Below are 144,179 nucleotides of genomic sequence, written 5' to 3'. Positions count from 1 at the left end.
GTTTCTAATCCTGAAAGCCTTTATCCATAGGGTTTCTTTTGCCCAATTATCTCTCTTTTACTGACCCCTAAAGGCCTTCAGAGTTTTGATGTCATGACAATGACTCTGACAGCTTTTATACTTGACTATGTGATTCTTGAATTCTTTCTGACTGAATCAATTCATTCATTTTGGTTGATTTTTTTTGAGGATAATAGTGTGGAACTAAAACATTTTTCATTTACTAAATGGATTTTACTTGAAATATGTACTCCATTAATTTTCCCAATAATATATAGGTCATACTATTAATTATTGAATGTCATGGGATGTCTTGCTTTGGTGATAAACTAGACACATAAGTTTTTATTATAATTTCTAAGTAGCTGTTCTTCAAACTCTTCAATAAACCAATACTAACTTTTCTTCTTGATTATGCTGGGAGACGTAGAGCAGAACGTTATGGATTTATTATTAGGAATTAGAATTTAGAGTCTAGAGCATCTCAAATCCACTTTCTACAGTAAAGTAAAATTGATAGAACAAGGTAGTTCACTAATGCAGATGAAGACTGCCGGCATTCCAATTTCTGGCTCAAATTCAAGGACTAAAACATTTTCAAAAGGCAGTGGAGTTTATTCCAATGTAATAAAAATAAATCTTTTCTCTAAAGAATAAGAACACTAAACATCTGTGATGCTTGCCAGAACTCTGGATTTAAGTCTATAAGACTATACCAGGGACCATAAACTAAAATGTCTACAGGGCCAGGTCAGAAATATTTATCTTGGCTTGTGAGAATGGAGGTGAACGGGAGTTCTCATATCATCAGAAGGGGCAGCTGCATCTTGGCTTTTGCTAATTGTTATCATTCGGAAATGTGAACCTGGCCTTGTTAGAGCTTTCACCTCTTTAAGAGAAGCCATAAATCCAGATTTGTATGAGAAAGTGTTTGTACTTTTGGCCTAGACTTTCACAGGATGTTATTTTATCTTAGATATTATCTCTGCATCTCAAATTGCCATCACCAGGGGAACAATAGTGTCTAACATTGGCTACATGAGTCAATAATCCAAACTTTCTCCAAGGGAAGCCAATAGAGAGGGAATTATTATTCAATTGATTAATTTCATTATAAAACAAACTCTTTTAAAAACAATCTAACACAAATTATAAATGAACATAATTGCATAATTACATAAAATTAAAAACCATCTAACCATGAGTTGCTAACCTTCAGTAATACACATACACACACATGTGTAGGGGATCGTATAATTTGAAGCAAAGTCCGATGATATACACACAATTTCTTGGTTAAATGTCATTGCTATTAATCATTACCATTAGTTTTCTCTATGAGGACGGTAGAAACCTTGAACTCTTCATATCATAGACATAGAGGACCCAGAGCCAAATCTCAGCCCTTGATTTTGATACTTTTCGACTCAAGGTCTCCTTTGTTGCAAAAGATTGTAAGGCCTCTTTTGCATTTGATTCCTCTGTAGTGGGATATATCTGTTTACAAAATATCCTAATCAATATGAAGGTTCTTATAAACTTAATTAAATGTACTTGCATATATTTTTAAATTAACCTCATCTATATTCTCCAAATTTCTAACTCTTATAGCTTTAATGAGTCATTTAACTTCTTCATGCCTAAGCCCTAAGATGAGGGTTCTGGCCTTGTAAATTTCCAAGGCTCTCTCCACCATTCTGGCTGATGCACTACATATGTTCTTTGGCTTTCAGGCCCATCCTCTGATTAGGATTTAGTCATGTTCTTTTTATACTTTGGTGACTATAGACAACCCTGGTATGTGTTTCTAACCAGTGTGGTTTATGTGCTCTTCTTCCTCCTCCTTCATGTGCCCAATGAATTGCTCATTTATACTTGTGTGTTAGGACTAACCAGCCTGTGCTGGATGTGTGTGTATGTGTATGTCTGTGTGTGTGTGAGAGAGAGAAAATAAGAGAGAGAGAGAGAGAGAGAGAGAGAGAGAGAGAGAGAAGAGAGAGAATGTATGTGTCTAACCTTGGAACTCTTAAAAAATAATGATGCTGTGCTCTAATTCTAGCACATCTATGTAAAGTTTTGTCTAAACCTCTTGCAAAAAAAAGAATAATAATGATGCCATATTTTATCTTATATTCCCAGCATGTAATACATTTCTTGGCACACAGTAGGCATGCAGTGAATGAGCAAACTCTCAAACAAGTGTTCCTGATTTTTTTTTTTTTTTTTTTTTTTGAGACAGTCTCCCTCTGTCAGTCAGGCTGGAGTGCAATGACAGAATCCTCCTGTCTCACTGCCACCTCCACCTCCTGGGTTCAAGTGATTCTCATGCCTCAGCCTCCTGAGTAGCTGGGACTACAGGCAGGTGCCACCACACCCAGCTAATTTTTATAACTTTAGTAGAGATGGGTTTTCTCCACATTGGCCAGGCTGGTCTCGAACTCCTGACCTCAAGTGATCTGCCTGCCTTGGCTTCCCAAAGTGCTGGGATTACAGGCATAAGCCATTGAGCCTGGCTGTGTTCCTGATATTATAAAAAAAAATTTCAGCATAGTTTTAAAACAATTTCAAACAAAACACAACTTAACTTTGAAAAGGTTGTTTGCTTTTTTTTTTTTTCAAAATATCTAAGATCCAAATCATTATAAAAAGTAATAAGTTATACTGACAGATAGTTTGGTTCCTCACTTGGGTTCTACAGTAGACATGCATCCTGCATACATACATGTATATATTTCATAGATACTTTTGAATGTTGATGACAATGATTAGGACAATAGTGAAGATCAAATTTATAGTTCTAACCTAATTGTTCAGTCTTTGTGTTTGTGTCTTAGGGACTAACTGCACATAGAAATCAGTATGCGCTTATATACATTTCTTGTCTAGTACATTGTGGTATCTTGCTTGGGAACTGTTATGTAAGTACAGAATAGGTTCAGGATATGGCAGATTGTGGTTATTCTTTACACAACTTAAGGTTATACAATTTTGAACACAGGAGGTTCTTGAACATGTGAGGAATGTTCCTATTTGCTGCAGAGATATTAACTAAGAAAAGAAACCATCTTTAGTCCAAACATTATTTAAATTGCATTTAGAGCACAGCCAATTCATCCTATGAAGAAAAACCCCCTAGGAAGAATATTTGTGTTGTAGCTTTTATGTTTTTTAGCTTTATGTGGTTGATAAATATATATATAAAGAGGAATATTCAAGCATTGAAGGGTGGAATCCCAGTTTACATAGCATGTAACATAAGTTTATATTAATAAGAAAAAGAGTTTTATTTAACTTAACAGTGGTGACTTGTGATCATAATGCAGAACTGATTAGATCGTCTCTTCACAAGGAAATCTGGATCGAGAACCTAGAACCTGAATTGCTCTTGCTGCGTTCTGTTTACCAGAAGGCCTGTGGTTATCACATAAATAGAATTAGAGAGCTCTGGATTTGCAATTTAAATCTTCAGGATTTGTGTCTTTGTTAGGAAGTCTATGATTCCAATTTACTGGTCAGAAGAGATAACCAGGAAACAATAAAATACTATTTTACTGTTTCGGAGCAACAACCACTTACCATTTATCCAAGAGTGGACAAAGGAAACTAACTTTAGGAAGCACAAGAAATTGTATGTAGGTCATTTATCTTTTCTACAGGGGACAGTCTTTTATGTGGCAGCAGGGAAAGAGCTGGTTGTCTGTTGATACTTAACCACTGTGATTGTTGGAAAGCAATTTTCCAGCTTGCAGATCCTAGCGAAGCAGCTCCAGTTCAGATCCTTCCTCATCATTGTTTCTCATCGGGACTGGACGATTCTGCCCATGCAGCTTTTTGGCATCTGTGGACCAAACTTTTGGAAGGTGCAGAATTCCTGTAGATTTGAAGTTTTCCTGTTGCTGTCATCGCAGGAGAATGGAAAGAACGCTGGATAAAAGTAAAAGCAGAGCCTGGTGCTCCCTGAATCCCTTCTGAGATCTCATGAAGGATATAGGCTCCTCCTGAGGCTGGATGCCTAATAGCTCCTGGAAGAAACCTTGTCTTATTTCCCAGAGTCATGGGTGAGAAGACTGGACTCTGCTTCCTTCTCTCACATGTTTACAGACCAGTCTTTAAAACAGCTTGGTCAGATGGGAGATTGTTCTTTGAAGGACGCACAGATAAGTGCTTAATAACATACCCCTACAAAACATAGAAATCACTAGTTATTTCTATTTAAATAAATATCTCTCCTGTACTCTACAATAAATTGTATTTAGGTCAGTCAGTTTAATTAAAATTCAAGATATTCAAAGACCAATTCTTTTTCTCAAAAGCCTTCAGAGGCCCTTAAAAATTTCAGTAAAGTTGAGCTCACAGACCCATACGGCCTTTTGTTTAAACATAGTCTCAGAGTTGCTCTTATTAACCTCCCTGAACTTTTCTCTTAGTGCATTGTGAATGGGCAGTGTCAGGGATTCTGGCCTTCAATGAGACCATTATGGCCTTGGTCATCACCATGATTGATTCTGCAATGAATCAGGTTCCTTTATGATTCAGGATTGAGCCATTTTATTTGAGAAGGTAAATGAACTCTTCCTGGATCCCCCTGGATATTAATTATCTGGCAGGAATTAACCACAGAAATTAAAATCAAATTCTTAGAAATAAAGGGTCTAAAAGGAGGAGGATTCTGCTCAAATTCATGGGAATAAAGAGAATGCGTTAGCAAAAGTCTCCTTGTTTAAAGAAAACCGAAGAAACCTCTCTCTCTAAGCTGTTACTCTTGTCGTCTCCATCCACCTCACGGATTCTTTTCCTCCTCTCCTGGATCCTCCCCACCTGTACTCCATCTCCTTGAATTTGCTCTGTTTATTTCACACGTCAGTTTTTGTTATTCATCTAAAAAATTTGTAAGGAACTAATGTTTTTCTTCTCATCTGGAAATCTCTCTTTGATTAAGGGCAGTGATTTTGAAGTCAGATGGAACTGGGTTCAAATCCCAGTGTTTCCTCTTACTATTCTTGTCACATTCTTTAAGTTTTTGTTTTAACCACTCCAAGTTTCATTTCTCTCAACAGTAAAATGGGGCTAATTTTGTCTCAAAGGATTGTTGCAGAGATTTAGTGAGATAGTGTATGGAAAGGAAATCTTCAAAAACATTGTTTTGAATGATATCCTACCTTTTTTTCCCATTTTACTTCATTAATGAATTTTTAAAAAATCACTTTACTGACATTGTTTTACCCATCTTCTCTATTGTCAAAGGAATTTCTCTCAGTGCTCATTTAATGCTAACAGCACAGAGATGGCTTTTGGTACAGTGGAAAGGGCACTGGGTCAGGATTCCCATCATCTGGGTTGGATTCCTGACTCTGCCATGTACTAACTAGACACTGGGTGAGTCTCATAATCTTTTAAGGCCTGGTTTTCTTGCATAAGAATAAGCAGTGCTTACCATATTAGATTTTTTATTAAATAAGGTAATTTCTACTGCTGGCTTAATTTTTGCTAAGTCCTAAATTCATTGCATACATTAATCTCATTTAAACCTTGAAACAACCCTCTGAGTTAGTTATCCTTATTATCTGTGTTGTGTTGATGAAGAAACTGAGGCTCAGGGAGATTAGGTTGCTTTCAGGGGTGGAGGTGGAATTTGAGGCTAAGACTGGCTGACACCAAACACATGCCTGTTGAATACCTAAGTACCTTGGCATGTTATTCCTGGAAGGGCTTTCTCTTCACCCAAGAGTGACACCAGTGAAGGACTTGAATGCTGTTATGCACTCGACACTGTTGAAATGCGTCATGTGTCTACTTTCTTTCCTCAGTGAGGTTGTAAATTTCTTTAGGGCTTATGGTGTGTTTTTTTGTCTTTAGTTTGTTTTCTTTTTCCCAGTACCTAGCAGAAGATAGAATTATAATAGGCATTTAATAAATTTCCTATTGGTTTAACTGTGTGCTCTTTCCTTTTTTTCCTCCTGAGAACTTTTTTGAAGGCTTTTGTGTTAGTGGTAGGCAGTAATGTCTGAGTTTAGTTGTCAACAATAACAGCAAAATAATGATGACAACATTATAGTCAAGAATTCCCAGACGCTTACAGTACAGGCAGTTATGTGGATAATCTCCTTGACCCTCTGAACAATCCTAAATATGACATGTTATACACTTAACCGATGTTATAGATGAGAAAACTGAGTCTTAGAACAATGACATAATGTGTCTCATGTCACAGAATGAGTGAGAGATGAAGTTCAGATGCTCTGATGTGAAACCAGTACCTAGTTCTAGAGCCAGGACTCTTCATTTTTTAAAAACAGGCATTAAATTGGCATAACATTGCCTGATCACCTTCTAAATTTTTGCTTTACAAAACTAGGTACTGTTTGCTACTGAAATACTTTTTGTAAATATGTTTTTTTATTGTGGTAAAATATACATAACATTAAGTTTACCATTTAAATGATTTTTAAGTGTACCATTTCAGTGGCATTAAATTCACATTTTTATGTAGCTATTACCACCATTTATCTCCAAGACTTTTTCATCATCTCAGACTATATGAACTCTACCCACTCAACAACAACTCTTCACAGTCACCCCAGTCTGTAGACATATTTACTCCCAAGGTATACACTTGACCATTTCGACTCTTGAGGAAGAGTCTGAAAACTTTTGTTATACAGGCCTTTGCAAAATCTGTACCTCTCTAACAATCTTACTCAGTGTAGTCCTAGGCCTTGTGATTTTCTTGGTCCCTTATTTCTTATATGATATCAGCAGAGCTTGCATCAGACAGGTCATTGGTGATAGATAGCCTCTCCTCTCTGAATCAGCCCATTTGCAAATTTTTCCTATCTTTAGGGCTTGTTCATTTTTTTTTCTGTCGCAGCCACATACATCCCCATGATGTGGGCCCAGAATTCTGAATCACCAGCTTTACTTGCATCAAAGTATGATGACAAAGGGAAACTGCTGTATGTATTATTTACCATTAATTGAGTGTTGACTTGCTCAGAGAGGGAGAATTCCTATATTCTGGGCAGAAAATTCCAGTGTCACCCAAAGGTCAATAATGGGTAGAGTTAAAATGAAACAATCTGGCTAGATGTACTGGAAATAATCCATCTGTATACACAGTGAGTTTGTAGAGGGTAATTGACAGACTTTAAGGGCCCTAGTTCCGTTGCCCTTTCCCAGATATTCTTCTGGTTGTGGATAGTAGGACATTATTCAGCCTGATCAGCCCAGTTTATGAAACAACACAGATACAAAGCCAGAGACCACCTTTGCACCAGGCTACCTGCTATCCAATGTCCTTGTGATAGTCATTGTTACCATATCTCTAAAACAGAGGTGACATCCACAGCAAGGTCATAGGTGGTGGCCATGTAAAGTAGGCCTTATTAGCACAATGCTTATATGGACACAGATACAATGACAGATTATTTTACTTTTTTTGCCTTTAGTTGCTAGGTTGATACAGACCATATTTTTTATTTCTCTCAATGCATATAGTCTCTCAAAAATTAACTTTTCTTCATTTTTCCAACTTTCTGGCATCTATAACTGCTTTTACATATGCTATAAATCCTAGGCCATTTGAACAGGTATATCTTGTTATTTTTCTTCGTGCTTTGCCAATACTGTGTTTTTTAACAAACTGAAGGTTTATAGTAACCCTGTATCCAACAAGTCTACTGGGGCCATTTTCCAACATACTGTGCTTACTTCATGTGTCTGTGTCACGATCTGAAAATTCTTGCAGTATTTTAAATTTTAAAATTATTATCATATCTGTTACGGTGATCCATGATCAAGGGTAACTTCATTGATAACTGTTGTTTGTGTTCTGACTGCTCCACGGAATAGCTTTTCCCCATCTCTTTCCACCTATCCCCTCTCCTTGGGCCTCCCTATCCCCTGAGACACAACAATATTGAAATTAGGTCAATTAATAACCCTGCAATGGCCTCTAAATGTTCAAGGGTCAGGAAGAGTTGCATGTTTCTCACTTTAAATTGAAAGCTAGAAATGATTCAGCTTGGTGAGAAAGGCAGGGGTAAAGCTGAGATAGGCCAAAAGCTAGACCTTTTTGCAACAAACAGCCAAGTTGTGTCAACAAAGAAAAAGTTCTTGAAGAATATTAAAAATGGCACTTCCATAAACACACAAGTGATAAGAATGTGGAGCAGTCTTATTGCTGGTATGAAGAAAGTTTTAGTAGTCTGGTTAGAAGATCAAACCAGCCACAATATTTCCTTAATCTAAAACCCAGTTCAGAGTAAGAACCAGATTTTCTTTAATTCTGTGAAGGCTGAAAGAGGTAGGGAAGCTGCAGAAGAAAGTCTGAAGCTAATAGAGGTTGGTTCATGAGTTTTAAGCAAAGAAGCCATCTCCATAATATAAAAATACAAGGTGAAGCAGCAAGTGCTGATGGAGAAGCTGCAGCAAGTTATCCAGAAGATCTAGCTAAGATCACTGATGATGGTAACTACTAAACAACAGATTTGCAATACAGACAAAACAGCCTTCTATTGGAAGGTGATGCCATCTAGGACTTCCATAGCTAGAGAGGAGAAGTCAATGCCTGGCCTCAAAGCTTCAAAAGACATGCTGCTTTTCTTGTTAGAGGCTAATGCAGCTGGTGAATTAGTTGAAGCTAATGCTCATTTAGTATTCTCAAAATCCTAGAGCCCTTAACAATTATTATGCTCTATCAATAAAACAACAAAGTCCAGATGACAGCACATCTGTTTAAAGCATGGCTTACTAAATATTTGAATTCCTCCATTGAGACCTAGTACTCAGAAAAAAGATGGCTTTCAAAATATTACTGGTCATTGAGTAATATTTTAGTAATCCCGGAGTTCTGATGAACATGTACAAGATTAATGTTGTTTTTACGCCTGCTAACCGAACACCCATTCTGCAGCCCATGAATCAAGGAGTCATTTTGACTCTCAAGTCTTATTACTTGAGCAATGTATTTCATGAGGCTATGCCTGCCATAGATAGCAATTAATCTCATGGATCTGGGCAAAATAGATTGAAAATCTTCTGGAGAGGATTCATCATTCTAGATGTCATTAAGGACATTTATGATTTATGGGAGAAGATAAAAAATCCACATTAACAGGAGTTAGGAAGAAGTTGACTCCAATCCTCATGACTGAGTTTGAGGGCTTCAAGATTTTAGTGGAGGAAGCAACAGCAGAAGTGGTACAAATAGGAAGAAAACTAGAATTAGAGGTGGAGCCTGAAGATGTGACTGAATTGCTGCAATCTCATGATACAACTTCAATGAATGAAGAGTTGCTTCTTATGGATGTGCAAAGAATGTGATTTCTTTTCTTTTGTTTGTTTGAGAAGGAGTTTCACTCTTGTCGCCCAGACTGGAGTGCAGTGGTGCGATCTTGGCTCACTGCATCCTCTCCTCCTGTGAAGATACTATAGATGTGGACTACAAAGCATTTATTTTTTATTTATTTTCTTTTTCTTTTTCTGGATTTAGGGGGTATAAGTGTAATTTTGTTACATGGTATATTATGTAGGTGAAGTCTGGGCTTTTAGTATAATCATTGCCTATGTAGATATACACTGTACCCAGGAGGTAATTTTTCACCCCTCACCCACCTATTATTCTACTCTCTATGTTATGGTTGCACATCTTTTAGCCGCTATTTATAAAGAAAACGTGGTGTTTGACTTTCTGTTTCTGAATTATTTCACTTAAGATAATGGCCTCCAGTTCCACCCATGTTGCCACCAAAGTCATGACTTTCTTCTATTTTTTTTTTTTATGGCTAAGCAGTATTCCATGGTGTATCACATTTTCTCTATCCAATCATCCATTAATGAAATTTTACGTTGATTCCATGACTTTGTTGTTGTAAGTAGTGCTGTGATAAACACATAAATACAGGTATATATTTTTTATATAATTATTTCTTTTCCTTTGGGTAGATACCCAGTAGTGGGATTGCTGTATAAAATGGCAGTTCTATTTTCAGTTCTTTCAGAAATTGATAAAACATCAAAATCAGGAGAAAGCAAAAGGTGGTGAATATAATTAAGAAAGATTTTATTGGAGCAGGATTTGTTTTGACCCTAAAAAAAGGTAGGATTTAGACAGCTAGATAAGAGAATAAAGAGCAGGCACTTATTGACATGCTATGTTTTCTCTAAGGAGACATCACCATTCTATAAACAGCAATATTTTGAGGCTTTGTAGGCAAGAATAATAAAAATGAAGACCCCAAGATATAGAAAGTTGAATTAAGTCACTGAAGTGGTGACCAAATGGCCTGAGCTTCCTCAAGACACGTGTATTGCCAGATTTTGTCTTTCTGTGGATAAACATTTCATTGCTCTTCTTGAGGAGACAAGTATCTGTAACTGAGTATAGTACTTATTCATGTAGGAAGCAACTAAATGAACTACTTTAAGATGGTTTCGCTGTCTAACTTTCTGATTTCTAGAGCTATGTCTCCGCCTGATGGGAGGTAACAGAATTACAGTAAATTCACAAGGGCAACTTGAGTAGAATAATTATTATTATTACATCAGCTAGAAAATCACCTAGCTATTTATAGAAAACCAGGGGGAAAAAAACCCAAAACATGATGACCATAAAATATGTAGTTTGCTGAAGTTACATTTTCTTATTGCAGTGAATTACTTAAGACTTCTCAAAAAGTATTTATTTATTTGCTGATATGTATTTAATAAAAGGATAAGCTTCATCTGAAATGTTACTGGTATCAAGTTGAGGAGAGGGGGTTTTGGTGGGAGGAATATATTTGAGAGAAATTTCAAAATTTTCCATGGATATGGACCATTCCCATACATGATTCATGTAACAAAAATTTAACAGTATTTATTACACTTCAATTTTTATTGCACTTAGTAGATATCATCTTTGCTGTTTTTATGACTTGTTTTATTCTAATCCCTGATAAGAGCATGGATTAACATATTATTGGCCTCTTGGTTTAGAAATAGAGATGATGATTTCTTTGTCTCAGAATCACCCTTGGCCTTTGGGTATAAAAGCTAGAGTTGAAAACAGCATGCAGTATTTTAAAAAATCACGTGAGTTATTTATGTTCACACCATAAACAAATTTAGATATATTTTAGAACTCTTTACCCTGTGTCTAGGAAAGAGATCTAAGAATTAAGCCACAGTAGGTTTAAAAAATTACTTGATTAATTGGATAGTTATGAGAAGGAAACTAACAATTGGCAAATATCCTGAGCCCTATATTTGGTTAGGTGCTTTAGATAAATAACCTGCTTTTGAAAAAGTAGGTGTTAGGCCGGGCCCAGTGGCTCAAGCCTGTAATCCCAGCACTTTGGGAGGCCGAGACGGGTGGATCAAGAGGTCAAGAGATTGAGACCATCCTGGTCAACATGGTGAAACCCCATCTCTACTAAAAATACAAAAAATTAGCTGGGCATGGTGGCGTGTGCCTGTAGTCCCAGCTACTCGGGAGGCTGAGGCAGGAGAATTGCTTGAACCCAGGAGGTGGAGGTTGCGGTGAGCCGAGATCGCACCATTGCACTCCAGCCTGGGTAACAAAAGTGAAACTCCGTCTCAAAAAAAAAAAACGAAAGAAAAAGTAGGAGTTATTTCCACAGAGTTGGGGAAAAAGGTATTTAAGCAACTTGCTTAGGATCACATTACTATTAAGATGTGAACCTGATAGAACTTGCCCCACATCCTTCACACTGATTCATTATATCCCTGTTGTATAAATCAGAGGAGCTTTGTTGTAGAAATTGACTCATGCAATTATGGAAGCTGAGAAGTCCCACGATCTGCTGTCTGCAAGCTGGACCACCAGGAAAGCTGATGATTCAGGTAGAGTTCAAATGCCTGGGAATCATGCCAGGGTGCTGGTGTAAACTCAGGTTCAAAGGCCTGAGAACCAGGAGCTCTGATGTTTCAGGGCAGCAGAAGATGGATGTCCTCGCTCAAGAAGAGAGAATAAATTCATTCTTTCTTCACGTTTTTGTTCTATTCAGGACTTCAATGGATTGGATGGTACCCATTGATGTTGGTGAGAATGATCTTTACTCAGTCTGCCTATTCAAATGCTTATTTCTTCCAGAAATATCTTTACAGACACACCCAGAAATACTGTTTTGCCAGAACTCTGGGCATCCCTTAGCCCAATTGAGTTGATTCATAAAATTAATCATCACACACACTCTTTATTTTAGCAAAAGAAGGTTTAGTGGGACCAACACCCAAAAGCAATAGGCCAGTTAAGGAAATTATTTAAAGTCAAGTCAGTGAAAATGCTTAGCAAAAATGCAAATGTCAATACCTTAAATTAGTATGTAGTATCTTCTATTTGTAATACCTATCAGTTTAGAAATGCTTTTACAGACATTATTTTATTTACTCCTCACTGCTATCCCAAGAGGAAGAAACAGCTGAGAATAATTTTCCTTTTTTTTTTTTTTTTTTTTTTTTTTTTTTTTTTTTTTTTAACGGTCAGGAGATTTGAGGCTTGGAGACTTCGTTTCTTGTCCAAGACCGCTGAACACCTTTTGATGTGTGACTTCTGCAGGCCCAAACGGAGAATGTAATTGTTACTTTCCTTTCTAATTCCCATCCTTCACACCTCATTGTGGGCTTTCTATGATAGGCACAAAGTATGAAGAAAATGCAAATTGAAACCCAGTGGATTTTACTCCCTGGTACCCTTCTCGTCCTTGAGTTCAGAATCTCAAAGGCTTTCCACAGAAAAGCATATGCTAACTCATTACTTACTGTACCTCAAGTAGATACTTTTAACAACAAAAAAATTGATGATATCAAGCAAGATACAAATTTCAAACTGAATGTGAAAATGATTTTAAGATGATAAAAGTTAATTAGTTCAAAATTATCATCAACTACATTTTGAGCTCCTGTTCTACTCTAAGATACGTGTATTCAACAAATATCAATCAAATAAATTAGTCAATGATTCCGTAGAACTGAAAGGCTGTGCACGGTGTGGTGGAGGAACCAAGTTTGCCATTTGCCAGCTGTGAGACCTTTGTCAGGTTAATCTTTCCTAATTATTTTTTCATGTAAAACATGAACTTGGTAATGCCTATTTCATGGGGCTTTAGTGAGGAATAAATAATAGTGCATGTAAAGGACTTTGTAAAGTGCATTGTACACAGTAGAAACTAAGTAACATGAATATTTATAAAGAATATTTTCAGAGAAAAGTATGTTTTAAAGGGGGAAACAATAAAACTACATTAAAAATATTCATGGTAGAACTATTTAAACATATCTCTACTGTAGCAATATACAGGTATAATCTAATTTTAGTTCTTACAAAAATATGACATTTAATTATTTTTTCCAAAATGGAAAGAAAATTAAGAGATGAGTCAAAAGGAGTCCTAGCTCTATGATTTAGCATCTTTGTGACATTGACATTGAGGAAGTCACTTAGATTCTTTGAAATTCAGTGTCTTCATCATGAAATGGGATTATCTACTTTAGATACCTCCTGTCTATGTGATTATAAAGGCAAATTAATTTCTGAATGTGAAAGAAGTTTTTTTCTCTACTGTATTATTATATAAATCCATCCACATACAGCAGTGTTCCTTGGTGAAGCAATGGGGTCTCCTTTGCCATTTTTTGAGTCTAAAATCCAGAAGAACAGTGTCTAGTTGACACTTCATGTCAGGATAAAGTGGCAGGTTATTGTAAATATACTCTTTCCATTGTTTATGCTTTTCTTTTGGAATCTCCTGGGTGTGACAATCCTTCCCATGAAATGTGCTGTATTTAAAACTGCTTTTGTGGGAGAAGTGGAAGAGCTTTCATGGTTTGACATCAGTGCCCTTCTTGGGCTGGTATTGGTGCTGTAATCCTCTGGGAAGGCTTGTACTCCCAAGCTGTCCAGGGCAATCTGTCAGTCCCCAGAAGCGACAGTCTAGATTGAATTAGCTTTGGTTCTTCCATCACTAATTAGATGGCGCAGCAGGCCTGCCTCAGGGCACCAAGGCATCGATTCAGTTCCTGTAATAAGCCTAATGAAGTGCCTTCACCATGTTTCAGGATGCCAATTCTCTAAAAATTGCCCTGAAATATAAAGATAAGAAAATATTGAAGCTATGCAATTTACAGACACAACAGAATACAAGAAAAAGTTACATTGATATTTTAAAGGATATGCTTACATTTTTTTAAACTCTTGGTTTGAAAACAACTTGAGATACCCATTAATTTATCTCGCAGATTTCACAGTGGATTATAACAAAACAGTCCTAGGAGTTAGAATTTATTCTAAATTTTGAAATGTTGGAAGTGCCACAATTGTTTTGTAACATATCCAAGTACCTAACCATTTCCTCTATACTCATTAGTATGAAATATGCCCTTTATTCATGATTGAATATCACCTGTTTGCTGAATATTGTCTTGATCCAAGCAACTTCCATGTTAAATTGACAACCAGATATGTAGAAATGAAAGAAAATTAATGGAATACTATAAAATTCTCAATATAAACTGGTATTTTATATGGTGCTATATATTTTGCAGAACACTTTCACGTCCAATTTCTCAGAAGAGGGAATCTGCAGTGAAGTTCATGGGCCTGGGAAAATAGGCTGAGGGAAAACCATTAAGAAGGAGACATCAAAGAGATAATAAATAAGATGCAGATTCACATCGTCTTAGAGTTGAAAGGAATCTTAAATTGTATCAAGTCTTTTCTCTCACCCACATAGGAATCATCTTTACCTGCCTAACTGGCAATTGACCAGTTCCTCCTTAGCCTTGTCAATTGCTGAGGCATAGCCACGGTTATGAGGCAGCACTTTCTATCATTCAGTGGCTCCATCTGCGAGAATGTGCTTTGTTATATTTAGCCAAAATCTACATCTTGCAGCTTCTTCCAGTTTTGTGTTTGCTTCTGGTGACCAGAATGCACAAGTCTGTTCTTATTATGACAGTAATTCCAAATATAAAGACTGAAAATATATCCCCACCATGAAAACCTTCTCCATGTTCAATAGTCCAGTTCTTTCCATCATTTTCGTGGCTTGTGATTTTCAGATTCCCAAGTCTTCCAGATGTGGGCCTGTCTCAAAATAGACACTAGTGCCTTGCTATTTAAAAAAGTGCTCTGTGCCCCAGAAGCATTGATATCACCTGAGAGCTTGTTGTAAAGACAGATTCCCAGGCCCCACACCGGTTCTACTAACAAAATGGTTTGTATGAGCGATAAAGCTGGAGAAGCACTGTTCTAATTTGTTGCACTATCTCTTAAAATATAGCAACTGGCCTTGCACGTTGGTAGGCCGAGGTGTGTGGATCACCTGAGGTCAGAAGTTTGAGACCAGCCTGGCCAATGTGATGAAACCCCATCTCTACTAAAAATACAAAAATATTAGCCTGGTGTGGTGGTGGGCACCTATAATCCCAGCTACTCAGGAGACTGAGGCAGGAGAATCGCTTGAACCTGGGAGGTAGAGGTTGCAGTGAGCCAAGATCGTCCCACTGCACTCCACCCTGGGCAACAAGAGTAAAATTCTGTCTCAAAAACAAACAAAAACAAAAACAAAAAACTGGAACTACATAAATCCTTTTAGTTTAGTCGCAGGACCACAAAATGCAGTGAGATTATTTACCTTGCTTTGTGCATTCTATACATTATATTTACATTAAAATCTCCTATCATTTTATTTTTTTTTAAATTTCTCAGCTGAAGCCTTACACAGTTAACACTGACTAAATTTTTGAAGAAAGGTAAGATCCAGATTTTTTCCACATCAACTATTGCTAATCAGGTTAGCTGCTTCTCACAGCTGTGCAGTTGATAGTTTTCACCTGTATATGAGAATATATACATATTGTTATTAAGCTATCCTGCCGGTTGGAGCCAATGTTTCTACTCTATGGGAATAATTTTGAAGCTCGATTTCATCAGTCATCCCATTAGTTATCTCTCTCCCAGCTTGTGTCCTTCTAAAAATGGATGAGAATATCTCTCTTTATTTAAGACACTGGTAAAAATAGCAAATAAAACAGGGTTAAAGACAGAACGCATTATAGTAATACTTCTAGAAACTAATGCGTTTCTAGAAATGCATTAATTCATAGAAATACATTAGTTTCTACAAATGTTTTCTGGGTACCTGTCATGTGATGGGCATTACCCTGAGTTCCATCCTCTTCCTTGGAATAGGAATTACGCAAACTTCCTGTCCTTGAGAAGCCCACAATCCAGTGAGAATTCTGGATCTCAAGATCATGCAAGGACATCTCTTGCCAGGCCTGCAATCCCTTTATTAGCCTAATTATGGAAACAGAGTCCATGTCTGTTTGCCCTGTGGCAGGCCTGCTTCGCCACCTAATTAGTGATGAAAGAACCAAAGCTAATTCAATCTAGTCTGTCACTTTCTAGACTGAAGAATTATCCCAGACATCATGAGAACACAAACATTCTCTTGAGATTACCAGAAAGGACAGCTAATACAACAAAATTTTTATTTCTCCTGAGGAGTTCATCGAATCAAAGAGCAAATGTGACTTTCTAAAATGTATACATTGGAGGGAGCTACACAAGGTCATCAGATACATTGCATATGGCAGTATATCAGACCAATGGCATAGGATTTTACTAAGAAATACACTGGTTTCTAATCAGTTTTATTTTAGTGGACTATTATCTTAGACAGACCCATCATTGATTAAATAAGCCACCTCAAGATCTAAAGTAAATTCACACAAACATTTAAAAGAATTCGGATTCACGTAAGGAAGATCTGAATACAACGTTTTAAAAATGACATTTTTAAACTTTGATTATTTGAACCCCTTTTTTAATTTTCAGTGACCTTGAAGTCTGCTTTGCCCTGCAGACCGCTACCAACCTGCTGTGTTTCCAGTTCACCAGCATCTTCCTGCCTTGTTCCTGGGCCTTAGAAATCTATCCAACAAGTATTCAATGCATGTTTATTAGGTGCCTTTTAATAAACAGGCCTTTCCAAAACTACATTGTAGTGGGGAGAAACAAACTAAAGGAGCACATCAGTAAAAAAAAAAAAAAAAAAAAAAAAAAAAAAAAAAAAAGAGACGATCTCTTATTGATAAATGCTGCAAAGGAAATAAAACATGGCAAGTTGTAAGTGACATGGGGACTTGCTACCTCATATCTGACCAGTGAGAAGAAGGAAGTGTTGTCCGGTTTCGAGGGAGGAATGCTCTTGGCCAAGGAAATTGGAAGCTTCATTTTCCCTTATCTAAATTTCCCCGAGACTGAGTCTGGGACCTCTATTGCTGAATCCCCCCCAAATTCTCCTAATCCACTGGACCTCAGCCAGGTGTCTGCCCTACCTTATTTTCAATGGACACCTTAGACCTAGTACTTGGTTTGGATATTTTGTTAGTAGTATTTGTGAATCTCTCCTGCTCAGGCCCAAGATCTCCTTTAAAACTCTTATCTTTATGTCCTTCTTTTGAATCTACCCCTAGTTCTGCTCCTCTGATCAGAACCCAGGAGCTTTTACTTTGTGTTCTCATCATGCCCTGTGCTTTCCTTTCTCTGAGAATTTACCATGCTGTCTTATCATAATTCACATGGCCTTAATCATCTCCAGACAATGAGCTTTTTGGAGGCAAGGACTCAATGTCCAGTTGACAATTCCATCCTCTAGAGAAATATGTAACACATGCTAGGCCCCTAGATGCTTGAGATGAGTGGGTAAGAAGTTTTTAAGTGGTTTTAGTTCCTATTTTTGACTTTACTTCATTCGGCTAAGTCATGCTGCCATGTATTTTAAATATATTTTTTTCTGATGGTATTAACTACCAAGAGTGATTTTCATGTGGCTGTATTTTTTCCTTTTTTTAAGAAATTGTGGTGCATTTTGCAATTTAAATGCAATTCCATTCTACTTAAACTGCTTTGGCCAACTGGTCTTAATAGACAATATAAAATTCAATGTTGTAGCACAGTATCTATGTATTTCCAATTCACTTCTGATGATATTTTGCTCTATTTTAAGAAGCTGACAATAAAGTTTTGATATTCACGTTAGAAATCCAAAGGTTTTTTACTCTTTACTTATTTATTTAATAATTATCTATTTAATGTTTATTTATTTAATGTAAATAATGTTCTTTTTCTCTGTAATTTGTGCGCATCTGTTTGTTTAAAAAGCCTCATGAGACTTTTTTCTTTTTTTTTCTTTTTTTTGAGACTTTTCAACCATTCTCCTTTGATACAAGAATAAACCATTATTTTACAGGATCAGTAGTCTGTGAAAACAGGAAATTTTAAGCTCGACTTAAAACTCAGAAACAGTTAACACTCTTGCAAGTGTAAATTACGGAATAAGTAATGTGATCTGGGTAAAGGAAAAAGCGTCCCCATGACTCTCCCCAAATGCTCTGCTAGCCAATGAGTCCTTTTCTGAAATTTTCCATTTAAAAATTTCTTGTTAAAATGCAAATTCCCTTAGGAAAGATTAGACATTAAGCCTTGTTCACACTAAATTTAAGTGGCTAGCATCATATTTTTTCCTTGAGAAAAAGTTAATAGCGTATAAGCTCCTGAGCTCAGGAGGATGAAGGAAGGATTGAGAAATAACTACAGAGATGAGAAGAACGTTTCAAATAAGGGGCTGGGAAGCCCTAAATTAAACTTTGTCAACTTCACAGTTCTGCAGGGTTTGATGTCCCCAGCTGGGTAGGGGCCCAAGGCTGAGCCTGCTGGAATGTGCTGCTCTCTTCGTAGCCTTGACAGTTTTCAGGTTTGGTATTACTAAATCCTTTAATGATTCCCTGATGGCATACCATAATAAGGAAGAAAACAAATCCCTTGACTATTTCAGAATTTCTAGTAGAATATTTTTAGTTTATTGATTTTTAATATGTAATTGATTCTGACCAGTCATTCATTAGTAACGAGCAAATTGATTTTAAATATTCAATAACTACTATGGCCAACCATGTGTTTACATATGTCTTTATAAGAATTGCCAAGGATAATTTTACATCTATCTGTTCAAGACCGGGCTAGAGTTGAGTTCAGCATTAAATTATTCATGGCAATTTTTATTTTAAAGCCAGATTAGGATTCCAAATTGTATGTGTTTGCCAAATACTGAATAATTCAGGTGGTTTTAACCAAAATTCTCACTGCAAGTGCAGAGAGTGAGAAAATAAGTGGGAGTAAATGATGAGAAAATAAATGAGAAAGTAAATGATGAGTTAGAAAGGTAGGTGGTCATTCTAATGGCAATGATAAAGTCTATCTGGGCTGATGATTGGCAGAAAGCAAGAATGAATAAAAGTGGTTCATGATATCAAGTTAAGGCCATGTTCTGAATACTGTGCTAACTCCTTTACATGCATTCTTTCATTGAATCGTTATGTAAGACCTAGGAAATAGCTGCCACTGTAATTCTGATTTCATAATAAGGAAATTATTGCTGAGAGATGTTGGGTCCCATGCCTATTCACAGAGTTAAAAAGTGAAAGGTCATCTGACTTGTCAGATGCTGGTTATCTAACTGCAGAGTTGCCATATAATTTTAGAGCGCAAATGTGAAACTACTCTGTTTTACTGAAAGGGATTAAGATAAAAGCAAGAGAGAAGAAAATGCAAAAGATATTCATCTCTTGGGATATAGATTGCTGCGATTAGAGGTACACACACTGAAGCTTCATCTTGTCTGTGACATGTTCTTAATACCAGTCAAAATCAATCTTGTCTCCTCTGGGCTCCGACAGCGCTGTAGATGTAAGCCTATTATCTCACTTTCAGAGGTTGATTGTTCTTCACCCTAAATTTTATAAATATATTAAATTCACAACTTTATTGAGATGTCATGAAGTATAATTGACCTACAATAAACTTCACATATTTAAAATGTACAATTTGATAAGTTTGATGTGCATGAATGCCCGTAAGACCATCACTGCAATTAAGAAAGTAAACATACTCTTGACTTCCAAAAGTTTATTTATGCCCCTTATAATTTTCTTCTCTATCCTTGCAGTAGGGTTCTCCAGAGAAGGAGAAAACTAGGACACACAGAATTAGCTCACATGATTATATAATTATGGAGGTTGAGATGTCCCCAAATCTCCAGCTTTCCAGCTGGAGACCCAGGAGATTAAATGGTGTAGTTACAGTCCACATCCAAAGGCGTGAGGACTAGGAAAGCCAATGTTGTAAGTTCTGATCTGAAGGCTGGCCAGCTAGGGACCTAGGAAGAGCCAATTTTTCAGCTCAAGTTCGAAGGCAAGAAAAGACGGATTTCTCAGTCAAGTAGTCAGGCAGAAGTTTCCTCTTACTCAGTCTTTTGTTTTATTCAAGTCTTCAGTTGAGTGGATGAGACTCACCCACATTAGGGCAATCCATTTTACTCTGTCTACTGATCAAATGTTCGTCTCATCTAGAAACACTCTCACCGACATACCCAGAATAATGTTTTTCTAAATGTCTGGCAACCTGTTGTCCAATGAAGTTGACACATAAAATTAGCCACCATACCCTTTCTCAGTTCCCAGGCAACTACTGATCTGCTTTCTGTCACCATACATTAGTTTGCATTTTTGGAATTGTATATAAATGAATCATACAGTATGTACTCTTTTTCCTCTAACTTCTTTCACTCAGCATAATTATTTTGATTTTCACCCATGCTATTGAACATATCAAGAGTTTATTCCTTTTCTTTTACACACACACACACACACACACACACACACACACACACACACGGCACTTTAGGTTCTGGGGTACATGTGCAGAACATGCAGGATTGTTGTATGAGTACATACATGGCAATGTGGTTTGCTGCCTACATCTCCATCACCTGTATCTGGCATTTCTCTCCATGTTATTCCTCCCCAACTCCCTACCCCAGCTGTCCCTCCCCTAGTCCCCTGAAACAGATCCCACTGTGTGTTGCTCCCCTCTCTGTGTCTATGTGTTCTCATTGTTCAACACCCACCTATGAGTCAGTTTGTTGAGAATGATGGTTTCCAGGTTCATCCATGTCCCTACAAAGGACACAAACCCATCATTTTTTATGGCTGCATAGTATTCCATGGTGTATATGTGCTACATTTTCCTTGTCCAGTCTGTCGTCAATGAGCATTTGGGTTGGTTCCAGGTCTTTGCTATAGTAAACAGTGCTGCAATGAGCACACATGTACATGAGTATTTTTAATAGAATGATTTATAATCCTTTGGATATATATCCAGTAATGGGGTTGCTAGGTCAAATGGAATTTCTATTTCTAGGTCCTCGAGGAATCACCAACTGTCTTCCACAATGTTTGAACTAATTTAAACTCCCACCAACAGTGTAAAAGTGTTCCTATTTCTCCATATCCTCTCCAGCATCTGTTGTCTCCAGATTTTCTAATGATCACCGTTCTAACTGGCATGAGATGGTATCTCAGTGTCGTTTTGATTTGCATTTCTCTAATGATCAGTGATGGTGAGCAGTTTTTCATAAGTTTGCTGTCCTTGTATGTGTCTTCTTTTGAAAAGTGTCTGTTCATATCCTTTGCCCACTTTTGAATGGTTTTTTTTTTTTTTTTTTTTTTTTTTTTTTTTTTTTCTTGTAAATATTTTTTAGTTCTTTGTAGATTCTGGATGTTAGCCCTTTGTCAGATGGGTAGATTGCAAAAATTTTTTCCTATTCTGTTGATTGCCAATTCCTCTAATGATTGTTTCTTTTGCTGTGCAGAAGCTCTGGAGTTTAATTAGATCCCATTTGGCTTTTGTTGCCAATGCTTTTGGTATTTTAGTCATGAAGTCCTTGCCTATGCCTATATCCTGAATGGTTTTGCCTAGGTTTTCTTCTAGGGTTTTAATGGTTTTAGGTCTTATGTTTAAGCCTTTAATCCATCTGGAGTTAATTTTAGTGTAAGGTGTCAGGAAGGGCTCCAGTTTCTGCTTTTTGCACATTGCTAGCCAGTTTTCCCAATACCATTTGTTAAACAGGGAATCCTTTCCCCATTGCTTGTTTTTGTCAGTTTTGTCAAAGATCAGATAGTTGTAGATGTGTGGCGTTTCCTCTGAGGCCTCTGTTCTGTTCCATTGGTCTATATCTCTGTTTTGGTAACTGTACCATGCTGTTTTGATTACTGTAGCCTTGTAGTTATACTTTGAAGTCAGGTAGTGTGATACCTTCAGCTTTGTTCTTTTTGTTTAGAATTGACTTGGCTATGTGGGCTCTCTTCTGGTTCCATATGAAGTTTAAGGTGGTTTTCTCCAGTTCTGTGAAGAGGGTCATAGGTAGCTTGATGTGGATAGTGTTGAATCTATAAATTACTTTGGGCAGTATGGCCATTTTCATGATATTGATTCTTCCTAACCATGAGCATGGAATGTTTTTCCATCCATTTTTGTCCTCTAATTTTCTTGAGCAGTGGTTTGTAGTTGTCCTTGAAGAGGTCCTTTACATCCTTTGTTAGTTTTATTCCTAGGTATTTTATTCTCTTTGTAGCAATTGTGAATGGCAATTCTGTTTTGATTTGGCTCTCTTTAAGTCTGTTATTGGTGCATAGGAATGCTTGTGATTTCTGCACATTGATTTTGTGTCCTGAGACTATTGAAGTTGCTTATCAGTTTCAGGAGATTTTGGGCTGAGATGATGGGGTCTTCTAAATATGTAATCATGTTGTCTGCAAATAGAGATAATTTGACTTCCTCCTTTCCTAATTGAATATGCCAGATTTCAAAGGGAATGCTTCCAGTTTTTGCCTGTTCAGTATGATACAGGCTGTGGGTTTGTCAGAAATAGCTTTTATTATTTTGAGATACATGCTGTCGATACCTAGTTTATTGAGAGTTTTTAGCATAAAGAGCTGTTGAATTTTGAGAAGACCTTCTCTGCATCTATTGAGATGATCATGTGGTTTTTGTCTTTGGTTCTGTTGATGTGGTATGTTATGTGTATAGACTTGCATATGTTGAACCAGCCTTGCATCTCTGGGATGAAGCCTACTTGATCATGATGGAAAAGCTTTTTGATGTGCTGTTGCCATCAGTTTGCTGGTATTTATTGAAGATTTTTGCATCTATGTCCATCATGGATATTGGCCTGAAGTTTACTTTTCTTGTTGTGTCTCTGCCGGGTTTTGGTATCAGGATGATGTTGGTCTCATAAAAAGAATCTGGGAAGGATTCCTTCTTTTTATATTTTTTGGAATAGTTTCAGAAGGAGTGGTACCAGCTCCTCTTTGTACGTCTGGTAGAATTCAGCTGTAAACACATCTGGACCTTTACTTTTTTTTGGTTGATAGGATATTAATTGCTGCCTCAATTTCTGCCCTTGTTATTGGTCTATTCAGGGTTTCGACTTCTTCCTGGTTTAGGCTTGAGAAGGTGCAAGTGTCCAGGAATTTATCCATTTCTTCCAGGTTTACTGGTTTATGTGCATAGAGTTGTTTGTAGTAATCTCTGATGGTAGTTTGTATTTCTGTGGAATCTGTGGTAATATCCCCTTTATTGTTTTTTATTGCATGTATTTGATTCTTCTGTCTTTTCTTTTTTATTCATCTGGCTAGTGGTCTGTCTATTTTATTGATATTTTCAAAAAACCAGCTCCTGAATTTTTTAATTTTTTAAGGGTTTGTGTGTGTGTGTATATATATCTCCTTCAGTTCTGCTCTGATGTTGGTTATTTATTGTCTTCTGCTAGCTTTTGAGTTTTTTTAATCTTGATCCTCTAGCTCTTTCAATTTTGATGATAGGGTGCCAATTTTAGATCTTTCCTTGCTTCTCATGTTGGTATTTATTGCTTTTTCCTGTAGACATTGCTTTAAATGTGTCCCAGAGATTTTGGTGTTATGTCTTCATCCTCACCGGTTTTGAAAAACATCTTTATTTCTACCTTCGTTTCATTGTTTATCCAGTCAACATTCAAGAGACAGTTGTTCAGTTTCCATGAAGTTGTGCAGTTCTGAGTTAGTTTCTTAATCCTGAGTTCTAATTTGATTGCTCTGTGGTCTGAGTGACTGTGTGTTATGATTTTTGTTCTTTTGCATTTGCTGATCAGTGTTTTACTTCCAATTATGTGGTCAATTTTAGAATAGGTAGGATGTGGTGCTGAGAAGAATGTATATTCTGTGGATTTGAGGTGGAGAGTTCTGTGTATGTCTATTAGGCTTGCTTGGTCTGGATCTGAGTTCAAGTCCTGGATATTAATTTTGTGTCTCATTTGTCTGTCTAACATTGACAATGCAGTGTTAAAGTCTCCCACTATTATTGTGTGGGGGTCTAAGTTTCATTGTAGGTCATTAAGAACTTGCTTTATGTATCTGGGTGTTCCTGTATTGGGTACACATATATTTAGGATCATTAGCTGTTCTTGTTGCATTGATCCCTTTACCATTATGTAATGCCCTTTTTTGTCTCTTTTTATCTGTGTTGGTTTGAAGTCTATTTTATCAGAGACTAGGATTGCAACTCCTGCTTTTTTGTTTGTTTGTTTTTTTTGCTCTCCATTTGCTTGGTAAATCTTCCTCCATCCCTTTATTTGGAGCCTATGTGTGTCCTTGCATGTGAGATGAGTTTCCTGGATACAGCACACCAGTGGGTTTTGACTTTTTATCCAGTTTTCCAGTCTGTGTCTTTTGACAGGGGCATTTAGCCCATTTACACTTAAGGATAATATTGTTATGTGTAAATTTGATCCTGCCATTTGGATGCTAGCTGGTTGTTTTGCCCATTAGTTGATGCAGTTTCTTTATTGTGTCCATGCTGTTTCCCATTTGGTACATTTTTGGAGTAGCTATACTGGTTGTTCCTTTCTATGTTTGTGCTTCTTTCAGGAGGTCTTATAAGGCGGGTCTGGTGATGATGAAATCTCTGAGCAATTGCTTATTCATAAAGGATTTTATTTCTCCTTCACTTATGAAGCTTAGTTTGGCTGGATATGAAAATCTAGGTTGAAAGTTCTTTTCTTTAAGGATGTTAAATATTGGCCTCCACTCTCTTCTGGCTTGTAGAGTTTCTGTGGAGAGATCCACTGTAAGTCTGATGGGCTTCCCTTTGGAGGGAAACCAGCCTTTCTCTCTGGCTTCCTTTAGCATTTTTGTCATTTATTTCAACCCTGGTGAATCTGACGATTATGTGTCTTGGGGTTGCTCTTCTTGAGGAATATCTTTGTGGTGTTCTCTGTATTTCCTGGACTTGAATATTGGCCTGCCCTGCTAGGTTGGGGAAGTTCTCCAGGATAATATCCTGAAGGGTTTTTTCCAGCTTGGATTCATGCTGTCTATCACATTCAGGTACACCTATCAAACATAGATTAGGTCTTTTTACATAATCCCATATTTCTTGGAGGCTTTGTTCATTCCTTTTTACTACTTTTTCTCTAATCTTGCCTTCTCATTTTATTTCATTGAGTTGATCTTCAATCTCTGATATCCTTTTTTCTGCTTGGTCAATTCAGCTATTGAAATTTGTATATGCTTCATGAAGTTCTCATGTTGTAATTTTCATCTCCATCAATTCATTTATGTTCATCTTTAAGCTGTTTATTCTCGTTAGCATTTTGTCAAACCTTTTTTCAAAGTTCTTAGTTTCTTTGCATTGGGTTAGAACATGTTCTTTAGCTCAGAGAAGTTTATTACCCACTTTATGAAGCCTGTTTCTCTTTATGCTTCAGACTCATTCTCCATCCAGCCTTGTTCCTTGGCTGGTGAGGAGTTGTGATCCCTTGGCGGAGGAGACACATTCTGGTTTTGGGTGTTTTCATCCTTCTTGGGCTGGTTTCTTCCCATCTTTGTGGATTTATCTACCTGACCTGTGGTTCTTGTAGTTGGTTACTTTCATATGGGTCTCCGAGTGGATGTCCTTTTTGTTGATGATGAAGTAATTTCTTTCTGTTTTTTAGTTTTCTTTCTAACAGTCAGGCCCCTCTGCTGTAGGACTGCTGCAGGTCCACTCCAGACCATGCTTACCTGGGGATCATGTGTGTCAGCTGCATAACAGTAAGGGTTGCTACCAGTTTCTTCTTCTGCTATCTTTGTCCCAGAAGTTTACCCACCAGATGTCAGCCTTAGCTCTCCTTTATGAGGTGTCTCTTTGGAAGTACAGGGGTCAGGGAGCTGCTTGAGGAGACAGTCTGTCCCTTATAGGAGCTCAAGTGCTAAGCTATGAGCTCTGTTTTTCTGTCCATAGCTGCTGGGCAGGTACATTTAAGTCTGCTGCAGCAGAACTCACAACCACCTTTTCCCCCAGGTGCTCTATCCTGGGAAGATGGGTCTTTATTTATAAGTTCCTGTCATGCTGGTGCCTTTTTTCAGAGCTACCCTGCCCAATGAGGAGGTAGCCTAGTCACAGTCTGCCAGCAAAGATGTTGCTGAGCTGCTGAGTTGCCAAGCTGCTGTGGGCTCTGCCCAGCTGCTATGTGAACTTCCTTGTGGTTTTGTTTATAGAGGTATAGTTAGAACTGCCTTGGTAATGGCAATCTGCCTCAGTAATGGCAGACTTTAATGGTGGACTGCTTGGTAGTTGTGGACTGCCTCAGTAGTTATGGACTGCCTGCATAATGGCAGACACCCTTCCCCCGACAGAGCTGGACTGTCCCGGGTCCAGCTGTGCTTGCTGTGAAACTCTCAATTCAGAGCATTTCAGATTGCTGGTCTTTGTGGGGGCAGGACCCGCTGAGCCAGATCACCTGGCTCCCTGTTTCAGCCCCCCTTTATTCAGTTGAATGGGCAACTCTGTCTCCCAGGCATCCAGGTGCCAGTTGAAACAACCACTCAAATTTGTGTGAGTTTTTGTGCAGAGACCCACTGTGCCAGCTGAAACAGCCATGCTGGATACTCGTGGTGCTTTTCCACCAGGGAATCTCCTGGTCTGTGGGCAGTAAAAACTCATTTGGAAATGTGGTGATCACTCACCCTCTGCATTCTTCCCACTGGGAACTGCACTCCAGAGCTGTTCCTATTTGGCCATCTTGGATTGTCTCCATTCTTTTTCATTGCTAGGTAATTTTCCATTGTATGGATGTAGCAGTTTTGTTTTGTTTTGTTTTGTTTTGTTTTTTTATCTCTTAAACTCTTAATGGACATTTAGATTGTTTCCAGTTTTTAATTATTACAAATAAAGTTGCTATGAATTTGCATGTTTAAGTCATTGCGTGGGAATATGCTTTCATTTCTATGAGTGGAATGGAGGAATCCTATGGTAGGTGCTATGGTCTGAATGTACATGTCCCTCCCTTCCATGTAATTTGTATGTTGAAATCCTCAAGCCCAAAGTGATGGTATTAGGAGGCAGGGCCCTTGGGAAGTGGGATTAAGAAATGGGGGCAGAGCCCTCATGAAAGGGGGGGTCTTATAAAAGAGGCTGTGGGCCTCTCTACCCTTTTCACTGTGAGAAAACACTGCAAGAAGGTAGTTGATGTGCCAGAAACCAAATCTTCACCAGACATCAAATCTGCCTTGATCTTTGACTTAACCTCCAAAATTGGGAGAAATAAATTTTTAATTGTTTATAAGCTACCTAGATTGTGGCACGTTTGTTATAGCTGTAGTCTTGTGAAAAATGACCAAACTCCTTTCCAAAGTGGATATACAATTTTACATTCCTACTAGCAGCATATGAGAGTTCCATTTTCTCTAGGACCTTGCAAACACTTTGTATGGCCAGTCTTTAAGTTTATTCCTTCTACTATGTATGTGGTGATATCTCATGATAGTTTTAATTTGCATTTTTGTAATGACTAATGATGTCATATTTTCAAGTGTTTTTTTGTCATCCATATATCTTCTTTGGTGAAAATGTCCATTCAAATATTTTGGCCATTTTTATTGGCTGGTTTATTTTACTGTTATTGATTTTCAACAGTACACATTCTGGTACATTTATCTTACTAGATGTGTGATTTTCAAGTACTTTCTCACAGTCTATGGCTTCTCTACATATTAGCTTAGCAGTTTCTCTTCAAGAGCAGAAGTTTTGGTTTGATGATGTCTCTTGTCTAAGGATTGTTTTTTAAATTGATTATAATTTTGTTGTTTCAAATAAATATTTGCCTACCCCAAGATCACAAAATTTTTCTGTTTTCTTCCAGAATATTTAGAATTTTTAGGTTCTGTGCTCTATTTTGTTATGGATCAAATATTTTTATTTTGCATAATAATATCTTTGTTTTAGTACCAAGGAAAGACTACCCTTTCTCCATTGAATTACCTTTGCACTTTTGTTGAAAATCAGTTGTCCGTGTCTGCTTCTGTCTAATTCTGGGTTCCCTAATTGTGTTACATTGGCCTATATGCCAATACCACATTGCTTGTGTACTGTGGCTTTATTATAAGTAGCTGTGTAACAGTGTCAGCAGTAGTTCTGAACATTTTTTTCCCAAAATTTTTGACTAATTTAGGTCCTTTGATTTTTCAATATGAGTTTTTGAACAAGTTTTTAAGTTCTACTGAAGAGTCTACTGGAATTTTAATTAGGATTATGCTGAATTATAGATCAACTTGGGGAGAATTGGCATTTGGCAATTGTGTCTTCTGATCCATGTACTCAATATAACATATGTCTTTATTTAAGATTTATTTATTTTTTCTCAGCAATGCCTTATATTTTCAGTTTATGTCATTTTTTTGTTAGATTATCCCTAAGGATTTCATATTTTTGATGTTATAAATGGTGTCTTTAACAAATGTCAATTTCTGATTATTTGTTGTTACTTCTAGGGGCTTATTTATAGATTGCATCGGGTTTTTTGTATGTTGTCTGTGAATAAAAACAGTGTTACTTTTTCCTTCTCAATTTGGATGTCTTTTCCTCCCCCCTTCCCCCTTCCCTCCCTTCCTTCTTTCCTTCCTTCCTTCTCTTGTTCTTTTTTCTGTCTTTCCTTCATTTATTCCCTCATTCCCTCCTTCCTTCTTCTCTTATTCTCTCTTCTCTCTCTTTTCCTTCATTCCCTTCCTCCCCCCCTTTCTCTCTCCCTCGCTCCTTCCTTCCTTCCCTTGTTCTCTTTCTGTCTTTCCTTTATTCATTCCCTCATTCCTTCCTTTCCTCCTTCCTTTTTCTCTTGTTCTCTCTTCTCTTTTTTCCTTCATTTCCTGCCTCCCTCCCTTTTTCTCTCCCTCTGTCCTTCCTCACCTCCCTCGCTTCCCTCCCTTGCCTCCCTCCTTCCCTCCCTCCCTCCCTCCTTCCTTTTCTTCCTTTTTTTATTTTCTCTCTTTCCTTCACTTCTTCTCTTATTTCATCCTTTATTTCTTCCCTCCTTCCTTCCTTCTTCTCTTGTTCTTTCTTTGTCCCTTGCTTTCCTTCCTTCCTTCCCTCCCTCCTTCCTACCTTCCTTCCCTCACTACTTTTCTCTCTGCCTCTCTCTCTTTTTAATTATTTACCTTATTTCACTATCTAGAACCTCCAGTATAATGTTGGATAGAAATGGTGGGAACACTGTTTCCTCTTAATTCTTGGGTTCCTCTTCCCCCAGCCTTAGCTAGTTCCTTCACATTGCATATGTTGATCAGTATTCAGCAGAAAACTCACAGGAGATCCTCTCTAGATATCCAGGATTAGTATCTGTACAGCTGTCACCTCCAGCACTTTGTTTAGAGAACTCCAGCTCTGGTCTTCTCAGGCTCTCGATTTCATCTCCTTGCCTCAAGGATTCTGCTGGATTAACATGGGCCTTCCTCTCTACTCTGTTATCTGTAAACTCCTTCAAGGCAGTGAGCATGGGCAATTTTGGGGTTTACCTCATTTGTTTTCAGTCTCTCAGAGATTATTGTCCTTCACTGTCTGATGTACACTGGCTTGCCTGTGGTTTCATATATTGCATCTTATTTTTATTGTTTCAAACACAGGAGTAAATCTGGCTATTCTTAATTCTTCTATGCTATTTTATTTTTATTTTTGTATGATTCAGTCTCCGTAGAGACTTAACCAAGGAGTTATGTGTATGTTGACTAGTCAGAGAGTGGTACAATGTTCACAATTAAAAAATAGCAGCTGCTATCTTGCATTCTCCCAGTGCTTATCTCCTAGAATCACTCAACGTTTTCAGCTGTTTCTTCTGAAACTTAGCTCCATATTCCTACTTGTATGTTTCTATTGTTCTTTTTTATTTTTCACTTTTAGCCTTTGCCTTCCTATTTCCCATTCTGCCGGTGACATTCCCATATCCACATGCTTCTCCTCCATACGCCCAATCTTCTAATTTAAGCATGTCATAATTTGGAGTTAAATATCAAATAATGTACTCCAGCCTGTGTGACAGAGTGAGACCCATCTCCAAAAAAAATCAAATAAGTTTTATGATAATATAACCCCATAAATACTGTTGTTGAATTTTGTCACAGGGTGTAAAAAATTAAAATTTTCATTTCTCTCTCTATATATGTAAGAATTTAAAATTCAAACCTGCATGGACATCAGATGGCCTAGAAAGCATTATAAGAACATACATCTGGCTTCTAACCTGGATCTACTTAATTTGAATCTCTAGGCTGGAAATTTAGAGAATGTATTGTTTAAAATGTTCTGTGGGTCACTGTGATTCAGGCGGTCTTCTGCACTTTGGCGATAACAGCCTTCAAGTCCATATCACTTAAGACTCTTGCTCTACCAACCAAGTTAGCTGGGCATATCAAACACATCTCATTTAAGAAGCAGCACATAGTTGTTGTAACTGTGATAGCATCTTCATCATTACTGACTTGTCAGAGCACACTCAAGTTTTGTTGTCCTGGATTTTTCTCTGACACTACACATCAGTCATCATGTACTATGATCTCATCTCTTTATCAGCACCAAGCCACTGACTTGTACTTTGCTAACAATGACTAGATTATAATTGAACCTGAACTCATAGACCTTAGGCATGATACATGCTGGGGTCACTGAACTGAAATAAGGGTCAATAGTCTCTTTTAAGAAGTCAATTACAATGAGATTGACTCAATAGCTTATGTGCTCCTATTTTTTAGTGACATTAGTTTGCAAAATTTTTGTTTTGTTTTAAGGGTAGCCTTGAGCGCAGTGTGCTGTACAAGTTACCATTAGCACCACCTGTCTTTCCATTAGCCACTGTAGCCTAATTGGATTTCTACCAAATCAAGAAATATTTAAAGTGTGCAAATGGCAAAGCTTCACCCTATTTAGCCATCCATTGGGAACCAGGGCACGACAAAGTGAATTAACTCTCTGCCCTTGAAAATCTAAGAACTGTTTTTAGGCAGTAAATATTAAGTTAGAAATATCCCCCTGAGATATAAACTCTGGGTCTTTCTTGGAAGATGTTGCAACCTTTCCCAGTAATTATCACAAGTGCTAATGCCAGATGCATTATTAGCAAAGCATATGCACACGTTGGGAACTTTAGAATAGTAAAGTTTGACTTAATGATCAGGCAGACTCCAATATGTAAGTGACACAGGCTCTGAACAGATGTGATGCATAATTAACCTTCCTCTTACAGTTTTGAAAGTGAACATGTTTGCCTCATAATCCGTTGCAGATGTGAAGTTATTCCAACCATTTCAAAGTCCAAGTTTTCCAAACAGTTCATTCTTTATGGGAATGTACTATACTTCATTAAAGAAAAACAGGTCTAAAGTATTTGATTTGTAAAAATACTCTAAAATGTCATATATTACATCAATCACACTTTTCAAGACTATTTGGAAACTAAGCTTGATAACATCAACCTCTGCTCCTGAAGGAGACTGTTCTGTCATTCAGAGAGCACATTAGGTGCTTAAAAATGATAAAGTTCTAAGAATTCTGTAGAACTAGGCAAACTAACCATTAACTTATTGATTCATGCATTCATTTGTCTATCTAATCATTCAAGAACTTTTTACTAAGTACCTTCCATATGCCAGGCACTATGATACAAAGAAGTATTATGAAGAAAACAGAGTAATAGGAAGGAGGATAATAGAAAGATGGGGAGGTGTATGCTGCTTTAAATAGAACAGGCCCTTTTGGTGAGGCATCATTCTAGCAGAGACCTGAATGAAGTGAGAAAGTAAGTCCTGGAAATATCTGGGGAACATGTGCCTGGTAGAGGACAAAGCAGGTGCAAATATCCTGAGGCAGAAGCCTGTTGGAATATTTGAGCAACAGCAAAGAGAAAAGGAGAATCAAAGGGGTAGGAGATATTAGAATATGGGAAATAATTTGAATGTGAACTTAAAGCTGAAGAGAGGCTGCTTGTAGGCGTTAGACAGGGAGTAGCATGGTCTGACTTGGGACTATAGAGGACTGCTGTGACTATCGTGTGGAGTATTGATTCAGTGGGGCTGGGACAGGTGAGGAGTATATCAGGAAAAGTGTAGAGGCAGAAATTTGTAGCTCCTGTGATCCTTATGCTGGTGTTAAAGATCTATAGCTGATCTTCAAAGACAGGTTATATATTATTGATTTACTGCTACAGCTGTGTTATCTTCAGAAAAACCTACATTGCTATAATTCAGTCATGCAAGTAAGTACTGAAATAAAATGCACTATGTTCTAACAGCCAGGTTTCCCTGCCCTCCTCTAAGAAAAAGGAAGCTTAAAAAAGAAATGAAGATCTCTCTCTCTCTCTCTCTCTCTCTCTCTCTCTCTCTCTCTTTTTACTGCACATGGAGCATACATTGTTATTTATCTAGACTGAGTAGGAAGGTATTATTTATAAAGCCAGAGTTGTTAAGGGTTATTGCACAGGTTGTCCAAGATTTGATTTTATAAGAGAGCTTCAGAAAAGTTTTTGGAGGAAGGAAAATAATTCTAAGTTTTGCTGAAAACACAAAAATTTTTCAGTACATAATTTTTTTCTAATACCAAATTGTCTGAAAACATAAACATCTGTTTCGTAATGCAGATTCATGGGCTTAATACCCAGAGGTCTGAAATAATAACTTTGGATGTGATCCAAGAATCTATTTTTAACCTGATGGACAGAAATGAATGGTCTGCACACACTTCAGACAATTGTCTAAGAATAATTCTTCTCAATACTAAGCCTTTGCTAAAAGTTTGATAATATATATTTAATTAAGATGATGAAGTTTAGGTGTTTATAATTTCAGGCATTGTGGCATCTACTCAGACTCTGTACTTTTCTGAAACTCCTTTATCCTTCCCTCCTTATCACATGATTATGGAAGGACACTGGTTTTCTGCAATTTTCTATTTCTCCTTCTTCCTCTCATTCCCAGCTAGTGTTGATTTGTCCACACTGCTGACTTGACTCAAGCCAGGCCAGTCAGAACTGTTCCTTGGGACCAGAAATTCAAGCCTCCTGGTTAAAACCATAAGATAGAAAATATGAGAGTGTTTTATGGTACATTGGAGAACACTGATGATCAGTAATAGAAAGGAAGTAGGCTGGACATGGTACTCATGCCTGTAATCCCAATGCTTTGGGAGGCTGAAGTGGGAGAATTGTTTGAGGCTAGGAGTTCAAGATCAGCTTGGGCAACATAGTGAGACTTCATCTCTACAAAAAATATAAAAGAGTTAGCTGGGCATGGTGGTGTGTACTGATAGTCTCAGCTACATGGGAGGCTGAGGCAAGTGATGTTCGAGTGATCCCCTTGAGCTGAGGAGTTCAAAAGTGCACTGAGCCATGATCACATCACTGCACTCCACTGTGGGTGACAGAAACTCTTGTCTCTAAACAAACAAACAAACAAATTATATTCTTACTCTGTACTTTAGTATCTGTACTAGTTAGCAACTGCTGTGTAACAAATTATTCCAAAACTTGCTCAGCATGGTGACTAGAGTTAATAATAACAAATTATTTATTTCAAAGAGTAAATGTTAAATGTTTGCATCACAAAAACAGTGATAAGTAGGTGCGATGATGGATATATTGACTTAATTTAATCATTCCATCATGTACATATACTTTAAAACATCACATTGTATCCCATAAGTATATGCAATTATAAAAACTATATTAATTTATTCTCTCTGATTTCTATGGGTCAGGAATTCAGACATGGAATAGTGGCAATGGCTTATCTCTAACCCATGATGCTTGGCACCTAAGCTGGAAGATTCAAAGTCTGGATGCTGGAATTATTTATCTCTCATTCACTTACATGTCTGTGGATTGATGCTAGTGGTTGTCAGAGAACTTAGTTAGCTAGGGTGGTTGTTTGGAGCCACACAGCATTTCCATGTGACCTGGGCTTCCTCACAACATGGTGGTGTAGGGTGACCAAACATCAATGGTTTGCTTGGGACTGAAAGGTTTCCCAGGACATGATACATTTAGTGCTAAAACTGGAGGAATCTCTGGCAAACTGGAATGAATTATGTACCCTACATGATGGCTTGGTTCCAATGGCAGTGTACCGAGAAATAAACAGTGTGTAAAATGAAACTTGTATCTTTTTCTTTAGCCTAGCCTTGGACATTCAATAGTATCACTTTTGTCATGCCCTATTGGTTGGGACAAGTATAAGCTCATGTTTGGATTCAAGGGGATAGAACTCTCCACCCCATGGTGAGATGGGTGTCAGTTGTGAGATGAAGATGTGGGAATGAAGAAATACATGAACGTGGCCATTTCTGAAATATGATACATCATAATATTTTTCTATAAATCCCCCCTTTCCTTAGTTCATATTGGGATTCTGTCACTTGCAAGCAAAATAGTAATGTAAAAACCCTCACTATTACCAGTTAATAATATTTCAATGATCACTTGAGAGTTTGGGTTGGCATTTATTGACAATTATGAATATTAAGAAGCCTAACCTATCCCTGAACTATTTATTCTATAAGCTAAGGGACATAGGCAAGGAAATACCTGCAACCAATGCCAAGGTTACAGCTAAAAAGAGCCTGAACCTGCCTCAGCATGTGAACAAGTGCATTATGAGGGCCCCAATGTTTTACGTGATAACAATCTTGGCTGAGCAACATTGCAAAGGAGGCTTTACTAATTTCATATCATAGGAAAAAAAAAAGCTTGAGAATTTTCCCATTAATAGAGACTCATAGTGGTAAAAATTTCTGGTTACAATATGCGCAAAATTTACCTTTAGGTAACGATGACTGACTTAGTAATAGAATATGTTTGGTGATCATTTAAAAGGGATAAGCAGGCCGGGCGCGGTGGCTCAAGCCTGTAATCCCAGCACTTTGGGAGGCTGAGGCGGGTGGATCACGAGGTCAAGAGATCGAGACCATCCTGGTCAACATGGTGAAACCCCGTCTCTACTAAAAATACAAAAAAATTAGCTGAGCATGGTGGCGCGTGCCTGTAATCCCAGCTACTCAGGAGGCTGAGGCAGGAGAATTGCCTGAACCCAGGAGGCGGAGGTTGCGGTGAGCCGAGATCGCGCCATTGCACTCCAGCCTGGGTAACAAGAGCGAAACTCCGTCTCAAAAAAAAAAAAAAAAAAAAAAAAAAAAAAAAAAAAAAAAGGGATAAGCAGCACAGTACAGATGAGAGAGCAGGCAGAGTTTTGCCTATTTCACAGTTTTCCTGTGAGGATCAAATAGGTTACCGAAAACAGAACATATAGTTAGCATTCAATCCATACAGGAGCATAAATAAAACAATACTTTGAGGACACCCCAGGGAAAGAGAACGAGTGAGTGTTTGTCAGTGCTTTCTCACCTCACCTCTGGGTATACCTGGGACACCAGGTAACCCACCTCTGGAGACAGATGGGATGAGTTAAGGATGTTATTGTAGCAAGATAGGAGTCTTATTTGCTGATCGTTTGATGTGTCAGTCTCTTGTGAAATACTCAGTAAGTTGTATGGAGTAACAGACAGTGTTTCATATTTCATCTGTTCTCCTGAGGTGCCTCACATGGAGCTTGGCCCTAAACAGGTGCTCGATAGCATTGTTTGAATAATTACCAAGGTGTTTTGAATCTCTGGCTTAATAGCCATGTTCTTGAAAGACAACCGAAGCATGGACTGGGACTCTAGTGATCTAGTTCTGGTCCTTTCTTTGCTGTCTTTTTAGCGGTGTACATTGGGTAAATCACAGCCTCTCTGGGCCTCAGGTCGCTTATTTTCAAATGGATACTTCAAACAAGACACTGAAGCAGGTATTTTTATTTTGTGAGTGGTCTTCTGTATCTTATTCCTCTAAGGTTAACATAGCCCTGTGTAGGAAAAACATGGCATGGATGTGAGGTGGACTCAACTTTCTCCTTTACTCTGCACTTCCCCACCAGCTCCAGGGATGTTTTGGTGTCAGAATCTTAGGAGAGTAATGTGTGTCATTTTTACTTCAATTTAATTTCACAGCTGAACCAGTGGGCCTTGAGCTCGTGGTTATAGCCAATGCAGCTTTGCCTTTGGGGCAAGAATGTGCTGCTTGGTGCAACCACGTGCATGGGCCACTTGCTTGTAGGATTTTCTGTCAGTCAGGCCTTTGACAGCAGCTGGAGGGCCATCAATTCAAGGTTAAGGTCTCTGGCAAGGACGGGCACCCTGGGATTATTTTTGGCTGCCTGAAAGAAAATCCTCATTTGTTGGCTATTTTCATCTTATTAGGAGTAGCTTTGGGAGGATAGAACATATTGTCTGTGTAGAGAAGGATATTTTTCTTCTTGTTTGCCAAGGCAAAATAGTATGTATCTAGTTAATCTAAGAAATGCACAGAGCTATTAAGATATTTGAAGGTGAACAATCCTTTGAAAATTAAATTAGCAATATTCATACTCAATGAATAGGACTAGTTATCTAAAGGAGAAATCCTCGGTCAAGGTATAAGGAGCTGAATTTTGATTGATTAAGATGAGGTCTTGCTCTGTTGCCCAGGCTGGAATTCATTGTTATGATCATAGCTCACTGCAGCCTCAACCTCTCAGGCCCAAGCAATCCTCTTATCTCTGCCCCCTGAGAAGCTGGGACCACAAGCCCGGCTAATTTTTAAATTTGTTTTTGTAGAGATGGAGTCTCTCTATGCTACCTAGGCCAATCTCCAGCTCTTGGTCTCAAGTGATCCTCTTGCCTCAGCCTCCCATAAGTTATAAATTAGTAAGTAGAATCCTGATATATTATATTTATCTTATTTGGAGAAAGACTTTAATAAGTTACAAATATATACATTGCACAAATGGTAATTGACTCATCATCAGTCAGCCAACAAAATCTGGCATCACCAAACACTACTGATAAATGGCATATTAAGAGACCTTTGGCAACAGACATCTGGCTTAATCTTCCTAATCATCTGTGTTACATGCCATAATGTTTAAAATATCAACAAAACTAGAAAACAAGACTAAGTCATGGCTCTGATTCATAAGAATTGTAATATGATAAATTAGGAAATCCTGCACATTGTTTTTTTATTTTATTTTAGATTTAGGGCACACATGCAGGTTTATTACATGGATATATTGCATAATGGTGAGGTTTAGGTTTCTAGTGTGCCCACCACCCAAATAGTGACTATTGTACCCAATAAATAATTTTTTCATTTGTCACCCTTCCCCCATTGGAGTCCCCAGTGTCTATGTTTCCATCTTTATGTCTATATGTACCTGTTGTTTAGCTTCCACTTATAAGTGAGTATTTGGTTTTCTGTTTCTGAGTTATTTTGTTTAGGACAATGGCCTCTGACTCCATCCTTGTTGCTGCAAAGGACATAATTTCATTACTTTTTATGGCTGCATAGTATTCCATGATGACATATGTCATATTTTCTTTACACAGTCAACTGTTGAGGGACACTTAGGTTGATTATGACTTTCCTATTATAAATAGGCTCCTGAACATTTTGATTCCAGCAGAGTTCATGGAATTGAATGCTGATGACAGATTGTTAATATCCAACAAGCTTATTCATCTTTAGCTATTTCCTAAGCAAAGTGAAAAAGAATGGCAATACTTGCATCTTTCTGATATAGGATACTATATTAGGAGATCAAGAACTTCAACGTATTAAGAAAAAGATAATCTATATTTTTGATTGGGTATCTGGCAATCTAATGAGTTTATAGATACCTATACAGAGGAAGCTGTACTTGAGAATAAACTGGAATATGTAGTTTAACAAAAAATGGAGCCCAACATCCAAAACAAGAAAAGCAAAATACCTCATTCTGGAATCTTTCAACAAGTCTCTTGCAGTAACTGAAAAATTCAGACACATTGTTCTGAGTCGTGAGAAATAACGCTTATACATCAATGGAAACCTGTCTTACATATTTTTTTTAAAAAGGAAATGTTTTTATATTTATTAAGAATAATATGTTTGATGCTGTCTCTTCAGATCTGTCATACTTTGGATATTTCTCAAGAGGTAGAAGACTTAAGAAATAATATTAATTTCATAAATTTCAGGATGATTTCTTCTATGTCTTGCCAGGAATGCAAAAACAAACATAGTGATTTCTCCATTTGGAGCTTATCTAGATGTTCCCTCTCATATGAATACATATTCATGGTACATATAATCCTGCCTTGCAGATCTTATAGCAGGTGTTTGAAGACAAGGTTTTAATTTTTAGATAAAACACAACTGATAGATTAAGCAAATATCGCATAAATCCGAGGACAAAATAATACAAATATTAGGATGATTTACTTATTTTTTATTGCTTAAGCAGCAAATCAGAAGTTTCCTTATTCCCAGGTAAATTTGAATCTAGTCTAAATGTCAGTATTGGTATTGATAATCAATTCTCACTTGATTGAATATTAGGAAAACCGTCAATAGTGTCTCTTTAGTTTTGCTTAGCTGGCACGAAAACTGCCCATTATTGCCTAACACATGCCATTGTCATCTCCCATGAGGTTCTATTCCAGGGTGTTAAATTTCTGACATACAACCCTTTTGTAGTTATTGTATCAAAGCATCTTTACCTGTTGAGCCTAGAAGTGACTGCAGAACCTTCTTCAACACACTTGAATCTGCCACTGTTGGTGGATTGCCGTTTGTATATAAGGTGAAACTTATTTGTCCTCTCTGACAAAGCACAAAATATTGTCGCATTTTTATTTAAGCTGTGGTTACTTGCATATTTAATTATTTACAATATAATGGTGAGCAGATGGCAGCCTACAAGTTATCCACTTATGCCGTGTGAGAGGAAGTAAGATCTTGCTTGCAGACTGCTCCTTGTGGGATGTATTATGATCAATGCCTAGACATTTTCCATTTTTCAATTTTATGAATGACCTCCTTGCAGAATGCCAATGCAGTGCTTATGTGTTATGGGGTGTCAAATCAATTAGAACAAGTCAAAGAGATTTGTGAACAGACACTAATTTGCTGACATTTTAGTGACTTTTGAAAAATTGACTTAAATTTAACAGCAAGGTCACTAACACAAAATGACTTTTTTTTTCCTTGTTGAAAGAATAAAATGGAGCATTGCAGAAAAAGTAGCTTCAGAAGGCCTAGGACTTTGGAAAACTTTCCCAGCGACCTTTTGACAGACATATGTGTTGACAGGTAGACAGACTTAATTATATCTGTTGTATTTCTCCTCCAGATTTTAAAATACTAGGAAAACCACTAGGTCAGGTGTGAGACCAATGCCTAGGTAGAACCTGACATTTCATTTCTGCTCAGTTACCTGACTAGAAAAATTTTCTCTGGAGTAAGGTGTGAGGCCCATCTTAAACTTAGATGACATTTATATCAGTTCATTCTCAGGCTGCTATGGAGAACTGCCTGAGATTGCATAATTTATTAAGGAAAGAGGTTTAATTGACTCACAGTTCCACATTGCTGGGGAGGCCTCAGGAAACTTACAATCATGGTGGAAAGCAAAGGAGAAGCAGGCACCTTTTTCATAGGGCGGCAAGATGAGTGACTGCAAGCAGGAGAAATGCCAGATGCTTATAAAACTACCAGATCTCACGAGACTCACTCATTGTCAGAACAGCCTGGGGGAATCTGTCTCCATGACTAAATTACCTCCATCTGGTCCCACCCTTGAAATATAGGGATTATGGGGATTACAATTCAAGGTGTGATTTGGATTGGGACACGGAGCCAAACCACATCAACTTGTGTCTGTTTATTGTTCCATATTGGAGTCAATAAGTTAATAAAATAATTTCTAGGTAAAGGAGATGGTGAAATCAGTCATGGAGAACATGGGGTCATATTCCATGAGATTGAGATTATATTGCTAAATATCATAATTGAGTCTGATTCTACTAAAATACTGTGATAAGCTGCCAATCATGTCAATTTTTCTCCCACTTTCAATATAGGATAATTAAAAATATAAGATTTTATTCTCAATGATGACTGCCTCAATGCAATTATTCTAGTTCCAATGGCTGAATAGATGCTGGTCTACAAATATAGACAGCAGAGAATCAAAACCACCAATCTTTCATCCACAGATTAATAATTAATGTTTATAATATAGTTTAGATATGATTCAAATTCTCAGATTACTACAATCTTATATTTTTGTTTAACTCTGGACAAAGCTTTGTACTGGTATGAAGTAGTATAAAATATGTTACCTTTTAGGAAGAATTTAACTTACCAGGGTTATGTCTGTTCCTGTGGATTAATTATCTCAATTTCTTATATTCTAGGAAAAGTCACACTAAGCAAATGGTGAAAGAGCAACATTTCATTGGCTAACTAGTCTAAAAACATATTTTAGAGTTTCTTTTACTTTCCAAAACTTTTCTGGAGCCTATAGGAAAAAAGTCCAAGAAGTTGTGTTTAATTTTATTAGTTTTTTGGGACAACATCTAAACATTGGACCTTAACTTTTAGATCTGGAAAATCCTAGTCTTTTTGTCTATATGCCTTCAAATCTAAATTTATTTAGTCCTTCCTTATTACTCTAGGCAAAATGATCTAAATGCTAACACTTTGTTGTCAACTGCTGATTTATTTACATGTAAACATTGGCTCCTCTACCTCCATATCACTACCAAAATACTCATCTCAGACCTGGGTTTCAACTCCAGCAGTAGCAATGGCTGCATGACTGAATGGTGTATTGAACACTCTACAAATAATGATGGTAAGAGGAATAATACATCAGGAATAAAGTTGAATCCTTTGCCATCAAGAAATTCTCATCTTTTAAGGAGACAAAATATAAATAGAATCTACTTACTGCCTACAAAACCACACACATGTGCACACATGCACACACATATGTACAATAAAAATTGAAAGCCTAGATTAGTATATACATATTTGAGTATGAAGATGAATAACGATCTTCACTTTTAGATGCCATAGCAACATTTTATAGTATTACACATACACACACACACACACACACACACACACACACACTCTCTCTCTCTCTCTCTCTCTCTCTCTGTCTCTCTCTCTGCAAAAATTACAAGGATTAAGGTGCCAGTTGCCACAGTGAGATCCTTCATTATAATTATTCCATTAACTTTACATGATTTGTGTATTATTGAGTATTTTTGTAATTAAAACTCTATCAGACTTGTCAGAATAAATGAACAGAACTCATTCTCCCTTACATAGATCCTTTATTTATTTTTCTTTTTTATTTGTTTGTTGCACTTTTATTGAAACATAACTTCACAACCTAGAGTGAAGATAGCCCAACTTAGTTTCTGGCACAAAATTCACACTGAATATTTGATAAATGAAATAAAACAAAATCCCCAATATGCCTGATGCTTTATTGATGGTCCTGGATGAGATGAGGCTATATTCCACCTTCTCCATTTTCTTGTGGTCTTCTCATAATTTCAACTAGAAGTTGGAATAAAGGTAGAGACCAAGTTAATGAAAGTCCCATAAGTGAAAAGGAATGACCAGGGAAAACACTCCAAAATAACTGAGGTTTCCAGCTTCCTGGGAATTGATATGTTGGGAAATTACACAATGAAAAGACACTTGAGTATACTGTAAGGCTTGACTAAGCTCGCCTTAATCATTATACCATGTAAATGCAGGGAAAAAAAACACCATTGTTCAACTATACTGATCTCTGACATGCATCGTGTCTCTTCCCTAAATTACATTTATATTTTTACTGAGTGTTCTTTGAAAATCCATTTGTGTCTTAATAGTGAAATTTAATTTGTGCAATTGAATTGTCATGAAAACATTACTGCTTCTTTCTCCTTGCCTCATTGTTACAGGCTGCTGGGATAAAAAAGAAATAGCAAATAGCATTTTAAAAAAACTGTGGTTGAGGAAAAGCACAGGCCTGGGTTCTAATCCCTTTACTTCCATTAACCATTTAGAGATATTGGATGAGTCTCTTCTTTAGCCCCTCCCTCTTTTTTAATCATGTTTTTGTTATCACTTTTTCAAGAATTTTTCTACTTCGATTATTTTTTCTCTCAAACATAGTCAATCTCTATGTCTCCATGGCATCATTCCTATATGTTTGGATATTATCTGTCTTAATTTAAAAAATGAAATGAAAACTTGCCATGTCATCATATCCCTCTAGTCAATATCCCTCCATCCAAACTTCTAGAAAAAATTGTCCACATAGCTTATTTCCCTTTCTCTTTTCTTTCTTTCTTTTTTTTTTTTTTTTTTTTGAGACGGAGTTTCGCTCTTGTTACCCAGGCTGGAGTGCAATGGCGCGATCTCGGCTCACTGCAACCTCTGCCTCCTGGGTTCAAGCAATTCTCCTGCCTCAGCCTCCTGAGTAGCTGGGATTACCGGCGTGCGCCACCATGCTCAGCTAATTTTTTGTATTTTTAGTAGAGACGGGGTTTCACCATGTTGATCAGGATGGTCTCGATCTCTTGACCTCATGATCCACCCGCCTCGGCCTCCCAAAGTGCTGGGATTACAGGCTTGAGCCACCGCGCCCGGCCCAGAATTTTTTTTTATGAGAAGCCAAACTGTAAGTCAACACAGCTTCCAGCCCCATTAATAGTGGATCATTGTAACTTCTAGTACATTGAATTCTCAACCTCAGAGGTGGCAACATCAAGTAGTGAAGTGCACAGACTCTTTTTCTCCTGTGATATTGTGAGATACTTGAGAGCAGGTATTATAGTTTATTCATCTTCTGTACTTTTGCCCCTACTTCTTACATTCCAGCACCTGGATGAGTACACAAATGGTGCTCACGATATCTTGACTTGTTTGTAATTGAACAATTCATGAGTGTCATGGTTGAGAAGACAGTTTCTCTTCAGGGTGTGATGAGAAACACTGCACTTATTCAAAAGGTACAAGTAACACTAAGGGCAGCAGAGAGATATAATGCTTATTAAGCAAGTACATGTTTGATTTTTTTAAATATAGAATATAGAGAGGCTGTTAAAACAGTGTTACTTTTCAAAGAAAAGTATCTTTGGGGCTCTGGAATGTAGCATCGGTGCAGCAAGAATGAAGAAAACTTGTGCTACATAGCCGTTTTAAAAAGAATAAATTTGAAGTTAGAAAATATTATAACTATACAGAATTGTTTAATGCCATAGAGGTTAAATGCAATAATGTAATGCTACATTTAACACCTATGGCATTAAACAAGTATGTATAGTTATAATGTTTTCTAGCTTCAGATTTATTCTTTCAAAAGTGGCTATCCAGCATAAGTTTTCTTCATCCTTCTTTACAACTGTTAGAAAATTCTTCAAGCATTTGAGAAACTGTGTCCCCAGCGGGTGAAGAGACACCTATATAAAGATGCATATTGTGCCATGGTTGCAATGTGCTTTGGTATCAATGGGGATGGCATGTGCTAAAGAAATGCAGGCTGATGTTGTGACACAAAGCTGAGCTGTACGATGTCACGTTAAGCATTTGGCATCAGGAGAGTTTGATCTGATCTGAAGTGTGAATAGGATTGGTAAAAGAGTGTTGTGTGCTTTTGCTGAGTTTAGGATGGTGTCAAATTGTGTCTCAGGAGAAGAGTTTAGACATTCTCTCCTGATGCATAGAATCAAGTTTTTATTTCATGGTTTCTTTTAACGCTAATAGATACAGGTTCATATTTGTTGGTGAGGGTAAGAAGAAAACTATTGACAACAAAAAGAATCCAGGTAGGGAGAGAGAGAGAAAAAAAGACTAGAGATGGCATATTGTGGTGGTTAAAGGCCAGAGCCTGGGGGAAAAGTGGTTCTGGGTTTAAATTCTGCCTCTGGCATTTTCTTGCTCTATAATTTTGGGGAAGTTACCAAAATTCTCAAAACCTCAGTTTCTTTGTAAGAGATGTACATTTCAGACTTCTTGTGAAGACTAAAAAAGAGAATACATGCATAAGGCTTAGCCCAGTGCTGTTATGATAAGCGTGCAATAATTTGTAACTTGCATATGTATTTATTCAAGAAGGTATTGTTCCAAAGAAAAAGCATCTGTTTATCTAATGGTTTAATTTTATCTGCTAAAAGTGCTTTTCTTTAATTTCTCACTGAAACCTCCTTGGTCCTATTTCTCCCAGGATTCTCCAGTTCTAATTTTTCCTTCTCCATGATTTTCTCTGATGGGCCATCCTTCCTATATTTAAATGAGATAATGCATGAAACACATTTAGAATAATGCACAGTCAGAGATAAGTGCACTATAAATGGTAGACCTACTATTCCTCCCTGCCGCTTCTCTGAAAATGATAGAGTTCACACATGTCCTATAATTCTGTCATAGGTTTATGCAGGCTGCTCCTCCTAACCCCACTCAGACCCTACTGGGGCATCAAGGATCTTCAAGGTTCACGTGAGTTGCCTCTCTCTCACTGCCTGCTCCTCTCTTGGCTAACTGGCCAGTTCTCTGGTTTCCCTGGGAATAACAAATGGGCATCTCTTGAACCTTGGTGAACTCCTGACCTGGCACCCAGTTCCCAGATTTCATGTATGACTATTTTGTTTGCTCCAGGGGATTGCAGCTTTGAAAGTAGTGCCATGTATCAAATTGAGTTTAAAACCATGAAACAGAGGGTGTAGTTCAGATATTGATTGCAGTAGTTTCAGTCCTATTTGGTGCAAGAATGCAAAAGCTCCCTGAGAGAAAAGCATCCCAGGCAGAATTATTGTTTTAAACCACATGTCTGCAAGTCTATATACATAAAAACTTTCTAATTCTTATTTTGTATTTTCACCGAGAGCTATTTCTGGAGAGTTTATTTAAAATCTTACATTGATACAGTGACTGTTAAAATGCAGCGTGGCAATTTAAGGGAACCATAAGTGAACACATTTTTCTGACAACGTCATCATATTCACCTTGAAAAGATTCAGAAAAGTGGGAATGTATACAATGTAGGATATACAAGGCAGGAAAATATTAAGGAGAAGAGAAGACTGAAGAACCTAGCAATTGGGAGGCGATGAGGTCAAAAGAATGATGGAAAAATATGGGGAGAGACATATAAAAAGAATACTCTGAAAGGGAAGAACAAAAGCAGACAAGAGAGCTGAAATCTAAAAGTGTGTGTGTGTGTGTGTGTGTGTGAGCGTGCACATGTGCTTCGTCCATAGATGTGAAGTATAAGATTTAAAGTAGATTCAGTATTCTAATTTAATGAGACAGGAGAGGTATGGAATAAAGACAAGGTTAAGAGTGGTTGTAGGAGTTACTGAGTTTAATTTGAGCTTCATGATTATGTATGTAGCTGTTATTTCTAGTCTTTTCAGAAAACACATGCAATGAAATTCCCATAGAGTACTTTTGCAGACTGTGGCTTTTTTTCTGTTTGCATCTCCCCCTCCTCTTTACTTTTTAATTGTGTTTATACAAAGTAGGTTCTAATTTCTGCCTGGAGCAACACAATTCTCTGCCTCAGCTATATTTTGCAAAATATAAACTAGAGAAGGGGTGGAGGGGTATTATGCTAACCTTGAAAAGCCTGCCAGCATGTTCCCTTCCTAACTCAACTGGCCAGCTGCCTAATGGGAAAATGAACAGGGAAGAGGAAATCAGTGTTGTATTTAGTCATGTAATGCTATAATTCTCCTGCCCAGAATAATATAAAATATTTGGACGAGAGGTGAAAATGCAAGATTACAAAAACAAAATTGTATGTTTCACACATTTCTCAATATTAAGTGTTTGTTCTCAAGTATCAAAGTTTTACGGATAAAGGAAATGAAGAAAAGGAAACTTACATCTCAAGAGAGCATTCATAATGATGTGCTATACCTTGGGATAGTTTTTACTCCCTAACCTACTCTTTTGATTCTCACAACAATTTTGCAAGGTTTGCACGTGAGAAAATTTGAGACTCAATTTTAAGAGGTTAGGCAACTTATCCAAGTCCCAAGTCTCAGAAGGAAATTGAAATACAGTTTGGTTTGAACCTCACATTTTAAATTCTACTTTTAAACTTTCATGGTTAAAAAAAAGTACCTCAAAATATAGGGAACATATCAGAAATAGCGGGATTCAGAAATCAGTTGTTTTTCTCCTCATGTATTTAATCAGGATGAAAAGAAAACCAAAAAAAGTACCTGTTCAAAACACTTGTCATTCATTATTTTGAGGAAATCTTAGTAAGATGTCCAGGTTTAAAAAATTTTTGCTATATTTTTGTGTTAATGACACATTGCTATTTAGCTAAAAAAGAAATTTTGGAAAGTGTAGAAAATTGTGTTGAAAATAAAAATCATTAGGAAGCCCACTATATTTGTCAGAGTTTATGCTAGCTGCTATAATAAAGTCACCCCAAAATTAAGTGAATTAAAGAGTGCAAAAATTAGTTTTTCTTTCATATTAGAGTCCTGAGTGCATTTCAAGTTGGGTAGTAGTTTTTTTCATTTTCAATATGTCTTCCAAGTTTATTCTAGACATCACCATTCCAGCCAGCAGGAAGAGAGAAAAAAATTCTTGTGCAAAAATTTATGGGCAAACATCTCTTCCACTCACTTCTGTTGTCAGAAGCAACATCCTATGGCCCATTCCACACACAGGAAAGTACAGTCCCCAGATAATCTATTCTTCCTCTAGTGCTGAGGAAGAAGGGTAGTGTCTTTTCTCATTTGGACTGTGACAACAAAATACATTAGACTGGGTAATTTATAAAGAACAGGCATTTATTGCTCATACTTCTGGAGGCTGGGAAGTCCAAGATCAATGTAACAAGACATTCAGCTTCTGGTGAGATCTTGCTGTCTGCTTCCAAGATGGTGCTTTCTTAACTGTGACCTCGTGGTAGAAAGGCAAGGCAGCTCCCTTCAACCTCTTTTATGAGGACACTAACCTCATCCCCAAAGATCTCACCTCTTTATATTATTACATTGGGTATTAAGTTCAAACATATTAATTTTGTGGGAAATACCGACATTCAGATCGTAGTAGGTAGAATAAATTTCAGAGGAAAATTATCTCCATCCACAAATAACTATTATTATGTTTTATTTGTATCTCTATAGAATCTTAATATGAATACCCATATGTGCATGATTTAAAAATAAAATTAGAATCATATTATATCTGCTGTTTTGTAACCTGCTTTTTTTTTGTTAAGCAAGAATATTGGCAATGCTATCTCATGTCATTAAATATTCTTCTATATCATCATTGAAATGAGGCATAAATATTCCATTATCTGGATCTCACATATTTTATTCAACAAGACACCTGTAATTTTCCCCAGTATTTCACTAATATAAAAGTGAGGTGGATGACTTTATATAAAAATCTTTCTATACATCTCAGACAAATTCTTAGACATCATAGAAAAAAATTGCTAATATATATTGCAAATTTGCCCTTGAAATATAGTATTAACTCATTGTCCTATCAGCAGCATTTCCCAGTAAAATGATCTGGGACCTAGAAATACAGGTATCACCTACCCTTGACTTCTTTAATATAATTATCTCCATTATTATAGAAATGTTTCAGACTAGCCCTCTATCTATGGACATTAGTCATTCTAAAATATTTACTTCCTTCTCTGACACTTCTGTGGATACTCTTTACCACCTCCTTGAGTTTGGGCTTGTCCATGTGGTCAGGGCTTGGGTTGTGCAGCCTCTCTTGTTTCTCTCATATTGCCATGAGTTAAGTTTCCCCTGGGAAGCATTCAATTAAAGAAGGATGAAACCTGAGGCAGACTTAGGTCCAATCGGCATCTTACAGTTGCCCAGCCAAGTCCAGCCTATATCAGCCACATGTGAATAAAATCAACACCGTAGTGTTGCATGCCACTAAAATTTTGTGGTTGTATATTTTGCAGCAATGGCTGACTGATACTCTGGTAACTGACAATACCCATGAGAAAGGAACTGGCCAGCATCTAGGGCAGGCTGCTCTGTCTGTCTCTTTGCACCTTTCCTTTGATCTGTGTGTGTAAGTGATTGCTCCTTAATTTCCAGGTGTCAGCAGGTGATTTGAGCTAAAGTTATTATCCTCCTTGTGCCATTTCAGTTTTACATGCTTTTCCATTTTTACTTTCTCTTTGTTCTAGACCTCAGTCCCAATCCAGGGCAAGAAGCTAATAGAGTGTGGAACAACATTTGGCTTCTAAAATGTCAAACTATAATGAGAAAAGGAAAACAATTATTAACAGTCCCAGTCACAGACACCCATGGGGTGCATCCTTTTATGCCACACATTGTAAAGGCAATGCAGTGAGGTTATCAGCAAAACCTAGAGATCAGATGCGTGACTTCAATGGAGAAGCTGTGATACAGTTTCTTAAAAGCTTAATAAAAAAGACGACTTTAGTAATAAACAAAATAGAACAAAACAACAACAAGAACCATATGCAGCTTAATTAACTCTTATGGATACATTCCAAACGTTTTTTTCTAGGAACTGCTCAAGATTCTTATTTTAGGGACAAATTTTGGTATTTTCAACATTTTATTAGCTCATAGAACTTCTACAAAATCGTTCCACAGATAATGATCTCAGGACTATACTGCTTCACTCAGTCAATCAACATTTATCGACCAAGTACAGGAATATCTGTTAAAGACCAGGGATCCAAATACTAATATGCATATTTCCCATGCTCAGCAAGTTTATAACCTAGCAGAAGAAGAGAGACATGATATATTAATAAGTTCACATTAGAAGTGACATAACTGACCTATGGACAAGGTGCTATCTAAGGGGAGAGGGATGATGTAAAGCCAGGCTTCAACCCAGTACCCTGTCTCCCATTCTACCAAACCACATTGCATTTTACATATCAGGCCTTTTTTAGTTTCATATTCTGTTTTGCCTGACTTCTTGACACCAAGTTGTTTACTGTTATCCCCATTTTTCCACATAATCCACCTCCTTTTTTTTTCAAGACAGTGTTTTATTCTTGTTGCTGAGGCCAGAGTGCGATGGTGCAATCTTGGCTCACTGCAACCTCCACCTCCTAGATTCAAGCAATTCTCCTGCCTCAGCCTCCTGGGTAGCTGGGATTACAACACACTACTATGCCCAGCTAATTTTGTATTTTCAGTAGAGATGGGGTTTCACCATGTTGGTCAGGCTGGTCTTGAACTCCTGACCTCAGGTGAGCTGCCTGCCTCGGCTTCCCAAAGTGTTGGGATTACAGGCATGAGCCACTGTGCCTGGACCCCTCCTCCTTTTAAAGAAATTATTTTGAACCTCTGTGCCTCTCTTGTTAGAAAAGTCTCTATCAGTCTCCATTCTTTACATTTTAGCCTCAACCCTGATTCCTCTTTCTAGTAAGTTTGCAGAGGTTGAAATCCCCTACATAAAGTGTGCAGGACTTTTAGAAATTTGCAATGGAATTTTGCCCTGTACAGAAATGATTTAAAGCAAACATTGTTTTGAAGTAGCTAAAAGAGTCTAGTATATTATTACCAATCTGAGACAAGAATAGATTATTTTTTGTTTGTGTTAATCTAGATCTCAGACATGCTATGAGCGTGGAATCCATGATGGCAAATCCAGCTGAGAAGAAAGCAACTCATCAGCTCTATGTGTTCCTCACGAAGGAGCTCTTTTCTACAGCAAAATTCGAGGTCATTAATTATTGGTCTCTCATTTTCATGATGATGATACCAACATCTTATAAGAGGACACTGACTAAAAACTTTTCTATGAGTTATAAATTGTCAAGGGCAAGTGTCTGTTAATTGGTTGTGTAAATTTGACTTTTTGGTAAATATAAAACAGTCTTAAATCAACAGATCAATGGGATCATCTGGGGAACTTTTTATAAATGATCCCAGGCCTGTCTTCCCCATTTAGAGATGCTGATTGTTACAGAGTAGATCCAGAATCTCTATATTGTTGCTAAGAAGTCCCTCAGATGATTTTAATAATCAGCCTGCCCAGAGTTGCTTTATAGAATATTTCTTGGGAATGTTGTAACTCTTGAAACATTGAATTCTCCTGTTCTTTAAATTTTCTCCCTTAACTTCTAGTCAGAATAGTGACTATGATTCTTGTTTCTTAGACCACAGTGCTGGTGGAAAACTGAGACTCATACATGCTTAAGCTCCAGGACTCAGCAGGATTCAAGGTTTTTGGGACCAATGTGTCTCACTGTAAATGATAGATTTTGACTTTTGTCTTCCCTGACTATGTGTATCATCAAGAAAGGAGGTAACTTCATGGTCCCGTTTCTTCCCGGAAAGTCCCATGGAGAGCTTCCGTGCTGGACAATTAAAGGTGGCACCACCCATATGTCACCAAGGGTGCTGTCTCTTGAGAGCTTTAAAGTATTTCTTCTCTATTGTAGGTAATCAGGCTTGCCACTCTCACTTTCTACTCCTAGGATGCATGAGTTTTTGACCTTTGAAGATTGCCTTGATCTTCTTAAGGTTACAATTACTGTTTTGTGGGGAGCTAAATCAGCACTCAAAGAGTGGGTGGAAAATTCACTCTATGCCTTCTTTTCCCCCAAACTTTTTGATCCATCATGGGTCTGGGTGTTGTCTCACTAAGCTTCCCTTCATATAGAATCCATTGCCCTTCTTGCAAGTGTCTGAGCCTTAACACAGGAAACCTAGCTCTAAGCTAGTTTAGGATGTGACTCGTAGGTACACTTTCAAGAACAGTGCCTTACTTACTAGGACTCCTGACAACCTGGCCTGAAATATCATAGTTACTAGGGTGAGTGTATAGAGCCTTGTGCTTACTTTGGAGTCATGCACGTGTGTGTGACTGCCCTGTGTCAATTATCGCATTGTCTGCCCTGTGTCAATTTCCCTGTGTCATAAAAAAGAAACCCATAACAAACCACCACCACACAAAACATGCAAGACTTGCTCGAATGGGTCATGCCACTTCACTAAAATGCCACCTTGCACTTTGCTAGGGCTTATTTTACTATCTTCTCTCTTTTCTTTTTTGTTTTAACCTAGCAGCTAAGCATAACAAATGTAGAAAAACTAAATAGGAAAGTGGGAAAGCTGCCTCTCTTATTTTAGAGCTTGACAAGATGTGTTAGCTTTTACATTTTGAGCTCTGTAGGATGTCAGGCACTTCAGAGCAGGGGTGGCATCTATCTTTATGGTGCTAGATGCACAGGCATCCTATTTGGATGAAATCATCCTTTGTTTCATTTTTTAAAAAAAACAGTTTGCCAAGGTCCCCAAACTTCCTTCTAAAGAGGCAATATGTCCTCTAGTTTCATTTGCAATTCTGGGCACCCCACTGCAGAACAACGTGCTGCTGACTGCAGAGTGGCCTCCTGTGTGAGCCTTTGTGTGTTCAAGCTTCAGAATGTTCCCGCCATTTGAGAGCTCCTCACTGCCTTTTCTTGGGCCACCAGGGACATAGCAGTGGGAATGCCCATGTCCTGTTGTCCCATGCCATTTGTCATCAGCATTGGCAGCTCTCAAATGCCCTTTTTTTTTTTTTTTTTTTTTTTGGTGAGGCAGTGGTTGCCTTGGTTGTCCATGAGAATCACATTGGGAAACTTCTTTAAAAAACCCTGAGGCCTGAGACCCATCTCAAGATCCTGATTTAATGGATCAGTGGTGCAGCCTGACTATTGATCTTTAAAGTGTCCTTGGGTGATTCTAATATTCAGCTGACACTGAGGGACACAGAGAGGAATAGGGTTGAGAGTGTCTGTATTGTGGGAGTTAACGTGTAGGTGAGGTTAAAATAGAAGAACTTTAGAAGGAATCGTACCAGAATGTGTACATTCAAATTGGTGTTTCTGGGAAGCGTTTTCGGGGCCTACTTTACATTGACATAAACCTCTACGCAGGGACCAAACTTTGTACTTTAAAGTTGGTGATGAGCCTTGGCAATAGCAAGTGATTAGGGTAGAGGCTCCACTGAATTATTTTTAAATCTAATAATAGAAATGATTATGAAGTGAGGAGACTGGTTTGTTCCACTCTATTCTCCACCCATCTGCTAGAATTATCTTGCAAAATGTAAATCAGATTACATCACTCCTCTCTTTTGAGACCTTCCAATGGCTTCCCGTCAGAATAAAATCCAAATTCTTATCAAAGCCTCTGGCCTCTGTGCCCTACACAGTAATGTGTCTTTTCCCCATGGCACTGACCTCATCTTCTCCTGCTCTCCCTTTTGATACATGTCAGCCAGATAGGCCTCCTTTTTATTCTTTGAACTTGCCTGATATATTTCCCGTTCAGAGCCTTTGTACTTGCTGCTCCCTTTTAAATGCTCATTCTCTCAAATAGCCAGGTGCCCTTCTTGTTATTCAAGCCTCAGTGCAAATGTCACATCCTCAGAGAGCTTTTTTTCTCTCCACTTTATCTATTCTAGTCACCCTTGACTGTGTTGTCTGTTTTATTGTTTTCATAGCAGTTATTGTTCTGAAATTAACTCATTTATTAGCACATTTGTCTGTTGTCTATCTACCCCTCACATCCAAAATGTAAGCTCCTGATGACCGGCACCCTGGTTTGTGATGTTCATTCTTATATCACCAAAATACCTAGAATAGTGAGTGCCTGGTACATAGGAGGCAGAGTAATTACTGTTGGGGAAAAAATGAAGGAAGGAAGAAAAGAAGGAAGGAAGGGAGAAATGAATAAAGGAAGGGAAGGCAAAAGGAAAAAAGGAGAACTAGTAAACTAATGAGTTCTTGATAATCTCATCCCTAGTTTTGCAAATATGTACTTAACCATCTGCATGTGCATCTACCTTGCTTATCTCCACAACCAACAAAGTCTGGGTGAGATGGATGCCAATCCTTCTACAGTCTTGATGATTTCTTTTCTAGAGGTGATACTCAAACATTTTGGTGATAGCCTGAGAGCAGAAGCCTCCCTGAGAGGAGCAAGGGCTCCTGTGAGGATCAGAGAAAGCAGTGATCTTCAGCAAGCTTTGGTCAAGTTCAAAGATTAGATTTGGTAATAGAATCTAAGTCAAGTAGCCAACTACCAAAACATCTCAAGAGTCCGTACAAGTTGTAGAGACTCTATATGCCCAAAATGTACACACAATTTCTGAAACAAGAGTTTAGAAGAAAAGGGAATCCTAAGTGTGGAATTTATGCGACAGGTGTTCATGATAACAGTTACCTTCTATCGAATGCATAAGTATGTGCCAGCACTGAGCCAAGTTCCTCTGAGAATTAGAGTGTATACTAAGTCCATAGGGAAGAACTTGGAGAAAGAAGAGGCTACACAATTCAGGCTATACAAACCAAAATCAGAGTATCATATCTATCCCAAGCAGTGGTTCTCCAACACATTCACAAGGAGAACCAACAAATTAGAAGGCACTATAGATAAAAGAAGCCCATAGATGAAACAGTTCATGGTCACATGTGCACAGTCTGGTTGCAAAGTCAGTCCTCCTCTTCTCTCTCTCTCTCTTTCTCTCATACTAGATCATCTGGAAAGATGAAGGTAAGCTGCAAGAAAGATTATTTGCCCGCATTTGAACAGGAGAGCAAGTTGTCTCTTGGGACTTCCAGGAGTGCGGTTCTGTGCTCATATTTTCAGAATAGTACACTGAACAAACTTTCTGATTCAATAACCAGAACACCTGGTACAACCTGGCATCTACTTTTCAAATCTTGGTATTTATGAATATTTAGATTTTTTTTTTTTCAAATCAACGTAGTTCTACCCAAGACTCTTAAGTGTCCCACGCATACAGATGGTTTGGTAGGTCCTGATGGTGATATATATTTTTTCAAATCTTATTGCTTTGCCTGAAAAACAGCATAGCATTGTATAACAGGCGGGAACGGTGGAATACAAGCCTCCCTATGTCTGGAGAATCATCTTCTGCCCTAAAGTATCTTCCCACCTCCTCAATTTCCCTGAAGCTTCTTTTCTCCTGCTGGAAGAGTGGGTGGAGTGGCGGGGTGGGGGGTTGGAGGGAGGTTGTGGCAATATTTTATATTCCATTTGCTGCCTTCTGTTCTTGTTGTCTCTGATTTTGCATATGCCTTTATCAAGGACTGGAGATGCACATGGGAGAACTAAATGATGTGATTTTAGGTGTCCTGGGCAGGACAGTCTGCCAAGCACAGATTGCTACCAGGCTGTTTACTGTGGGTGCCCATATTACACCATTGGTTACTGTTCCTTTAGGTTTGCGTGTGATTTAACTCATCAGATCAGCTAAACTCTGTGCGTGGAGAAAATGAAAGTGCTGAAGGGGAAAAAAGAGTGAGGAGGGATGGTTGATAAATGAGGGGTTGCCCTTGGAAGTGGGGCATGATAGAATAGCCCAAGAAGACCGAGACTCTAATATCGAAGACAGGGATTCAGAAAAGCCAAGCATCAGTTCCCAGGAGTATCTAAGTCCTAGGCACTTGTACCATCCTTTCTCCTCAGGAAGCTGGAGAAACTAATGACTCTGGCTTCATTTCTACCCCCTCCCCTACTCCATACCTCCAATGTAACATATTTTCCTGCCTTAACTTTCCTCCTCTATGAAGAGCGCCAACATATGACCAGGAGGCCATGCCTAAGCAGATGTCACTCTCACCAAGTCCTGGAGACTTTACCCTTTCATGTCCTTCCCCATGCTGCCAATCTTTTTGCTACTACCTGTGTGCTGAGTGCTCATTATTTCTTAGCTGGAAGCCCAGTAATCTCACCTCTAGTTCCACCTCTCCAGTTCTTGCTATACTTTCTCATGACTTTTACACATTTTCTCAGTAACTGAAGTAAGAATTATTACAATATCATTTACAGAGTTTTTACCATTTTCTATAAATTGTCTGCAATCCTCATAGTAATCCTGCAAGGAACATGTCATCATTCAGGCAGTAAACCATATACCTTACATTTCAATGCAGGGCTTATTGATTCCTAAGCCTTGCTTTTTTCACTATTCTTCTTCTAGCCTGTTCTACAAACCCTCATCCATCCACCTACCCACCCCACTTCCTATTTCCCTGCCTCTAAATCAATTTCTACACACTTGGAGTATTGAAGCCAGGAGTCAGCTTCTCCAACACACCCCTCTCAAATATGCATTCAATATGTCACAATTTATTTTGTGAGCCTCTTTTAGGCATTCATTAAATCCCCTATTACCCTCCAAGTCTGTGAATACCATGAGGCTAGAGACTGTCTAAATACATTATTTCTCTTTCCTCTCTCCATTCCCTACTTTCTTTTGAAAGGGATCTAGGCTACAAGGGTAAATATTGGGTCTTTTATCTTTATATTCCCACTGCTTAGAACAGTTTCTGACATATATAATGTGATGAGTAAAGGTTTTATGAATGTGTGAATGATATAAATAAAACTCTGTGAAGTAACAGCCAGGAATTAATAAAGTCTCCATTTAAGCAAAGAGGAAAGTGAAGCTTGGACAAATGGAATGGGCCTGTTCAAAGTTTCTCTTAACTTATTAACTGAGACAGGACCTCGATGTTTGTGTTCTAATCCAGTGAGACAAAGCTGCACCACAACTTTTATGATTTTCGTTGCTTTTGCTTCATTTCTATTCAGAGATCTTCCTTCTCCTTTCTCTTCCTATTCTACCAGCTCACTCTCTCTGAAAAGAGGCCCAGAGTTGCTCCTGCACCTCTCAGACCTTAATGCACATGAACATCCATACATTTGCTTTTCCCTTTATCCCTGTTCTCATTTGGCAGTTTGCCCATCTATTCTCACCCCCCTGGAAATGGGGCTCTCTTTCAATAAGGCAAGAATAAAAGTTCAGCTTTTTCAATGTTTTTGATGAAACATCATCTTTGCCCATTTAAGTGTTTTGCATCTTGCCTCTAGATTATAGAGCATATGAATTTCCATTCAATAAATGGCAGAGAAGAGCAACTCTTTAAGAACTATTGTTTATCTCAATTAGAAATTGACTGACATTCAGCCCCTGTCAAAAGCCTGGTGGGGCAGCCAATATTTGACAAGGTCTGAGAGACTGATTAACTATTAGCTCTTCATTATTTTCCAAATTTTTTTTCCTTTGTTCAATCAGACCATGGGAAAATTTACCTAGCCGCCCTACAACTCAGTTTCCTCTTCTGTTACTGAGGATAATTATAATGATACCTACTTCATATGGTTATTGTAAAGGTTAAATGAACTAACCCACCTACAATGCTTGAGCGCCTGGAATAGATTTATATTTATGAGATTGCTGTTTTCCATGCCCTAGGATTTCATAGAGAGTTAAAAGCTGTATTGAAATATCTGAATTTTTATAAAGCATAGACTGCCATTGAGGACAATGTTATTCAAATTTCCCATTTCTAAAGGATCTTTCAGAAAAAAAGGGAAAGGAAAAGGAAAAACATCCCTCAGATTTCAAGACTAGAAACAAGTTTGTCTTTTACTCCATGTTTCTTTTTCTAGAAAGTAAGACATGTATGAGTAAGAGCTCTTGTTATTTCCATCTCTGTTTTAGAAGCTAAGAAGTATAGAGCTGAGTTTTATGTTCAAAGATAAATTTCCTGATACCATTTTCCCTTTTATCTCTCCTTTTTCTGATGATACTAACCTAATTATAATCTGTCTCAAATATCTTTTTGAAGTCCTAGAGAATAAATTCCTAAATAGGCAAATAAGTACATGTATTAGTCACAAAAATATTTTACTAGTCTTTAATTTCACATTAATGTTTACATTAACAATGATGAACCCTGCATTTAGGGAAAAGGGAACTGTAGTAGGCAGAATTCCCACATGGTCCCTAAAATGCCCACTCCCTGAAACACATGCCCAGTACAAGTTCCTCCCCTTAAGTACAGGTGGAGTCTGTGAAAATGATGGGCTTTCACCTCCATGAGTAGGTTAAGAGTTGATGTCTTTTAGATAATCCAAAGTGGGGTTATCTTCTGTGGATCTGACCTAATTAGGTGAACCCTTTAAAAATAAAGGGAAGTATTAGAGTGTCCTGTTAGCCCCAGAGAAGAAAGCAAATATCCATGTTGTGAACTGTGTATCATGGAGACCATATGACTAAGACCTGAAGGTGGCCTCTAGATGCTGAAAGCAAACTAGCAGCCATCCAGGGAATGGGAACTGGATTTTGACAAAAACTGACCACATTTGGAAGAAAATGTTGAGCTACAGATAAGAATGCAGCCTGTCTCTGCTCAAGTAAAACCATGAGCAGAGAACCCAATTATGCTGTGCCTGGACATCTGACCTGCAAATATTGTAAGATAATAAGTAGGTAGTGTTTTAAGTCACTAAGTTTGTAATCATTTGTATGCAACAAAGGAAAACTAATTTTTGTTTCCAATAAACTAAAACTAAAGCTCTAAACAATTCTTAGTACAAACAAATATGGCTTATCACCAACTCATTGTTGAGGTTGTCCCAATTCTCTTTCCCTTGGGATACTAGTAGGTAGTATGGAAAGAGAGAGAGAGAGAGAGAGAGAGAGAGAGAGAGAGAGAGAGAGAGAGAGAATATGAATGAGAATGAAGGTCATGCTAAGTGGCAGCTATGTCATATTTTCTAGCTTGTTTTTGGAAGTCAAACAGCATCACTTCCTCTGTATCTTGTTTGTATGCTAGAAGTGAATAATTATTTTAACCCATATTCAAAAGGAAAGGAATTAGACTTCATATTTTAGATGAAAGTGGTGTCAAAAAATTAGCAGACATTTTAAAAACATCTCTTGTTGAGCCTTATTTAGCATAGGACCATACTCTTATGTTCTTTCCAAGGCCAATGAAGCTTCAGAATAGCTATCTCTCTCTCTAAATATATTTTAAAAACTGAGGTATAATTTACAAATAGTAAAGTACAGAAATCAAAAGTGTATAGCTTATATGAGATTTTACACATATGTGCAAATTTTACATGTATAGATGAACATCTCCGCCTGCCAGATCAAGCTATAGAACATTTCCAGCATTTCAGATGGCTTTATCATGTCTCATCCCAGTCAGAACTCACCATAATGTTTAATGTTACTCTAATCTCCATCATCACAAACCAGTTTTCCATGTTTTTGCCCATCATATAAGTTGCATTATATTGCATATACTATTTCTTATCTGGCTACTTTCACTTCGAATATTTTTGAGATTTTTCTATCTTGAATTATATATCATTCATACATTATCTTTTTTATTTTTGTGTATGATTGTATGCAATTCCATCATGCAACTATACTACACTTTATTCATTCTAATATGGAGGCTATTTGAGTGGTCTACAGTTTTGGGTATTGATAAAGAACACTGCTATGAATATTTCTGTTCATGTCTTTTTGTCAACATAAGTACTCGTTTCTCTGGGTATATACTGAAGAGAGGAAGTGCTGAGTCATAGAGTGGGAGTATGTTAAGCTTTAGTAGATACTGGCACACCATTCTCCAAAGTATTTGTATCACTTTAAAATTTCACCCGGTGGTAATTTAAGCCCTGCTGATGGGCTGTGTAGTGATACTTCATGTGGCTTTAGTTTGCATTCTCCTGATGATGTTAAACACCTTCTAATTAGTTTATTGATAATTTGGATATCTTCTTTATAAAGTGCATGTTCAGATATTTTGTTCATTTTTTATTGTATAGTATAATTTCTTTTTACAGACTTGTGGAATTTCATTAAAAATTTTGGATACAAGTTCTATTTGGATATATGTATCACAAATAGCTTCTCCCTGTAGTTTGCCTTTCTATTCTCATAATAGTATCCTTTGATAAAGAGAAGTCTATCATTTTAATTTGGTATAAATTTTCGTTTTTATGATTAGTGCTTTTGGCATCTGTTTAAGAATTCTGTAATTATCCTCAGTTTATTAAGATATTCTCTGAAGTTTTCCTTAAGAAATTTGGTTATTTTATCATTTACTTTTAGATATATGGTTCATCTTACTTTATTTTTTTATTATGGTTTGATGGATTAAGGATATTTACATGGATATCCAATTGACACTATCATTTATCAAAAAGAACATTCTTTTCCCCACTGAACTGTAGTGGAAACTTGCCATCAAATTTGGTGTCTGTCATGTGTGAGCTTGTCTCTGAGCTCTTATTCTGTTCCACTAATATATTTGTCTATCCTTCTACCAATATCACATTTAATAACTGTAGGTGAATTATTAGCTATAATAAGGCTAAAAGTTAAGATATTTAAGTTCTCCAGGTTTTTTCTTCTTTAAGTTTGCCTTGGCTATTCTAGATTTTTTGTGTCTCCATATCATTTTAGAATCAGTTTGGCAATTTAAAAAATGCACTGGGATTCTGATTGGGGTTTTCAATTCAATTATGTGAGAAGGAATTGACATTTCAGTCTAGTAATGAATTTTCTAATCCATGAGCATTGTATATCTCTCCATTTGTTTCATTTTTTTGTTCTTTCTTTCACTAATATTTTATTTTTTAGTGAAGGGGTCTTGTATGTTTTAAAAATACTTACTCTTGGGTATATGATGCTTTTGGTGCTATTGAATATGGTAGAACCTTCATTTTTATATTTCAATTATTTTTTTCCAGCATATAGAAATATAAAGAATTTCTAAATATAAACCTTGTATCCAGAAATTTTGTTAAATTCAGATGCTAATCTTTATAATTTGTTTGTTGATTGTTTCAGATTTTTTATACATAATCATGTCATCTGTAACACATTTTTTTGCCTTTTATTTTTTGAGATAGGGTCTCACTCTGTAGTCCAAATTGGAGTGCAGTTGTGTGATCATGGTTCACTGCAGCCTCAACCTCCTGAGCTCAAGGTATCCTCCCATCTCAGCCTCCTGAGTAGCTGGGACTATAGATATGCACCACAAAGCCCAGCTATTTATTTATTTATTTATTTAGCAAAGACAAGGTCTTGCTATGTTGGCCAAGCTGGTCTTTAACTCCTGGGCTCAAGTAAACCTTCTGCCTTGGCCTCCCAAAGTGCTGGGATTACAGGCAAGAGCCACCATTCTGGCCACCTCTTTCTTTCTAGTATTTGTGCTTTTGATTTCTATTTCCTGCCATATGGTACCAGCTAGAACCTCCTGTACAATATTGAATAAAACTGATGATAAAAGACATTCTTTCCTTGTTCTAAAATTCAGTAGAAAGTGTTCAATAATTCACAATTAAGTATAGTGATAAATGTAGGTTTTTTGTATATTCATTATGTTCAGAACATTTCTTTCCCTTACTGGCTGGTTAAAAGTTTTTGTTATGAAGGGGTGTTAAATTTTGTTACATCTTTTCCTGTATGTGCTTATCCTATGATTTAAAATATTCCACTCTAAATGTGATTTGATTGATTTGGGATGTTTAATAAGTCTTTCATTCTTGGAATAAAACTAACTTGGTCATGATGTATTTCTTTTTTTCTATATGATTGATTTGTTTTGTTAGTTTTTTTTTTTGCATCTCATAATAAGATACATTTGCCTATAATTTCCCATTCTTATAAAGTTAATATTATTAAATTATAAGGCAAGTTTGGAAGATTTTCTTATTTTCTATTCTATGGAAGTGTTTGTATGAATTTTATTATCTATTTCCCAAAATTTAGAAGAATTCACCACTAAAACCATCTAGACCTGTGAATCTCTTTTTTTACTCACCATAATTTCCTTGAGGTTCATCCAAATTGTTGTGTATATCAATATTTCATTCCTTTTTATTGCTGAATAATATTCCATTATTTGGATATACAACAATTAGTTTAACCACTCACCCATTGAAGGCCATTTGGGTTGCTTCCAGCTTTGGCCATTTAGATTAGATCTGCTATGAATATTATTTACAGGTTCTTGAATGAACATAAATTTTTATTTTACTGAGATAAATCCCTAAGAGTACAATTATTGTCAAACTATTTTCCAGTGTGTTTGAACCATTTTACATTTATGCCAGTAATGCATGAGTAATCCAGTTTCTTTGCATGATTGACAGAATATAGTGTTATAACTATTTTTTATTTTAGTCATTATGAAAGTATTGTAGTGATACCTGATATGGTTTGGCTGTGTCCCCACCCAAATCTCAACTTGCATGGTATCTCCCAGAATTCCCACGTGTTGTGGGAGGGACCCAGGCGGAGGTGTAATTGAATCAACAGCATGGAAAGACTGGTGCTATTCTCACGAAAGTGAATACGTTTCACGAGATCTGACAGGTTTATCAGGGGTTTCTGCTTTTGCTTCCTCCTCATTTTTTCTTGCTGCCACCTCCTGCCATTCTGAAGCCTCTCCAGCCATGTGGAACTGTAAGTCCAATTAAACCTCTTTTTCTTCCCAGTCTCGAATGTGTCTTTATCAGGATCATGAAAACAGACTATTTCAGTAAATTGGTACCAGTAGAGAATGGCATTGCTGAAAAGATAACCAAAAATGTGGAGGCGACTTTGGAACTGAGTAACAGGCAAAGGTTGGAACAGTTTGGAGGGCTCAGAAGAAGACAGGAAAATGTGGGAAAGTTTGGAACTTCCTAGAGACTTGTTGGATGGCTTTGCCCAAGATGCTGATAGTGATATGGGCAATAAGGTCCAGGCTGAGGTGGTCTCAGATGGAGATGAGGAAGTTGTCGAGCACTGGAGTAATGGTGACTCTTGTTATATTTTAGCAAAGAAACTGGTAGCATTTTGCCTCTGCTCTAGAGAGTTGTAGAATTTTGAAATCGAGAAAGATGATTTCAATATTTGGTGGAAGAAATTTCTAAGCAGTAAAGCATTCAAGAGGTGACTTGGGTACTGCTAAAGGCATTCAGTTTTATAAGGGGAGCATAAAAGTTTGGAAAATTTATAGGTTGACTATGTGATAGAAAAGAAAAACCCATTTTCTGGGCAGAAATTCAAGGCAGCTGCAGAAATTTGCATAAGTAAAAAGGAGCCTAATGTTAATCCCCAAGATGATGTGAAAAATGTCTCCAGGTCATGCTAGTAGAGATCTTCATGGCAGCCCCACCCATCACAGACCTGGAGGCCCACGAGGAAAATGTGGTTTTATGGGCTGGTTCGAGGGTCCTCAGGCACAAGTATGCCTCAGGCACAAGTGTCCTTGTGTGCAACCTAGGGACTTGGTGTCCTGTGTTCCAGCTGTTCCAGCCAGGACTAAAAGGGAGCAATGTAGAGTTTGGGCCATGGCTTCAGAGGATGCAAGCCTCAAGCCCTGGCAGCTTCCACATGAAGTTGAGCCTGTGAGTACACAGAAGTCAGGAAGTGAGGTTTGGAAACATCCAGCGAGATTTCAGAAGATGTATGAAAATGCCTGAGTGTACAGACAGAAGTTTGTTGCAGGGGTGGGACTTTCATGGAGAACCTCTGCTAGGGCAGTGTAGAAAGGAAATATGGAGTCAGAGCCCCAAGATGGAGTCCCTGCTGGGACACAGCCTAGTGGAGCTGTGAGAAGGAGGCCACCATCCTTCAGACCCCAGGATGATAGATACAACAACAGCTTGCACTGTGCACCCAGAAAAGCTGCAAATACTCAAAACCAGCTTGTGAAATCAGCTGACTGTACCTTGCAAAGCCACAGGGGCAGAGATGCTCAAGACCGTGGGAACCTTCCTCTTGCATCAGCATGACTTGGATGTGAGACATGGAGTCAAAGGACACCATTTTGGAGCTTTAATATTTACCTGCCTTGCTGGATTTCAGACTTTCATGGACCCGGTAACCCCTTTATTTTGGTCAATTTCTCTCACTTGGAATGGCTGTATTTACCCAATACCTGTGACCCCATTGTATCTAGGAAAGAAGTAGCTTGCTTTTGATTTTACAGACTTATAGGCAGAAGGGACTTGCCTTGTCACAGATGAGATTTTGGACTGTGACCTTTTGGGTTAATGGTGAAATGAGTTAAGACTTTGTGGGTAGGCATGATTGGTTTTGAAATGTGGTGACATGAGATTTGGAGGGGCCAGGGTTGGAATGATATGGTTTAGCTATTTTGTGTCCCTACCCAAGTCTCAATATCAATTGTATCTCCCAGAATTCTCACATGCTGTAGGAGGGACCCAGGGGAGGTAACTGAATCATGGGGCTGGTCTTTCCCGTGCTATTCTCGTGATAGTGATGAAGTTACATGATATCTGATGGGTTTATCAGGGATTTCCACTTTGACTTCCTCCTCATTTTCTCTTGCCATCACCATGTAAGAAGTGCCTTTCACCTCCTGCCATGATTCTGGGGCCTCCCCAGCCATGTGGAACTGTAAGTCCAGTTAAACCTATTTTTCTTCTCAGTCTCAGGTATGTCTTTATCAGCATCATGAAAACAGACTAATACAGTATCTCACTGTGGTTTTAATTTTCTGAATTTTGAATTAAGATGTTCAATCTTTCTTCTAGCTTCCTTAACATAAATAGAACCATTTTAATAAGTGTTTTATTATTCTTGTATACTTAATTCTATCACTGTTGGCATTTCTAGATTGGTATATTTCTTCTCATTGTGATTCTAATTGTGACTAATATTTCTTCTCATTGTGAGTTTTATTCTTCTGCTTTCTTTCTTGACTAAGTTTTGATTTGATATTAAGCATTGTCAATTTTAACCTCTTAGGTGTTGAATATTTTTTGTTCCCATATATACCCTAGTTGTAGTTCTATGATGCAGCTAAATTTTATTTGAAACAGTTCATCCATTTCTGGTAATAATTCATTTTCAATCTTTTTAAGCTGGGGCTGAGCATACTTAAGATAGGATTAGTTTTCCTCCTCTACTGATGCAAAATAGCTTTGTTTATTCTATGTCCTGTTACTTGATAAGGTTTTTCACTCTGGCTTGTAATGACAGTAACTATTTCTGGTCCTGTGTGGTCTGTAAAGATTATTCTTTCTAATCATTTTGGGTGTTTTATTCCCTAGCCTTGGGTAGTCTCTTTTCACACATATTGATTAGTACCCAGCTAAAGATCAGGAAGATTCTCTGCATATCTCTGGAGCATGCTCTCTCTTTCTTTCTCTCTGAAGTTTTCTCTTCCCCAGTATTCTGAACTGTAATGTCTAGACTTCTTTTTTTTCCTTATTATTTCTGCTTTGTCTTATTAATGCAGGGAACTTTCTGGAATCTTTTTAGTTTCTTCCTCCCCGTGCCACAGCATGGGAGGATATTCTTTCCAGGAAATAAGCTGATATAATTTTAGGGCTCACTTCCTTGATTTTCTGATTCTCACAAAGCACTATCCTTTGTTTCTCAATGTTCAACATCTTGAAAACTGTATTTTTATATATTTTGCCCAATTTTTAAAAATTTTATTATTATTTAATGTGATAATCTGGTCCCTGTTTTTCCATCTTGGTTGATGGTGAGAAAAATTTTACTTTAGAAAATATTTACAAACATGCTGTTTCAAATTTAATTTCATTATAGGTAAATTATTCCTCCTTTTAACATCCCAATAATTATGATTAGCATAAAAATTTACTTAACCTTTCAGGTTACACAAAGTTCCTCCCAAGTCACTTAATATCTATTTTCACATAGTCTAATTGGGTCCTGGTGCAGAGTAAATATTCTTCAGTGAGGAATTATCTCCAGGAAATCTGCTAAGGGTTCACAGTATTGTAGAATTTTATCATTGGAAAATTCATTTGAAGGCTTTTGGGTTGCCGAACATGAGGAGGTGCTGGGAAGGTGGCACTCCTAGAGAGAGCATGGAAGCATCATGTCCCTTTCTGTAGTACCTTGCCCTATTTATCCCTTACATCTGGCTTTCCTGATTTGTATACTTTTACCATAAGCAGATAAACATATGTCAAGTGTTTTCCTGAGTTCTGGGGGCCCTTCTAGCAAATGACCAAACCTGAGGAGGGGATTGTGGGAATTCCCAATTTGTAGCTGGTCAGTCAGAAGTACCAGGGGCCTGGACTTGCAATTTGCATCTGAAGTGGGAGGCAGGAAGGAGCAGGGACTGAGCACTTGACTCGTGGGAATCAGGAGACAATTCCAGGTGACTAATGTCAGCATTGATTTGAACTGTATGGCATCCAGTTGGTATCAGAGAATTGATTATCAGAGAAATTACTCACTAACGTTTGGTCACGGAAGTGTTCTATGGTGAATGTTGAGAGGAGAGAGAGAAAAAAACAAAGTTTTTTCTTTCCCACAGTTAATTTTTAATGTAGGTGGTTGTGATGCAGGGTATATTTTGATAGAAACAATGCAGTGATTTGAATCTGCATTATTGACATTGTATTATGAACACAGTCACATACATTTTAGGTTAAATAGATTTTTGTAAGCTGACATTTGATTCAATCCCTGGGACCTCTAGAGGAAAATGAATTTGGGTTCTAAATGAGAATGCAAAGAAATCATCTTACCTTGCTGGTTTCTGTGGTTTCGGTCAGCAGTTTTAGTTGACAGGAACTCCATTCCAAGCACTTTTTCCTTACCAGCAAATTGCTAAGTAGTTCTATTTTTTCATTAACGTTGAAAACTCTCCCTTGAATGAAAAATAAAGGACTTTTTTTGGGGAAGACACAGGGTGTTCGGATTTACACTCAGTAGATCATTTTCAGAGAAATTTATCTACATTTATGTTTGATATTTCATGTTTGTATGTTAGAGACTTTATCTGTCGGGCTAAATTTCCCCCTAGGCTTTCTGGGTTGTATTTTATTTTGTTTGTGCTTAGGTCTAAATATAGTATTATATCTCCTTTGTTTCTGTTCCCATATAATACTATATATACATACATACATATATATATATGAATGATAGAATACTACTCAGCCATAAAAAGGAATGAGTTAATGGCATTTACAGCAGCCTGGATGGGATTGGAGACTATTATTCTAATTGAAGTAGCTCAGGAATGGAAAACCAAACATTGTATTTTCTCGATCAGAAATGGGAACTAAGGAAAGGATGGGAAGGGGGTGAGGGATAAAAGACTACAAATTGGATTTACTGTATACTGCTTAGGTGATGACTGCACCAACATCTCACTAATCATAACCAAAGAACTTACTCAGGTAATAAAATACCACCTATTCTCCCAAAACCTAAGGAAATAAAAACATTTTTAAAAAACAGAAAAAGAAGAGCATTCAGACAGAGGGCAATATGAGTAGTAAAGGAAGGTCTGATTTGGTGGACTGTCAGTGTGTAGGAGTGGAAGATGAAATTGTATAGACAACTCAGAGCCAAACTTATCTTATAAATCTGCAACAACCATAGCAAGTGTACTTGATTGTTTCATCCTGTTTTGGGTTATTTAAAAGCAGTTCTTCAATGTTATTGTTAGATCTTTCTTGTCAAAATACTTTGCAAATCCTACATCATTCTATTCTTATCTTCCTCAATCTCTTCAGTCCTGTGGTTAGGGGATCCTGTGCCTTCCCTGACCTTCACTTTGTCTCCTGCTCCCTCTCCAGTTTACGTTATCATAAACTGTATGTGGCCTCTAATGGTATGTCTTTGGAATCAGATCTGATTTGAATCCCAGTCTTGTCACTTACTATCTGCATATGTTGGACAAATCACATTAATGCCTCAAAACCTTCATTTCCTTATCTTTAAAATGGTAGCAATAATAGTGTAAAATAATAGTAATAATATAACATAATAGTAATAAATAATAATAATAATAATAATTGCTCCAAGTAAAATGGAACATTTATTTTTGCTCCATTTTACTTGCAGCAATTATTAATTGTCTTGGAGACAAGAGGGAAATAGAATGTTAGCATGTTTCTTCCTCTTATTCTACACTTCTTTTTCTCCTCTTTTAAACTATAATTTGTCATCTCTAGTCATTCACCTAGGAAATACTACAGAATTTATAAAATCTAAATTTATTAGAGCATCATTTATTAGCTTGGACATTGTGTTAACTAAAGGCTAAGATTTATACATTATCCTTTCCATGTACATTTTTAATGAGGACCTTTTGGAAACAAAGTGCTTTAAGATAGAACAACGTCTTAAATGGTGAGAATGATAGGTCTTGTGGTGGACCAGTGGGGGAGAAAGTACTACAAGAACACAGAACACATATAACACATATTTCCTCCCATTTCTGTAGCACATATGCTAGACATTTGGCTTGATTTATATAGTCACCATTTGAAATTTGAAATAAGATTAATGGAAATTATCATTCCCACTTTAGAGTTTTGAATTCAAGGCTCAAAGAGAATACAGGTATTGATTGACTCACAACCTATGCAACTTACAACCATTCCACTTTACAACCACAATCGCTAGCCACAACTGCTCTGCATCTGGCAGCGCAAACCTTGCCCAGCTGGGCGGACGACAGTGCGGACCAGCTTCTGGCAGCACTACCATCTCCACGTGCACCATTTCAACTGTATATATAGCCTACTCAACTTACGACCATTCCACGGTCCCAACCACGGTCGTAAGTTGAGCACTGCCTGTATTTGCTCATTTAATTCTCCTAACCACCCACTGAGAAGAGATGTTGTTATTATCATCACCATTTTTAGGGTAAGGAAGCTAAGAAGCTAAGTATTTTGGCCAAATCACAAAGCTAATAAATATTAGAGTTAGGTTTAGAGTACCAGGTTTGAATCCTTGGCCAGTGCTTTATGCGTTCTTCCATAGCACATGCTAGTGTATTTAGCAACAGTGATGATACATGGACCAATGACTGGGAATCTGGGCATGACACATTATCTTCTGGGATTCTGCATAGATGCCACCCTATGCCTACAGTATTCTGAACTGAACCTGCTGGTGCTTCCTGGGGTTTCACAGCTGTCATACCTGTTTAATTTCATACTCCCTATGAACGTAAGTGTGGACTTACATCACTGGTTCTTAAACCTGAATGCATGTTGAAATCACCAGAACAGCTTAAAAAATACTGATGTCAGGATCCTATACTCAGAGATTTTGATATAGTTAGTCAAAGATGTGGTCTGAGCATTAGTATTTAAAGTGTCTTCTCAGGTGACTCTAATATGCAGCCAAGTTTGAGAACCAATGACTTAGATCAGTAGTTCTTTTTTTTTTTTTGAGACGGAATTTCACGCTTGTTACCCAGGCTGGAGTGCAATGGCACGATCTCGGCTCACTGCAACCTCCGCCTCCTGGGTTTAGGCAATTCTCTTGCCTCAGCCTACTGAGTAGCTGGGACTACAGGTACGTGCCACCATGCCCAGCTGATTTTTTGTATTTTTAGTAGAGACGGGGTTTCACCATGTTGACCAGGATGGTCTCGATCTCTTGACCTCGTGATCCACCCGCCTCGGCCTCCCAAAGTGCTGGGATTACAGGCTTGAGCCACTGCGCCCGGCCAGATCAGTAGTTCTTAATGTGTGTTCTACAGACTTCAAGAAGGGTCATTCGGGGAGTCTGTAATTTATTTTCATAATAATATACAAGTACAAATTTCCATAATAATATGGAAGCACTAGATTTCTTTTTCACTGTGTTGACATTTGTACTGATAGCACAAAATCAATGGTGGATAAAAGCACTAGGGCCTTAGCATGAATCAAGGCTGCAACACCAAATTTTACAGAAACATTGTATTTTTCACTGTCACACACAGTTAAAAAATCAGTTTTATTGGAAAATTCCCTCAATGAAGCAGTACGAGATATTAATTTTATTAAACCTAAAACCTTGGGTATATATCATTTATGTATTCTGAGTGATGACATGAGAAATATGTGTAAAGTACTCTGCTGCAATTTGAAGTACAATTCTTGTCTTGAGGAAAAGTACTTCTGCAATTGTTTGCGTTGTGAGCTAAACCAGGATAGACTTCTCTCTCTCTCTCTCTTTTTGTAGAACAGCATTTTTTACTTGGAGGTATGACTGCCAGAGAAATTATGGTTGTTTAAACTTGGGTATTTGGCAGATATTTTCTCAAAAATGAACAAAGTAAGAGTTTCCTTTTAGGGAAAAAAACTGACAATTTTGCTTTGTTTGTTGCCAATAACAAAACTTCTTCTTGTAAGTGAAAATTAAAACTTGCATCTGCCACTGTGAGCTTGGCTCTTCCTCATACTTAAAGACATTTTTGAAAGGATCAGTGGAAATATTAAAAAAAAAGTGTTTTTTTGATAGTAATGATGTTAATATTTATAACAATGAATCAACATTTTCTAAATGATTGATAGGTGATAGAAGATCATGCATGGGTAAAGGTTCCATTCAATGTGCAAGATAAACTGATAGATTTTTAATGTAATGGAGTGTGATAAGCACAATGATATGTTTCTAGATTCTACAGCAATTAATCTGTAAGGAACCACCACTTGTTGAAATTTGGTGTAGTATCAAAGAAGAGTATTCACAGTTCTTTGAGAGGACTATTAAAATACTTTTCCATTTTCCAGTTACATAACCGTAAAAGATTTTCTTCATGACCTTTAATAAAGCAAAATATCCAAAGAAATTGAATGTAGAAATCAATGTGGGAATTTAAAGGTCTTCCTTTAAATCAGATATTAGAGAGATTTGCAAAAATGTGAAACACATTACTTTTTTCAATTTTTGTTTTTGAGTTGGATAATGTAACTATTTTTCATAAAGATAATATGTGATGGATTTTATTATTATTAAGTGAATTATTCAAATATTTAAAATATATTTAAATTATCAATTTTGTTTTTATGTCTAACATATCAATAGATGTAGCCCACATAATTTTTCCTTGAGATACTCAATAATTTTTGTATTGTAAAGGAGTCCTGAGTCCTCAAAGGTTGAGATCACTGTCCTAGATCATTCTTGAATTTCTTGACTCTTTCTTTCCCCTGTGACCTAAGACTGTCCTCCAGGGCTGATTCTGCGTTGGTACAGCTTGGCTAGGATCTGTCTCTGGAGTCCTTATGTTTTACCACCCTCATGAGCCTGCTGCGTTAGATCCAGGCATTCATATGGTGGCCTTGTTCTAGTGGCAACTTCTCACATGCCTTGAGGCAGCACCTTTTGCCCCCTCACCTTCCCACCTGGTGCTTGGTGTCAGGTGTTTGCTATTCTTTCTGATAGGTGGGGGATTACCTCTTCTTTTCATGTCCTGTGAGAGTTATATGGGTGAGGTCTTCTAATGTAATCACTTGGTGACTTAGGGACAGAGTTCTTTCATATTTCTGTATCCCAGGGCCCATGAGTATTCCTTAGAGGTGAAGATCAAAGTAGGTTCAAGAACAGCTTCATGCTGTGTTTAGAAATATTGTTTCCTTTCTTGTAAGATGTGATGGTTAAGAAGACTGCTCCTGCCTGTCTCCCTCACTTATGAGGATTCCCCATTCTGAACTGCAGGTGCTCTCTGAAACCTAGATTCTTTTAGTACATTCTCTCAGTCCTTCAAATATGTCTTTATATGACCAAGACTGTTTTATGAGCAGGATTTGAGCCGTTTTTAACAGTGGGGTTCCTGTGTCCCAGATGGATTAGAGGATGAGGATACACATCAATGGCATGAGTGTCTACAACAGCACATATCTCAGCATGACCTATCTGGACACCTATGTGGACATGTGCCACTTGACACCTCTGTTTAGTAATGGAGTATTACTAAACAGAGGTGTCAACCAAAACTTGCTTCAGGTTCAACTTTGTGTCTGACCTGGTATCCAAACGTACTTTTACATGAGATCTTTGCCTATGCCACTATATCCCTGAAATGAGAAAACTTACTTTGATCCTGTGGGCTTCTTTACCTCTGACCCACCACTCTGTGCATTGCATTCTGGTGGGGAGTCCTGGAAGAATCATCCATTTCCTAGCATCTACATTTGGAAACTCCTGCTGGTTTATGTCCTTGAGTGGGACTGCATACTGTTTTTTTTTCTTTTCTTTTCTTTTTTTGTCAGCTTTCTGCCCAAAATCAGACACTGGGAAAGGCAGCCCTGGAACCTTTTTGGGACACCATAGCACTCTGTCATGTTTCATTTCTGACTTTAATAAAAGTGCTCTTTTCTCTGATTCTGCTTTATTGAAATGCTCTATTTGTTATTTTAAGCTAAAAACACAAGCACTTTCAGAAGAGGGATACTTACTAAATGTGGTTCACAAATAAATGAATAATGATGTCATCCATTGGCACAAGGTTTGAGGTCAATAAAGTGCCCTTGCTCCCTTGTTTCTGGGTCATCATTCTTAATGTTCTGTAAGAGTTGTATCACATAATCCAACCTCTTATAATCATGTGAAAGTTAATGTTTACCAACTCTTTTGTGTTCCCAACCTCTCTGTGGCCTAACTCAAGAGAGTTTGAGACCCCAAGCACCTTATAAAGCTAAATATATAACCAAGTAAGAGACAGGCATGAAACTATAGTTGAAAGAGATTCAGAGCCTGTTTTTATGGCAGCACTAATGATTGATTATATGATATAGTTTTAGAGACTGACCTTGGTGTGATCCTCCCATCCTCTTCTTGTTGCAATTTGGAAGCTGATTCTTAGCTTTTTCCCTAGATGGCAGGTTCTGAATGTTAATTTTATTTTGGTCTCATTTTTACTGCACAAGGTTAGTCACATTACAAATGGATTAGACTGCCTTTTACTCCAATTCAGCATTCGACCTCCATGTCCATCACGGTGTTTATTGCTTTCTAGCACTCTCGCACTAACTCTGGGTCTCTCATGGCAGTGTTTCTTGGCCTTGTCTTCACTAGGAGTGCTCAACCTTTGGGTATGCCCTTCCATTTCCCCAGGTTACATAGGACAGGGTACAAATTCGTATCGGTATATTTAGGGAAATGGCTACTGTAACAATAAACTCCAAAACAATAAGGCATTTCATTACAATTCTATTTCTCACAGTCTTAAGTCCTGTGCAATCTCACAGTCTTGAGTCCTAACACATGGTGATTCAGGAGCCCAGACTTCTTCCATCTCATGGTTTCTCCCTACTGTATGGTCTTACTATTCTCTGACAATAGCCCAAAAATGGTAGAAAGAGGTGGAGAAGGCATGTGCTTCTTAACTGCCTTTCTGAGAAGCTACATAATATTACTTCCACACACATTCCCTTGGTGAGAACTATTCGCATGGCCCACTAGGATGCAAGGACATCTGGGAAATGTAGTTTCTGGCTGGGCCACCATTCCCCAGTGCTGTGGTCTAAATACTGATGTTACTACAAAACTCATATGTTGGGACATAATAACCAATGTGATAATATTAAGACGTGGGGCCTTGGGTGAAGTAAAACCATAACGTATCTGTCCTTTAGTGACTGGCTTATTACACTTAGCATAATGTCTTTAAGGTTTATCCATATTGTAGCTTGTGTCAGAACTTACTTCCTTTTCAAGGCTGAATAATATTTCATTGCATACAAATATAGATTGAGTATTCCTTACCTGAAATACTTGAGACAAAAGTGTTTCAGCTTTGGGATTTTTTTTTTTGATTTTGTAATATTTGCATATACATAATGATGTATCTTGGGGATGGGACCCAAGTCTAACCATGGAATTAATTTATATTTTGTATATACCTTATACACATAGCCCAAAAATAATTTTATACAATATTTTAAATAGTTTTGTGCACGAAACAAAGTTTTTATATATTGAACCATCAGAAGGGAAAGGTCTCAATTTACTAAATATGTTCTTATGATTTAGCATTTTCTTTGACCTATAGATAAAGGTGAGAAATGGGGGTTTCTACCACAAATTCATGGAAAACAAAACCTTAAAGTACAATATTTCTTAGAGAGTGAAATAATAGACATTGGAGACTCACGCGGGAAAGGGGTGAGGGATAAGAAATTATCTAATGGCTACAATACGCACTATTTGGCTGATCATACTAAAAGCCTGTACTCCACCACTACTCAAAATATCCCTGTAAGAAAAGAATTTTTAAATTAAAAAAAAAAAAGAAATTAAAGGTGTCACTATCTTAGCTACACGTGTGGACAATCTGTGGTTGTTTGGCCTCACCATCATTCCTGACTCTGTATTTTACTGATAAGCAGTCATTTTCTTACATGTGTTCACATGTAAATACTTAACAGTAAAAGCGATGATGTGATACAGTACAAGTTCAGGGTAAGGAAGCCGCACAGCATCATCACCAGAATACCTGTATCAGCTGTTAAATAAGAGCAACAGTAAGCAGCATCATGTTTCCAGTCTCCACCTGCAATGCTGTATTTTGATTAAAAAGTTACTATATGTTATATTTCATTTTTAGTTTTAGGTAAGAATAAACATTAAAAGCAATTGAGAGATCAGAAATAGGTCTTCTAGGGGCGAAGAGGCATTCTTCTGCAGTACACTTACATCTTTGATGCTCCACTCCTTTTTATAATCTCCTGTACTCATCCCCCCTCATACTGCTACTAGTATGCCCTTCAAGAAAGTGTTTTGTATTTACTTCTTATTGATCTGGACCCTGGTCACAGAGTTGAATCAATGAAGTCACATTTAGGGGAAAGTACGTGACATAAACATTATTTCTGCTGAGAATTTCAGCTGGAGGATGAGCGGACCAGTTGTCAGGGAATAACAAGAATAACAGAGTCTTGCAGTCGCCATCCAGTCCAGCTTCCTTGCAGTGAGCACAAGCCACTGGTACGAAATGTTTTTGAAACCTATTAGAAAAGATGTCCCTGGTGGCTCATGCCTTTTTGTTAGCACAATAATGGACTGGTAAGAAATTCACTCATAGAAAATGGGTAGGACACAAGCCTTTACCTATCAGCAAGTTTACACTTAGGCGTGCTGCTTCATTGGCACATCCCAGCACTGTTATTCTGTCCTTGGCATCCTTAATTCCAATAGGAGTTGTCTCTCCAGCTGTAGTCAAGTCTTCCTTCTATAATAAAATAGTGATGTTTCCTCATCATTATAGATTTGTTCTGGTGGCATGTATTCATCAGCATGACCTTGGCAAACTCATCAATAAATTTATCTGCTGCTTCATGATCAGCAGATGCTTTATCACCACAAATCTTTAAACATTTCGTGCTGTGTTTTTCTTAAATTCAAGCATCCTGCTGAATATTCATAGTTCTCTTCAATTTTCAGTTCATTGTGATAGATCTTTGCTTGTTTCATGACCTATATGCCCTTAAGCAGCATGCGTTTACTGCAACACTGATGGATACACTCCTGTAATACACAATCAAGATCTTCATTTTTAGCTTTAGGCAGATTTTCTCCAGTTTTCATTAACTTCTGTTTATCACTCTCAGCATGGAACTTCAACAGTCTCTTTTTGTTTCTTCAGGTCATATATGGTGGTAATTCTAGTACCATATTCTTATTCAGGATGTTTCACACTTAACACTTATGTCACTGTCCAGTTTTTCCAACACCTTAACTTTCTGTGCTGTAGATAAACATAAATGCTTCCTCTTTTTTTTTTTTTTTTAAAAAAATACTTTTCAAAGGACATGAACTCATCGTTTTTGATGGCTGCATAATATTCCATGGTGTATATCGTTGGGGGAAATGGGGGAGGGATAGGGGGTGGGGAGTCGGGGAGAGACAGCATGGGGAGAAATGACAGATATAGCTGAGGGGAAGGAAGGCAGCAAACCACACTGCCATGTGTGTACCTATGCAACAATCTTGCATGTTCTTCACATGCACCCCAAAACCTAAAATGCAATAAAAAAAATCAAGTTCAATTTCCAACAGGGTGCACTCTCACACTGAGAAAATCTTTCCTCACAGAAACCAACATATAGAGAATTGGCTTGGTTTTATGCTTAGCTAACAAAATCCATGAAATCTATAAGACAGTTGAAAATCATAACCAATAGTCTTATAGAATTTAACCAACAGTCATTGAATTTAACTCGTAAGCATATGATATTTCTATGGAAAAGTATGTTCAGAATTCCAATTTGGGATTCTAAAGACAATTGTCACCTTGAAAATTGCATTCAACCTCCCACTGTTGTCAAAGCCTTTCTTCTCCACTGCCCCCATTGGCTGGGATCTCCTCAGATGAAAGGCCCTGGATAAGATGTCTATGACCAAGAGCAGAGGTTCCAGAGGCCAGACTTGGAAAGGGTTGCAATAAAAATCAGATATGTTGGCTCTCGACGTCTAGGAGATAAAAGCAAAATAAGCGGCCATTTGATTCCTAGTGTTACACATTGCTTAAATACTGGACCTTAATTTCTACAGTTAGTTCTCTTCACATATCACTCAGGGATCATGTCTGCTCATATTGCTCATGTATCAGTGTCTCTCAAAGTGGCCCACCTGATGCAGTATTACCTTGACAGAGCCCTACCTACAGAATTTGAATTTAATAGTGTTTGTGTGGGTCCAGGATTTTAACATTTTATCTTTTACTAAACTCTTCAGGTGAGTTTTAGGAACATTAAAATTTGCGAACCACTTTCTTAGAAGCAGAAAAAGGAGAGTGCCTGCCTTTGTTGTCTGTCAGCAATGGTAACTGCAAACAGCAGTGATGGGTACTGATTGCTCTTATCATACTGCATTGCAATGATATGTTTACTTACCTTCCTCAGTTGCTTGTAAGCCCTTTGAAGGCAGAAACTGAACCATATTTATCTTCATATTTTATATGTTTAATGTAATACTTGCTATGAAGAAATATTCAATAAATATTTGTTGAATAAAAAAATAAAATAAAATAAAATAAGAAAAATAAAAAAATACTCTTGCCCATAGGGGTATCTGCAGGCCTTTTTGGCATTTTCAACAATATCTTTATGCCACAGAGCACAGAATGAGTAAGCAAACAAAACAAAACCAAACCAGTGAATTTTGCATATAGGTCTTGGCCCCACGTGGGGCATTGTGGGAGCTTTCTCTTGGAGTGCTCTGCCTGCAGACATGCCATTTTATTACTCTTTGTGAGCATGCCTGTGTGAGGGAATATGGGCGTGTATGGAAAAGATACCTCATAGCTGAGTGGGGCTGGGTGGATATTTTTTCCCTTGAGGATATGGAATAAACTGTGGATTTTCAGGTTTTCAGAACTGGGACATTAACACTTTTATCATTTGGTTTTGTTTATTCATTTATCTGTTGATAGACATTTGAGTTGCTTCCCCCTTTTGGCTATTGTGAATAATGCTGCTATAAACGGGTGTACAAATAACTTTTTGAGTCCATGCTTTCAATTCTTTTGGGTCTGTGCCAAGAATGGGATTTGCTAGGCCATATGGTAAATACATTTTTAATTTTTTGAAGAACCACCATGTTGTTTTTCATGGTGGGTATCTATTTTTACATTGTGGGGTGGGAGGATAATTTTTAATAATTGACTACTTCTGCAATACCAGTCTCCGGTTTATTAGCTCTGTGATCTTGTAAAACTTAACTTCATGAATCTTTTTTCTCAATTAGAAAATAAAGCTAATATCTACTTCACAGTGTTGTTGTGGGGATCTAACAAGATGATGTATGTGAAGCTGTTTGCATTACTGACACACGATGTGCAGTTAATGTGTTAGTTGTTTTTTCTTTCCCTTCATCTCCTCGCATTCAACATCATCATGTCTTTCTTTTCATGCATTCTATGCCCTTAGAGTTTTAGTTGGTAGAAGTTAGGTGTATAAGAATTAACAGATTTTTCATTCCAAGCATTCCAAATCTGGGACACAGTTTTTTCAAAAGGAGGAATGTGAGTGCTCAGATGGTGAGAAGTTCCATGCTGGCATGTTGGGAAAAGATTCTTAGACAGGAAAGCCTACAACTCCACCCCTTAGGTTGTGCTTTGAGATAACTTCTCTACTTAATTAGGTGCTGAGTCTCTAGGGGAAAGCTACTCAGCAACTCAGTGACTAAATCATTCTTCATAAACTTTTTCACTTTCAAGTTTTAATTAGTATTGCTTCTCCTAGTTGAATAGTTTTCAGATATACATCTCATTATTTTTCTTCTTATTTCAGACTGGCTATACAGATTTAAACAATAAAGAGTAACACTTGATACCCATCTAAAATGCCCACTCACTAGTCCACCAGAATATTGATGTGGGACCAAATGCTGGCAGAGACAGTCAATCCTCATCTCCCTTTAATCTTCTCTATCCCCCACCTTCCTAATGGCCTGTGGGGGAGTTCAAAGCCCTTTTGTCCTCTTGGGCAGCCCGAGGCAATGCCTTTCTGGTTTTCCAGTCATTAACTGGAGTAAAAATTCTGGTTATGCACCTCATGCTACCCCTCACTAATTAAGGTGGTGACCAGGGACACTCACCTTCCCTTTGCCTATCAGGTTTTTTTTTTTTTTTTTTTTTTTTCTGATTTTTTTTTTTTAATTGCATTTTAGGTTTTGGGGTACATGTGATGAACATGCAAGATTGTTGCATAGGTACACACATGGCAGTGTGGTTTGCTGCCTTCCGTCCCCTCACCTGTATCTGTCATTTCTCCCCATGCTATCTCTTCCCACCTCCCCACCCCCCGCCCCTCCCCTATTTCCCCCCAACGGACCCCAGTGTGTAGTGCTCCCCTCCCTGTGTCCATGTGTTCTCATTGTTCAACACCCGCCTATGAGCGAGAATATACGGTGTTTGCTTTTCTGCTCTTGTGTCAGTTTGCTGAGAATGATGGTTTCCAGGTTCATCCATGTCCCTACAAAGGACGTGAACTCATCCTTTTTGATGGCTGCATAATATTCCATGGTGTATATGTACCACATTTTCCCTATCCAGTCTATCATCGTTGGGCATTTGGGTTGGTTCCAGGTCTTTGCTATTGTAAACAGTGCTGCAATGAACATTCGTGTGCACGTGTCCTTGTAGTAGAATGATTTATAATCCTTTGGATATATACCCAGTAATGGGATTGCTGGGTCAAATGGGATTTCTATTTTTAGGTCCTTGAGGAATCGCCACACTGTCTTCCACAATGGTTGAATTAATTTACATTCCCACCAACAGTGTAAAAGTGTTCCTATTTCTCCACATCCTCTCCAGCATCTGTTGTTTCCCGATTTTTTAATGATCGCCATTCTAACTGGTGTGAGATGGTATCTCAATGTGGTTTTGATTTGCATTTCTCTGATGACCAGTGATGATGAGCATTTTTTCATATGTTTGTTGGCCTCCTGTATGTCTTCTTTTGTAAAGTATCTGTTCATATCCTTCGCCCATTTTTGAATGGGCTTGTTTGTTTTTTTCTTGTAGATCTGCTTTAGTTCTTTGTAAATTCTGGATATCAGTGCAAGTCCATAAACGTAATTCACCACATAAACAGAACCAAAGACAAAAACCACATGATTATCTCGATTGATGCAGAGAAGGCTTTTGACAAAATTCAACAACCCTTTATGCTAAAAACCCTCAATAAACTAGGTATTGACGGAACGTATCTCAAAACAATAAAAGCTATTTACGACAAACCAACAGCCAATATCATACTGAATGGGCAAAAACTGGAAGCATTCCCTTTGAAATCTGGCACTAGACAAGGATGCCCTCTCTCACCACTCCTATTCAATAGAGTACTGGAAGTTCTAGCCAGAGCAATCAGGCAAGAAAAAGAAATAAAGGGTATCCAAATTGGAAAGGAGGAAATCAAATTGTCTCTATTTGCAGATGACATTATTGTATATCTGGAAGACCCCATCATCTCAGCCCAAAATCTCCTGAAACTGATAAACAACTTCAGCAAAGTCTCAGGATACAAAATCAACGTGCAAAAATCACAAGCATTCCAATACACCAGTAATAGACTTCAAGAGAACCAAATCAAGAACGAACTGCCATTCACAATTGCTACAAAGAGAATAAAGTACCTAGGAATACAACTAACAAGGAACGTAAAGGACCTCTTCAAGGAGAACTACAAGCCATTGCTCAACGAAATAAGAGAGGTTTTTTCACTTATAAATTGAAAGAAGTAAATTCGATTGAAAATTGAATTAGATTATCAGACAGACTTTTCAAAACTCCAAATAATCTATGAGCCTCTGTTTTCCTTGGCAATTTGAGGTGCTGTGTGATGTCTTCCACACCTTTCATCAAAGCTAGGGAGATGTTTACCAGTAGGAGGTCGTTTTTCCTCACAGACAGATCTACTTGTGATCAAAATGTTTGAGGATTATTGTGTTTCTACATGGCAATACACAATCAAACACCAGATGCTCAGCATTCAAAGCTTAAAAAGCAGATGAACGATTTGATCTCTTCCATCTGATAAAGTCTGATAACCAAGAGGCTGACACAGACACCTCGATAATGGCTCCACCTGGGCTCCCCTCAGACAGGCTGCCTTGGAGCTATTCACGGAGCCATCTCTGAAGGTGGCATGAACAGCAGCAGCATTTGAGGCAGGGAAGTCTGAGTGATGGGGATGGCAGCGACCAGAGGTTTACTTAGCTACAAGACTGCAGGCTCGGAGGCACTAACAACAAAAGCCCACAGAACAAGAGAAATGAAAACGGATGATTCCATAGAGAGCTAGGAGGCACTGTCAGGTATTTTCTCCAGTTGTTTTAAGTGGAATTAGGCAAGTGAGATTGGAACTGTTTTACAGAAGGCAAAAAATAAGAATTTTACAGCCATTCCACTACATGCTTAGAAAGAAAAGGAATGTCAAACAGTCACCTCCATCTATATAAAAAAGTTAATATTTCTTCTGTAAAAAAATGTCATGGGAAAGAAATTGTTTAAAGTTCATATAACAGATTGTAAACATGACTGTATTTCTTGACATTTTGGGCAATTAATATCTTGTTATTTACATATGAGCACCAATGTTATTTATGCTAACCTCATCTTTTGAACTCTGTCAAGAAGTTAGTGTAAGTAGTGTCCTCTGATGGTCTACACTGCACATGTGAAGCATTAGCCCAGGTCTTGTCTTTTCTTCTCCCTCAGTTTTGTCAGGCACTCTCATTTCCGTGGTGCCCAGTGCTCCATAGGAGTGTTGAAGTTCCTCTGTCAACAAACAAAACAATGTTCTATATTGTCCTATACTGATTCATACTACCGTTTTACTGACTTCATGTTTCCTATTTCCAGGAGCTTTTGCGTTTGAAAAGAGAATACAGTTTGTAGGAACAATGCCTAGACTATAGGAATGGGCAGAGAATCATGAAATTTAAGGCATAATGGCACTTTTCTAGAGAGGTATTTAAAGACAGAGGTCTCTAGTTATACTGCTTGGGTGATTACTTACTCTGTTACAATTCAGGCATCTTGGACTATATACGTAACATCTTTTTTTTTTCTATTAACTTTATTGTTCTTATGCAATGGGTTTGAGGCTAACTTAGGCTGATTTCATAAATCTCAGCTGGTGACTGACCAAGAAGTGCACCTTACAGATTTATGAATGAGATCTGGTGTGATTTGTCTGCAAAGATGACTTTATGACTTTCCTCTATTGGCTTGCATTTTCCTGACCATCAGCTTTTGCAGATGATTTTGCAATCTGTTTTAATCACTTCAGGGTAAGCTGTGAGCACTGAGCAACACATTGTCATCAAAGCCTCCACAAAATAGCTACAGGACTTTGTGGCCCACAGAGAGAAGAGTGAGGGAAGTCTGACTCAATTTATGTGAAAAATAACTTTTCTAATACACAAAATTGCTGTAATTCTACTTACACTAGGAACCAGAGGCAAAAATTAATGGCAAGTTACCTTTCAGCTTTTATTTCTATTTGCATGTGCCTCAACATTCAGCATAACATAACAATTGTTTTGAGCTGAAGACAGCAGAGGAACATAAGGATACCCTTTATTTCTCCAGAGGATAGGCAAATCTGATTTGGAATTAGTAGGTCACAGGACTTTCTCCAGATGTATTAGTTCTGGTAGTGGGTGGGCAAGATGGATGTAGGAGAGTTGAAATTGCCTTTGGGAAATGAACTTTCCTTCTGAGCTGGTCCCCTGCAGCCATGTGAAGCAAAACTAGATTCTTAGTCACTCTGTGCCTTAGGTTTTTCATCTTAAAAGAGGACTTTCTCTTAAGACTAATAACATTGAAAGAGATGCACTGTATGGGTGTGAAGGGTCAGCACACTGGACAGCAGACGCAAGATGACGTCTCCCATCTTTTCTATCTTTGCCAACAAGTCTTCTTCATTATTTTCCAGTTTCTGTCCTTTTCAGTCAAGTTTAGATCCAGAGTGGTCTTTAACATAGAATGGGCATAACTCTTTGAAAACAGACATTCTCAAATATCTTTTGATGTTTAATAGATGTCAAATATTGGTAGTATACTGTTATTTAAAATGTTAGTTTGCTGAAGTGACTCAGAGTTGATTTGTTTTTCTTTCTGCCCAGAGACATCTACTTGGCTATATAATGGCACCCTAGAAAGATGTAGAGTGGTGAATAATTGAATAATTGTACAAAAAGCATTTTGCTCTGCAACATAGCACATAAAAATGAAATAACCTTTTGGTTGGAATAAACCTTATAGTCAATTTTTCCCATTTTTAAATACTTTCAAAGGTCAGAAAGAGAAGAGAAAATCTTTTGATACATGTGTGAAAACTAGAGTTATATTAAAAAGAGTCCTAATTAATTACATACATCTGACCCCCCTCTACTCCACAGAAGAAAGCTAGTGGCTGTATCTAGAGTCAATGAGCTCTGAATTTTATTCACAGCTATTATTGTAATTGGTGGCTCTGCCATTATCAGGTGTTAACATTAGAGTGATACCTGGTAAAAATTGCTGTAATTGCTTATAAGAACCAATTGAAGGTGCTTTTACCAAGAGAAGTATTATGGGTTAAACCTGAAGAATACCATATATTCTTATGAGTATTATATAATTCTGTATTTAGAATATATATATATCAATTGATCTGAAAGATTATCAGATAGGGTTTTCTCACTCTCTCCAAAAGCAATTTGGAGTATCACCAAAGCTTAAAATTTATTCTAGTGGATATAGTCTTAAATCTTAGCATTATGATTTACTTGCTGTGTAAGCTAGAACGGAATAGGTTTGTCATCTGTAACTTTTGAGAGAAACTGAGCTTATTCTACTCTCCTTATCTGTCTGAGTTACACAATGTTCAAAAAAGATAATATGTGATATCCATTATAAATTGCAAGGGACTTTGAGAATGATAGATTCTATACACCAATGGTACAAGCATAAGGAAATAGTAGGTTTATGGTGAAAATGGAAAAAAGAAAGAAAGTAGAAACAATAAAATGGAGTTTTGAGTGACCACTATGTAACAGCCATTTTAGAATTTTTAAATACATTTAATTCTCCAAATAATATGAATAAGGTGATACACAATCTCTCACTTTCTGAATGAGAAATAAAAAAATCAGAGAGTTGAAGTAACTTGCTTAAGTTACACAGCTAAGAAGCACTAGAGTCAGTGTTTCTTTTTATGATCTTATCTGTTTTTCCAGAGGGAACAGTTTTCTTATTTCAATTATAGCTCTGTGTTGGAGAGGCTGATATGGACATTTATTTACTCATTTTTTAAAATTCAATAAACATTCCATCAATACTAAAGAGTCATTGTTTTTGGCTCTGTTGAGGAGATAGAAATGAATAGAACACAATCATCATGCTTATGGAGTTACAATCCAATGCATACAGTTAATATTTGGCTGCCCTTGCTGATAGCAGGGGGAAGGCTAATGAAAAAACCCTAGGAAAAGACTGTAAGTGTATTCTCAGACCTAAGGTGAAGTTCTTTAATTTGCTGCAGTGTCTAGTTAGGACCCAGGGAGAAACCTTTGTTGTCTGTGGTTAAAAACAAAAAATGAATAACTGTACTCTCCTTGCTTGGTAACTGGAACATTAAGAATAAAAACAGAGTTAAGAATGCTAGATTTGGAGTCAGAAAGATCTGTGTTCAAGTCCTAGCCATATGTAACAATTGTATAAGCTTGGAAAGTTACATCTTTTCTCAAGACTTCAACTTCCTTACCTGTAAAATGTACTTCTAACTGTAAAATAGGAATAAAAATATACTCCCTCCCCCTGCAGTGTTGAGATGATTAAATGAACGACTGTGTGTGTGTGCATGTGCACATGGTGCGTAACGTATATCAAGCACTTAGCACAATGCCTGTTTGGCAAGCAGTCCTCAAATGATAGCAATTATTATAATTATTTTGTCTTTGAGGACCTGGAATTTCAGGATATACAAATCACTATTCTGAATATCAGTTTTGATTGCAAAGGGCAGCAAATGGAGACAGCCTGCTTAGTACATTGGGCTGAATCTAGGAATATTTTAGGTACCTATGTTGGATTTTTTTTTTTTTTTTACTTTTTTAAAACAGTTGATTCAAGTCTAAGTTCATGTTTTATTGCTTTTAAACTAAATTTCTGATAGCAGTATTTATTTGTGTTGTTCTTGTAAGAAGCTGGGTCAGAAAGAAAATTCTAGCTAATTAAGGGTTTGAATTACTTAACTTCTGGAAAATTAAACTTTATTGCCTTTGTCCTTAAAATGATTTTGTTCCCTCCCCCAACCCCTGTGGCAACTTCCCTTTAATTGTAATTGCTTACATTCATTAAATGATTACTATGTATCAGACACTGTTCTAAGTGATGATTTTCTAGGATTAATGTTTTCTTCTAAAACTCAGTGTGTGAGTAGTACTACTATTGAGCATCTATGTGGTGTGGGACTGCTGACATCCAGAGTACACAAACCACAGAGAACAATACATGCTAAGTGGAGGGGGTGAGATTTCCTTTTGAAGACCTGTAGGAGAATCCATTTTATAGATGAGAACACTGAGGCACATAAACATTAACTAACTCATCCAAGCATTTAAATCAAAAGGCTAAGATATGAAAACAGGCTCCCTGACTCTGACACCTATAACATATGACTAATGTTACACACCACAACACTGACTAATTCCATATATTTTTTATGGACAGGATTAGAATCAGAATTTATCTTAGGAAACAAACCAGGTGCAGTGACTGGTGAGCCCCACTGGACTTGTGACAAACCAAACCTTTCTTCAGTCCACGGAGCAGGATGATGAGTAGACTCGAATTAGGAGATGTAAGCTCTGGCTTGGGGCCTGCTACCAGTTTGCTGTGTGACCTACAAAAGTAGCTCTTGAATCCTTATTTTCCCTATCCATAGTGCTGTTTAAGTCTGCACATGTAACATCAGGCGGATTTCCATTTATTAGCTCTACTTTCGGTTTAGACAATTATTTATTATATATGGCCACTGATCAAACCGCTTATCCTCTGCCAAGGAAGTGACTAGAGGTGACTTTTTACTGTTGTTTGTGATTTGTTTTTTCTTTAATAGCCTGTCCCAGATCAATCCCATGGATTAGCTGGCCCTTAGAAAGCAAAGAGCTGCATCCCAACAGGATGTGGCGTAGAGCAGGTAAGTTTTGATGGTGCTAGAATGAAAGTGGGCAGACACAGACGTTGGGAGCTCAGAATGCTGCCTGCGGAGGAGGGCTGCGGGGATGGCAGGTGGCTGTGTCTGAGAAACAAGGGTCTGGGGGGTAGGGAGGGGAAGCGCTGTGGTGACCTTCTACTCCTTGCTTCTTCTGGGAAGAACATCCCCTTTCTAAGAGGCTTTTCTTTCTCCAACAACCAATTGTATGGGAGGTGACATGTCACTCAAGTTGGCCAAGCAGAATACTTCCTTGGGATTTTTCATAACATTGTGATGAATGGAGGAGGGGCCACTCTCTCTGGTGGTGAGATGTGAAACGCAGGAATGGTCAGCAAGCTCTGTCCTACAAGCGGTGGAGGAAGCTATTTTGATCTGCAGAAAGAAGCATATCCTAGTAATATTTGAGTCTCTGGATCCATCTATTTCAGAGACCAAGCTTCCATCTCTATGTGTGTTATTGCTGTAACTTAAAGTAATCATTTCCCTGGACTCTCTATGCTAAAATAACTCAAGATAGAACCAGCAAACAAACTCCTTTTTTCTAACCTAAGCTGAGTTGGATTTCTATAATTTAGAATAAAAGAATTGATTAATAGAAATAGCCATAAATGTTCAATTGCTAATAAGTGAATTCAAATCAGTTGAACTCTAAACTCAGAATCACAAACCACCTGAAGAAGGATGTAAAATGTTATTGGTTGTTGCATTTTTTTCTGTTGTAAAGATGCATGGCTTTCATCAGATTCTCAAAGGGGGGTGTGAACCAAAAAAGGATAAGAACAATTACACCAGGGAGCTTGCAGGCAGGGGTGAGATCATTTCTGTAGGAGTTCAATAAACAGTCATTGAATGAATTCAGCACACATCAAGGAAACTCCTGCTGAGTTTCAGATATAGCAGTAGACTCAGGAAGGATGCAAAGATGGATGGTATGGCCTCAAGCAGCGTGCATCTTGTGGGTGAGAGACACAGCTAAAATAAAACAGAGTGGAGTAATTTTTGCAACAGAGGCACGCAGTGTGAGACCCTGTGGGAAGCAGGGGCTGATGGCTGATTTTTGTTAGGGGATCAGGAAGGCTGAGCAAAGTGGCTTGCCCGTGCAGTGCATGAGACTTCAAAGGCTGAGTATGACACCACCCATCTCTGTAGTATAGTGGTGGGGAACTCAAACTCTGTCTTCAGCCAATTGGATTCCGATTTTCCTAAGCCCACTTACTAGCCGTGGGGTCCTGGAGTTGGCATTGAGCCTTAAAATAGTTTCCCTTTAAACAGAAGTAATAATAGTATCTGTTTTATAGGGTAGAAGGCTGATCACAAAGTTGATGTAAAGTGAGGACTCCATAAATGGTAGCCATTGTTGTTGTAGCCATTGGTGGTAGTGATGGTTATTTAATGAGTGGAGAGGGTGGAACAGAGATTCCAGGCAGAGAGATCAGTGAGAACAAAGGCAGAGAGGCAGGGGATTGTCTTTATGATTGAAAGCAGCAAATGTGGTTTGGTTAGAGCGTAGCGTATCAGCGAGATGACTTTGGAGAGATTAAGTTAGAGTACCTTGAAGGCCAGTCTTGGGAGTGTGGAAGGCAGTGGGTGGCCCTCAAATAACATATGCAGAGGAATGGCATGATTAGAGGTGGGCTTTAGGCAGAAAACTGGCTGCAGCATAGAGAAGAACAGCCAAGGGGAGAAATGGTGGGCTAGACAGGAGAGTCAGGGAATGGTAGCTCGGTGGGTAAGAGCTTAGGCTTCGGAGTCAGACAGATCTGGTTTCAATTATTGGCTCTGTTCTTTACTATTTAATTTTAATTTTGGGAAAGTAACTCAAATTCTCCAAGGCTTATTCTTTAAAATTTTTATGGTAATAACACATATGTAATTATAAGAATAATTGTGAAGAATAAGTGTGATAATGGATGTTAAGAGGTTTGTCTTTTTAACTGGCACATAGCAAAACACTTGATTTTTAGCTATTATGATTATAATCTTGGAGAACAACGAGGAGGCTATTTCTCCCAAGGTTGGATCTTTTCTGGAACCCAGGCCACCTTCATCTCAGATGTGGTATATAAAGCTTGCTGGTAAAGATTCACTAGGCAGAGGCACTCAGAACTTCTAGGGTCTAGAAATAAGGTCCCAACAGCTCTACCTCAGTTTCCGCCAGCATCTATCCTCTGATAGGTCCTCTGACGCAGTACCTCCGCTTAGCATTTGTGGGGTTTTTTTGTGCGTATGTGGTTTATGTTACTCTGGGTGTTGGTAGGCCCACAGCAAACGGATGCTCAAGCTTGGATATAAATATGGCCATCATCACATCAATGCTTATTTCCTGTTGAGCACATGGTCTCAGCAGCAATCAGTCCTCTTCATGAACAAAGGCTAAATACTGGGGCCTGTTGCCTAAAATGAGCAAAATCTCTGTGATAATTGTAACGTAATTCCAAAGCAGGAGAAAAAAAGCATTTGAAATGGAAACTGAATTGTAAGCTAAAAAAATGAGAACTATTTCTTTTCATTTTGGAAATTCAGACTAAGATGGGTTGATTCTCGCTTGAAAATACTGAAGAAGAATTGAGAAGTTAAAAAAAATTTTGTTTTAAAAAGAAGCTATTTCAGAGCACGGGGGATAGGTATACATGGGTAAGGCATTTATTTGACCATTTGTTCACTTTTATATATGGATCTGAGGAGAGTTTTCTTTCAGTTTCACTTTTCTTTCAATTTGATCTCTGAAATTAAAAAAAAAAAGGGCTCCCTTCCCCATACAACACAATCTACTCCCTTGAAATACTTTAGATATTAAAACGACACTGGTTAACATCTCCAAAAGAAATGGTACACATGACAATTGGCTAATGCTTACTGATTCCTTTGCAATTTATATTGATGATAGATGATTATTATAATAAACATTTATCTGATTCTCACTATACTGTAGGCACTATTCTAAGAACTTTATGTCTATTAACTCATTTGATTCTAACAACCTTGTGGATTAGGTAATATTACTACTCTATTTTGCAGATGAGAAAATGGAAGCAAAAGAATGTTGACTGATTTTGTCAAGTTCACACAACTGGTAAGCTATGAAATTAGGATTCAAACCCAGGTAATCTGACTCTCATATATCTTTAACTACAGTGCTGTGTAAAAATATCCATTTGTATTCTTTTTTGTTTGTTTGTTTCTATATATACACATATTTTATTGCACTTTAGGTTCTGGGGTACATGTGCAGAACATGTAGAATTTTTGCATAGGTACATACGTGGCAATGTGGTTTGCTGCCTCCATCACCTATATCTGGCATTTCTCTCCATGTTATCCCTCCCCGACTTCCTACCGCCCCCCCACTGTCCCTCCTCTAGTCCCCCCCCCAACAGACCCCAGTGTGTGATGCTCCCCTCCCTGTGTCCATGTATTCTCATTATTTAACACCCACCTATGAGTGAGAACATGTGGTGTTTGATTTTCTGTTCTTGTGTCAGTTTGCTGAGAATGATGGTTTCCAGATTCATCCATGTCCCTACAAAGGACATGAACTCATCCTTTTTATGGCTGCATAGTATTCTATGGCATATATGTGCCACATTTTCCTGTCCAGTCTATCATTGATAGGCATTTGGGTTGGTTCCAAGTCTTTGCTATTGTAAACAGTGCTGCAATGAACATTCGTGTGCACGTGTCTTTATAATAGAATGATTCATAATCCTTTGGATATATATCCAGTAATGAGATTGCTGGGTCAAATGGCATTTCTATTTTTAGGTCCTTGAGGAATTGCCACACTGTCTTCCACGATGGTTGAACTAATTTACACTCCCACCAACAGTGTAAAAGTATTCCTATTTCTGCACATCCTTTCCAGCATCTGTTGTCTCCAGATTTTTTAATGATTGCCATTCTAACTGGTGTGAGATGGTATCTCCATGTGGTTTTGATTTGCATTTCTCTAATGACCAATGATGGAGAGCATTTTTTCATATGTTTGTTGGCCTCATATATGTCTTCTTTTGAAAAGTGTCTGTTCATATCCTCCACACACTTTTGAATGGATTTGTTTGTTTTTTCTTGTAAATCTGTTTTAGTTCTTTGCAGATTCTGGATATTAGCCCTCATTTGTATTCTTGTGGTTTTATGTTTCTAGCATGTTAGCTTATCACCTGAGATTAATGATTGACTCTATAATACTTTCATTAAAATGTTACAAGAGATAAAGACAAACTGGCATGCCAAATAACTACCTAAGTAAATGTCATAAAGAACCCGTGGCACTGTATCATAATGATGCATGCTATCTTAGTGTTCCTGGGCTTTCAAGTTTCTTTAACTTCTAGGTGATTTCTTTCTTTCTTCGTGGTTCCTCCAATTTCTTTCTTCTTTGTATTTTGTCATCTATTCTTGTATTCTCCTAGTGAACTTGTCTTCCTCTTGCCACGCAGCATGAATTAATTTTCTTCCCTGAAAGAAGCAACACATTTGCTTTTACTTTAGGAATCACTCTTCTAGGAGTGCGTGTCAAATGTACTAACAATATTTAAACCATGTCTGTTACTTTTTGCCACAGTGTAGATGTACATATTAGTGAACCCTTTAGGGGAAGTTTTCTTAAATTGCAAAAAAAAAAAGGGGGGCGGTTGGGGAGAGATTTGCATTACTTTTAAATCTTGATTTCTTTCCATTGAAAAGAAGTAGCCATGTGTATTAGTTTGCTAGGGCTGCATAACAAAGTACTATAGATTGGGTGGCTTAAACAATAGAAATTAATCTTTATTTTTTACAGTTATAGAGGCTAGAAGTCCAAGATCAAAGTGTCATCAGGGTTGGTTCCTTCTGAAGGTCATGAAGGAAGGACCTGTTGCTGGTTTCTCTCCTTGGCTTTTAGATGCTGTCTCCTCCTTGCTGTGTTCTCTTTGTCTTCCCTGTGCATATGGTTATGTCCAGATTTCTTCTTCTTATAAGGACATGAGTTATATCAGATTAGGGACCCACCTTAGGGGTCTTATTTTAATTGAATTACTTCAATAAAGATCCTATCTCCAAATACATGTATGGTCACATTTTGAAGTACTGGAGGTCAGGACTTCAGAATATGAATCTGCTGAGTTCCTGACACCATACAAAACAAACATTATCCATTGGTTAATTTATTCTTATCCTAAAAATTGTCATTCTTATGGTGGTGTTTTTCTTCTAATGGCCTTGCCATAGTGTGCAGAAAAAAATGATTGCAACAACAGACCATGCTGTGCTCTTGGAAACCACAGCTTTGCAAGAGTGACTTCAGGGAGCTCTCCTTCTTCCTCCTCCAATAAAGACTATGAAAACTTGGGAATCACACATCGGACAGAATGTTTTCAGTACTGACCTTTTCCTCCACATTCTCTGGTACAAGTTCCAGCTGGATTTGAGGTTTTGTGTGTCTTCCCTTACTTTTCTGCCTCTGTGCTTCCTGATCTTTTGGATTACAGCAATGTGGCAGTCTTTTTTTCTGAACATCTCTTCCCTCATTTGCCAAATTGTGATGGTAATGCTCTTCTCACAGAATTGTTGAATGGTTACATGATATTAACTGTGAGAAGGTCTTCTTGATTGTATATAGATTTTTCTCCCTACTGAAGTTGCGTGGTCCTAGGGAACTGAGAATACCTTCAATTCCCAGTAGATAAAAGTTTAAAACAATTGTTTGCTTGAAAATTAGTCAATTCTATGAGAGAGCATGTTATACTTTTTTTTTTTTTTTTTTTTTTTTTTGTCAGAGTCTTGCCCTGTTGCCCAGGCTGGAGTGCAGTGGTGTGATCTCAGCTCACTGCAACCTCTGCCTTCCAGGTTCAAGCAATTATCCTTGACGTGTACCACCACACCTATCAAATTTTGTATTTTTCGTAGAGGAGGGATTTCACCATGTTGACCAGGCTGGTCTCGAATTCCCGACCTCAAGTGATCCGCCCACCTTGGCCTCCCAAAGTGCTGTGATTACAGGCGTGAGCCATTGTGCCCAGCTGAGAGAGTGTTTTATACATTCTTGTGAATTATAGAACAATCTAGTTAAGCAAGATGCAAGATTCCAGAAGGAATATAAATCTAGAGACAGGCTGAAGGTCTGACTTCAGAAAGGGATGGTGGTAATGGTAATGATAGGATTACCAGACATAGAGTTGAGTTTTCCAGGAAAATGTGTTTCCAGAGGAGCTAGAAAAGAGTAGCTATGAGCTGAATTGTGTCTCCCTCAAGATCCATGTGCTGAAGTCCTAGCCCCAGTACTTTAGAATGTGATCTTAATTGGAAATAGGATCATTGCAGATGTAATTGGTTAAGATGAGGTCATACTGGACTAGGGTAAGTCCCCAATGCCATAGACTGGTATCTTTATATAAAGTAAGACAGTGTGGCGATTCCTCAAGGACCTAAAAATAGAAATCCCATTTGACCCAGCAATCCCATTACTGGGTATATATCCAAAGGATTATAAATCATTCTACTACAAGGACACGTGCACACAAATGTTCATTGCAGCACTGTTTACAATAGCAAAGACCTGGAACCAACCCAAATGCCCAACGATGATAGACTGGATAGGGAAAATGTGGTACATATACACCATGGAATATTACGCAGCCATCAAAAACGATGAGTTCACGTCCTTTGTAGGGACATGGATGAACCTGGAAACCATCATTCTCAGCAAACTGACACAAGAGCAGAAAATCAAACACCATATATTCTCACTCATAGGTGGGTGTTGAACAATGAGAACACATGGACACAGGGAGGGGAGCACTACACACTGGGGTCCGTTGGGGGGAAATGGGGGAGGGGTGGGGGGTGGGGAGGTGGGAAGAGATAGCATGGGGAGAAATGACAGATACAGGTGAGGGGACGGAAGGCAGCAAACCACACTGTCATGTGTGTACCTATGCAACAATCTTGCATGTTCATCACATGTACCCCAAAACCTAAAATGCAATAAAAAAAAAAAAAGAAATTTGGACACAGAGACACACGTGCAAGGAGAACACCATGTCAGCCTGAAGGCAGAGACTGGGGTGATATATCTACAAGCCAAGGAACTCCAAAGATTGCCAGCAAAACACAAGACGCTTGGAGAGAGGTCTGGACGAGCATCTTCCTCACAGTCATCAGAAGGAACCTGCCTTGCTGACACCTTGATCCTGGACTTCTAGTTTCCAGAACTGTAGACAATGAATGTCTGTTGTTGGAGCTACTCAGTTTATCATACTTGGTTACAGTTCTAGAAAACTGACACTTGGGTTGCAGTAATGAGTGTGAACTGGAAGGTGTACAAGTTGCGGTTTTCTCATTCTAAGAATCAGTGTTTTGGAGTAAGGGATGAAGAGGCAAAATATCTGAAAAGAATTTGAAGATGGGAATCTGGAGGGCTGACACATGAGGCAGATCAGAGAACTTTAGCCCTGAAGGATGGCAGAGTCAAGACTTTAGCAGGAATATGAAGGAACTGCTGTATAAACTTTTTGGTAAGACCTACTGGGGTTTGGTGGGTTGGGGTGAGAGTGGGTAACAGGCCTGACATTAGATGTTTGTTCACCTATTATGAACAACTGAGATTGGGATGGGAACTGAAAAGATATGTCAATGTGGCTAAGTGAAATTTTATGTTATGGCAACAAGCAGCCCCCAGATTATGGCTTATAAAAATATAGGTTTATTTTGTGTTCAGGCCATGTATCCAATGTGGCTTGTCAGGGGCAGGAGGATGATGGATAATCCATTTTTTTTTTTTCAGGTGGATTTTTGCTTTTGTTGCCCAGGCCGGAGTGCAGTGGCACAATCTTGGCTCACTGCAAACTCTGCCTCCCGAGTTCAAGTGATTCTCCTGCCTCAGCCTCCCAAGTAGCTGGGATGACAGTCATGTGCCACTACGCCTGGCTAACTTTTTTGTGTTTTTCAGTAGAGATGGGGTTTCACCATGGTCAGGCTGGTCTTGAACTCTTGACCTTAGGTGATCCACCTGCCTTGGCCTCCCAAAGTTCTGGGATTACAGGTGTGAGCCACCACAACTGGCTCAGATTATCCATTTTAAAAGGTGTTCCATGATCACCACAGCAGAGGACATGACACACAGCAAATAACATATTAGCTCTTAAGACATCTACATAGAAGTGGCATGTGTCACATCTACCCACATTTCATTGATTAAAGGAAGACTTCAAGAGGGTGCAATCCTAGCAGATCCTCAAGAAGCAGAAAACCAGGATCACTGGGCAAACAGCACGAACAGTTACACCAGATCTGAAGGACTACACACTCCAGATATTTGTTTATGTCTGGAATACACAGTCCAGATATGTGCATCAGGAAACTAGAATCCAGAGATGTGAATTTTACCAACGAAGCCACAGCTATTAAGGGGCAGAATCAGAAACCCTGATACACTTTCTGCTGTATCCTGCTGTCTCCTTCACAAGAGTTCCATCAAACCAAACATAATGGTTTGGGACACAATTGCTTGTACAAAGGGCCTCACTATTCTCTAAAGTATACATGCAACACATAAAATCATTCTTGGTTGTAAAACAATGAGATTTATCTGCAATAAATGTGTCAATGTGTTCTATAATTTAATAGCTATCTAATAATAATTTCCTTATGTCCCCAATCTCTTTAATTAAGAAGAGCTATTTAGGGGTATTTAAAAAGTTTTAGATCGACTATGTTTTTACCATGTTTGCCTCTCTTGCTTCTAAGACTGCTACAGGCCCACTGCATTTTTGAATTAATGAAGATAATCAGCATAAAGCTAACTACAGAAGTTTAAGCCAATATTAAAAAATAAATTTGTTCAATAGGTCTCTGTGTGGTACAGAGTTAACTTGGTGGTACTCAATCCCTGCACATTGCAAAGAATTGACTGGCCATTAACCAGTCCCTGAAAAATAACCTGTAAACCCTTGACTATCCTGCCTAATAAGAGTGCCTTTGTCTACCCGAGATCTTGGGCCACATAATAGTGTGTTTGTGTTATCAATGTGATTTCTGACAAATGTCTTTGTGTTTATAACAATAGCTTATGTTAACAACATGATTCATGATGAATAGTGGGGTTTGTTTCTCTGGGTTCCTGAGTGATATGGTTTGGCTCTGTGTCCTTACCCAAATCTCATGTGGAACTATCATCCTCAGTGTTGGAGGTGGGCCTGATGGGAGGCGACTGGATCATGGGGGTGGTTTCTATTGGTTTAGCACTATCCCTTGAGTGTTGTGTCTTGTGATAGAGTTCTCAGATTACCCAGTCTTAGGTGGTCCTTTATGGCAGTGTGAGAACGGACTAATACACTGAGTTAGGCTGACCTCTGTGGGTGCTGGAGACTGAATTGCTAAGGTCAGACTGTGGGAACTCCATACCTATGTGACAGATTCCGAATAAAAACCCCTGACACGAAGGCTTAGGTGAGCTTCCCCATCTAGCAATATTTCATATTTGTTCTTACACACCATTTCTGAAAGAATTAAGTGCTATCTGATGACTCCACTAGAAGCCACCTGGAAACTCATGTCTTGCTTCTCCTGGAATTTGTCCTATGTGTCTTTTGCCTTTGCTGATTTTTATGTGTGTTATTTTCCTGTAATAAACTATAAACATGAGTATAACAATTTTTCTCAGTTCTGTGAATATTTATAACAAATCATTCAACCTGAGGGTGGTCTTGGGCCAAGCCAGGATGGCCTGGGATTTGACAGATAACATTCATATATATATTAATTTTTACATACATAAATAATCAGTATTCATAGTTTACTAGTAATATAGCTGAAGGCTATTTGGAGGTTAATGTTCACTCTAGGAAAGACTAACAGCCTATCTACAAAGTATGGGCCTAAGACAGCACTTTTAGCTCAAGGTAATTGATATGCTTAGGCTTGGTGTCCCCATCTAAATCTCATCTTGAATTATAATTCCCATAATCCACACAGATCGAGGGAGAGACCAGGTGGAGATAATTGATTCATGGGGGTGGTTCCCTCATGCTGTTCTCGTAAGAGTGAGTGAATTCTCATGAGATCTGATTGTTTTATAAGGGGGCTCTTCCTGCTTTGCTCAGCTTTTCTCCTTCCTGCTGTCTTGTGAGGAGGTTGCTATGTTTTTCCTTTGTCTTCCGTCATGATTATAAGTTTGCTGAGGACTTCCCCAGCCATGCCAAACTGTGAGTTAATTAAATCTCTTTCCTCTATAAATTACTCAGTTTTGGACCGTTGTTTATAGCAATGTGAAAATGGACCAACACAGTAATTATTTGCTGAACCACTGCCTTTGCTAATTATTCTGCTCAGTGAAAGTAAGTTAGTGGAGACTCGTTCCAGGTTACAAAACAGTAGACTTGTGAAATACAAATAAACCACGTTTGTGAAATTGTGAAGGTAAACTTTAAAGGAAGAAAAAAACACAAATGACTTTTATGAATTTATTTAAATGCACTTCATTTTTGGCTTAAACTTTTTCCTTCTTGACTGGGGAATGTCTCAAGTGCAAGTTTGTAAATGGACGGGCTTTCTTGCAGAGAATAATTTTGCTGTTTGAAACTTGAACTATTTGTCCATATTAAATAAGGCAATGTTAAATTGCATTGTTATCTGTAAAGTGTTATATAAAAGTATAACTAGTCATTCTCATGGGCAGTGAAGCATGGTGGACAGGTTTTTATGCATCGTAATTTTTCTATCCTAAATATATCTTTTTGGAATGGCAGTGTCACACCCTGGGGTTTGACTTGATGTGGTCTGGTTGACAAAAGCAGGTTGGAGCAGACAGGAAGGGCTGAACCTGAAAAAATACCTGTTGAAGAGGGTGGGAAGCCCCAGGATTAGGTGGAATAACAGGAAATATTGTGGCAAATAGAACACACAGTCATTGGGCATGGCAACTGAGTGAAGGGTACCTGGAAATACATAGACTATGGGAATAGGAAGTATAAGAGCATGCAGCATGGTAGAGAGCTTATGTCGAGTCACATAGACATGGATCTGAATTCCTGCTTTATCACAAGTGTGTGGTTTCGGGGTAAATCAGAGTCTCTAAGACTTAATTTTCCTAAATTTAAAATGGGATAATGAAACTACTTGAAGGAATTACTGCTTAGACCAATTTCAGCATATGTAAGGCATTAACATAGTGCCTGGAAAAATAGTAAGTACTTATTAAGTATTAGCTTATACATAAATTTAGGATTGCTGGGGGAGTGGTGGTTCTTTTCAAATCAGAATCTATTTGTTTCAGCTTTCTGGAGAGGGATGTTTCTGGGCTAGGAACCCGTGAGATCCTCACGGGGAGAAGGGGAAAGAGAGCTCAGCCACAACTGCCTGCTATTACTTTCACCTGTTAACATTTGAAGGCTGATTGCATATATCCCTTGGGTGGAAGAGACACATTTGCTTTTCGTCTTGCTGCTGTGGGAGATAAGTCTCTCAACAGCTGCCAATACTTCACTGTTGCCCCATGGATGAGTTTGGCAGAGGCCATCCAAGACTTTGCTGAGCTCCATCCAAGCACTAGTTTCTTTCTCATTAGCCTGGTATACTTTTATAACACCTGGAGCACAGATGGTGGTTGAGGGGCAGTTCTTGACACACAGATAAGTGGAGATGGTGTGTAAGGAAAAGCCCCAGCCTAGACATTTTAGTGGAACTCAAAAGAGCTAAAACATACCCTATTACGTCGTGTCAGAGCTAATGAGACATTTACAGCATTTGAAGTCCTCTTCCAATGTATTTGAACACTTCATTTGACTTGGAGTGATCTTAATTATTCTTCACACTTGGTCAAAAACGACCCAGCCATTTGCAGAAAACACATGGGCCCTAAAATGTATTAGATAAGCCCAAGAAAACATCACCAGGAAATACAAAACATTTGCATTTGTTCTTTATTCTCAGAAGTTGGTAAAAGCAGCATCTTTAACTAACGAAGGAGTTGACACTGAGTCAGTGTCACTCAGGCAGCTAAGTGGGCAGCTCCAAGGCCAAACAGTTCATCGTTACCATGGGTGCACCTTACTATAGTAACAATAAACAGCAGAGATGAGGCCTCATGCTGAGGAAAAGAACTCAGAGAGGTGGAACAGATGGCCTGTTGTCTGTTTCTACTTTGGGCATGACAGATGAGCAATGGATCCAATTATATCACTGGAAGGGGCGAGCCATCTGAGACATTTGTGATCTATAGGGCTGGCTGTGGAGCTACAGAGCAGCACCAGGTGCACTCAGGCAGTACCTGCTCAGAAGTAGCTATGGTAACTATAGATGTGCTCCAAGAAGTCATAACCTGGACCACACATTGCTTGGGAAAGGAAGTGTGAGGATGGGAGGGGCTATCGCCAAGCTCAGCAGATGGTTCCTGCAGTCTGTGCAGGCAATGTGGATATAGACACTTTACCTTCATCACAAAATACTGAATTAAAAAAAGACCAACTTTTCTTTATCTTTGTCAAAGAAAGATTAAATTAAGTGTTCACTCGTTGATCACATTTAGTTCAGTCACTCTTTGTGTTTCTCGTGAATGCTGAGAAGAGAGATGATTATTTCACATTAAATGATCAGCATATGTCCTAATAGAACTTTCTCTAAAGTTGGTTCTATAATACATTTTAATTCAATGAAAGACTCCTTATCAAATAAATTTGGGTAATCCAAAATTAAACCAGTCTCTTCACTAAAGGACTTTGCAGTCTAATCTATGTTATGAATTATAAATATTCAAGTACAGCATATAAAATATGGTATTCCCAAATCTTATTTAACTAAGGAGTGCTTTTTATTTAGAGTATTTGGCTGAGGAGGGAGTAAGGGTATATTTTAGACTAGTGTTTTGCAGAAATATTTTTGGAAAAGGCTACTCTGGAGGCTGTTGGGAATAATTTGGATGGAGAGCTGGTAACAAAAATCAAACAGTTTAGGACTGTAAAAAGTGTTGGAATTTAACTGCTCTATTTAAGACCATGAAAACTTCTTTACTTGCACTTTTTCCATGTGTGAAAATGAGGACAATACCCCAGTTTTGAATTTTCTCATCAAACCTCCATGCTTTTGCTTTATCTTTGGCTATATACACAGCAGTAGAAATGCTAGATCATATGGTAGTTCTATTTTTGATTTTTTGAAGGACCACCATACTGTTTCCACAGTGGCTGTACTAATTTAGATTCCCACCAGCCAATGTGTAAGGGTTCCCTTTTCTCTACTTCCTCATCAACACTTGTTACTTTTGACTTTTTGATAGTAGCCATTCTGATTGGAGTGAGGTGATACCTTATTGTAGTTTTGATTTGCAGTTCCCTGATGAAATCAGTATGTCAAAGAGATTATCTGCATTCCTATGTTTATTGCAGCCCTAGTTGCAATAGACAAAATATGAAATCAACTTAAGTGCCCATCAGCAGATGAATGGATAAATAAAATGTGGTATATATACATAATGGAATACTATCTGATCACAAAATAATGAAATCCTGTCATTTGCAGTAGCGTGAATGAGTCTGGAGGACATTATATGAAATAAGCCAGACACAGAAAGAGAAATACTGGATGATACCGCTGATGTGTGAAATCTAAATTGTTTCATAAAAGTAGAGAATAGAATAGTGGTTAACAGGATGGGAATGGTAGGTGAGGGAGGGATAGTGTGATTGGTCAATTGGAACAAAGTTACAGTTAGGAGGAATAAGTTCTGGCCTGCATAGTAGGATGACTAGCGTTAACAGTAATGTATTTTTCAAAATGGTTAGAAGAGTATTCTCGTCTCAGAGAAAAGATAAATATTTAAGATGACAAACATGGTAATTTCTTTGATTTGATCTTTATGCAATTTATACCTGTATTAAAACATCATGTTGTACTCCATAAACATAAGTAATTATTATTATGTGTCAATCATAAATTTAAAAAAAGACCTGTGTGCATGTGGCCAGTATTGCTGGAGGTCACCCTGTCTTGCTCTTTTTTTTTTTTTTGAGTCTTTATTTCCATGGATTTTGGGGGAACAGGTGATACTTAATTACATAAGTTCTTTAGTGGTGGTTTATGAGATTCCGGTGCATCCATCACCCAAGTAGTATGCACCAAACCCAATCTGTAGTCTTCCATTCCTTACCCCCTTTCCCCTGAGTCTCCAAAGTCCATTGCATAATTCTTACACCTTTGCATACTTATATCTTAGCTCCCACTTATGACTGAGAACATATGATCTTTGGTTTTCTATTCCTGAGTTACTTCACTTAGAATAAGTCTCTGATCCCATCTAGGAAAGACATTCCTGTGTTTCTTAATGTTTCCATTCAGTCCTTTAAGTTATAATATAAGCTGATTCATGGAAGAGTTTTCCAAATAGGAGGTACTAAGTGAAAATAAAAATTATCTAATAATTGACATATGTTACTTTGTATTTCAGAAGGTGTAAATTCCAAAGGTCTTGACATTCTCAAAAACTTTGTTGAAGAACACAACCTAGGAAGTGGTGTCTATGCTTTGTACAATGACATAGTTATATTCATCCCTCAGTAATCTTTTGCAGTGATAGCCTAGCACATTTCCATCAGATGTGATAAAGAAGCTCTGCCTCAGAAAGCATATCTTGAATAATGTAGGATTAATGGCTATGTAATTCCCCCATGTATGCTAGGTAAATACATTCAATTACATATGTTTTCAGGCCACTAATAATCAAAGCAGCCTAGAAATTCTCTGTTTTGTATTCTTGTGGCACCAAATTGATAGCAGACCTCCAGCTCAGTATTTAATTAATCTTAGAAAATCTTCACCAATAATGAAAAGCACAATGGAGTCTTCAGTGCAGCAAGCTCATAACAGAAAATACTGCATTGGGCTTGATGAGGGTCTAGAGAGGCACATGCTCACTCCAAGGCTGCTGGTATTAACATATTCAAGCGTGTTACAGGTAAGCAGGGAGTTTCTGCATCTGCCAATCTCGTTGCAGTCTCAGGTCTTAAGTGGTTGCACCCTCAGCACTAGGGAGACCTGCAGAGGCTCAGTTGGCCAATGAATGGACATGGTCAGGAGGAGAGAAAGGATGCCGCTCAGAGCTGGTCTGATTGGGTGGGAGATCCAGGCTCTGCTCCAAGGTCTGTGTCCAGGTTAGAGTTACAGTCCCTACCTTCCACACTGCATCTTGTAAATCACAGGCGTGGACAGCCTCGAGGCCACTGGGTATGCTAATGTGCTCTCATATGTTGCACTGACAGCTGCCCACTCAGATGACCCCCACAAATTTTGTTACTCAGAGGTGAGTGCCCTGGAGAAATAAGTGTTATATTTGGAAAGAAAAATTAATCATCCAAATTAAGTGGGAAGATTCTGGTCTGATGCAATAAAAGCATGATTGAAGGGGAAAGATACAGTAAGAGAGGATTGTGGGGAAGAATATTCACATAGAAATGTGATTATGATTGTAAGCAGGAACTCAAGTTTGATATTTCTTTGTTCAGTGCTGTAAATAATAAAGCCCTAATGTAATAGTATAATAGCAGACATTATAATACCTACCACTTATTGAGTGCATATGATGTGTCAGGCCCTGTGCTACGGCTCTTATGGGCTTTAGTTCACTTAATTGTCACAATAAATAGATGCTATTAGAATCCTCATTTTACTTATTTGGAACCAAAGGCTCAGAGAGGTTAAGTAACTCACTCAAGGTCACACAGCTAGTTAGCAGTAGTACTTCGCCTTCTAAGTCCAAAGAAGAGAGCTGTTTACTGTTGATGAGTCATACTATTTAGGATGAGGAGGTAAAATAGGTTTCAATAAACAGATAACATTTATCTTACTGTCATGGAACTTATGGCCAGGAAAGGAAGTAGACAAAGCATTTCAAATAGTTAATTCAATGTTTGCAAGAGTACATAGGGCTGGAAAGGAGCGGCATGGAGGGCTGTTGGGACATTTCACAGAAGACCCTGACCAAACCCATCCTCCAACCCCTGTATCACTCTGCTTCTGCACACAGCTGTAGGGACCAGCCTACACACTCCTACACAAGTATAATTAGGAATTTCGGGTTCATCCCTTTCATCTCACAGCAGATTTTAGAGTTTACACTGATTATGTGTTCTAAAAGAAGAAAATGTAATATCACTGTGAATGTTATCTTTTGTTGCTTTAATTGCCTACAGGATAAAAAGCATATCTTTTTAACTAGTTTATAACTTCTATGCCGTTTGGAGCTTCCTAGATGTGGCAAAAGGACAGAGGAACATCTAAAATTCTGGTTCCCATTTTTTTTAAGCCGACTGACTGTAACTTACTCCTTTGAGAAGAGTGGGAGGTAGAGGTGAGAGTACAGCTCTCATTGCCATTGCTTACTTGGGTTCTGGTGAGGTCGAGTCTCAGGGGCTGGTCTGACTAGGGAAATTGGTGGCAGTCAACTTGGTGGGGTTTTTTTTGTTTGTTTTTTTCCTCACTCCAGGTTTGTTTCAGGGATTCTTCCAAGGAGAATGAAGTTGGCACATTTAATCGCACAGTTAAATCCTGTCATTCTGCACGTACCTGTGCTGACGCTGTTGTAGATTAGATTCTCTACAAACTCCTTGGGAAGCACCCAAGGGAGGAAGGAAATGGGATCTGGAAGGTGCAGGGGCCTAGCAAAGCTATAGAATCAGGTCAGATTGAGCCCTGGCCTTATCCCCGAGGGTCCTGGAGTGTGTTGTCCCACCTTAAAGCAAGGGGGTCAGGCTTTGATATCACCAAATTAGCTCCCTCACCCTGAGGGAGGTGAATCTTTCAGAGGTCTCCAAAAGTCAGAGTTGGGTGGGTACAAGGGCAGCAAAAGAAGATCTGGAAGGGGCATCTACTCCAGATACACACGGTGAGGGGAAACTCACACCATCCCTTCTTGAGTCTTAAACCCTTAATGCTGGTATGGAGGGTCTTAGCACAAAACACAACATCACATGTTTCTATGTCCATAGAGGTGGCAGCCCAGCAGGTAGAGCACAGAGAACTCAGGTTTCCACAGCAGAGGTCTCTTCAGATCCCACGTTTCCTGTGTTCAAATGGGGAGATAGAGTTCCTGGCAGTGGAAGTGCCTCTCAGTGACCACTGTTGGAGCACAAACCTGTCTGGAAGGGTCCCCCGCTTCAGGACAGAACATCCTCTTGTATAGAGCCTGTGGGATAAGTGGCACTCTAGCCCTTAGGGACAAAGTCCCCACATGGGCCCAGAGAGATGCAGCCACTTCCACACATTTAAAACTCCCTCTCACCGCCAATAAAACCAAGCCTCTTCATGCCTCTGCACTTCCCAACAGCAAGTACAACGCTGTAGGAGACTTACACTTTATTAACTTTTCTATGCTAAAATTTTTAATTTCTGTCAATTTGTAATTGAGACATGTACTTCAGGATAATTTGTTTATGAATCCTAGGCCTCCCAGAATGACCACCCTAAACCAATCACATAGTGAAGTATTATAAAGTCTCTTCTCCAGACCAAATGAGCCTTTAAAAGGGGAATTCTCTTTGTACAGATCAGTGATGTTGAGCGTTTTTTTTCATGTGTTTGTTGGCCACATGTATCCCTTCTTTTGAGAAGTGTCTGTTCATGTCCTTTGGCCACTTTTTTAATAGGGTTGTTGGTTTTCTTCCTTGGAAATCCTTGCACACTGGATTTCCAAAACAGTATAAAAAGTGGGAAAATATGTATAACATCTTATTATAATCTTTATATTGACTCTATGTTAACATAATATTCAGGAGTATTTATTAAAATAAAAAGATTTCTCTACCAAGGCCTGAGAGGCATGAACCAAAGAAAGAAGACAAGAGAGCTGCCTTCGAAGTCCTTGAACCTATTCTGTATTTTTGCCAGAAAATGTCAGTTTCCCTTCTGGAACTTATGGCCTGGAGAGGAAGTATTCAAAGCATTTCAAATAGTTGGAAGGTGGTTGTTAGTTTTCCCTTGCTGTTTGCATCTTCCAGAATCCTGGATGAGATGATTCTGTTGTCAATGTGTAGAATAACTAAGAATATCATTCTCCATTGAAGAACCTCTTCTGTTTTTCATGGAGCAGTGTCAGTTAATTTCATATTTATTTCTGATGACTATAATCAGTTGGTTATTTCAACTCAGAAGTTATAGTGAATAAATAAGACTGAATTGCTAAAACAGAACCAAATTTAGCCTTCATTTAAATGCTGACATTTTATATATGTCTTAATTCAATTACATATTTCTCTTTTTTTTCACAAAAGATGTACATTAAGAGGCCTGATATACAGATTTGCTAGTTGTTTTCCCATGTTGGAAAACTTACGTCATGTTGTGTCTTTAACCATGACACACAATTTCTATTATATGTGTTATTTGCTGCTATTCTTCAATTAGAATGATTAGCTGAATTATATGGGGTTTTGTGGGGCAGATGAAACAGTTCATGTAAAGAAGTTAATGCCCACAAAGAGGAAGGGTTTATGCACTTGAATATAGGCCTGCATGAGCCTTCTCATGTCTCACGTGGACATGCTGGGTTGGGGTTTTTCTCCAGGGTAGGGACGTCCACCTGATGGGATGCATTCCCCTATAGTGTCCAGGAGCCATAGGAATACAGATACATTCACACACTTCTTAATTAGACTCCCAGTGACAACAGATGTCAGTGACCAGTAAGGCAACTCCGAAAATAAACAGACCAAAGAAATAAACTTTGATTCAAGTAAAGTAGAAATCAATATCAACTCTAAGAAACTATAAATCTTGATATTTTTTCATACAAGTGTATATGTTTATTACTCATTCAAACAGATGAGTCAGAATAACATTTAATGTACCCTGGAAAGCAGCCAGGTTTCTACAAGCCTATAACAAATGATGATTTGTGCCAGGTAAGAAAAAGGCTGATTTAATTAATTTTGTCACCAAGATTTCTCCACTGAAAAGGGTAAGTTAGCAAATAGGCTAGTAGAATACTTTCTAATGTTTATTTATAAGAATAATTAAAAATAGCTTACTGTATCCTTATGATAGAGGTTTATTACCTGTCCTCACATGGTGCAGCCCCACAGTCTCCTCTGGACATCATCAAATCAAGTCTGTGACCTGACTGTCTGATGTGTCCAATTGCATAATTGTGAATCACTTTTGTATAGGCTTGAGGATTGTTCATTTACTGAACAAATAGCTAACTGATACTTATTTTGTGACATTGTTCCAGGTGCCAAGGATATGATGATAAATCAAATGGACAAAGTAGCTGTTCTCAACTCACTTTCTAGTCCTTATGATAAACAAAAAACAGAGAATCACACACACATGTCATACATTTCAAAGACAGGATAAGTGATGTGAAGAAAATGAATCAGCAAAAAAAAAAAAAAAAAAAAAAAAAAATAGGGTGGTAAGGAAGGGTGTGTGATTTTTAAAAAGATTGCCAAGTAAGACCTTTGTGAGGAGGTGACTTTTGTGTAGAAACTTTTGGTGATGGTGAGCTATATAATTTTGTAAAGAATGGAAACCTATATGAATTTTTAAAAATGTGGTCTATATAAATATTTGGGGACACAGAATACAAGTGTAAAACTGAGCCAGGCATCTGTTTTCTTGGAGTCCTATGTCTAGTTTACTTGTTTCATTGTCTTGAGCTCAGAGGAGTTAGCTAAGTTATTGTCTGTGCTGGTGGGGAAGGAAATAGGAGGGGGATGTAAGGCAACATTTTAGCACTAAAACCAAGGAGGCCGAGAGATGGTCCAGATGAGGCCAGTATCTGAGCTGATTAGTCAGTCCCAAAGCTGGCTGTCAAATTTAACAGATTAGATGGAAAAGGAGATGGAAGCTAGAGGAAAGCTCATGAATGGAGTGTTGGCATAGACCAGCAGGGTATTAATTAAGGGGGGTGAGTACGGAACAGCCCCTGAACCAAAGCTGGAATCCATGGCTGCCTTTCCCAAGGTTTCTGTCTCACAGGTGTTCCAGGTGTACTGGAAGGGAGGACACTGGGGTCAGACAGGATAAGATGAAACAACCTGCTGAATCCCAGAAGGATCAGCAGTGGTTTGAAGCCCTTCCCATATCATATAAAATGCTGAGGCATGGATATACTGGGGTGTCAGGAATAGGGTACAATTTCTATTCTTGTCAAGGGCTAGGGACAAATCTGAACAATTAGAGTGTAAATGGGCATCTTATTCCCTGAAGCCCAGAAAATAGATGGGTCATTTGTACCAAAGTAGTTCCTGTAGGATAAGAGCACATTTTTGGCAAACTTATTTGCTTGGTTTGGCTCAGGTAATAGGGATCTTTCTACATTTCTAAACATTGTTCACTTCCTCTCCCTACACACATACACACACATGTAGTCCCCAGGCCCTGGGCTTCAGAGCTGTTTTTCCATTTGTTCATTCAGCAAACACTTCATTCAATAGCTCTTTTGTAGCAGGGTTGAAGATACAATGATGAATAACAATTGGTCCCTGACTTTAAGGAACTACTATCTTCTAGTTCTAGCCTGAGCTACTTTCTTCAACCTCCTTTTGATTATTCAAGGAAAAAGTTTCTTTCCTGTTGAACTTCATGCTACTCTTGGGGCTTTAAATCCACACTTCTGTTTCTGCAATCCCTTTGCTGTCTTTTTGGGCTCTCCCCTAAGAACCCATTGTTTCCACTCTCATCTCAGAGCCAGGCTCCTTGACGCTACTTGAAGTGTGTTTTTTCAAGATTTGTACTTCTCTGGATTCTCTAGTCCTGTCTTTTCCCATTAAAGTTAATATCACACTCAACTAGTCCATTCCAAACCAGCAATATACAGCCACCAAGAACTTAAAGCATTCCAATCAGAGATTCCAAGATACTTGGAACTTCTAGCTCCTGTATGTGCTGTCCCTTTAATTTATCAATCACTTATTATCTCAAGGATATTTGCAGGACTAGGAGAAGAAATGTCTGTTCACATCTTCCCTTTATAGGAAGTAATACCATACTCCTCTCCTGGCAGGTTTGAAATTTAATAGGACACTTCTGGAAAAACAATTGCTTGAACAGTAATTAATATAGATGTTCTCATCACGTCTGTGCTCAATCCAGCCTCTTTTAAACTACAAATGAAATAGGATAGAGATAGAAAGTTGATGCTACGCACCAGGGCTCACACCTATAATTAAATTACTTTGGGAGGCTGAGACAGGCGGATCACTTGAGGTCAGGAGTTTGAGACCAGCCTTGCCAAAATGGTGAAACTCTGTCTCTACGAAAAATACAAAAATTAGCCAGACATGGTGGTGCACGCCTGTAATCCCATCTCCTTGGGAGGCTGTGGTGGGAGAATCTCTTGACTCTGGGAGGCGAAGTTTGCAGTGAGCTGAGATTGTGCCACTGTACTCTAGCCTGGGTGACAGAGTGAAACTCTGTCTCAAAAACAAAAAAGAGAAAGTTGAAACAGATACAAGATTTTGACCCCTAAGAAAATAGGGGTGTTTTTTTTATTTTCATAACGTTCCAGGACAGAAGATAAAATTTAAAAAAATAAGCATTTATTAAGTTATTTTAGTACCTCCTGTGTGCCAGATACTTTACGTGTATCTTGTTTTAATCTAAAAGCAAGAGAGCATGTTCCAGGAGGTCAAGGAATTTACTAAACATTATACAACCCATAATCAGTCAACCAGGATTTGAACTTTATGATACTGGAACTGGCCCTTTATCCTCTACCATGCTTTCACCTGAATCTGGAGTAAGCTACCTGCATGACCTGTAGCTGCATGACTTTGATATCTCTGGCCTTAGCTTCCACATTTGGGAAATGAGGAGATTGGATCCAGGCTCCTGAGAACACTTCGAGTAAAACCTCAGTGGCTTAGTTGTTGCCACCCCCACCTTACCCAACACTAATCTCTGGATAATGTTCCTTAGGATTTTTCTGAACCCAGGTACATTTAAATAAGAAACAGTTATTCACAGCTTGACCAGATTCCTACTGCTTTGTTGTAAAATTTTTGATGAGACTGTACAGTTTTGTAGTCTGGTGGTTTTGGGTGAACTTTTTTCTTAGGATGGCACCTGTTTGCTTTTAAAGTGCCTTTCTCATTTCACCCCTCTGGATATTCAGGAGACCTCTGAATATAGACTTTTCCTGGTCAGATTCAGAAAAAGAAATGGAATTAACCTTTTGAATAGCAATATGAGATAAAATTTATAGATACTTATTACAAAACACCTCTGCTCTACCTAGTAATTTTCTACCTAGGGAATCAACAGATCAACTGATCAACAAATTAAGGAATCACTGAGAAATTAGATAATATCTATTTCAAAAAATGACTTGACATAAATATTCTAATAATGTAGAGAAACCAAAGCACTTTAAAAATTAATGGGAAATCCACCATTGATCATTTAAAATTTTTATGGCCAAGAAACTACATTTGTATAGCTTGATTGCTCAATTGCATGGCAACATTAGGTTTCAGATCCAGAGAAGGGGAATTAGATGAAATGAGCACTGACCTCTGTTACTAATGAAAATGAGAATTAAAAAAAGGAAAAAAATGACAATCAGCATCTCTAGGCACTTCTTGTTTCACATTGTTCTTAATTGGACAACGTTAGAGAAACAGGACTTGATATTGATGGAAATTGCTTTAATGGATGGGAGTATCTTGACACTCCAAGGTTTTCTAACTTGAAGGTGGCTGCACTGTGTGTGTGTGTGTGTGTGTGTGTGTGTGTGTGTGTGTATAAACTAAATTATATTTTATAAACTAATCTCTAGAGGAGAACTATTCAAAAAATGTTTAAAATTGGTAAAATTTTACTATCCCAGGGGTTCAATGACATGAAAATGTATGTTTTCTAACTATGCATGTGACAAAGTTAATGGGTCAGGTGTCTAACAGCTTCAGTTAGAAATAACAAAGTGCCAGAATTGTCAGCATCACACAGAAGGCACAAAAAGCACTGCAGTAATTATCCTGTTCATAAGTACAGAGTGTTTTTTCATTTATTTGTGTTATCTCTGATTTCTTTCAGTAGTGTTTTGTACTTATCCTTGTAGAGATTTTTTACCTTTTTGGTTCGTTGTATCCCTAGATATTTCGTTTTGTGTGTGTGTCTATTGTAAATAGGATTGTGTTCTTAACTTGACATTCAGAATATTACAGGTGTATAGAAATGCTACTGATTTTTGTACATTGATTTTGAATCCTGAAGCTTTACTGAAGTCATTTGTCAGTTCTAGGAGCCTTTTTGTGGAGTCTTTAGAGTTTTCTAGGTATAGAATCTTATTGTCAGCAAAGAGAAATAGTTTGATTATTTTTTCCTATTTGGATGCCTTTTATTTAGGTCTCTTGCTTGATGTTCTGGGACTTCAAATACTTTGTTGAATAGGAGCAGTGAGAGTATCCTTTCTTGTTCTAGTTCTCAAAGGGAGTGGCTTCATCTTTGGTCTCTTCAGTATGATGTTGGATATGGGTTTGTCATAGATGGCTCTTATTATTTTGAGAATCAATATTGTTAAAATGGCCATACTGCGCAAAGCAATTTACAGAGTCAATACTATTCCTATCAAACTATCAATATAGTTTTTTAACATAATTAGAAAAAATTATTCTAAAATTTATATGGAACAAAAAAGAGCTCAAATAGCAAAATCAGTCTGCAGTGAAAAACAACAACAACAATGAAAAACAAAATAGAGCTGGAGGATTATTCACCTTCAAACTAAACTATAAGGCTCTGGAGACTAAAACAGCATGGTACTGCTATAAAAATAGACACACAGACAAATGAAACAGAATAGAGAACCCAGAAATAAGTCACACATCTACAATTATCTGATCTTCAACGAAGTTGATAAAAGTAAGCAACGGGGAAAGAACTCTCTATTCAATAAATGGTACTAGAATAGCTGGCTAGCCATATGCACAAGAATGAACTCATCTTTCACCATATACAAAAATTAACTCAAGATGAATTAATTTAAATGTAAAACCTCAAACTATAAAAATCCTGTAAGAGCAGTTGGGTGTGGTGGCTCATGCCTTTAATCCCAGCACTTGTGGGAGGCTGAGGTGGGTGGGTCATGGGGTCAAGAGATTGACACCATCCTGGCTAACATAGTGAAACCCTGTCTCTACTAAAAATAGAAAAAATTAGCGGGGTGTGGTGATGCGTGCCTGTAGTCTTAGCTATTTGGGAGGCTGAGGCAGGAGAATCACTTGAACCCAGGAGGCAGAGGTTGTATTGAGCCAAGATTACGCTGCTGTACTACAGCCTGGGTGACAGAGTGAGACTCTGTCTAAAATAAATAAATAAATAAATAAAAAATTAAAAAAATTCCAGAAGGAAACCTAGGAAACATTCTTCACAACATTGGCCCTGGCAAAGAATTTATGGCTAAAATTGACCAAGCAATTGCAACAAAAACAAAAATTGACAAATGGGACTGAATTAGACCAAAGAGCTTCTGCACATCAAAAGAAACCAAGAGAGTGAACAACTTACAGAATGAGAGAAAATATTTGTGAAGTAGGCATCCAACATAAGGTTAATATCCAGAATCTAGAAAGAACTTTAACAACCTCATTTTAAAAAGGGCAAAAGGCACGAACAGACACTTCTCAAAAGAGGACATACACATGGGCAACAAACAAATGAAAAAACGTTTCACATGACTAGTAATCAGAAATGCTAATTTAAACCACAATGAGATACCATCTCAGACCAGTCAGAATGGCCATTATTAAAAAGCCAAAAAATAACATGCTGGCAAGGCTGCAGAGAAGAGGAAATGCTTATACATTGTGGATGGAAATGTAAATTAGTTCAGTCACTGTGGAAAGCAGTTTGGAGATTCCTCAAAGAACTTTTAAAGGAGAACTACCATTTAACTCAGTAATCCCATTATTAGATATATGCCCAAAGGAAAATAAATCATTCTACAATAAAGACACATGCACTCATGTTCATCACAGTGCTATTCACGATAGCAAAGACATGGAATTAACCTAGATGCTTGTCAACAGTGGATTTGATAAAGAAAATGTGATATATAGATACTCAAAATACTATGCACCATAAAAAAGAACCAGATCATGTCCTTTGCAACAATGTGGATCCAACTGGAGGCCGTTGTCTTAAGCAAATTAAGGCAAAAACAGAAAACCTAATACTGCCTCTTCTTGCTTATAAGTGGGAACTAAATATTGAGTATAAATGAACATAAACATGGAAATAATAGACACTGGGAACTATTAGAAGGGGTGGGGGAATGGACTGAAAAACTACTGAGTACTCTGCTCATCACCTGAGTGACAGGATCATTTGTAGTACCACAAACCTCAGCAACACACAATATACCAGTGTGACAAACTGGTACATATACTAGCTGAATCTAAAAGTTGAATTTTTTATTTTTTAAAACCATTATCCTGTACTCACCAAACATACTAGGATTGTAGAGAACAGAGAGCCCTGGAAAAAAATCCTAAAAGGGTCAGGTGAAAACTCCAAGTAAACAATACTGGCTCTGGCATGAAAACTTACTACTAAGGGAGCTTGCGGTTAAGGCCAGTCTAAAACTTGACCAGATAACCTTGTGAGAAACTGGCAAGGAATACAATGTCTGAAGCTTTGGGTCAATCTAGTGTTCAAAGTCCTGCTAATCTCCTCATTGAGATTCAAAGCTCCTGCCTGGTAGCCTTACCTATTACATGCTACACTGTTCCCATACATGTTCATACATACCCCATTCCCCTACACAAAACCCCATGCCCCCGCCCCTGCCCCTCCCAAACACACACACACACACACACACACACACACACACACACACACAGAGAGAGAGAGAGAGAGAGAGAGAGAGAGAGAGAGAGAATGAATAACCGTCTTCATTGGGAGAATGGAAGGAAAATGGTCATCTTAGCAAGATAATTGCTTACTTACCCTGTCTGACTGTTTCTTTGTGAGTGTTCTCTTCCACTCTTGGGTCCCAAGACCTTATTGCTTTTCTGTACTTTCTCCCCATAAAAGCAAATACTGATCTATAGCACTGTCACCCTCAAAAAAATTCATTCACTGGAATGGGAAGAGATGAGAACCATGACCTTCTCATACTTAAGACATTTTTGTTTGTAAAGGCTGTTTCATCCCATGGGATGGTTATTTATAGACCATTAGAGCAAACTGGGAGGGCAAGACCTGAAGAAATGGATGTGTTCCTCACTGGAGAGGACTGGCTTAGGGAAAAGGGGTGCAGTACAAATAAATTCATCAGGTGGAGCATGGAATCCAACAGGCATTGCAAGGAGTGGGGAGGCTGTGGATGTGACTAGAGGGCAGTGATAGGATTAGGTAATATAGACTAATGTTGATTTGAATATGAGCTCCTATACTTGCACAATAGATACAATATGGGAAATATCTTGGTTATCCCTGTATTCATCCTAGAGTATCCAGGGATGTTCTAAAAATAAATAAGTTATTTGTAGGTTATACACTAGCCATTACCCCTTTCTCAATGTGTTCTCTCTTGTGTCTCTGTCTTCACTGCTCTACGTTCTTCCATCTGGTTCACTGCCACCACCACCTCCACTCCCACATCGTGGTGTTTGCTGGACAGCCATCCCACAGCCTCAGAACTGAGGATTTTTGCGGTCACAAACCACCTTGTAGCCAAGAAACTCAGTAGAAAATAGTGGGGTGGAGTGTAGTTGTTTTAGAAGCCAGCTGGTGTGAGGATACTGGGGAGAACTGGCAAGATGACATAAGTGAAAGGCCAAAACCTCTCAAAGCTGGAGTTCAAAGGAGGAATGACTGAAGTGAGGTGGGGATAAGAAATTCTACTGTTTTTCAAAATACTTGCTACTTGCCCTGGGGAAGCATTATCTTTGGTGACCTGCTGCCTAGTTGTGTAACTTTGCATTGGCTGATGAAATGAATGGAAGTGGTTGGTGTCATTTCTGGGAAGGAGCTCTAAGAGTGAACATTGTTAATCCATGTTCTCCCTTCATTCTATCTGCTACAATGACCATAAATGATCTGGAATAGAAACGATTTAATTATCCCAAGTCCCAAAGACAATAGGGAGGAGAGACAGAGACAGGGACAAGGAGAGGGAGAGGGAGAGGGAGAGGGATTACTCATATCATAACATAGCAAGTCAACTTCTGTTGTTATACATCACTGTGATTCTGGGGGTCATTTGTTATCAACCTATCTTAACCTAATTGTTATACTCTTACAAGAATACCAGGAGCAAGGTAGTTCTAGCCATTGATGAAAAATTTTCAGGGTATATGAATGTGCATACACTTGTGTGCAATGCATGTGTGTGATAAAATGCACAGGAAAACAAGTCAACCGCAATGATGATGACATACTGGAGAACCAATCCAGTAAAAAGAGAAAAACTAAAAATTTGATTTGGTTTGGCTGTGTAACAGCAATACTGATTGCAGTCATTTTCATGAACAGCCTACCATTTGAGACTAATTTGTATGCAGTATAATAAAAATTATGCATAGCATTAAAACATGCACCTGATTAACTCTGTTGTGGGTTTAGTTTAATTACAACAATAATCTCTATATGTAGATATTCAATCTTTGTATTTGTTTTTCATGTAATGATATAAAATAATCTATGAAATCATTCCCATTAAAAGGGTCAAATTAGGAAGCATGCTGTTAAGTGTGTGTGTAGAACAGAAGGAAGATGTGCAACTACAAAGAGAAAAATGGGCTCTGCATAGATGAATAGTATGTCTGACTTTGGCCAAAACCAAGTAAATGTTTATTTATTGAATTGAATTTCATCTAGATTCAGTCACGTGCCTCTTACCACTCTGCTATTTTCCTAGTCAATCTCATATATGCCAGCAATTGACTAACAGCTCCCAAAATTGCAACTCCTGTCTGTATAACTTCTAGGAACTCTGTGCATACAGATCCAATGGCCTATTCATCAATTTTATTTTAATATCTCTAAGGTACCTCAACCACAACATGTGTAAGATCATGTTCATGGTCTTTCCCCATAAACTGGTTCTATTTTATTCTCAGATGTCTAATCTATATTCAACTACTGATAATTTTACCCTCTTTTTCTTCATTGTTGATTTTACTACTGATTTTAGCTAGTTTTCATTGATCCTTTTATTTACATCTATGTTTTTACCACCCTAGTTCAGGTTATTCTCATCCTCAGTCTGAAGGAACCTAATTGATCTTCCCACATCTGTTATGCCACCTCCAATTTGCCGACACATTACAGTTCAGGTGATTTGTATCAAAGTGCAGATATGATTACTTCACCCCATTGTTTAAAAGCCTTAAGTTGTTTCCTGTTGCTTTTATGTTCAATATTACATCAGTCGACATGTATTAGACATCTGTGAGTCCCTTTTCTGTTCATCCCCTACCCTTACTTTCTAAAATGCCTCTCCTTGGTCTGTTGGGATTTCTGTTACTTGGCTCCATCCTCCCATCTTCCCCTCACAAGAGGAGGATGTGGCCCAACCTGCCACATCAAGGTACTCCAGTGATTGGTTCAGACTTGGACGTTATATGCCAAGTGTGTGTCAGTGAGAACCCCTACTTTGTCTATCAATATGAATTCTAGGAGAAAGAGGACTTCCCATCATTTGAGACAACAGCTTTCAGGTATATTCTATGTTCAGTATGTTTTATAGTGGGGTGGAGAAAGCCTGTCTGAGAATGAAGCTAATACAAAGGAGAAGTGGGTCAGGATATGGGGAAAAAAGCCAGATGATTGGTGACATAAGTTTGAATCAGTGCTGTAAGCCAGTGCCAGATCTCAGATTTCTCATTTACATCAGTCAGTATATTCCTTTTTGATTTAGGCTGATTTATATTGAGTTAATATCATCACTAAAATTTTCCTTCTTATTTTTTGTTCTATTAAGTCTCCTCCCCTACATCATACCCAGTGAACTCCTTCAGAGTTAGGCTTAAACATGACTTTATAAGGAAAATGCTTCCTATTCCTGAATGAGATAAGATGTCTCCATTGTGTTTGCTCATACTAACTTGTTTCCATTTGCATTTTATGTCTATTTATACATTCATATCTATGATTTTACAATTCCTCTCTGTGTCTCCATGTGACTCTAAGCCCTGTGAGGGCAGTAGTAATGTTTGTTTTTTCCTCCACCAGATGCTTCGTGCCTCACACAGTGCCTGACAATAGATGCCTGTTGAATGGGATGAATGAATGAACACAGAATTACTGGTGCTATGCACTGGGCTAAGTGTTTGTACATACATTACCGCATGTAAACCTCCCCAGAATCTGGTCGCAAATGCTCTGTGACCTATTTGTAAATGTAGAAACTCATGTATGAATATGTTGAAAACACTGTCTAATATATATAGAGAGATGTGGGATATAAAATGAGGTCTCGTTTGAAATGCAGACATCTTTCTTTTCTTATGCCGCTTTCTTTTTTTTTTCTTTTTTTTAATTGCATTTTAGGTTTTGGGGTACATGTGATGAACATGCAAGATTGTTGCATAGGTACACACATGGCAGTGTGGTTTGCTGCCTTCCGTCCCCTCACCTGTATCTGTCATTTCTCCCCATGCTATCTCTTCCCACCTCCCCACCCCCCCTCCCCCATTTCCCCCCAACGGACCCCAGTGTGTAGTGCTCCCCTCCCTGTGTCCATGTGTTCTCATTGTTCAACACCCGCCTATGAGTGAGAACAGAGCAGAAAATCAAACACCGTATATTCTTATGCCGCTTTCTAAGGAGATCTTAAATGTCTATTTGCACTTTCTCTTTTTCCCCACAAAATGCTTATCTTGATTCTGATTCCTACAGTATTTTACTCTGTTCTTCTATTTAAAGTGTCAGATCATTAAGTTTAATACATTCTGGGAATATTTTCAGCCTCACCTGGAACACCTACAGACTGTTTTGAGACACTCCCTTCACCTTACATGACTTTCAGGATCCAGAAGAAAGAATGTCTTTGGAGCAATGGCCCTGGTTTGGGAGTAGAGGGGAAGGGCCTGTCCTGAGGCTTTCCATATTTTTCTATATTGATCAGTGACTTCCTTTATACCCTCCAAGATGACCATGAGTAGAAGAGAATAGAGGGGAGAGAACAAAGTTTGGGAGAGTGGAGGAGAAGCAGAAAATGCCTATTGCCATTGAACTGGAATCCCTGAAGTCTCAAACACTTCAAAGCCCTTCACAGATTCTCCAGTGGCCCAGTATCTGGGTAATTTGGTCTTCTACACATTTTAATAATCCATTGAATAATATGCATTCAATGGCAGAAGAAGTTCAAACCTTGTAAAGTGATGCTAGAGAGTTCAGGGACATTGATAACCTCATTGGTTCATAGTACTCAGAACCATAACAATAAATGTTGGAAGTTAATGCTCAGTATCCAAAGAGGCTACAGAAATAGAATCTTGGAGATACCTGAATATGCCAAAAAGACTTACAGAAGGGCTATCCAAATAAATTAGCCTTCAAATTCTTTGTTGTATATCAGTGACAAGCTAAGGAGCTTTTGCCAGAGAGTAAATCAATGCACTGCTTCTTTCATTGAGACATTCTTGCTATTAAAACTTGCTATTAAAAAAAAGTGACAGCTGAACCAAAATGTGTGTAATGATATGCTTGATGCTGGCATGAACTTATCTTGTCTCAAATGGTAACAAAGTTCACTGACCAGCACTGGTCTTCAGTTGCCCTTTGAGTTGCCATGGCCTTGAAAACTGGTTTGCAATACTGGTTTTATGTTAGAAGAACCTTGGGAGGACTTACAATTTACCAATGCCTGAATGACTTCTCCAGAATTTCCAATTTAATGAGTCTTGGGTGATGTCTGGTATGTTTTAGTATTTTCCCAGGTGATTCTACTGAGCATTCAGGGTCAAGAACCACTGGCCTTAACTGTAGCAGGATCAGAAGACATGAATTCCTGATGCTGACTGGTAGCCGTGTATAGCTGACCTAGGTGGAGATGTCTTTTGAAAGACTTTTTGTTTCGTGGATCTTTTATTAGCTATGTAGGGAAAAAAAATAGAACCGAACACAGTTACTAAGAAGAGATAGGTGACGTGTCAGGAGAAGGAACACCTACAGGCTGTTTGAAACAGCCTTTAAGAAATCTGAATTTAACAGAATTGGTATATGGGATGCTACCCCCATGCACAGGCAGAATGACACAGAGGAGGCAGTTGAAGGACAAAAAAATTGTCATAATAGTCTTAATTTTTTTCTCCCTCCTCCATAGTAGTTTTCTAGAGTGGATGGGGCTATCATTGACATCTAAAGAGGGGAAAGTGAGGATTCAGGAGGTGAGGGCTTTAAATATAGCAGCCTGGAGAACGAGGAGAAATCTGTCCTCTATTTGAAATACCTAAGTTCAGAGTTGAACCTGGGAAATATGTAGTTCAGAGTTAATGAATGGATAGAGCAGACTGCAAGTTGTTTAGGCCATCCGTCGCTCTAGCCATAAAAATTTACAAAGCACCAGCCATTATGTACTTCACCCACTAAATGAGGATGGGGGAATTCAAAGTTAAAACTTATAAATACTGGCAGTGCAATTGCAATGAACTTCCTTAAATCCTTGGCTTAATGCTGGTGTCTCTCAGAGCCTGCCTTCCAGAAAACCTCATTTTGGAGGTCAAACTGATATCCTTTGCAGCATCATGTTTCCTCAGTCACTGTGAGTTCCTTCCTAGCAAACCTTCCAAAAGAAAGTGTCATTACATTCTGTCTTTTCCACATTCATCTACTGGTGTATTAAGAGTATTTGTATACATTAAGCATATTACAATAGGTAGCACAGCACACAGAGAACTCTGTAGGCTTTAGACCCTGATCCTTTAACTTAATAGGACCTTGGATGAATTCCTTGACATTTGAATATTGATTTCCTTACATGGGAAGAGGATAATCTCTATCTCTTTAGGATCATGATAAAGATTTAATATGGGCTTAACCTGCTATTGAGCCAGCTGCATTTAGTAGGGTGCAAGTAAGAAGCAAGTATTTTTTTTCTCAATATTGCCTTTTAAATATGATGTGCTGAAACTCCTCTTCCCACCCCTCACTAATGGTTTAGGCACATGTTCTAGCTATTCTTACCACTTCCTGACATCTAAAAGTCTCATGTTAAGAAGTCCTGTCTAATATTGCATAAAAACTTCAATTTCTACTGCAATTTTCCTTGCCTTCAGATCAGAGCCTGAAACCTGTCCTGCTCCTTCTTCTGTTGCTTTAGGCCTCTGTATTTTTCAGGATTGTGATGGGGAAAAGAAAGAGTAAGGCAGAAGGTCTCACTTGGTGCTGTAGTTACTTAGCTTTCAGGCTTTCTGTTTGACAGATACTCAAATGCTGATGCTTTTTCTTGCAGGGTACTTGATTGGCTCTTTTGGGGACAAAAGAAAACATAATTAAAAAAAAAAAGAAATGAATGGCATATGCAAACTCTTAAATGACTCATGCCTGGATTTAAACAAAGGGTACAGTGACAGGTTTCTGTAGACCTGAGAACATTTGCTGTTTCACTATGGAAACATTATTATTATGAAATAATTCAGATATAAACATTCATGTGCTTTCTCTTTATTTGCTTGCTTCTTTCTTGTAATATATATTGGTTTTCTTTTTCTTTTTTTGCTTTTTATATTATGGTAAATATACATATTTATCATTTGAGCCCATTTTAGGTGTACAGTTCAGTGGCATTAAAAACACTCACATTATTGTGCAACCATCACTGCCATCTCTTTCTTGAATTTTCTCATCTTCCCAAACTGAAATTTTGTACCCATTGAACACAATCTCCCTATTCTTGACTGCCCTCAGCCTCTGGCAACCACCATTCTACTTACTTTCTGTATCTATGAATGTGACTACTCTAAGTACCTCACATAAATGGAATCATACAGTATTTATCTTTTTGTGACTGGTTTATTTCACTTAGCATAACGTTCTCAAGGTTCATTCATGTTGTAGGCTATGTCAGAATTTCCTTCCTTTTAAAGTGGAATAATATTCCATTACATGCATTCATCATGTTTCCCACATCCATCCATTGATGGACATGGGTCGTTTCTACCTTTCTTGTCTCTTAAATGCCATTTTAGATAAAAGTCCATGCCATAAATACCTGTCAGTTGCTGGAAACACCCTGTCAATGGAGGAGTCCTGTTTCCTGTCCCATCTCTTCCTTCATTCTTCTACATGGTGAACAAGCAAAGTTGTTTGGGAGACACTTATGCTCAGGGAAAGTGCCTGATAAAACCATGTTTTTCTCAGGACATTCCTCCCCTGACACATCTCAGCCAAATACGCACTTTGGTTTGTCAAAACTGACGTTACCTAACCGAACTGGGTCCATTAGCCCACGTGCAACTGAAAGCTAAACACTGCAGCATTTGCTTTTTGTAGAGAGAAAGGTTTATTGCAAGATGACTGAGCAAGGTGACAGAAGATGGGCTCAAATCTGTCTTCCTTCCTCAGCTCACAAGTTGTGTTTTTAAGGGCAGCAGTTTTAGGAGGAGGGTCTTGGGTTGGTTAAGGATTGCTGGAGGGTAAAGGGAAGTTAGAAAAGTCTCTTGGGCATGTATAGTTATCCTGTTATATCTCTTCATGGGTTGAACATGTAAATTAAGAGGGAGGTTGATGTCGAACATGTGATGGAAAATTTGAGCTGTGATGTCCATAGTTCACCCACTAGGTAGGCAAATCTTGGTGTACAAGCTCCAGTCAGACATATTGATTCTGGCTAGCTTCAACTGGCCCTATGGTTTTATTAAGTAGACATCCTGAAAAACAAGCTCATAAATTTTGTTAGTCACCAGTCTCCTTTAACCCTGCTCTTTGGTCTATTTAACCCTATGAGGCACAGTTTCACTGAGGTGCATAGATACTGGGCATTGAGAGCTTGGTCCTGTCCAGCAGGATGGTCCACAAATGCCTGCTGCAATGCTGTCTGTCCCAGGGTGTGGTGGCTCTAGAGTGGCTATTCCTTGACTTGTGTTAATCCATTTTAGTAAGTCTGCTTTTCTTTGTCTATCTCAAGCAGATTTTTTTCACTTGTAACTGAATCACATGGACTAATATCTATATTCTTTCTGTTTCTCTTCTCCAACATGTTTTGTTCTCAGATTTATCCTCTGAGGCATCCACCAGTCTTGCTCAGTACTTTTTAGTCAGCATCCCTTAGGGCTAAAGGGATTGTAAACTCCAAGCTGGACTTTGAAATCTAGCTGACTGCTGTTCTCCACACTGGCTCCCATTTAAGCCCTGGGTAATTTAAGTTAACTCTGATCTCTAAAGGCAGCAGACATAGTACATCCACTCAGGCATTTATAGTGAGAAATACTCATGGTTCTCAGATAGTGGTATAAAAAAACACAGAGCAAATGTCAACAGCCTGAGTGCATGATCAGCTTTCAAAAACTGTCATTTTTCTCTCACTTTTTTAGCAAATTATACCTCTGAAGCTCATACCTGGCTTAAAAAAGCAGAACATACACAGCACAATTCATGCCCTAGTGATTGGACACAGTCGACCCTGAAAGGGATCTTGAGATTTTATTCTCTTTTCTCTTGGCTGAATTTCATACTTCAACTGCTTCTTTAATTCAACTTTCTTCAATGGACGTGGGATTCATCTTACCCCCAGCTCCCCTTTAATGGTTTAGTAGTTCAGGCCTTTTGTTCTTTCTTTCTTAACTTTTTTTAATCCCTAGGAGAGATGTATCAAAGACTGACTCACAGACTTGGCATTCTGGGAACTGAACTGTGGGCCACTGGGCTATGATCCTCCTTTGGCATTATCTATGAGTGATGTGTTAAGCTCCAGGCTTAATTGGTCTGTCACGCCCCCGCTCTTTTGCATAAATTTGGCAAACAACCTAGTATTAAAGTCCTATTTTCTACCAGGCTGTAGTGCTCTCCTTGGTTGAACTGTTGTATTTACAAGAGCTGGAGAGGTGAAGATCCACTTGTCAATAATAATGGTAATACCATTATTTATTGAGCATCTGCTTATGCAAGATATTTTACATGCAGGAGCTGTAAGCCCTACCTGCAAAATGGGGGCGACTTATTCCTGTTTATAGATGAGGTTCACAGAAGAGGTAAATAGATTTGCCTAAAAGGACACAGCTAGGAAGTCATAGGGCAAGGTTTCAAACTTAGAGCTTCTAAATCTTTTTAAAATACAGGTATGACATGAAGTATAATTGGCAAAGACAAGACCTTTTGAAAAATTCTTTATAACTCTTATATCAAAAGACAAAAGGAGGAGTGCTCACTCTTTTTCATGTGGGGTTTTCCTGGGACTTTGATATTTTACACCCCACTACCCACTCAGGCTGCCTTTTAGCTGTGTCTACAGGTGCTATGTGTTGAGACTGAACAACCTGGTAACTGTGTCCCTCACTCATGACAGTGGTTAGCCCTGTCTCATTTCTTGCAGGTCCTCAGCTACTTTGTTGCTGTTTTGTAGGCCTGATTCCTGCAGCCGATCCAAAAGGAAATTTAGACATCTCCTTGTCATAAAATAATTGATCACAAAAAAGAATTAAATTCAGGGAGTGACTTTGAGCTCCCACAAAAGCAAGGTTAGAAAAAAAATTCGCATTCTGTTTGGAAACACAGTCGAGTACCTGTCGAAATTAAAAATGACTTACATTCATACCATTTGGGAGTCATGTGTACTGACTCTCAGAAAGAAAATGTGATTCATCATATATGAGTGTGGTATTTGCCATGAAGATGCCCTTCATGCAAACCTGCCAGAATTGTCTATTCAAGGCACAAAGAACTGCTTAGGCAATGCTTTTAGCTGTCCTTCACCAGGGCTTTTCAGGTCTCTCAGAGCTTCCTAATTGGCACTTGGTGGTTTTTTTCTGCATGCTTTCTGGTGACCAATACCTCCTCCTTCAAACTGTCCTCCATTTAGTTTCTGTGACACTGCAATATCCTGAGGTCCTTTTCATTGCCTCTTCACTGTGACTTATTTGTCCTTGTGCCCCCTGCATGACAGCATTCTCCAAGGTTCTGTCCCAGGCTCCTGGGCTTCTCTGGTCACAGTCTATGGCATCCACAGCCTAGAAAATTCCTGCCTGTGGCTTCCCCAAGCCCCTTCCCTGAGGATCAGTTCCCAGTTCCCAGCCCTTCCTCCTTTATTTCTTCATGTGTGACTTTCATCTGCTGTCAAATTCCTTTGAGTTCTTTTCCCTCTGTCTAGCTGGATATTTGTCATTCCACTGGCCTTTCCTGATCCTAGGGGCTGACTTGGCCAGCATCAATCCTCTAAGGAGCATTTTCTTAGGGTCCTCTTTTCTTGCTGCTGTCCTGGACCTCTGTTCTCTCCTACCGTGGGCATTTGTTCACTTCTGCACCATAGTCCCCCTCCTAGCTGTGCCTAAGATATGATTTTTCCATGTTAGATGCTAAACTCTGGTTCAACATTATAGTCCCTGTAATACCTACCATACTATTCTACACACAGTAGAGTCTCCATGAATAGTTTTCTTTAACTTAACAAATTCTCAGCAATTGATGCAATGAATAGCAGCATCAAGGTAACACCAGGTAGGGGGTGGTAAAAGTCCTAGAAAGAGAAAACAGGAAAACTGTAATGCACTATGTCGAAAAGAAACTGTCATTTAAATGTCTGTGGAAGTTTATTCTTGTACTGTGGAAATGTTTTTGATTTTTGTTTACCATGTGAAGAAGTGAGGACTAAGAGAAAGTGTGTCACAGTTTATTGAAATGCTATTTTTTTCCCTTCATTCATAAAGTTTGTCTTTAAGCCTGACTTTAAGTATGATTACAGGATTAAGTTATTAACTATGTAGAAAGAAGCTCTCAATAAGTGTTCTCTTTCTTTTCCTTTGTTGGAGTCTTCAGGGTACATTGGGTGTTGATGCTTTATGCCGTACCATTTGTCAATCACCATCTGGCTTTTTTTTTTTTTTTTTTTTGTCGTCATTGCTTTTCTGGGTAATTTGGGTTTCATCATGATTGGCATGATCGCTGAGGACTGGACACTGACTTATTTCCAGTTTTTGCACAGGCTCAATCAAAGCTGAATTAAGATGCTTACCAGACAGACTAATAATGTGGCATCGCTTCCAGCCAATAGACTCTAAGTATTTAATGGAGATGATGATAAACTGATTTTCTATTAACACATACTTTATTTTGAAACATGTTTACTTACTCATTTCAGCTGGCACAAGCAGAACCAGTGTTGTGAAAACAGTTCTACAAAAACACTTTTCTATAGTTCTGTTCTCTTTTCAGCTCTCTTTTTGTGATTTCCTGAAGCAACAGTGTCTTCCTAGGGAGACATATTACAGAATTTGACATGTATATAAAAATAAACCCTTTGTTTTTGCTAAATAGTTCTATGTTAGGCATCAAACCACTTTAAAGTGTTGCTGACTCTGAGAGTTAACCTCAGGCATCTGTCAGTGTGCTGGTTTGGAGGTGTAGCTGCTCTGTGTAACTTGCAGAAATGCCAACAGAGACATGCAGCCCTAGTAAGAAATGTCTACATATTTTGTATATCTGAGGATGTTTGCTAGATCAGTGGAAGGAGAACCAATTTATATTTCTCTGGTGATGCCATGCGCAGAAGCCTGAATTAACTGGCACTCTATTTCCAACGTGTTTCAGTGACTCTTTCACGTGCATGGCAGATCGGCGCCCTCTGCAGCTGTTTGCCTGGCCTGAGTCTTGAAGCCAGCTCTGACTTGGGGTTCACTTCTGCATTCACTCCTCCTTCTGGCCTGATATTCTTTTTCTTTCTACTTATACTGTACTTTTCCTCTCCATAATGCCTCCTTTAACTACTTAGGTGTTTTAGCAATTCTGTCATAAAGCCTTCTAGAAATTCCCCTCTATAGTAGACCTGTTTTAAGGTCTCAGTTCAGTCCCTGATCTGATATTGCCCAACCCCATCCCTCACAGCCACTTCTGAGGTCATGAGATCCGTCCTTGTGGCCAGTTCTAATTGAACTTGGTGAAGATCATAGCCACCTAATTCAGGATCAAGCACAGGCTGAACCAATGCCATTCTCTCCAAAGGAATTTGGAATCAAGATAGCTTGGGATTGAGCCACTGGGATGGTGGCAGACACTCATGAAAGATCACATAGGATCAGAATCATGTATCCAAGCAGAGTCGAGTGCAATCAGATAAAGCCAGGCCAAAAGAGGAGAAGGAAAACCAGAAAAAGGAGAGACCATGTGATTCCTGAGAATGGATAGCTTCTCTGATTTTCAAATTCCTGTCTGTTCTTGTTTATCCCAGATACATTTTATTCTTTGGCTTTAGATGGCCCTGAGAAGTATTACCCTTAGAATAGTAGTTTTCTATTTCTAGAGAACTACTATTTCTACAGAGTAATTTCCTCATTTCTCTAGCTCTTCTTTTTCCTTATGCTACCTTGAGGCAATTTCCCTTTCTGTCAACAAAATAGCCTTTAATCAAAGCCCCTTTCTCCTTTCTGCCACCATGACAGGCCAGTTGAATGAATTCTGGGCTCAACCTTTCTTTTCCCTACCACCTACTCCATCAGAGGCCACAGCCTAGGCCCCTGGGAACAGCATTGGTGACTGAAAGTCACTTGCCTGCTTTATTAATTGAGGAAATTAATGATAACTGCCTCAACAGTCAGCTCTCCAAAGCCTCTGTAGCCTCATTAAGCAGAAGTATATTTCTCATTCACATAAAATCTGATGTGGGTTAGCTGGCCCTTTTCCATCAGTAACTGGATACATCATCTGAAATAAAGGACCTCTGTGTTCTTCCAGGAAGGAAAAGGGAAATGGAGGAGGCAGAACAACTCTAAACTGTATTGGGTTGGGACTGATACATGCCACTGTCACTTCCACTTACAGCCCACTGGCCAGATCTCAGATTGTAGTTTCATCCTAACTCTACAGAAGTCTGGAAAATACAGAGAGAACATGGTGAGTGCTGGCTGTTTATGCTGTAGTCATGTTTGCCTGTCGGGCCCAATGGCTTGGTTAGATGCTTAGACAGTTGGCTCTGGAAAAGCTTGGTGTGTGAGCCCCTGTTCTGGGTCACTTAGTGTCCTTCAGTCAGTGCAGCTGTTAAAGGAGGTGCACAGAGGAGACAGCAAGGCCCAGGAGGTAAAAGCATGAACTCTCAGGAGCGGGACCACGTGTTGGCCTGATCAAACACTTCTTCACCAGACCTGGGAAAGCTGGATGGCCAGACTTCCTAGTATATTCTCCCAATGTCCCTGTACTTGCCCCTCTCCCAGTCTGATTTTCAAATTCCTGTCTGTTCTTGTTTATCCCAGATACATTTTATTCTTTGGCTTTAGATGGCCCTCTCCCAGTCACACTTTATAAACCTGTGCAGGTCATGCAGCAAAGAGGTGACCACAAAGGCTCATTACTTTTATAAAGAGATTTAACAGAACTTACACCTTGAGATGGCTGCTTATCAGAAGGGAAATATAGCACATGATTGAGAACATGGGCTCTCGTATCAGACTTTCTGAGTTGAAATCCCAGCTCTGTCATTTTCTAGCTGTGTGACTTTTGTGTTAAGTTATGTGATCTCTGTATGCCTCTGTTTTCTTCCTTGCAAAATGAGAATAATAGTAGTACTTACCACCTAGAATTGTTGCAAGGATTAAATAGGTTAATGCATGCAAAATACTTGGGTAGTGCCTGACACATGGCACATGTTAGGCATTCTTGTTATTATTTAAAGCAGATATGCTGAGAGACTGTACAATTATTTCATTTCAAGCACATTAGGAAATTCCTCCAAGTGGTTCTTTTTTTTTTTTTTTTTTTTTTTGAAATGGGGTTTCGCTCTTGTTACCCAGGCTGGAGTGTGATGGCGCGATCTCGGCTCACTGCAACCTCCGCCTCCTGGGTTCAGGCAATTCTCCTGCCTCAGCCTCCCGAGTAGCGGGGACTACAGGCCGCGTCACCATGCCCTGCTAATTTTTTGTATTTTTAGTAGAGACGAGTTTTCACCATGTTGACCAGGATGATCTCGATCTCTTGACCTCGTGATCCACCCACCTCGGCCTCCCAAAGTGCTGGGATTACAGCCAGGTGGTTCTTTTAAATCTAAGTCATGATCATGTAAAATCAACATCTCAAACTCCTTTTGAGTTAACTGAAGATGTCATGCATCCATTCAACAACCATCCTCTATACACTCCAGTCTCCAGTCTCACTACTTTTCTTTCTCTCAGTGAACTAATGGTCTCTGCTCTATCCACATCTGCACTTCTGTGCCTGTAAATTCTGCCTTTTCCTCCAGCACTATGGCACGAGTCTTGCTCCCATCTAGGTTTTGCCTGTCTTCTTATGCCCCAGATCCCATCCCCCATCATCCTAATAAAGACTTTGCTTCCTCAACTCTCCCATCTTTCTTGTGCCATCAATTTCCCTTGACAGTTTCTCCTGACTACTTTCGTCAATCAAGTATTTTACAGTATTTTCTGCCTTACAAAACATATTGTCTAGACCAAACATTTTCATCTATTATTTTATTTTTCTCTTCATTATTGCAAAAAAAGTCCCCAAATTATCTATATTCACTCTGTCCACTTCCTTTTCTCCCATGTTTTCAATCTAGTCAAACTTTTGTCCCCATTACTTCAACAAAATTGCAAAGATTACCAAAGACCTCCATGTTGCTAAATCCAGTAGTCAATTCTCAATCGTTGTCTTAGAGGCACGTGACTCAATTGATAATCCCTTGTTTTCACTTTCTTCACTTGATGTCTAGGACACCATACTCTTTTGGTTTTTACCCTATTATTATTGGCTACTTATTTTCATGTTCCTTTGTTCAAACCTCATTCTCTTTCCAACTTCTAAGTGAAGTTGGAATGGGCTAGGGCTCATTTCTCAGATATCTTCTCCTCTTACATTCAGGTCCATTTCTCTAAATATTCTCTTTATTCTGATAGCTTCCAGATGTGTACACCTTGCCTTGACTTTCCCCCTGAATTCCAAATTCATATCTACTAAAAAGTAGCTGAATTCTTGATTATCTGACTAGCATCTCCAGCCTCATTTTCTTAACATGGAACTCAGGATTTCCAGTTCTGCTCCCACTAGTCCCAATTCTGTTTCTCCTTCTATGTTTATCTAATTTCAATTATATCACCACTCACTCAGTTGTTTAGGTTATAAACCTTGACATTGTTTTCCTCAGACTTGCCCCCATATCTACCTTTCTACTCATCAGCAAACCCCATCATTTGCACCTTGAAAATATAACCTAAATGTGAGCTTCCCTACTGCAACCTTAATCCAAGCCATCACCCTTGTTGTATGATGTTGCAAATGTGTCTAAGCCTGTCACTTCATTTTCTCTTATGTTTCACACCACACTTTTTTTTTTTAAAAAAAAAACAGCAGCCAAAGCTATGTTTTGAAAGAGTTTTAATCAATGTCTACAAGACCCTATACAATCCATATCATTTCTTACCTCTGTGTCTGCCACATTGGTCTTCATACTGTTCCTTCAACATAGCCAACATGTGCTATTGCTTCAGAACAGCACTTTTTGTTCCCTTGTCTTGGAAGGCTCTTGGCTCACAATATTTTACTGTGGAAGTTCCATGCATTTCATTTCCATTAATCACAAAGTCAATGCATGTCTACCTCCCTCCCTCCATTCAGAGGTTTGTTTTAAAATGTCACCTCCTCAGAGCTGTCTTCCATGATGATTTTATATAAAACATCTGTCCCCATATTCTCTTTCCTACTATGTTTTGTTTTTTTGTTGTACCACCTATCAAATATCTATTATTTGTCTCCCTCACATGCTCTTAGTTACTATCCATATGGATAAAGGATTTGTCAGCTTTATCTTCCTCTGTGTGAATGATTTGCTCAGTACATTTCTCTCTAGGCCCCTCTTCCTCCAATTCGTCTGGCTAACTTCTTCTCATTTTTAATGTCTCCATTTGTTTTGCACCTCCTTTGGGAAATCTTCTCTAGGACCAAGTTAGGCACTGTTTCCACAGGCTCATGAAACGCCCTTCACCATCCTAATTATGACACTTAACACATTGTACAGTGATTTTCTATTTGTCCAGCTGGGCAGCCCACAAGCCAGCTTTCTGATGCTTGGCTGTGCTTGCCTCTGAGCTCTACCCACAGGGAGAAGAGGTAAGAGCTCCATCTCTCTGCTGGTGGAAGGAGAGATTGTCTTTCCTCTCCCAAAGGGCAAGAAGAACTGCCTCCACATCTTTCTTCTGCTGTAGCCGAATAATCTTTTGAAGGGAAGATCCTGACAGGGCTCAGCCTTTTGACCCCCAGAAAACATGGTTTTGTCTGCCATCCTGCAGCTCATGATGGGAGCCCGCAGAATGGCGGGGGCAGCACACGCCAGCATGCTGTGAAGGGAGGGAAGAACTGCTGGGATAACAACCCCACAGCCACCATAATGACTCAGATTAGAACAGAAGAAATGCCAGTCGTTTTTTATTCTGTCTGTTTTTCTGTTCTCCTCAAGACTGAGCATGAAACATGAATTATAACATGTCTTTATTGATTCAACTGATGGAAATATATTGATATTAATAACACGAAACTCTAAGGCACCAGGGGATAATAAAACAGTTGATTGCAAACATAACATGTAGCAGAATATTTTTATGTGGTAGCTCTGTGCATTTTATTTCCATTCATTACTAAGCCAGCAAGCAGGCGATTTGGGTATCTATCACATTATCAAGCTGTATCACCATTTTTATTTGGTATTTACAAGATTATCCAGAGGAAATAGTTTGATCAGTGGTTAGTAATAGGGTTTAATTTGAGGCAAAGTGTAAATATCTGTTTGGAATAACTAGCTCAGTGATGAAAGGCATGAAGCTGCGACTTCAAATGGCTTAAATATGATCACAAAAAATCCATTTTGGGTATTATGTTGAGTCGTCTTAGGAAGTTTAAAAAACAGGGGCTTCATTTTTGTCTGTAACTTAGTTTCTAGTCTTTTGACATAGGAAAAAGTATTGGGAAAGATTATTGTTTTGATAGGGTATAGGAAAAGATTATTGTGGGGTATACTCTATGGCTACATATTTACTTGAAGGTACATTTCTTCACTTGATCGTTTCCTTGGTTCCAGTTTCTCAAGAAGTGGTTATTGTCAGCTTATGGCAAAATGGATCTCATGAGATTGTAGGATGTGAGAATATGCCATTTAAAAAATGGATAGTACAAAAAATTAGAAAAATTATAAGATTAAAAAAATCTAAATTTTGATGACCTCCAATCAACTACTCTAATTTTGCCATACCGTCTTCTGTTTTTTATTTTTATGCCTACATTTTAAGGATGTCATATGTATTTAGAATACATATTTAGAATGCCATCTACAAAATTTTCTATTCTGTTTTATTGTTTCATTTTACCATAAACATTTCCTTGTTTTTATTTTTATAATGGCTTCATAATATTTCATACAGTTCTGTAATTGTCAGTTCATTTTGTAAATGATTCTGAAATGGAAATATGCCCATGTGTTTTTCATATTTTATTCTTTCCTTAGGATGTTCCTATGAGTAATTTTACTGGGTTAAATTGTATGAATTTTTTAAAATCTCATAAAACACATTACCAAATTACTTTTCAAGAGGGTTGAACAAATTTAAATTGTCCCCATCAGCATATCAGATAACAGTTAAAAAATATATTGACCAGGATTAAGAATTTTTGCTTAGAATATTCATTAATGTTACAATATCCTGTTTTTGTTTGTAATTTTAGTAGTTTTAGAGACCATTTTCCCAATGTTTGTTAAGTAAGTGTATTTCATTTTGTGTGAATTGGCTTGTCATATCCTTTGTTTGTTTACCCTTTGGGTCTCAATACTTTTCTTGTCAATTTCTATGAGACTTTATGTTTGCTGCAAGTATTTTCTTGGTCTTGTTTTATTTTGTAATGTAGTTATGTTACTCATTGTCTTGGGGCTTTAAATACTTATGTAATTGAATCTGTTGCTTATTTCTTATTTATGATTTTGCCATTTCTTTGAAAATGAATATAACTTAAAATCTGTTGGTTTTATTTGAAATTTTTTCCAATAATTTCAACTTTAATTTTTGATTTGGGAGTATACATGCAGACTTGTTACTTGTGTGTTTGCAGAAATTTATCCATTTCCTCTCAATTTTCTAGTTTTCCTGCATAGGTATTCATACTAGTTTCTAAAGATCCTTTGTATTTCTGTAGAATTAGTTATAATGTTACTTTTGTTATTTCTGGCCGCATTTGGATGTTCTCTTTTTTTTCTTTGTCAATCTAGCTATCAGTCTATCAATCTTGTATATTGTTTCAAAGAACCACTTTTGATTTTTATATTTGCCCCTTTAATAATGAGAAATTTATTTTGGCAAATGACTGAAGTGAGTATTTTACATTATGTACTTTTATTCTTAGATAAATTATTAAATAACAGATCATTTTAAATGACCTGTTGGCAATATTATAATTTTGAAGCTCATCTAATAATATGTACTATTGAGTCAGGTAGTGTGATACACATGAGATGAAAAATGAATATGGCACCATTTTAGTAGTTAAGGAGTTTGGAATTTAGGCAAGGAAAGAGGGCAGAGAACAGTTTGTAAATAGCAGCGTTCTGGCATTTCATATAAACAGTGAGTCACCGTTCTGGGAATCTGAACTCTATTCTTTTCCTCTTCATTCATTCTTCTCCTTCTCTTTTTGTCACTCTGATTTGCTCTTTCCATCTCTGTTCCCTTGTTCTTGCATGCTTTTTGCTTTGTTTTCTCTTTCTGTTTCTCTCCTTTTCCTTTGTTTCTGGTTTTCTCTCCTGACCCCAGTCTCCTCCCTACTTATTCTCCATTAATATCTCCTCCAGAAAAAAGAAAAAAGAAAAAACTGCCTACCTCTAGGGAGGCGTACATTTCTTAATTAATTTCAAGGCATTAGTCAAAGCATGGGCTTGGGAGCTAAGCAGACTTGAACTCAAATCTTGGCCTTGTCAGTACCAACTGTCACATAAGCAATTGCAGGCAGCTCTATTTTGCAGCATTCTAATATGCAGTAATTTCAGTTACCATAATTTAGTTAATTAATACTGTGTCCCAACTGCATGGTTTAAATTTCAGTTACCGTATATATTAACTGTGAGTAATTGCGTAGAGTAAAAACTTAGCCGCTAGCTCTGCAGTCCACAGATCACTAGGTAGCAGACAGGCAGTGTGATCAGTGATGAGTAACATCACCTCTTTTCAAGTCTGTTGGTGATTGACCACTGTGTGCGTGTGTGCTATTCAGTTCAGGCAAAGACAGCAAAGCATGTTGTGTAGCCTACTGATCCCCTAGTGATAAACTCACATGCATCCATCTTATAAAAATGGATAATCAAAAGAGGGAATTGACCAACGCAGATAAAAGTGCAGCAAAAAGCCAAAAATAATGCCTTTAGAAGTGAATGAGCATAAATGAAATTATAGAAGGAGGCTGACTCTGGGAATATTGACACTGCCACTGTTTGAGAAAGCCTCCAGTTATATATTCTGAGAGGTTTTGGGAAGGTGAACTTACAAACATAAATGAGGAAAATGGTAGTAATAAAAAGCATGTCCCAGAAGAAGTAGAACATCACCCTAAGGAGCTCTTGGAGTAATTTCAAAACATTAGAGGAGTAAAGGATGAAATGCTTAAAGTTCATCCCAACACAGAAAAGAGTATCACACTTTGCAAAGAACCAAGAAGAGATTCACTCTGTATCATAAGTGACATAGAAGAAGGAGAGCATTGCTCAAACTACTCTTGAAAATGTTTTTCAAAGAAAGAAAACATTTCTCTTAAATGAAAATGTACTAAAATATAGTTTTACTATTTTTTATTTCCATATACATTGAAAACAGTTTTTAATGTTTTGAGAAAAATTTTAAAGATCACACAACACTAGTAATGCTTCCTATCAATTATTATAATTACTTTGCATGATTTCAGCTTGCATGGCTATTTTTATAGTCTCTACTACCTTGCAAAGCAAGAATTGCCTATTAACTTTTCCAAGCTATAGTTTTTCCATATGTAAAATTAATAATAATTTATAGGATGGTTGTGAGGATTAAATGAGACAAAGCAGATAAAGTGCTTGATGCAGCTATAACTCAATAAACTTTTAATATAAGTAGCTATTATTAATATTCATAGCATTACTATCAACCACCAAATTAAGCAATATAGCATAACTCTACCAGGTTGGGTTTAATAAAAATTTACTAGTTACGTCCAATAGCTTGGGTAAATATCAAAATTAAATAAAAAAGACATTACAATCAATTAGTTAAAAAAGTATAAATTTTTCTAACCACCAGGAAATTATACACCAAAGATGCTTTACTCCAAAACAAGGATAATCTTGCTCATAAAATAGTGTTTAAACTCATTTCCTTGGAGTTGCCAGGAGAAGGAATAAAGTGACCTAGCAATCTAATTTCAGGGAGTTGAAATCTTCTTTGTTAAATCTCTAGTATTTCATCTGTTTTCTTTTTGGACTCAGAAACACACCAATATAGAAGAGCCCAGAAGAAATTATTAGAAGAGTGGGGAGTTGTGGTGGGTGAAATTAAATCAAATGGTTCTCTAGGACATTTCTACAGAAGCTTATAATTATTCTCTAGTTATATTGTATTCACCTATTTATAAAAGAAACACGGATTAATGAACACAAGGGAAAAAGAAGTTCATTAAAATCTGCTTTACTTTAGCCATTGTCTTCAGACATTTTCCTCTTCACATCTTTCATAACAGAGTAAATATGTTTAATTTAATTTTTAATGCTTTCTTTAATCTGAAATTATTGCCTTTAAAAAAAGCAATGTAGTCATCACAAAGCAGGGAAAAATACAATGTTCATAAAGTCTCAATTCAGATGAAAATGGAGCAACTTTCCATTGCCTATGAATCAAATCGAAATTCTTCAGCATATCATGAAGACCTCTCTTTTTTGATGCCATTTTTCCCATTCAACCTCATCTCATACTGCACTCCTATATTTCATCCATATTAACCTTTTTTCTATCCTCCAAACATAAAGTGTGCATTTTTAAATTCAGTGTCCTTCTTCTTGCCCTCTCCTTGCCTCAAATGACCTTCACTCTCTTCTTGGTTCAAATGATGCCCATCTTCAAAGTCCAGCTCAAGTCCTACCTCTCCAATGACATCTTCCTCAGCCATTCCATTCCTCATCAAGCTGGATGCTCTGTGACCTTCTATAAAATCTCTGGTTCATACCAGTGTTCTCTAACACTGAGTCTTTCAATCTCTTGTCATATTGCTCAGTCATAGTTTGAGTTCCTGGAGGGGTAGAACCCTACTGTATGTTTACATTTAGTGCACAGCTAGCTTTACAGTTTGCTAGTGTAGCTCTTGTAAGCAGATACAATGTCTTGTTCATCTTAGCATTCTAAATGCCTAGTTTATAGTAGGAGTTCAATAATGATTGATACATAAACAAGTAAAATTTAGCATTAAAAATATCATTCACCCTGATAATTCCCCTTCAAGTGGGGAAACATGTCTCCCCTAATCATTTTAAGACAATCCATTCTTTTTCTCTGTTCACGGTCTCTCAAGGGGATGTATCACTACAAGCAGGCAAACGATTACATGGCTTATCACTGGCCCCTTTGGGTAAGTCTATCTGTCCTTGAACAGGTTTATTTGAGCTCTTAACCACAATATAGGTCAAAGAAATGAGCTCATATTGATGTTAAATCCTTTTATGATATTGTACACACAATTAAAATGTGAAAGGTAATCAAACTTTGTTGACTAGTTGAAATACATACACACACATACACACACACACACACACACACACATTGCCTATATATATTTCTCTCTGAAATGATTATTTTTATATCATGTAAACATAACATAAACAGTCTCCAATCACCTAACTCAAGAAAATGTTACCATTCTAAAATTATAGTGGCAAAATGTGAACAGTAAATTCTCTTTTTTCTTTTTTTTTAACTTTAAGTTCTCAGGTACGTGTGCAGAATGTGCTGGTTTGTTACATAGGTATACATATACCATGGTGGTTTGCTGCACCTATCAACCCATCATTTAGGTTTTAAGCCCTTCATGCATTAGGTATTTGTCCTAATGCTCTCTCTCTTGTTGCCCCCTACCCCTCGACAGGCCCTGGTATGTGATGTTCCTCTCCCTGTGTCCATGTGTTCTCATTGGTAAACAGTAAATTCTAATGTCTTTCTGAGTTAAATGTGTTTCTCTGTAAGTATATATGTGTGTATTATATGTTTTAATATATGTGCCCATTAATATAATTGGTATACAGTTTTTCTGAAAAGGCATGTATATTGATAAAAGTAAAAACAAAATATAGGAAAAAACTTTAAACTTCTTAAAAGATGTTTGATACTCAGAAAAGAGTAGCAGATAGACTATGATTTCAAAGTTCAAAAATAGGTCCCCAAGGGATCCATAGCTATGATAAAATTGTCAGAGAAGGCCAGATAGGTGGTATCTAGAAGACACAGATCCAGTTTTTCAATCTGTCTTACTTTAATAGGTTTAAGTTGACATAAAAAAGGAGAAGAGAAAGGCTCCTCCAAGTTTTCCTGAGTTAAATATATCTGCATTACAGGTATTACAGTTAATGGACCAATAAAGTGCAACCATAATCAGATCCCAATCTTGTCATAAACTCCACTTTGTCCTAAAACATTTTCAATGTGTCAATCTGTCAAACCCATTTAAATTATGGGCACCTGCTAACCATGACTGAATCCTCCATCTGTGGCCCAGTCTCACTCCAGAGTGACTACAGCATGTGCCTTTCTGAATGTTTGTCAAGGGTATTGCCTCACCAGCTTAAGTACCCTCTGTGTGCAGGCTACGGTGCTAAGCATATGGGGGTAATTCAAGAATCAGAACACTTGTGTGTGTGTGTGTGTGTGTGTGTGTGTGTGTGTGTGTGTGTTCAATCACAATGAAACAAAAGAGACAGAGCACATTAAAATGGAAAGACTATAGTAATTAGGAAAAAATAAAAAGAAAATGGACAGGCTCTTGCCCACCTGTAGGGCCCCATACATGAAATAATGCCCAGCTCTTTGGCTTTAATTTTTTTCTTTTTCTGGTGCTTGGTAAGTGGCCCAGTGAATGTTGAATTGAGTCGAGCACTGTTTTTTCTGATCTCCCTGCTCCTTGCTTGCCTCCCTGCCCATGCTGTGTGATCTGACTGACTTCCCCTTAAGAGTTGGAGCCTGTTTGTCCAAACTTGTGATAATTTCCTTGTGATTCCTTAAACATCTTCTCAAGATTATTCTATGCTAAGAGAAATGGTGCAGATTTTGGCAGATTATGGCTTTGTCCCTACACAGCAATGATGATATTATGAAATTTTGGATCCAAGATGGCAGAATAGGAACAGCTCTGGAGTACATTTCCCAGTGAGAGTGCTTAGGGTGAATGATCACTGCATTTCCAAAAGAGTTTTTGCTGCCCACAGACGAGGAGATTCCTGGGCAGAAAAGCACCACGAGTCTCCAGCATGGCAGTTTCAGCTGGTGCAGTGGGTCTTCGCACAAAAACTCACACAAATCTGGGTGGCTGTTTCAACTGGCTCCTGGAATGCCTGGGAGACAGAGTCACCCATTCAACTGAAAAGGAGGGCTGAAATGGGGAGCCAAGTGATATGGCTTGGTGGGTCCCACCCCCACAAACACCAGCAATCAAAAACACTCTGGACTGAGAGATTCACAGCAAGCAAAGCTGAACCTGGGATGGTCCAGCTCTGCGGTGGAAGGGCACCATTACCGAGGCAGTCCACCCAAGGCTGTCCACCATTACTGAGAAAGTCTGCCATTACCGAGGCAGTCCATCATTACCGAGGCAGTCCGCCATTACTGAGGCAGACTGCCATTACTGAGGCAGTCCACCCAAGGCAGTCCACCATTACTGAGGAAGTCTGCCATTACCGAGGCAGTCCATCATTACCGAGGCAGTCTGCCATTACTGAGGCAGACTGCCATTACCGAGGCAGTTCTAACTATACCTCTGTAAACGAAACTGCAAGGAAGTTTACACAGCAGCTGGGCAGAGCCCACAGCAGCTCAGCAATGCCTCTGCTGGCAGACTGTGACTAGGTTACCTCATTGCTGGGCATAGCAGCTCTGAAAAAAGGCAGCAGCACATCAGGAACTTACAAATAAAGCCCCACCTTCACAGGACAGAGCACCTGGAAAAAAAGGTGGTTATGAGTTCCGCTGCAGCAGACTTAAACCTGCTTGCCCAGCGTCTCCGAACAGGACAACGGAGCTCACAGCACAGCACTTGAGCTCCTATAAGGGACTAAACTGTCTCCTCAAGCAGCTCCCTGACCCCATTATATCCAAAGAGACACCTCATAAAGGAGAGCTCAGGCTGATATCTGGCAGGTATCCTTCTGGGACAAAGAGCCCACATAGCCAAGACAATCCTAAGCAAAAAGAACAAAGTTGGAGGCATCACACTACCTGACTTCAAACTATACTACATGACTACAGTAATCAAAACAGCATGGTACTGGTACAGAAACAGAGATATAGACTAACGGAACAGAACAGAGGCCTTGGAGGCAATGCCACACATCTACAACCATCTGATCTTTGACAAAACTGACAAAAACAAGCAATTGGGAAAGGATTCCCTGTTTAATAAATGGTGTTGGGAAAACTGGCTAGTCATGTGCAGAAAGCAGAAACTGGACCCTTTCCTGACACCTTACACTAACATTAACTCCAGATGTATTAAAGACTTAAACATAAGACCTAACACCATAAAAACCCTAGAAGAAAACCTAGGCAAATCCATTCAGGACATAGGCATAGGCAAGGACTTCATGACTAAAACACCAAAAGCACTGACAACAAAAGCTAAAATAGACAAACAGGACCTAATTAAACTTCAGAGCTTCTGCACAGCAAAAGAAACAATCATTAGAGGAACTGGCAACCAACAGAATGGGAAAGAAAATTTGCAATCTACCCATTTGACAAAGGGCTTATATCCAGAATCTACAAAGAACTAAAATAAATTTACAAGAAAAAAGCAAACAAACCCATTGAAAAGTGGGCAAAGGATACGAACAGACACTTTTCAAAAGAAGACATTTATGAGGCCAGTAAACATATGAAAAAATGCTCATCACCACTGGTCGTTAGAGAAATGCAGATCAAAACCACTTTGAGATATCATCTCATTCCAGTTAGAATGATGATCATTAAAAATATCTGAAGACAACAGATGCTGGAGAAGGTGTGGAGAAATAGGAACACTTTTACACTGTTGGTTGGAGTGTAAATTAGTTCATCTATTGTAAAAGACAGTGTGGTGATTCCCCAGGGTCCTAAAAATATAAATTCCATTTGACCCAGCAATCCCATTACTGGGTCTATATCCAAAGGATTATAAATCATTCTTTTATAAAGACACATGCATATGTATGTTCATTGCAGCACTGTGTACAATAGAAAAGACCTGGAACCAACTCAAATGCCCAGATGATAGACTGGACAAGGAATATGTGGCACATACATATATATAATGGAATACTATGCAGCCATAAAATAAGAGTTTGTGTCCTTTGTAGGGACATGGATGAATCTGGAAACCATCATTCTCAGTAAACTGACACAAGAATAGGAAATTAAACACCACATGTTCTCACTCATAGGTGGGTGTTGCACAATGAGAACACATGGACACAGGGAGGGGAGCATCACACACTGGGATCTGTTGGGGGGGACTAGGGGAGGGACAACATGGGGAGAAATGTCAGATACAGGTGATGGGGTTGGAGGCAGCAAACTACATTGCCATGTATGTACCTATGCAGCAATCCTGCATATTCTGCATATGTATCCCAGAACCTAAAGTGCAATTATATATATATATATATATATATATATATATATATATATATATATATATGTAGATTTTAGTCTATAAAAGAAAAAAGTAAATGACCTGATCTTTATTTTTAAGACCATTGGTAGTCTGTGCATATGAGTATATGTGTTTCAAAAAGACACTGATATTCTAAGACACTGCTAGGACAGACTTACACAAATATACTGAAAACATCATTTTCTTTCTCAGAGCTATTGGAAAAAGCATTTCTGATTTATGAGGCCATTTCAGGTCATGTTCCTACAGAACACAAAGTCACAAGGTTTAACATTGTTAGTCTCTGGAGCAGGTTTCATGTCACAGTGCCAACCTGCTTGGCAGGTCAAAATATCAATCATCCTTGCTATGATCATATTCACATAGGCCCAAACTGGAATTCTGAAATATTCCCAGCAATCCTTGAGCTGTCACTTAGTATGCATCACAACCTACACAAAGTAAATTCATCAGAGCCGAACCTTATTCATATTCTCTTGGTGCATTGCAGTTCTCTAGCGAGGCAATAGCAGCAGAGAACTGCTTATAATGCTCTTTTCAGACTGGGTATGTATGGCCATGAATATCTTTACAGAGCATAAGAAGTAATAGCAATAGCCTTTCTAATTATAAGGAAGACATATGCATTCACTAAGAAAATCACGGAAACAATGGCTCAGTTGTTCATTGTGGAATGACTGCTCAGAAAGAGAGCCGTTATAGAACACAAATCTCTCCTGGTGTGGTAGAACTGTTAGGCAGCCTAAGGGAGGGAGTGCTCAGCTAGAATAAATGAGTTTCTGATGCCAGTACAACAGTCTTGGAATGGAAATACATACCTAGAGTTTGAAGCCTGGCAAACAACATGCCAGGACTAACTGGAGCTAGATGCCAATTCTATGGTAGTAAACCAGGCAGAGAAGAGCTGTAATTCTCAACTGGTTCTCTGAGGCAAAAGTGTAGCTTGTTACCTTCAAAAATGTGTGGCCAAATTTTAACTAGAGTAAAACTTAATTTCACTGCAATGAGGACTGTGTGCAGTTTAGATAAGTACAGAATGCCTTGTGGAGCCTAGAGTTGGAATGGTTATGTAGCAAGCATAGAGGGGGTGTGGAATTGTCTGCTATTTTCCAGTAAACAGGCAGTCTTTTTTTGTTGTTGCTGGAATAGTCTCTTCGTGTTCATTCTTCGAAATTTATTATTTACTCTGGAGTACTTGCCCTTTCTCTGATCCTACACCCTGTCCTTCGTCACCCTTTGCTTGCTGTGCTGGTGGCCCCATTTAGCACCTAGGTACTTAAGACGTCTCAGTAGGATTTTAAACATTATTCTGCCATTTACTACCTTAGTGTTTAAGAAAAAGTTATCTATAAAGTATAAGTTACAGTATCTGCCTTACAGAGTTGCTGTGAAAATAAGATAGTGCAGGTAAAGCACCTGCATATAGTTGAATCTAAACAAGCATTAGCAAGTATTACAATTAATAAACATGTCTCTTAAAGCCTTGGAAGCCATGATCAGAGAGGATACTCAAGACAACTTGTAATAATCACAATGGTTAACAGGTATTGAGCATGTAGCAGGAATCAGAAACCGGCTAACTCTTCATATGTTAACTCGTAAAATTCTTGGAGCAATCTTGCAAGTACAATTATCTCCATCTCAGAAAGCTGGGGCAGAAAATGGCTCCATAACTGGCCGATGTGCACACCACTCAGGAATGGCAGGCTGGAATCTGTATGAGGCTGGTACAGTCTGTCCCACAGTCAGCTTGTGTAGTGCTACTAATCTTTGGTACGACAAATTTATTCCGGATTGTGTTGTCTCTTCATTTCATACCCATGACGGACTCTTTTAAAAACAGGGCTAGAAGGTATGTCCAAGTGAAGGCAAGTGAGAGACTGATTTTGGAAGGAGAAGAACAGTTATCAGTCCAATGCTTTCTTCTCACAATTCAAAAAACAAATCATATTCACTATTAATATGTGGGGTGTGCTTGGGCCAGGTGCTGTGTGAAGATTAGAGATAAAACCATTTGTAGCTCAGTTCTCTGTGTTAACAAATCTATGTATGCCACACTACTGATGGGTTCATAACCTAGGAAAACACTTGAATGAGGTTTTGGCACATGTTATAATTGTTTCAGAACTTAAAAGTATTAATATATTGGAAGAAGTATAAAGAGACAAATTTTACCTGTAAACTGTGTATTTTGCTTTTTGAAATTCCAAAGTTGTCATTAGGGAGGGGAAAAAAAATCACAACACAGTGGTGCTCACCCCTGTACCTTATATATATAGTCAGTATGACTCCAAATACTAAGTAACAATAAATGCCAACCAAAGCCAGTGTAATTACCTAAAATGTTCAAAAACTTTTTCAGGGCATCAATCACCTGAAGGATAAAGTTCAGTGTGTTTGGTATGTTACTAGTATTTAAGGCTTTTTATAATCTGGCTCCAACCAACATTATCGGGCCTATCACACCACTTTTCACCTTTCCTATCGACATCGAGTACTCATTCTCATAAACACCAGCTTTTTTTGTGACAATGAGCCCTGCTTTGGAAACTGACCCAATAGTTTCACTGACAGTTTATTTATTTATTTATTTGGATAAAAATAGAAATTGGCCCTTCTGGTCTTAAAGCTTGAAACTTCCATTTGTTTTATCTGAGTTCCTTTCTCAGGAAAGGACTCCTAGGGCTCTCAAAAAAGATTGAAGAACTGAAACCCCTGGGTAATCACATGGAGACAGTGGGACTCCAGGCTTCTTATTCATCATGATTGCTTTCTTTCCCTTCCTTAGTTCCTGTTCTCCTACCCACAGTTACATTTCTTCCCTGCTATATAAACCCATAATTTTAGTTGGTCAGAGAGATGATTTTGAGACTGATCTCCCATCTCCTCACTGCAGCACCAACTTAAAGCCTTCTTTCTTGGCAAAAATCATTGTCTCATTGACTGGCTTTCTGTGTAGCAAGCAGCAAGACCTAGACCAAACCCCTGGTGTTTCAGGAACACTTTAACAATCCAGTGCTTTTGTTCATATTGTTTCTTTTATATAAAACTATGCTGTTTAGCAAGGTAGTCACTGGATAGTTAAATATGATTTAAATGTTTAATCTTAAACTAATTAAGTAAAATTAAACATGCAGTTCCTTGGTCACACTAGGCACATTTCAAGTGCTCAGTAGCCCATGTGTTAGATAGTTCAGATGTGGAACATTTTCATCATTGCAGAAAGTTCTACTAGACTGCCTTTATTTAAAGTGCCTTGATTTCCTCCCAGCCTTCAACTTCTTGGCCCTTTAGATTCTTACTTGTTTTCAGGTTTCCACTTAAAAGTCACCTGGAGCTTTCTTTGGTGACTCCCCATGACCCATCTCCCACATTTTTTTCTTATATTTCTACTCCATTACATATCAGTTTTGTTATTTCAGTTATGCATGTGGCTATTTCCCTGACTTGAATGTCAAAACATGAGAAAAAGGACTTGTGTTCTCATCCTTTATCCTCAACACAGTTTCTGAGTTATAGAAATGATTTTTGGATGAATGAATGGTTTGGGATTACATACAGAGATCCCTGACTTAGATTTTCTTTTTCTTTTTCACTCATCTAAGGGAGGAAAGAGAATGTTGTGTAACATTTTCATTATGTTCTTTGGAGAGATGAGAATAAATAAGAGCCCATCTTTCTGACTCTGACCTTTCAATGAATTTGGACTCACAAGGTGTGCTGGGCTCAGGGCACCTGAATTCATTGCTGTCTGTAACCCTTCTGACAGGTAAATGTGGAGGTGGAACTGATGATAATCACTAATTATACCTTCAACCCACATCCTTGTACCAATGTGTCTTAACTGCCTTCTTATCCAAAACTCTGCAGCCCAACTTACATAGATCTGCAGGGGGATAGCACCTACGAACGTGATACCAATTAACCTCTGTGGTTGCCTCATTTCCTACAAATTTTCTAAAAGAAAAAACTTAATTGTACGGTTAATGTGAAACAATTTTATAGCAGCGACACTCTCTGCCACTATGAAATTATATTTGTGTGCTTTCAAAGAGTATAATCTTTAGCCATTTCTATTTCAATAAAGTCATCAGCATATAAAAAGTAGATTCCTAATACAACATTAAGTGTTAAAGTTACATTAAAGAATGGTTTTCTAACCCTGTCACAGTTCACACAAGGCGACTATGGAAAACTAAGAATAGACTAATGGATGAGAGGCAGCCTGGTGCAGCAGAAACAAAGCTCAGGAATGAGAGACAGGAGGACCATTGTTCAAATCTCAATTCAGACGATGTATACATCTTTCAGAGGTGATTTTTTTTTTTTTTTTTTTTTGGAGGCAGCAGAATAGGACCTGGGATATGGTCATTCACATCAAAATTACTAAGGGGCATAAGTGATTTTATTTCCTAGGGCTGCTGTAAAAAGTACCACAGATTTGGTAGCTTAAAACAATAGAATTGTATTCTTCCATAGTTCTGGAGGCTAGAAGTATAAAATCAAGGTGCCACCAGGGCTGAAACAGGAGAATTTGCCCCAACCCCTTCTCAGGTCTTGTGACAGGGGTGTCTTGCTTACTCAGCCCACAGCTTTTAACCCCTCATGGAGTGAAAGCATCCAGTTGAGTGGGTGCAGGAGCTAGGATCAGAGCTTTGTGCACTGGCAGGAGCAAACTTTGTGTGGCCCCACAGCAGCATCTGGCAAGGTGTTACCATGACACCTGGAGCCCCAAAAGCCATGTGTTACAGTGTTCTTTTAGTTTGCAATCTGCAGATGGCTTAAGTGTGAAATAGCACAGACACCTGCAGCCATGGCTCCTGAGCTCTCATTTGACATCCAGAAAGAATCAGGTTGCATGAATGAATTGGAGGGTGGTGAATATGGAGGATTTTTATTGATGCTGAAAGTGGCTTTCATCAGGAAGGGGAGCTAGAAGGGGGATGGAGCAGAAAGGTGGTCTTCCCTTGGAGCCTGGCTGTCTCTGGCCAGGCTTTTCTCCAAAGTCCCATTGTTAAGCTGTCCCTCTGAAGTCAAGTTGCATCTCTGATGTCTGGCTGTTGCTTCTCTTCTCTCCTTCTCTGCTGCTCCTCCACCAGTGGAGCCTGGAGTTTTTATGAGTATGGAATTGGGGCCAGTACAGGCCAGGGTGGTTTTGGAAAAGGCAACATTAGAGTGGGAAAACAGGGATGTAAAGTTCTCACTTTGGGTGTGGTTCCAGGGTTGAGTGTGGGGCCTTCCCAGGAACTGCCCTCTTCTACCCAGTATTTACCCGCCTCATGTTTATATCAGGGCCACACTCTATTCTAGCTTCTGATGATGACAGGCAATTCTTGGCATTCTTTGGTTTGTAGCTTCGTAAGTACGATCTCTATCTCTATTAGCGCATGACCTTTTCTCCGGTTTGTCTGTGATGTTCTCTCTGTGTGTGCTTCTCTTTGTGTCTCTTATCCTTTTATGAGAATACTGGTCATACTAGAATAAGGGCCTATTCTACTTCAATGTGACCTCATCTTAATTTTCATCTGCAAAGACTCTATGTCAAAGTTAGGTGACATTCACAGGTAGCACAGGTTAGGATTTAAATATAATTTTGGAGGGCACAATTCAACTCACAACAGTAATTATTAAAAATCTCAGATTTCTAAGGCCCATCTCAGAGCTATTGAATGATCCATTGACATTCTGAATGCAGTCTACCATGTGGTTTTATTGCACTGTAAAGTTTGAGAATGCTCATCTAGGAAAATGGTGAAGAGCTGTGATGATGAGTGGTAAGGAGGCAAGGTGGTAAGGTGGTAAGCCAGGACTAGGGTGAGGCAAGTAAGTCACTTCTCTTGGGTGTAAAATTTAAAGCATTGCCAAGAACTCGGTAATCAAGATAATTGATATTTTCATGCAATATTTTAAAAAATCAAGATTAACACCAAAAAGTTATTGATGGACTATTACTGGTTTTTTTTTTTTTGGCAGGCTCCAGTAGGGCTAAGTCCTACACTGGTGGTAGGCACAGGCCCATAAGAAAGGCTGCCCTCTAGATTGCTAAGAACATTCTTGATTTAAAATATAGGCAATAGGCTGTGCACGGTGGCTCATGCCTGTAATCTCAGTACTTTGGGAGGCTGAAGTGGGCAGATTGCCTAATGTCAGGAGATTGAGACCAGTCTGGCCTACATGGTGAAACCCCATCTCTACTAAAAATACAAAAAAAATTAGCCGGGCATGGTGGCATGTGCCTGTAATCCCAAATACTCAGGAGGCTGGGACAGGGGAATTGCTAGAACCAGGGAGGTGATGTAGTGAGCAGAGATTGCACCACTTTACTCGAGCCTGGGTGACAGAGCAAAACTCTGATTTAAAAAAAAACCCCAAACCCAAATATATAGGCAGTACCATTCAGGATATAGGCACAGGCAAAGATTTCATGACAAAAACAGCAAAAGCAATTGCAACAAAAGCAAAAATTTACAAATGGGGACTACTTAAAGAACTTCTGCACAGTAAATGAAACTACCATCAGAGTTTGCAGGCAACCTACAGGATGGGAGAAAACTTTTGCAATCTACCCATCTGACAAAGGTCTAATATCCAGAATCTACAAGAAACTTAAATTTACAAGAAAAAAAAAAACAACCCCGTCAAAAAGTGGGCAAAGGACATGAACTCAAAAAGAATCTTTTGAGGAGTATCCTCAAAAGAAGACATTTATGTGGCCAACAAACAGGAGAAAAAGTTCAATATCACTAATCATGGAGAAATGAAAATCAAAATCACAGTGAGATACTATCTCACACAAGTCAAAATGGCAGTTATTAAAAAGTCAAGAAACAATAGATGCTGGTGAGGCTGTGAAGAAATAGGAATATTTTTACACTGTTGGTGGGAATGTAAATTAGTTCAACCATTGTGGAACAGTTTGGTGATTTCTAAAGAATTTAGAGCCATAAATACCATTTGACCCAGCAATCCCATTACTGTGTATATGCCCAAAGGAATATAAATAACTCTATTATAAATATACATGCATCTGTATGTTCATTGCAGCACTATTCACAATAGCAAAGACGTGGAATCAATCCAAATGCCCATCAATGGTAGACTGATTAAAGAAAATATTATACATATATACCATGGGATACCATGGATCCATAAAAGGGAATAAGATCATGTCCTTCGCAGGGACATGAATGGAGCTGGAAGCTTCACCAAACTAACACAGGAACAGAAAACCAAACACCACATATAAGTTGGAGCTGAACAATGAGAACACTTGGACAAAGGGAGGGTAACAACACACACTGGGGGCTGCTGTGGAGGTGTGGGGAGAGCATCAGGATACATAGCTAATGTATGTGGGGCTTAATGCCTAGGTGATGTGTTGATAGGTGCAGCAAACCACCATGGCACACATTCACCTATGTAACAAACCTGCACATCTTGCACATATATCCTGGAATTAATAAAATAAAAGAACATTCTTGTCTGATAAACTGAAAGGTGCTGTTTTGTAATCTTCCTAAAGTCCAATAGAATTCTGCTATAAATATCTGCCTTGTCATAGTGTTATTTAGGGAAATCAAAGAAAAGGAGTTTGATCCGTATTTTGGTCGTATCAGCCAAACAAGAGAAGACCTTTATTGGAGGTGAGATGTGAGTGAGATCAAGAATTAAAGGGAAGCAAAAAATCCGACTAAGAGATAACTAAAAGAAATCCAGGCACGTTGGGAAAAAGTAAATGCCTGTCCATATTGGAGAAAGTGACGAAGCAGACACTAGGTTTTTTTTTTCTGTTAGGTGGGAGACTTCACCATTTTAATTATATTATTAATGGTAAGGGCAATTCTAAAAGGCGGGAAAAGCTTGACAACTCTTAGGTGACTTGACTATTGTATGTTAC

General features: G+C 38.2%; 1 long non-coding RNA gene across 1 annotated transcript; it reads left to right on the top strand.

Annotated features, from left to right (window-relative positions):
* The first annotated feature begins 43,682 nt into the window (after positions 1-43,682).
* On the top strand, positions 43,683-126,953 carry LOC141584742 (uncharacterized). Its single transcript, XR_012517945.1, has 6 exons — positions 43,683-43,931; positions 44,499-44,567; positions 87,350-87,404; positions 121,607-121,672; positions 123,209-123,280; positions 126,464-126,953. It is a non-coding gene; the product is annotated as an uncharacterized LOC141584742 (long non-coding RNA).
* The last annotated feature ends 17,226 nt before the right edge of the window (positions 126,954-144,179 follow it).

This window comes from Saimiri boliviensis, chromosome 6, assembly GCF_048565385.1.
Source record: "Saimiri boliviensis isolate mSaiBol1 chromosome 6, mSaiBol1.pri, whole genome shotgun sequence".
Lineage (NCBI taxonomy): Eukaryota > Metazoa > Chordata > Mammalia > Primates > Cebidae > Saimiri > Saimiri boliviensis.
This window is presented reverse-complemented; position numbering and strand designations above follow the sequence as displayed.